At 42.0% G+C, this 121,896-nt stretch overlaps 1 long non-coding RNA gene across 1 annotated transcript; it reads right to left on the reverse strand.

Annotated features, from left to right (window-relative positions):
• Positions 1 to 20,977: 20,977 nt before the first annotated feature.
• On the reverse strand, positions 20,978 to 121,488 carry LOC139037378 (uncharacterized). Its single transcript, XR_011490152.1, has 7 exons — positions 121,091 to 121,488; positions 33,278 to 33,368; positions 28,881 to 28,953; positions 27,567 to 27,677; positions 25,170 to 25,270; positions 24,893 to 24,989; positions 20,978 to 22,659 (listed from the first exon to the last, which is right to left on the reverse strand). It is a non-coding gene; the product is annotated as an uncharacterized lncRNA (long non-coding RNA).
• Between the last annotated feature and the right edge of the window lie 408 nt (positions 121,489 to 121,896).

Below are 121,896 nucleotides of genomic sequence, written 5' to 3' on the forward strand. Positions count from 1 at the left end.
GGACAGCGTCAGGCTCCCACTGCAAAACAGGCTGCTGCCTTCTTTTCCTTCCAAGCCATAACGTAATGGGAACTGGAGGATTCTTAAAAGGAAAACGAACAGCAGAAAGGTTGATACCTTTGCTATTTCCAGCAGGCTGAACAGCCTACACAGAGAATCCTCAGGATGGGCAAACTCACAGAGCCAAAATGCAAAGTTTTTTACATCAACAGTGAAGTTTCCCTTATAATTAAAAGCAAATCTCATTATCTTGTAGCCAGGCCTTTATATTTCATCAAGAGGCGATTTGTTTTTTTTTTAAGTATTCTTTTCACATTTTACCTGAAAGGTAAATAGCTGGCTATTGTAATTCCCATCTTATTTCCAGCAAAATTAGAACACAGAGGAATAAAATAACTTCTGTCAGCCACACAATTAGTCAGGGGTACAATCTAAATTAGAACTCAATGCCTTTTCAGTTCTTCACTTTTATTTTGTCCATTGAGCCACAGAACAATAGCATCCAATAGCCTAGGCAACATGCACTGCCACACTGCAAATTCTACCATCTTATAAATCTTTCAGGAAATTCTTGAAATATCATAAACCATAAAGTCATATTTTGAGTAGTCTGTCACCAGATCTTCCTGGTCAAGATATTTTCTGAATTTCCTTGTGGGCTCTTTTTCATATTTTATAACCCCAAGTCATTATTTATTTTTTTGTACTTTGGGAAATAATCATTACTTTGTATTTGCACAAAACTAGAATTACAACGTATGCATACAATATGTATGCCTTTGGGATTGTGTACCTTTTGCTTCAGATGGGACCTGTCAAAAATCACCTCCTAACCCTGCCTCATTGACAAATAAATTTTATAGCTGTCTGAAGGTTTGAAGCAATACAGATTGTCTGAGCCAATAAGTTGATTTGGTGAAAGCAATGCTAATGAGTCTTTGATCCGTGCAGAGGCCAGTGAGCTCTAGCACAGCCTCAGCCTGCACCCCTCACCCTGCCAGCTGTCTTGCGAATGCCTGCCATTGGTCACAGGGGGGACCAGGCAAGCTGGGATGGGACGGAGCGGCGCAAATCCATCATCTTTCCAAACACATCACTCAAGTGCCGGTCCTCCATAAGACGAGCCAGCAGTGGTTTCTTTCTGCACAGAGCTGGGCACGTTGCGATACAGAAATGTTCTTTAACACTATTGGTGTTGTTTTTAAGGGAGTCTTTTCTGTGTGTGCTGAAAATAAATGCAGGCTGGTATTTAGCTGCATGACTTGGGTTTTTAACGGTATCGTGGATGGTGGTGTTGCGGGTAGGGAGAAGTACAGGCTGGGACTTAGAGACGGGCGGCCCTGGCGAGTGAGGTCGGGCACACCACGAAGGCAGTGTGAAGCAGCTGGGCTCCAGCGGGGAGGCCGAAACAACCTGTGGCAGCTGGACAAACGCATGGGGTCAGGCAGTGTTTGTGGATGCTGACATCGCCCGGAGCCTCCCTGGATGGCAGGAGACATCAAAGCCCATCACCCAGGAATAACACCCGGCCGCTTTTCTGGATGTAAACCCCTCCCAAGATGCTGACCCAGGAGAGACAGATCTTCTGTTAGCTCCAGGCCCTTAGAGATGGTGTCACATTCCTCCTGCGCAAGCTATTTCTGGAAGTAGGTTGGACGGTGGAGGAGAAAATAACTCACTGTACAGTTGTTTTGGGGAGGTAAAGTGAAAAGTAGTTTTCCTTTGCTATCCACTTTCTTTGTTGATGAAAATGCTTTGACCTTCAGCAAACTTGTACTAAGCACTTACAATACTCCAGGTATCAAGGACAAGGGTAATAACACAGATTCTCACTTGGGTTGAGCTATCATGGATCTCCATATGGGCTCCATATTATACCCTGTTTCTTCTTACTTTTAAGGTTTGGGTATATTTGATATGGTAGAATAGGCTTCCCAGGTGGCTCAGTGGTAAAGAATTTGTCTGCCAATGCAGGAGACACATGGTTCTATCCCTAGGTTGGGAAGATCCCCTGGAGAAGGAAATGGCAACCCACTCTAGTATTCTTGTTTGGGAAATCCCAGGGACAGAGGAGCCTGGTGGATTACAGTCCATGGTGTTGCAAAAGAGCCAGACTAAATGACAATAACATGAATATAGAAAAATGTAAGAAATTCTTTCATTAGCCAAAAGCTAGTTAGTGTAAAAGCTAGTTAAAAAAAAAAGAAAGACAAGAAAGAAAGACAAGAAAGCATAGCCTCTCAGATCTAGGAGTGAGGATCGCTATGCTTTTATATTGTTGATATTGAAATAGGTGGAAATGTCTAGAGAACACATCCTTCCCCGGTAAGAGAAGGAGGCTTGGTAAGCTGGCGGATATCACGCAAAGGTTTAAAAGAGCCATTTTGTACAAGAGAATGTTCCAGTTTTGGAACATTTATACAGAAAGTGCTTAAACCCAAGATGGGACAGTGTTGTTTCCAGCCCATTTCGTGTGAGCTCCAATGGCAGGCTCCCATTTGAAAGTGATCTGGGCTCCAAAAACTCATTTGGAAGTCTCTCATATGGAATTTGCAATGCTCTCCTTCATAAGAACATGCAGAATTTTCACCATGGCGAGGTTCCTATGTTGCTGTGTGCTAAGTCGCTCAGTAGAGTCTGATTCTTTGTGAACCGATGAACTGTAGCCAGCCAGGCTCCTCTGTCCTTGGGATTCTCCAGGCAAGAATACTGGAGTGGGTTGCCATGCCCGCCTCCAAGGGCTCTTCCTGACCCAGGGATCAAACCGGTTTCTCTTATGCCTCCTGCGTTGACAACCAGGTTCTTTACCACTAGTGCCACCTGGAAAGACTGCGAGGTTCCTAAGACCCTGGAAATGCTTTTTTTCTCAACAGTGGCCTCAAGACACACACCCCCACCCCATCCACCAGCATCTCTTGGGCAGCCTGGCCACTGCTCTCCCCAAGCTGTTCCGGCCACACCGGTGGCATGACTGCTCTTAGATCTTGCAGGAGCTCCTCTCTCCTCAGGATTTACACTGGTTCTTTCTGCCTGGAAAGTTGGCCACCATCTCTGTGTAGCTCCCACCCCTCTTCCTCAAGGGGGCCTTCCCGGACCACAGTCATCCCACCTGTCACATCCTGAGTCACCGTGGTCCGCTTCACTTTCCTTGAGTCCTTTCAGCTTCGTAAATAGGGCATAAGACACTTCTTCACCTTGTCTCTCCCACTGGAAGGTAGGCTGCCCTGGGCAAGGATTTTTGTCAGTTTTATTCACTCTACCTACAGAAGCGTCTGGCATGAAGCTGGTGCCCGATGACCGTTGGTTGAAAGCCTGTTATTATAATAAAGATGTTTACTTCTTTAAGAGTAGACCACCTCTACTTTGCAGAGGTGGACTCGGAGTATAGAAGTCAGCTGTGTGACTGTGAATGAGCAGCTCGCCCCAAGTCTGCTTTCTCGCCTGGGATGTTTGCTCCCTCAGCTCACCTCACAGCACCACTGGGATGAACAAACGAAGCACTGCTTGTGAAAGGATTTGATTTCTCTAAGTCACTTTTTTTTTTAATCTTTAAAATCAGACTGTCACATTAACTTTTCTTTAAGATGGTTTAGAGCTCTTCACATCAGTAACGATGGAGACAAAATCCTCTTTCATGTTGCTTAGTGCTTACTGGGATGACTTCTCCCACCTGACCTAGGTGAGAAAACAGACTTGGGGAGAGCTGTGAATAACACTCTGACCAAGTTTTCTCTGGGGGCGTCCTCCTTATGTTCCCTGGTATCCTGTATGGGCAGTGGGAACCACCTTGAGTATCTGCTCTGATGCTGAGGTCTACCTTCTCTCCCTGATGGAATGTAACTGAGGGACTCTCAGATCCTAACAGAGAAAGACGAAGGCATTCTCCCACCGACATCTACTGCAAAACACTTCCACAGGCAGAAGTGTGGCTATTTATAGTGGGGATGGATGGGGTTTCTCAGGTGGTACACTGGTAAAGAATCTGCCTGCAGTGCAGGAGACCTGGGTTTGATCCCTGGGTCGGGAAGATCTCCCGGAGAAGGAAATGGCAATCTACTCCAGTATTCTTGCCTGGAGAATTCCATGGACAGAGGAGCCTGGTGGGCTACAGTCCATAGGGTCACAAAGAGCCGGACACAACTGAGCACACACACATGCAGCCACACACATTCCCCAAGGACTGGGGAAGAGAATGCATTGGTGAGTGGCAGAGCCATCATCATTTTCTACCATAGTTTCTAAGCAATGTCATCCCCACAAGCCTGAACACAAATATCTGCCTTTGAATGCCACGACAGAAAAAGAAAGCTCCCCCACCCCCCGCCAGCCCCCGCTGCACCATTACCTGGAGTTCCCTTTAGATGCCGTCTAGTTTTGCTCTCTAACTTTTGGGTGTCTCTCTCTGATTTCAAAACTGTATCATAGCCTTAAGCATACACCAAAATGTAAATTTCTGAGATTTATTTTAAATTTCCTTTACGTATGTCAAGCAGACTTTTACTTTACAAATCCTGAAATCACCTTTGAAATTTTAGACAAGGGCAGATGTCACTAAATGTGACTGGCAAGTGTTCCACACGCCATTTGTTGCGTGTGGTCGTTGTTTTCCCTTTTGCTTCTTTTTTTCTTCCTTTAAGAAAAAAAATCACCATCAGACTGTAAACCCAATTAAAGCAAACTTTTCAAAGACTCTTTTTCCGTGGCTGAGCTATTCCAACCTCTTGACTTTTTCTGCAGCACAAGATAAGACTTTCTGATTAACTGGGGGTGGGATGTTTATTCAATCTGTTCATTTTATACATTATGGATACTGCTTTTTAATTTTTATGCCATGTCAGTGGCATATACTTTCTGAAATTAATAAATACAATACATACCATCAATGTGTGAAAGTAAAAAAAAAACATATTTCCATAGTTTGACATACAAAAATGTACTCACACACTTTTGAAATCTACTGTCAAATCATTTCACATCTGTACCTAAAGCAAACAGACATAATGCTAACAGCTTGTTAGAATTCAGAAATGCCACCCGCTAATCAGCCCACCTGTGGCATTCTCAGTCCATCTTGCAAGCTGCATAGCCTGCTGCCAAGAAGCTTGACAAGAAAATGTATATTAAATTATTGAATAAGATTGGAAATATTGTACAGTGTGGGATAAAGAGAATGCACAACGTGTGGCCAATGACATACTGTACCTTTTCATTCTAATGCCTGCCTGGAGGTGACCTAGCTTCATTCCCATTTGCCATAAATTAGAAGCTACTGCTAAATCTCTGGATGTAAAATCAGCAGCAAGGGTTTCATTGTTTCTATCGGGTTTTGTTGTGTGTGTAGTTGGCATTGGCTAAAACAAAAACCAAGGAAGCAAAGCAGAAAGCAAATTTAGAACCAAATTTGAAGGAAACAACCCCATTTTCACACAGTCCCATCCTGTGGTTACAGAGTAAAACAAAGGAAATTTTCTGACATTCCTGATACTCTTTAGAAACCATATTAGCAAGGATGTTAACCAAATCTACGCATTAAGTAGTATTTAAAATCCTAGGAAAATGATCTTTTGATCATTCTCAGCAAAAAGTCAAGTAAAATGCAAAAGTGAAATAAAGCTATTTAAGATCCTTGAGCAAAAAATGGGGCAGCAGATCATGGAACAAACCATGGGCTCTGCCCACGCCTGCAAGCTCGAGAAATTGGGGTAAGCGTGACATTATACACCACAATTACATTCTACTAATTATTAATTTCTATAGAACAGAAACTAACGTGCTCACAGAACTATCTTCTCCGGGGGTCTGCGAGGAAGAAATGTGATTTTAGCATCTGTTCTTTTAAGGCTATTTGCTCTGGGAAGGCAGTGTGTTTTGCCATAAATCTAGGTCATTAATTTGTATCTGTTCTTTGTTTATTTAAGAAACAGGACAAAAGGGCAGCTGCTGAAACATTTGGCTGTGCCGAGGGGTAGTGGGCTCAACATGCTGGAGTTCTGCACATGACCAGCTTGAGTTTGTATCCGCAGCTACAGGACAGGACTTTATGGAGACACTTTGCCAAGCCATGTGGTGTTCCGCTTCCCTTTGCATCAATACCCTTTTAATTACCTGATCCTGAGGGGGGAAAAGTTAGAGAAAAGTGTCAGTGCAAAAGCCTAGTAACCTGTGGAGAATCAGATTTAAAAAAAAAAACAAAACACCATGACACAATGCCTGGCAATTATTCTACAGCATATCAATGTAAATCCTGCAACTGGCCTGCATAAGTAACGCTGCGACCTATATAATTTGATATAATTTGGTATTTGTAAACTGAAGCACAGTAATATCCAGGAAATTGATTGTTAGCATCCTTGAATGCTCTGAAATTGGCCATTAAGTAGAGAATCATTTCAAAGGCATTATTGTTATTATGGAGCATTACAGAGGTTTTATTTATTATCATAAACCTGATGGACTCAGTAAATCAGGCGTATTTACAAAGGTCATTGGCTGCTTGTCGATACTGAATCCTAAGCGCTTCAGTTCAAATGAACCACAAAACGTAGAAGTGCTTTGAAGGGTGATCTAGCTGAAGCTATTCCAAACAACATGGAAGCATAGTTCTTTGGATTTGGGAATAATAATGATAACAACAATAACAATAATAATAAAATTGATGACTGTTAGAACTGCTTACAAGGTCATATTTGAAAAAACATGAGTTCTCTGCTCATGGCTACTTATTAGAAGTAAAGGAAAAAACTTAAATTCATCAAAAGTGAATTTTAAGACACAAAGAAAAAGTTTTGCTATAGAATAGTACGTTCTTTTGAATGAAATATAATGTCACCTTGGCATTTTTCTAGAAGCCCCTCACTGTGAGACGGTGTGACCACTGAATATATCTCAGGAGTTTGCTTGTTTCAACCTAGTGTCTGTTGAATGAGACAGAAATGACTTAGGTTCCAACGTGACACCTGTGATGGTGATGAGTTGGTCGAATGTATAGTGGAAATTTAATACTTGTCTGGATAGAAATTTAAATTTTTTTATCTTCTAAATGTATCTTCCTGTGAGTAGAAACAGTTTTGCTTTTTCAAAGTCTCTCTTTTGCGAAAGTCTTAACTGAGAATCCAGTGAGAACCAGGGAATGCTCTTTCAAAGCAAGATCATGCCCTTTCCTGGGTCACTCTGGAAACCTGAGGAATGTGGTAGGCACTTGTATCTGCCGAACTCTCCTGTCAGCTGCAGGCTGTTGTCCGAGAGGGGACCCTGACAATCTGCCTTTAGGGACAAGGATCTAAGACACTTAGGAAGGGACAAGACCTGTCTTTTATTTCATGTTACACTATCTATGCAGTCTTCATTAGGGTACCCTGGAGGCTTCGGCAGTCTCACTCTCCTAATAAATGTGAACTTGGTCCCAAGAACAAATATGCTCTTTCCCATCATGGCATTGTTTTGTGATCAGGTGATGCAGCGAGACTTAGCACGTGTCAAAGAGCATGATTCCTAGGATTAGCTGAAAAGACTCTTCTCTTAACATCAGTGTAAAAAAGAAAAACAAAATCAGTTAGATATTAGATCTGATAGATTTATTTTACTCAGTCTGCATTTAGGGAAGAAAACAAATGAAGGCTTCATCCTGAATATGCACATGCCAGCAACTTGGGTTCACACAGGTGCTACTGCCTTCAGTTCATTAACAAACCATTAACTTGTTAATAAACCAATATTTACTCAGTCCCTATTACAGGTTAAGAAATATCTCTAAAAAGACTTATCTGGAATTTTGGTGTACTATGTAGAATACCTAGACTTATTCTGCAAGCTTAGATAATTTAAAGCTGCATTTTTGATAAAATAAAGGAAACTGAATTGAGATAATTCTAAAACAAAGGGGGGAAATCCTCAAATTTTTTTTTTTCTTTTTAAGGAAACTGATCACCGGTTCACTGCTGAGCCAGGCACAAAACACTTTGCACTTGTCCCATCCGGCCATTATGTTTCAGCTCTATTCATCTCTTGATGTTTTTTCTTTTTGTTTGACCCCATTCAGACTCCTTTATTCTCCCACACTGTCCCCCACTCCCCAAGGGTTTAATGGATGAAAAATGCACACATGGAAAAATGCTGGATTCCCAACCCCCTAGGATAGTCCAAAGATATCTGTTTAGTTCTCTATTGGGCTCTCAGTGAATATAAAGAATAAATATTTTCTATCTGTTAGAGAGAATATTATATTTATATCAGTTAGAGGTGATCTGAGCTTCTCTTCTGCTACCCATAGCACTTCCATTCTCAAGTCTTGCTCACTTTTCAATTCTACTCCATCGTCCCTAGGCTGCTAAATTCCTCAACTTTTCTCTGTGTCTTTTTCTCCTGAACCCAATTCAGATGCTCTCCATCTGATCATCTTCCCCAGGGTGGTTGTGGCTTTTGGGATGCAGTCTAGGTGTTAAATGAATGATTATTCATTGTGATCTCCAAGCATGAACGCTCTCTTCTCCTTATAGAGGCTCCACTCCCTAGAGAACACTTTGGCAGCATTTTTCTCAAAGTGGAATTAAAAAAATGCATCACACTTATATAAAAAAAAAACCCACATGGCATCTCCCAGGAGGCTCTCAATGCAGGTTCCATTTCTGTCAAGAGAAGATGCATGTTGTAGTGGAAAAAGCGTTGAACTGGGATTCAAGAGATCCCCATACCTACAGTCCTGGCTCTGCTAATTACTAACTGTGGGATCTTGTATAAGTCATTTACCTCTCTGGAAGTCTTAGGTTCCAGTGTGGAACTAGAAGTTGGAACCAGGGAACAACCAAGGTCTTCCCAGCTCTGGTACTCCCTGCTTCTAGGAAATAGGATCCTGAGACATTAAAAGAAGACTTTCTCAAAATTAGGATTGGATACCTCTTGACTAGGTAACTCAAACTTCTCCCATTTTGAAGTTCTACTTTCTAATCAAAGTAACTTCACCCCCTTAGCTAAGGTTTCTCTAGGAAGAACATCTAATAGTTACTGAAAGTACAATTTATCCTCAGAAATGAACTTTTTTGAAAGCTTGAAACCAACATTCTTTCATTTTTTCAGGCAACAACTGTAGAGTAGATGCAAGAGATTTTTAAAAATGACCAACTTCATAATTTTGTCTAATTTGTTGTTGAATACTACAAAGTATAAGGCTTATTCTGAGAAATTGCTTTAAAAAAGAAAAGGTTTCTTTCTGATTTGAGAATTACAGCTAGGTCAACCCATAATTCTTTCTATCTACCTACTTATCCATATACACACAGATTATACCATTTTAAAAATGGTATAATTTTTAAAAAAGTTAGGAAACCTTCCTTTTCTCAACTGTGTCTATACAGATCTGAGCAGCGTCCATGATCCCTGTGTTGGGGACAGACTCCGTTACTACTCCCGAACTCAGATACTGCACATTAGAAGTATTGTGCTCTAGAGATATACAGCAAATTCCCATTGGCTGTCTATTTTACATATGGTAATGTAAGTTTCCATGTTAATCGTTCCGTACATCTTACTCTCTCCTCCCCTTTCCCCATGTCCATAAGTCTATTCTCTATGTATGTTTCTCCATTTTTGCCCTGTAAATAAATTCTTCAGTACCATTTTTCTAGATTCCATATATATGTGTTATAATATGGTATTTATCTTTCTCTTTCTGATTCACTTCACTCTGTATAGTAGGTTCTAGGTTCATCCACCTCATTAGAACTGACTCAAATGCATTCTTTTTTATGGCTGAGTAATATTCCATTGTGTATATACACTACACCTTCTTTATACATTCTCTTGTCGATGGACATCTAGGTTGCTCCCAAACTCAAACAGGGGCTCTGTATCAACCTAGAAGAGTGGGATGGGGAGGGAGATGGGAGAGAGTTTCAAAAGGGAGAGGATATATGTATACCTATGGCTGATTCATGTTGAGATTTGACAGAAAACAACAAAATTATGTAAAGCAATTATCCTTCAATAAAAAATAATTTTAAAAAAGTACTGTGCTCCAATTATATGAAGTAGTCTAAAACATCTTTTGAAAAGTATCATTTAGGACTTCCCTGGTGGTCCAGTGGTTGGGAGGCCCCCTGCCAGTGCAGGGGACACGGGTTCAGGACCTGGTCCAGAATGATTCCACATGACACAGGCAACTGAGTCTATAAGCTACAATTACTGAGCCCATGCGCCTCAACTGCTGAAGCCTGACACCCTTGAGCCTGTGCTCTGCAACAAGAGAAGCCACTGCGGTGAGAAGCCCATGCACCCCATTTAGAGAGTAGCTCTGGGGACTTGCTGCAACTAGAGAAAGCCCATGAGCAGCAATGAAGACCCAGCATAGCCAAATAAATAAATACTTTAAAAGCATCATCTGATAGTAAAAGCTTTGGAAAGTTCATTTAGTCCAGTGTTTTCCTTATCTCCACCTCCATACACATTAGTCCTCTCTGAGATGTGAGTATAAGCCAAGATTTCCCCAACCCAAAGGATGCCTGTAACCATGTTCCCAAGGCTCTCTCTTCTTCCATCCGTTGGTCAGTCCACATTTCTGGCTACCCTCCCTGGCTTCGATCTCTTGGTTGGGATGATTCCCTGGAGAAGGGAATGGCTACCCACTCCAGTATTCTTGCCTAGAGAATTCCATGGACAGAGGAGCCTGGTGGGCTATAGTCCATGGGGTTGCAAAGTGTTAGACATGACTAAGTGACTTTCACTTTTTTTTCCCCCCAAAATCAAGACTCAGCTCACAGTCAGGCTACTTGTAGCAATCAATCTCACCTTCTTCTTAGGCCCCATCTTGTTATAACCACACTCCCTGCCACATCAATCCCTTCTTCACGCTTCACATTTAACTACATCTTGGAAGTCTCTTTTCTTTCCCTTCTTTGCCACTTGATTTGGTCAGGGACTCTCTCTCATCTTACCTTCCCCTAGATTAGGTTAAAGACAATGTTAGCATCTGTCAGTAAATAAAATAAACATTTGCAAAGTGCTTGACTGGTCTCAAGAGCCCCGAAACTGCCTGTAAGTTAAGTTAAATTCAATATAGATGGACCATGTCTTAGATCTCTTAGATCATGTCTGCTCAAAACTTTCCATCGTACTAGGATACTGTTGGTGCTTATTTGCTATTATGATGTTATTATGGAGTAATTTAGAATCACTTGAAGTGAACCAATATTAAAACTCAAGCTGAATATCAAATGGGTCTTGAATTTACATGAGGAGGCTAACTTTCAGCCCATGATAATTTCTTACATTTGCAAAAACTCAACATCTAAATCTATACATTTGACAGCCAAGCATATTAATTATTGAAGTGATGTTAATGATCAGTCATTGAGTATTTATGTGTTCTAGACAATGTTCTAAGCATTTTCTGTGTGTTATCTCACTGAGTTTTCTCAACAAATTTCCATGGAAAGTGCTATTAGTCCCACCATAATAAGCAATTTGCCCAAGATCACACAGCTAATAAAATCACAGTCAGAATAGGGACTATGTCCTAACATCTAGAACAGTGCTTTCAATCATTATGTTAAACTTGAAAATGTGCAGTTTCAACTTCTTAAAGTGTTAACCATGGAATATAGACTTTGAAGCACAGCATGCATAATGGGAGCATTTGAGTGAGACTTTGAGGGGAGATCCCACTGCAGCCTCTTTGATCCTTGTCTTCCTGGCATGATAACCTCACACAGAGGATGGTAACATGTTATTCTTACATTGGAGGGAGAAAAATGAACACTTGCTGAAATACAAAGGATTCAGATTAGATGTGTAAAATATTTTCCCAGAGTAGAGCTGTGAAAAGTATGAATGTGTCTTTTTTAAAATTAATTTTTATTGCAGTATAGTTGCTTTATAAGGTTGTTAGTTTCTGCTGTATAGCAAATTGAATCAGATATACATATACATATAACACCTCTTTCTTGGATTTCCTTTCCATTTAGGTCACCACAGACCGTGGAGTAGAGTTTCCTGTGCTATACTCTAGGTTCTCATTAGTTATCTGTTTTATATATAGTAGTGTATATACATCAATCCTAATCTCCCAACTCATCCTACCCCCCCAACCCCCGCAACTCGGTGTCCATACATTTGTTCTCTGTGTCTGTGTCTCTATTTCTGCTTTGCAAATAGGTTCATCGGTATCATTTGTTAGATTCCACATATAAGTGATATTATACTGTATTTGTTTCTCTCTTTCTGGCTTACTTCACTCTGTATGATAGGCCCTAGGTTCATTCACATCTTTGCAAAATGGCACAATTTCGTTCCTTTTTATGGCTGAGTAATATTCCATTGTGTATATATACCCCATCTTCTTTATCCAGCCCTCTGTTAATGGACATTTAGATTGCTTCCATGTCCTGGCTGCTGTAAATAGTACTGCAATGAGCAGAGGGCAGGGGGTGCATGTACCTTTTTGAATTATGGTTTCCTCCAGTATATGCCCAGGAGTGGGATTGCTGGATCATACAGTAGTTCTATTTTTAGTGTTTTTAAGGAATCTCCATACTGATCTTTGAAGTGGCTGCATCAACATACATTCCCATCAACAGTGGAAGGGAATGTACACCCTCTCCAGCATTTATCCTTAGTAGATTTTTTTTTGATGATGGCCATTCTAACTGGTATGAGGTGATACCTCATCATAGTTTTGATTTGCATTTCTCTCCAAAATCACTGAGGACAGTGACTGCAGCCATGAAATTACTGAAAGATGCTTGCTCCTTGGAAGGAAAGCTATGACAAACCTAGACAGTGTTTTAAAAAACAAAGACATCACTAGGCCAACTAACATCCATATAGTAAAAGCTATGGTTTTTCCAGTAGTAATGTTTGGATATGAGAGTTGGACCATCAGGAAAGCTGAGCATCAAAGAATTGATGCTTTTGAACTGTGGTGTTGAAGAAGACTCTTTGAGAGTCCTTTGTACAACAAGGAGATCAAACCCGTCAATCCTAAAGGAAATCAACCCTGAATATTCATTGGAAAGACTGATGCTGAAGCTGAAGCTCCAATACTTTGCCACCTGATGGGAAGAGCCAACTCACTGGAAAAAATCCTGATACTAGGAAAAATTGAAGGCAGGAGCGGAAGGGGGCAACAGAGAATAAGATGATTACATATTAATATCACCACTGACTCAATGGACATGAAATTGAGCAAACTTTGGGAAGCAGTGGAGGACAGAGGAGGCTGGCATGCTGCAGTCTATGGGGGTCACAAAGAGTTGGATATGGCTTAGCAACTAAACAACAACAAACAACAACAATAATTAGTGATGGTGAGCATCTTTTCATGTGCCTCTTGTCCATCTGTATGACTCCTTTGGAGAAATGTCTATTTAGGTCTTTTGCCCATTTTTTGACTGGGTTGTTTGGTTTTTTGATGCTGAGTTGCAAAGGTTGTTTGTGTGTTTTGGAGATTAATCCTTTGTCATTTGCAAATATTTTCTCCCATTCTGAGGGCTGTCTTTTCATCTTGTTTATGGTTTCCTTTGCTGTGCAAAAGCTTTTAAGCTTATGTTTATTTATTAAAGCATTTGTTTATTTTTGTTTTTATTTTCATTACTTTAGGAGGTAGGTCAAAAAAGATCTTGCTGCATTTTATGTCAAAGAGTGTTACTGCTTTTGTTTTTCTCTAGGAGTTTTATAGTGTCTGGCCTCACAGTTCTTTAATGCATTTTGAGTTTATTCTTGTGTATGGTTTAAGGAGTGTTTTAATTTCATCCTTTTTCAGTTTTCTCAGAACAGCTTATTGAAAAACCTGTCTTTCTCTGTTGTATATTCTTGCCTCCTTTGTCATAGATTAGGTAACCATAAGTGCATGGGTTTATCTCTGGGCTTTCTATCATGTTCCATTGATCTATAATTTCTGTTTTTGTGCCAGCACCATGCTGTTTTGATTACCATGGCTTAATAGCATAGTCTGAAGTCAGGGAGGCTGATTGTTCCAGCTGTGTTCAGGAATATGTCTTAAAGGAAAGTGACAGAACCTACTTCACTGTAGGACAGACTTTCCTTTGAACAGAAGTAGAGACAATTCAAAGGCATGGTCCAACTTTCGTTTGCTTTAGGAATCTGAAATAATCACACAATTCTAAATAGACTCCTGACAACATTTTTTAGTAACAAGTGACTTGAGATCATGGGAACCAAACGTATACAGTCTTCATGATAGTCAAAATTGGATGAGATTCCGTCATTCTGAACCTTAAAATGACAGTTGAGTTGGGATATGAGTCGTTGCTGACTGTTAATAATAGCCAGGACATGGAAGCAACCTAGATGCCCATCAGCAGACGAATGGATGAGGAAGCTGTGGTACATATACACCATGGAATATTACTCAGCCGTTAAAAAGAATTCATTTGAATCAGTTCTAATGAGATGGATGAAACTGGAGCCCATTATACAGAGCAAAGTAAGCCAGAAAGATAAAGACCATTACAGTATACTAACACATATATATGGAATTTAGAAAGATGGTAACGATAACCCTATATGCAAAACAGAAAAAGAGACTCAGATGTATAGAACAGACTTGTGGACTCTGGGAGAAGGCGAGGGTGGGATGTTTCAAGAGAACAGCATCAAAACATGTATATTATCTAGGGTGAAACAGATCACCAGCCCAGGTTGGGTGCATGAGACAAGTGCTCGGGCCTGGTGCACTGGGAAGACCCAGAGGGATCGGGTGGAGAGGGAGGTGGGAGAGGGGGACCGGGATGGGGAATACATGTGAATCCATGGCTAATTCATTTCAATGTATGACAAAAACCACTGCAATGTTGTAAAGTAATTAGCCTCCAACTAATAAAAATAAATGGAAAAAAAATAAATTAAAAAATAAATAAAAAATAAATTAAAAAATTTTTTTAAGAATGTTCAACTGGGGAAGAAAAAAATAAAATCTAAATTCTCTAAAAAAAAAAAAATGAGTCATTGCTGAAGGAAGGGCATAAATTCAGTAAGAGGATTTTTTCCTGATTTAATATTTGTGAATTAAATACAGTTAGACCAGCCTTTTTCCTGTTCTTCAGCTGCAAGATTCAATCCTATAATGCCATTCAAAACAGAAAAATCCTTCCTTTTCATTGCTCCTATAAGGGAGGCAAATTTTTAAATCTTTGATTGGCCCTTAAATTTGTAGGTCACTTCTATTCTGAAAGTTTAAGAAATAAAATAATAGCTTTTTGAAACAATAAAGGCTGTAAGTTTTCCCTTCTTAAAGTAGTTGATCATTAATAAAGAAAAAATCTCTATGCATGTGATAGTTGAGCCAGGAATTTGAGATCTGCTCAATAAACATCTGTAGAAGCTCTGTTAGTCCGCCTGTATCAAGCGATCTACTATAACTTATAAGCTTCCTAGGTGTGGGTATTCTTGGAGACATGAGAGAACATGTCAGAGATAAATCAGTCTGTAGGAAGTAAGAATTTTAACAGAATTGTGAACTCTGATCCAAAGAACTGTTTCTTGGTGATATCTCAAGGCTCTGATGGCTTCCTCTTAATCAGATGTGTCATTATTTTTGACACTAACAAATATGGGAAAGCCTGGGGAAATTTAGTGGGCTGGAAATTGCCCGAGGACTAGGTCTAGCTTTTAAAACTAATTTACTGGAAAAGATAATCACTGTCTTTTTTCTTTCAATCCTGGAAAATATTATTTCCTTTGTGCCATTAAGTGTGCTAGTCTATTTTTTAAAGAAGTAACAAGCGTAACAATTTCCTAATGCCCAAACACACTTCAACACATTATTTTAAGAGAAATATACATGAGCTATGGATTTGAGCAAAATCCATATTTAATCCAGATTATGAATTCCATAGCGGTTTAAGAGTGTTTGTTTTCATTACTCAACCCTCCATTATGTCACTTGGACTCTCTTCAGAGGTTCTGATTTGCATGTACCTTTTCAACTATTTTCTTTATTGATTTAATCTTATAATTTGAGGTTTGTTCCTGATTATCCAGCTTTTTATACAGCAGTACAATTTTTTTTTTTTTTTGTCTGCTTAACACATCGCAGAGAACTGAGTGTCAGGTTTCTATCTCATATGTTCCATAATTCTGTGTTCTGGTGTGATGCCGGCATAACTGGTATAATTTGAGACAAATAGCGATCCTTCCAAGTTTCATAAAATAAATGCTTGTAATTTATAGGAATTAGAAATGCAAATATTGAATTGCTTTAGAATAGCACATGGTTACATTTTTTTTTTATTTCAAAGGCATAGAGAACTAGATACACTGACCTGCTCCCCGCTGCAAGCTACAGCTAGCATTCTAGATTGTTCACGAATAAGTAGAATGAGTCCTTTAGAAGGAGGATGGAGTAAAAGAAAACAACTGTCATCCTGTCACGTTGTCTATTTCTCATTTAGGAAGATGAGCATAGTGCTCACATGGCCGTGCATGCTTGTTCATATGTCCATTCAATACTGAAAAATACAGCAACATTTAGGTGGATGTAAGCATCATTCTGTCAGTTGTTGAAGTCTCCACTGTTATGCCAATTGTGTTTTCCCAAATGTCTTAAAAATCTGTTTAAATAAAAATGTCAAACACTCACATGATTTCTAAAGTTGTGGGGGCATTTGAGGTGATCTACATAGTCAAGGACAACGTCTTAATTATCTGTCTCCCACAATGCCTAGCACAGGGCTTTGCTCAATAATTACGTAAATAACAATGGAGTAATTGAATGGATCTAGTTCAACCAATATCCCAACACAGACGCTGCTGCTTTGCATCCCTGAATACCTCCCTCATCAACTTTCATCTATTGTTTTATACCTCTAAGTTTTCAAAAATTCCCGTGATGCTGAGCCAACGTTTGTCTGGCTATACTATCCACCCACCAATCCTGATCTGTACTTTGTGGGGAGCATTCTATTCCCTTTACTACAGGAAAACCTTTCTAATATTTTAAGGCAGTTATCACATCTTTCTGTAGACATTGCCAGAGTATTTCCCAGTTCCTTCTACTACTGCTTGTGAGGGAGGCAGTGTAACAAAGAGGCAATTGTCATGAATGCTCAGCAAACTTGCATTTGTGTCCCATGTTGGTTTGACATTTGGTGGGCCACTTAATCTCTCGGGCATTCATAGATTCATGTATAAAACACAAACTATATTAATTACAAATTAATATTTGTCAGGGCTTCCCAGATGGTGCTAGTGGTAAAGAACACACCTGCCAATGCAGGAGGCTTAAGAGATGTGGGTTGCAGATGCCCATCAGCAGACGAATGGATGAGGAAGCTGTGGTACATATACACCATGGAATATTACTCAGCCATTAAAAAGAATTCATTTGAATCAGTTCTAATGAGATGGATGAAACTGGAGCCCATTATACAGAGCGAAGTAAGCCAGAAAGATAAAGACCATTACAGTATACTAACACATATATATGGACTTTAGTAAGATGGTAACGATAACCCTATATGCAAAACAGAAAAAGAGACTCAGATGTATGGAACAGACTTGTGGACTCTGGGAGAAGGCGAGGGTGGGATGATTCAGGAGAACAGCATTGAAACATGTATATTATCTAGGGTGAAACAGATCACCAGCTCAGGTTGGGTTCATGAGACAAGTGCTCGGGCTTGGTGCACTGGGAAGACCCAGAGGGATCGGGTAGAGAGGGAGGTGGGAGGGGGGACTGGGATGGGGAATACATGTAAATCCATGGCTAATTCATATCAATGTATAACAAAAACTACTGTAATGATGTAAAGTAATTAGCCTCCAACTAATAAAAATTAAAAAAAAAAAAAAAGAGATGTGGGTTGCATCCCTGGGTCAGGGAGATCCCTGGAGGAGGGCATGGCAACCCACTCCGGTATTCATGCCTGGAGAATCCCATGGACAGAGGAGCCTGGAAGGCTATAGTCAGACACAACTGAAGTGACTTATGTTAAGTCACACACACATCCAGTATTTGTCAGCTGACCTCAAAGTATTGTTTTAGAGATCAAATCCTCTGAAAATTATAAGATGTAAGTATTATTACAATAAGATGTTGTTTCCAGTTACTCCACCAGTCTGGTATCCATTTTCTGGCTACACCTATTGTTTGTCACTGTGTTCCTTAAAATGTAGTGACAAAAATTAAATCCATTGTTCCCACATGACTGGCCTTGCAAAAATTACAACAGAAATTCAAGGAGGAGGAAGAAGTGAACTCACATTATTTATAACTTACCATGGGCCAAGTCCTCATTCTTGATTTATTTTAATCTTCATAATAACCCTTTCAGGTATATACTGTAGAGGTAAATAAATAAAATCTTAGGGGGAGGTGGGAGGGAGGTTTAAGAGGGAGGGAATATATACGTATACTTATGGCTGATTCACATTGTATGGCAGAACCAGCACACCATTGTAAAGTAATTATCCTTCAACTGAAAATAAATTTTAAAAAAAACTTAGAAATTTTCAGTAATTTGCTCAAGTCACCTACGTCAACTTGACTCATGGGTTTTGTATTCTGCCATGTTGCCTATAATTTCCGTTACTCCCATAATTGGGACAGTGCTACTGTGACTGGCACATTAGACATTAGCATTAGCTGAGGACATGTTCATCTGGCTGGAATGGGATGCTACCTTGTGTTAAGCTTGCAGTAGGCTCAGGGCCTCCAAAAGTGTGAAAGAAAGAAATTTCAGTTGTTTGGCACCTGCAAGTTGGTGACTGTAGCAGCCACAGGAAACTAATATACTCCCTTATGTTATTCTTATGTGTTCCTGAAACTCTTCTGTAATCTCCTTGGGTTATATGCTCCACCTTCCTTTTTTTCTATATACATACTATTCATGTTTAGATGCACCACTCTCTATGTGTTTACTTCTAACATCTGAACTTGCCAAACTGCTCTCCATGCTTCATGCTGGCTTCTTTAAATGCCATCATTTAGAGGTCAGAAGATATAAAACATTGTTTGGACATACATGTGATGATTTTCGAATGTCTTTCTTCTTGGCTTTTCAAAAGTGGATGAAACAAGAATGTTTACCATTTATTTTTAAAAATAGAACTTTTGTTTAGTAAATTAAGAATTTTGTGCTAGAAGCTCTATTGGTGCCAGTATACCCAATCAGCTAATACTACCTGGGGGGAGAGACCCCACTGGGAAGAGAAAGTGGTCACACAGACCATGGAGAACCCTCTCTGCAGTCAGCCCTGCCCTCCAACATCCTGAGGGAACTTGCCTAAATCTGCTGCCTCTTACACAGGACAGACAGCTTACCTAGTCTTAGTAACCCCATCAAAACTGTGTAGTTCAGTGGATCCCAATGTAGCAGAATTCTTGTAGAGAATTCTTGTTTACTTATATCTCTTTTCCTATTCATTTTTAGTCGAAATATGGTGGCACTGGTGGTAAAGAGCCATGCAAGAGATGCAAGAGAAGTGGGTTTGATCCCTGGATTGGGACGATGCCCTAAAGGAGGCCATGGCAATCCATTCCAGTGTTCTTGCCTGGAGAATCCCATGGACAGAGGAGCCTGGCAGGTTACAGTCCATAGGGTCACACAGAATTGGACATGACCAAGCGTATTCTTTTTTACTTGAAATATATATATATATATATTTATATATATACACATATTCGCTACTTCTCTAATGTCCAAAATAATCAAACCCTAGAGAAGTTACTGTGTTTTACAGGTGCCTGGAATAGCCTTATATATAATCTATGTGTTTGCTCTGCATGAAAATCTACATCAAAATTATTTAGAAAGGGAGAAATAATTCATTGCCATCAAATTCACTCCATTTTGCTTGTGTGCTGCTAAAGCTAGTGACCATATCCGGCTATGTGAGAGGTGATTTGGGAGGAGAGGAGAGGAAAGCAAGTGGAAAGGGAAGCGAGTGAGGAGGAGGTGGGCCAGAAAGAGAAGGAGGCCCAGAGAAGGGAAGCAGGTTTGACCTAGATTCCCAGCTGCCCATTCTTTGAATATCAGAACTCAATTAAATGCTGTTTGGGGGGAAGGGCGAAGCACAGAACTTTTAGAAGTATGACGTTAAAGAGCCCAAATATCTGATTTTTTTTCGTTTTCAAAGCAGTGTCACCCAAGGCCTGTCCAGCGTTGAAAGCCTCACTCTTGGATTCCCGGTCTTGTCTTCCAATGTGGTATGTCTTTTTCTTTAATGAGATGAAACTAATTATTCTGCCACATGCCTCAGAAATACTTAACCTTGTTATTTGATAGTGATGTGTTTTCCAGCTGAGGTGGGAGGAGCTGTTCTGACTCTTTTTCACCATAAAAGAGATGGACTGTTGGAATTGCAAGTGTCTGCGGCAGTTGGGAGAAGCAGTTTGGGAACTGACTAACCAGAGGGGTCCCTGAACAACCCAGGGGCCGCTTAGACTCGCCCTCAAGCAACCACACCACAAGAATGGTGCCAAGGCCCGTTTTGTTTTTCTATTTATGGAAAAGAATTCTTCCAGAATTCTTGATGAGATAAACCTAACCTATTCACAGATAACAGTGGAGAATGTGAGGATTTTTTTTGTTTTGGTTCTCTGATGTTCCCTGAAACCAACATTCCTATTATTGCATCTTGCTATCTTAGCTGGAGTTTCAATCACAGCCCAGCTCTTATATTCTGTGATGTTTATGGATCTTTATTAACCATCTACTGAATGAAGGGGAGGGTATTTAGTCCTGTGAAGAGCACAACATAGGAGCCTTGGCCCTAGAAGGATACCAAGTACCCCAAACCTGCAAATGACAAGTGCTTCTGCATGGCAACATATAACCACGGTACACTTGACGGCAGGCAAGTGTTCCATCAAGGGGACTCTCAGCATGGAAAGTCTTCGTCAGGTTTGCCCTGCCCGAGGACCAGCGTGAGGGACAAGGAAACCGCACTGCAGGGCTGGGACAAGGGCAAGGTGAGTGAGGAATCTGCCGCTGGTGCCAAATGTAAAGGAGTGCCAAAAACTTAGTAATCAAGATAAAGAATATTTTAATGCAATATTTAAAAAAATCACAATTGATATTAAAACTAAACTTGTGTAATACGCAATTAATACTGAACAAAAGACACAGGATCAATATTACTGATTTTTCCTTTTTCCTTGGATTCTGATTTGCCTCTTCACAGTGCTATCACTGAGCCTGTAAGTGAGGAAGGAGAGGAGGTGGGGGCAGCATTAGTCATAGGTGCAAAGGTTCTGAAAAAGTGCAAGCTGATCATTCAGTCCTGTCTGACTCTTTGCGACTCCATGGACTGTAGCCTACCAGGCTTCTCTGGCCATGGAATTCTCCAGGCAAGAGTACTAAAGTAGGTTGTCATTTCCTTCTCCTGGGGATCTTCCTGACCCAGGGATTAAACCTGGCCACCAGGAAAGCCCTGCAAAGGTTCTGAGGAAGGAGTAAAAAACTCACACTGTACTCTTAAGCAAATAAGTGTAACTGGGACAGAGGATCTAAACAAGGGGACAGTAAAAGATAAACAGTGAAAGGGGGAAAGATATATGGCAGTCATTGAGTGTGGGATGAAGAGGCACAGTGAGAAATGAGGCAAGATTTGTCGTGTAGATTATCAAAAATGGTGGGGAGTGGTCTATAAAAATAACTAGCAATAGATTACAGGTTGGATGGTAAAGGAAAGGGGTTGCCTTAGGGAAGGCAATTAGGATAGGTGTGGGGTAAATACAGGTGTCTGCTAAGGGATTGCTGTGGCAATGGAAAAGAAACATTTCCAAAAGACATTGTAGATAAAAAGAACTAGTAGACTCAATCATTTGGATGTGAGAAGAAACAAGGAGGAAAGACTAGCCATCTGCAAGGCTGCTGTGCGGATCTTTGTTGGAACTGCCCTTGAGGACATCTTTCGCGGCACCGGTGTGGAGGGCTGGGGGAGCCCTGAGGCACAAAGAGACAGTCTTGGGGGTCTTATGTTTATTGGGAGATTTGACCCCAGTCGAAACAAAGTGCTCCAAGGTAGGGGCTCAGAAATAATAACTGAAAGTCAAGAACTTGGTTTTCACACTGTGTTTCCTCAAAGTGGAAGTGCTGTTTGCATAACGCCTTTGTCCTGTGGACCTGTTCTGCATATACCAGAGAATCAGCATTCTTGCTCCTCTCCCCTCCCAACCTCCCTCTCATTAAAGGCCAGTAGCACTTCACTGGAAATAGGAAGGGGCCCTCAGTTCAGTTCAGTTCAGTCTCTCACTCATGTCCGACTCTGCGACCCCATGAATCGCAGCACGCCAGGCCTCCCTGTCCATCACCAACTCCCGGAGTTTACCCAAACTCATGTCCATCGAGTCGGATGATGCCATCCAGCCATCTCATCCTCTGCTGTCCCCTTCTCCTCCTGCCCCCAATCCCTCCCAGCATCAGGGTCTTTTCCAATGAGTCAACTCTTTGCATGAGGTGGCCAAAGTACTGGAGTTTCAGCTTTAGTATCAGTCCTTCCAATGAACACCCAGGACTGATCTACTTTAGGATGGACTGGTTGGATCTCCTTGCAGTCCAAGGGACTCTGAAGAGTCTTCTCCAACACCACAGTTCAAAAGCATCAGTTCTTCAGCGCTCAGCTTTCTTCACAGTCTTCACAGTCTTACATATATCCAAATTCTCCCCAGGATAGGGTTCCTGACCCTCAAACCCATTGAGAACCTCTCTGGAAAAGAAGAAGATCCAAATTCAGAGAAAGTGTTCTCCAAGAGATACCAAGAGATAATAGTGTGGCAGAAAGTCCAAAGGCAAAAAGGTTCCCAAAAGGAGGGTAATCAGTGGTGTTAAATGTAACAGAAAGACCAATGAAAATGGACACCTTGAAAAACAAAAGACAAACGGGGTGGTGATTCTCATAACACTGTTAGTTATTCCAAAATAGTTAGGTGTTGTCCTACATGGTAAGAAATTGGACAACTGCATTTTTTCAGGCATGGTGCAATTTTTATGCTTCATTGTTACAATCACCTTCATATAGTTAAACAATTTGAAAATCTAGCTCTGCTAAAAAATATACATATGTTTGTATATGTACATGTTAAATGGCCTGATTCATAGGAACAGTATGGTATTTATAATAAAAAATCTTATCTCATTGTTGTTATATATCCATTAATGCCATCTGGATAGCTATCTATAGGATGACAATATGCAAATATCAGGAAACTTTGCTAAAATTTTCCTTTTAGTTCTTTCTAAATGTAAAAAAAATTTTGTGAGTGTGTATGGAAACAAAATGTCAATACCACCATTTGAAAATGAGCTTTTCCAACTATAATGATAATTTTTGTAGTTAAATGCAGCCAAGAAGCTGATAATGGTCTCTTTCTAATCGATCATGCACCTTCAAAGATGCTTGAGCTCTTGACCTGCTTTTTTTGTATATAGACTTTATCCTTGAAGTTGCACAAAGGTTTTGTCTTGGTTTTATCTTTTGGAATATTCTCTCTTGGAAGTAAAATGGAGAAGGTCATTTTTACGTATTATTTTTCTTTCTCTTTACTCAACTCCTGCATTTGAATACTTTGTTTGGCATATGGTCTTTGGAATGATTATGGTTGTCCATTTCCACTGAGTTTTGTTGGTTATACTGAACACATCAGATAAAATTTTTGAATATCTCCTTAGTGTTCTATCAAGTCTTCTATAAATTGCTGGTTTAGGAGTACTGTGTTCATTCCTCCTTCAGTTCTAGCCACCTTGTTCGCCCAAGATTGGAAAAGGAACTAGGGAATAATATCTCTAAACATAAAATACTACTATTTTAAAGATTTTAAATTCCTTTTTCCAAATCTCATATTGTCAACAAAGATCTTTTTTTCTCCTCATAATGTTCACAATGATATGCCCTTTTATGAATGCCTTGAGACTATCACACAAAGCTAACGGTGAGGGAGCAGATGCCTCATTCAATTCCAAATAGAAGGAAATCTGTTGTCTCAAATAATCCCTAAATTCAGACACTTTCAGACAGCTATTATCAAGAGACCACATTCTAAGAGCAGATGTGTTATTAAGGCTGAGAAATGTTATGAGGACTTCGTGATCTGACAAATGATTTCAATCTAACCAACATTCCAACATTTCATCTTTTAATAAATTAGAGATTAAAATATCCATCTTGGGGAGACAAGTTGTATAAGGTAGTTGGGAACTGGAATTGTAACTGATAGTTCATTTCCATGCAAAACCTTCTTTAAATTATGCTTATAGATCCCTCTTTTATATAAAATCTGTTCATTTGACTAAAACAATTATGATGTATTTAAATCTCCATATTCAATCCTGTGGATCCTTCCCACAGCTATGAAACACAACTCCTGCCTTTCAGTGAGGTGGGAGAAACAAATACCTCCAGACTTCAGTTGTCCCACCTAAATGTGCTCAATCGTTCCTTTATGCCATTAACCTTACTGCTATGTGATTACTCTAGAGCCTTTTCAGTGAGGCAATTACTGGAAATTCAGCTGAGGGCTAATACTCTCATTTTCTTGTCTGCTACTACACCTCTTTTCTCTCCCTCTCTCTCTCTCTCTCTTAAAGTACAGTAGAGTTCTTATACTCCTTGGATAATAGACTCTTCTTTTTGCGTTCAAGTGAATGTTTATCAACCAGCCCTATTCAGAATCACAAAGTGTACTATCCATAACAAAATGTACATTCCTCAGCATTTGCAAACTGCTTTATATCCAGAGGTTGTACTTAGATCTCCCCAAAATACTGGTGGTGCTGTGAAATTTTTACATAATCCTATCATTGCCAAATATAATAAAACTTAGATCCAGGTGAGCATCCATCACTGTGAGTAACCTGAAGAGCAGCAAAGATGCCCAAATTCCCTTCGGCTGAGATGTCTCCAGCTGTATTCTGATTGAAATGTATGTTCTACCTGGACTTACCGAAAGTGGATAACGAAATGGTCTTGACTGGTTTTCTTTCATTATCTGGAATTGCTCTCCTGGCTCCACATCTGAAGATGCTTCTTCAATAGGAAATCTGGGAGCAGAAAGTAAATCATTTCCTAATATTGTCCTTTGGCAGGTAATAATTTTATCTCAGACCTTAAGGATCAGAATTTGTCAACCAAAAGATATTACATTGTAATTTTAAAATACATTAAGTTGTCAAAATTTTCAATATGGAAATGCCAGTACAACCAAAAGAATGGAAACTCACAGCTGGGCAGGTGGGCGACTCTTCTCTTTCTCAACAGTCTTGTAGCCTCATCTTGGTCTCCTGTAGGATTCCCTCCGCCAAAACACTTCTGATTTTTCTGCCTTTAACAAATTTAAGTTTTATGGTTGTCATTATCCAAAGCTTGTTTATTCATTCATTGCTTCAATGTTTATTTAGTTCTTACTATGTGAGACATAAAATAAACATGTTTGAAACGTCTTTGGGAAATAGACATTTAAAAAAACTTGCTACAGACCACAAAAATGATATAATTTTGAACTCGCAGTGAACTTTCTAAGAATACAGGTCTGTACAAGGAGCTGGATGAGAACAAACATGAGCGACAACTTTGCGATTTATCAGCTCTGTGTCTAAGCGCGTCCTGCCTCAGATTCCTAATCTCTCTAAAGTGGCAGTGACTAAGTAAGTACTGACTGTAAACAGGCATGTTCGGGGGCACTTTGGGGAATACAAAGATAAGTCAGACACAGATTCTGACCTTATTTAGCTTCCAGTAGTTATGAGAACAAACAGGCATGTAATTACAGGACAGAGAAGAGATGCTTGTGGTGAGAGAGGCGTAAGTCTACAGGCAAATTCAAGAAAACAAGTCACTGTTTGCATTTGGGGATATGGGGAGGGAAAGGTATTTGGTTTGGGTCTTAAGGAATGGGCAAAATTTGGATGTACAGAAATAGGTAGGATTTTACCCCAGGTAGAAGGAACATGAAGAGAAAACCCAGAGGTGGGATGAAGCCCAAGCATCAGGCTCAAGTTCAAAAAAAGTGCCTGGCTGTTTGCTTCCTTGCTTGTTTGTTTTTGGTGAAGAACTCTTCTGATTTTATTTCTAGGCTCAGGGGCATTTGTCCAAGAAAATATTGTAAAGGTGGCTTGGGGGAGGGGTGGGAAAACAATGGCATAGAGTCCTGGATCAGGTGTGGGGCGCAGGGCCAAGGGGAGGGACACGGGAGAGAAAGAAGGTGAGGCGGAGCCAAGAGCAAGTGTGCGCAGAGGTTCAGGCAGAGCTCGGGGGAGCGGGGAGGCCATACCTAATGGCATCTGTGTTCTCTGTGACAGGTTGGCATCTGTTGAGCCGAAGGAGCCAGGGGTGGAGGCTGAGAAGACTGATGAAGATTTAGAAGCTCTGATGAAATGGATGGGGAAGGGGCCAACTATGGTTATATAGAAGATTTGCTGAGCAGTCCTGAGGGCCCGACTGAAATTGGAACCACGCACCTTCAGTGGAACCAGACAGGATGTGTTTTCCTCTAAAAACCCGAGTATGGGAAGATCCAGGAAAAGGAAACATGAAAGATAGAAGGCACAAAAAGGAAACATGCTGAAGCCAGGTCACAGAGCGAGCAGAAGGATCAGGGATCAGTAGTGAAGCGCGGTAAGTAAAAAGATGAAGGCCAGTGTTGGTTTTGAGGGAGATCTTGGAGAACCTATTTTCTCTGATTAATAAGTAGGGAGCATTTTCAGCAAATTTTCTTTTTCTGAGGGTTAACTGTGTCAGGTCCCGTTAAAACTGACAAGTAAATTTTCAGGTATATTGAGAGCATTCAAAACTAATAGCAAGGAAGCATGCCAATGAGGCTCTGCGTTCCCTTACGTGAATTCATTCCTAACGTAGGCAATATATGGGAAACAATCTAACTCAAGGAAGGCAAGTAGACTTAAACCAATAGACCAGCTCCACCTGCTTGATGGTGGCTACGGTGGCTGCTTGGGGTGTTGTGTTAACAGTTCTGAGGATCAGTCTGCAACAGCATTGTGATCAATATAGAATGGCCCGTAAGGTCACAGAAAAGGAGAGTGGGGAATATGCACCGCAAACTTGCCATTCACACAGTGGATAGAATATAAACTTTTTTTTTATTTTCTCATGTATTGTTACATGAGAAAAAGCAGTATAAAACTGTGTTCAAGTCACTTAGTTTGTTATTATTAGTTAACCTAAAATGAAAGATAATATTTAAGTGTATCTAAATGCATTGCAAGTATTTTTATTTGCAAAGCCCTTTGAGCATAGGAGATGACACATAATTACAAATTATGATAAAATGAGAAATGTACTTTGTCAAATGTAGGTTTATCTTTTATCTGAACTACTTTACTAATAGGAGACGTGTTTGGTTTAAGTGAACTTTGTCCATGGATATACGATTCTAATATCTTTCCAATGCTGGAAACTTTAAAGACATTTGTACTTTAACAGGCTGACAAAAACAAGAGAAATGCAACGGTTGTTTTATTTGTTGAGGACAAGAAGAGAACTGTGCTCACAGTGACCTCTTTCAGGTTCTGCATGTGTGTCCTCATTTGGCTAACCCGCCAAGTTGGGGATCTGGAGGAATACTGAGGGAGGCAGTAATCTGCAGGAGGCAAAGAGCTCACCAGGCGAAGGCAGAGACCAGACCTAGTCTTGAGACTTCTAGTCCGTGGTCTTCCCATCACCAGCAAAGAAGCAGCGTGTTACCTTCTCTGCACATGGATAACATATCTGAGCTAAAAATAAATGTTAAAAACACTATCAATTTTGCACATCACGCGAGTTAGAAATCATGATCATTGCAATGCTGGAAATGTACATCTTAAATGGCTTCTACCTTTTTTACCAGCAGAAAGAGATATTTTCCAAATGCTTCTATCGAGGTTTGCTTTAGAAACCGATGAGAAAGGAAGGCAAAATTGTTCTAGTGGAGACTGTCAACCGAAAGTTACTGAACTTCCGAGTGTGTGAAGCAGAGCCGAGTGACCTTTGATAACACTCAACTCACCCTGCTTGGTTCCTTTTCTCTTGTGTTCTTAGAGCTTAAGTGTGGGTTATGTTGTTTTCTCATAACCTTTTTGGTTAAAGCTTGGTGCCAGTTCAGGAGAGCCAGGGCCACACTAGCCAGCTGAGCACTGCAGAGGTATTGATGAAGTAACAGACAAAAGTAGCAAGTGAAGCTGGTCTTCTGAAAATCCAAAGGCAATGCCAGCTTGCAATCCTGCAAAGGGGCTCCTGAGGTTCAAATAAAAATAGTTTTTCTAACTAAAAAACAAATCCAACATATTAAGTGTTTCATTGAAGGCCCCAATTATGTCTAGAGTTTTGCACTGAGTTTATTTTAAAATGTATCTGGAAAAGCTGGTGTCCAAATTTTCCCGTAGACTTACACATGATGAGAATCTGTCTCCTTATATTTAGCTGCAGGCCACCTAACAAGTTCTTAGGCGAAACACATTATTTTGCTGGTACAAGAAGAATAAATACTGTATTTGGAAAGTTCCAGTGTTCTTTAAAATGTTACTGTTTCCATAGCAATAACATAATGTACTAAAGAGTAGAATAGTGTTTCTTTAGAAACCACGTGTGTGATGCATATTTCCACGAAGGGTTTTGAAGCATCTCACCTGCTTGAGGTCCCAAAATGGAACAACAATGGTTAACGGAATCAATTGTCATCTTATGAAATGGAACTGGGGCAGTATTTTACTGCCTGGTTGTATGTCACCCTTCTGCTTTTGGTCATGTGTGCACATATGTAATTTCCTAGGCTCTGTGCTCTTAGATGGTGAGAATAGACTTATATTCATTCATCACACTGAGTCAACAAATATTTATGAAGCATCTAAATGCCATGTATATTTCTAGGCACTGAGAACTCAGTAATATTATGAAGCTTATATATATATATATTTAGACAAACCCTCAAAGCAGCTTACCTTGCAGTTTTTGTCTGGAAACAGAAGACTTCGTGGGGCAAAAGGAGAATTATCTAGGAATGGAGCTTACATTCTAATGGAGAAAACAAGGAAATTCTCTTTAAACAAAAAATGTCACATCATGTACAAATATGCATATGAAAGTGCTTCTTGATGATGTTAGTGATGTTTTAAATGCTTTGCAAGATCGCAACATCAAAGAATAGCATATTAATAAGGTAAGGAATAAGGGAAAAGGAGAGAGTGTGCTTAGTCACTCAGTCGTGTCTGACTCTTTGTGATCCTTTGGACTGTAGCCTGCCAGGCTCCTCTTTCCATGGGATTTCCAGGCAAGAATACTGGAGTGGCTTGCCATCTCCTCCTCCAGGCGATCTTCCCAGCCCACGGATTGAACCCACATCTTCTGTGTCTCCCATATTGCAGGCGAATTCTTTACCCCCTGAGCCATCAGGGAAGCCAACATCAAAGAATAATGTATTAGTAAGGTAAGGAATAAGAGGAGATAAGAGAAAAGGAGAGAGGGCTGGGAAGAACTGTAAGTGATACAGTGACTCCCAGGTTATTCTGCCAGGGAACAGACCTAGGATGAGCCACAACGTATTTAAGGTAGCACAGGTGTTTTAGGAGGTGCACAGTTAAGGTGTTACAAAGACATGTAAAAACTGGGGGGTGAGGGAATGCTCTTGGAGAAGATGCAGGGGGGAGGAGTGTTCCTTAGGATGTGACTGTGATCTTTAAACCTCACAGTAACTTGGAAAACTCTTTCTGAATATCTGCCTCCTCTTTATTCTGGCTTCAAGTCCAGTGCCTCTGCCTTCCCACAACCCTCCAAATTTGTCTCCTGTGCGGATTTTTGCCCTGATGAGCCCCGCTTTGCTCTTTACTCCTGGCTTCAACTCCCAAAGCTGGGAGAATGGACCAGTGGCAGGAATGTCACTGGTTAACTAATGGCCCTCTGGCATCTGGCAAGGAGGATGCGGGTCACAAATGTCTCCATGCTGGGTCATCACTATTCAGAGAGAGAACAGAAGAGGAGCAGGGTGTCCCCACGCCCTCCCCGAGGCCACACATCTTTGTCTCTTACACAAGGCTCTGCTTGTGCTTTCAGTAGCAAGACCTCGAAATAGTTAACATCTTAAGAAGCCCGTGTCTATCTGCCATGTGCACAGTCCTTTTGTGCCGCAGTCTTGCGGGTGCCCTGGTCAGAAGCAAGCAGCAACCTCTCGGCTCTCCCAGACTTTAAGGTTTGGCTAACTGTCTGCATTGCTCCACACAGCTCTTGGCTGCAGACACGTCTCAAGCCTCCATGGGAGGAGAAAGAGCTTCGTGGGCCAGATGCAGGGTCATGGAGTCAAAAAGGCTCCCAGGGTGGCCACCCTTTCTTCAGAATTAGACAAGTTGACCAGCTACCCCAGATCCCTTCTTAGACTCTGCTAATAAATCAGTAAGCAGCCAGGTCACAAAAAGAGTGCTGAAATGTAGGCACACATTTTCCAGTGAAGCATTTCAACGTTTTCCTTTTGCCCCCAGCAGGGTCAGAAGTCCCAAAGGAAGGTGGTGGGGGCAGAGGGGGAGAAGGAATCTAACTCTATCAAGAAAGAGAATTTTTGGTTGCCAACCACTCAGTTCTTTCAACCACTGTGATTCTACCCAGATGTTCATTCTTAAATGCAAAGGCATCATTTTCTTGCCAAGAGGTGGAATGATTGATCAAACCTTCTTTAAGTCATTTCATCTTATCCATTCCCATCTGAAAGAGCAGATATTGCATTAATATTAATATTCTTATTGTCTCCTTTGAGAGAAAAATGCCCCTGTAACCCCCCTCCCAATTACTGCCAGCACCATGGGGATATGAAGTTCGAGAAGGAAGCTACCAGTGCAGGGACTGCAGTTGTTTTATTAGCAACAGCTGGTGGCAGTCTCCTGCCCATTTTTTTTTAATGCTATGCTTGTCAGATCCAGCTTCTTGAGACTGGATGGCAAAGGGTAAAACAAGAACATGGCATAATTCAGCTTTACTTGCAGAAAAAGGGATTTATGCTAAAGAGGATGCGGGCAATATTCAGAAGCTGATTAAGAAACGTAACAAAAAAGTATCTGAACTCAATAATGTGGAGGTAAATTTTGAGCAATTAGACAACATACTGAGTAACTGAAACCACCTGCAGGATTTGAAAAAACGCTCTTTCCTTCTCATTTGTCCAAGGTCCTTTTATAGGAATAAAAATGTGGGCTGCATATGTCTTACATTTATCCTCGTTGTAACTTTATGTTTGTGATCAAGGGTGGAGTTTGCAACACCAAGGCTCCTTCTAACTGTGTTGGAAACAGTTGACCATCAAAAGGAAATCTGTCCATTTTCCCAGCAGAGAAATAAATCTTCCATTACTCGCTTTTGCCCTGATTTTTATCTGAGAAGCCCAAATGGACACTGTTTCATCTTATTTCATGTTTGGAATTCAAGGTAGCATTTTCAAGTATATTAAATTCACATCTGGAATGTATATTTAACAAAAACTTTGGCTGGTTAAACGTGTCCTTTGTAATGGTAGCTATTTCATTTTCATTTGTTTTTCCTAATCTGATCAAATCACATGAATTTCATATATATTTCAAATATAAAGTTATATATATATAAAATTTCATATGTTTATATGTATGTGTATGTGTGGCATGGTGATAAAGAATCCGCTGCTAATATGGGAGACACAAAAGAGAAGTGGGTTTGATCCCTGCATTAGGAAGATCACCCGGAATAGAAAATGGCAACCCACTCCAGTATTCTCGCCTGGAAAACTCTGGAAAATTCCATGAATGGGGAGCCTGGTGGGCTACAGTCCCTGTGGTTGCAAAGAGTCAGACACGACTGAGGGACTAAGCGCAGTACATCTATAATTAATGAACAAAGACCATACTGTCAGAGGTATGCAACCTCTCTAATTTTATAAAACACTAATTACATATCATGCAAATAAGAACACTTATGAATTCACATCTGAAAACACATTACAAGTATTTGTAGAAAAGGGGCATGGTTAAGAAATGCACTTCTTGGTCAAGTTCATAAATAATGACTTTGGGGGGGGAAATGGTTAACAGAAACCAGAATGTGGATCTATGATGTGCCTGCCTCTGGGGGAAAGAGACTAGAATAATGCCAAATGGAAAGAAATATTGGCCACCCTCCCAATTTCTTTCATGTGTAACAAATTTAAGGCATATATTTCTTCCCTACGGATCAAATATTCTTGAAAATAAAAATTTCTAAATGTAACAGTGAGCACTTATAGGACTAGTGCTTGATCCTGTGACGGGATCTTACAGACAGCCACACTAATAGTGCTAGAACATGCACGGACCCCTCCCGGTAGTGCTATTTCATGGGCTGTGCACTCCTTGCTCTTGTTTTTATGGTCAGAGCAGAGGAAAGTTCACTGCAAAGACAGCACTCCTGACATTGGAACCATGGTCTGTTTTAAGTATAGTTTACCTGTATATGATAGTTCAGTGGGTACAATCCTGGGGATTCATTTGCTTCTTAAAACTTATAAAACACTTTTTTTTTTTCAGGAGGAAGAAGACACTGCATGCTAAATGAATGTTGGAACATTATTTTTAGACACTCTAAAAATTGTTGTGGTAGGCAGAATTATGGTCCCCAAAGATGCCCACTTCCTAATGCCTAAAACTGTGACTATGTTTACCTTACATGGCAAAAAGAAATTTTGCAGATGTAAGTCAAGGGTTTTGAGATGGGGAGGTTATCCTGGATTGTTCAGGTGACCCAAAGTAATACCAAGAGTGCTTAAACATGGAACAGGGAGGCAGAGGAAGAGTCAGTGGGAGACGTGACCTGAGAAAAAGGTTCAGAGAGATTGTGATATGAGGATTTGACTGCTGTTACTGGCTTTGAAAATGGATAGAGGGCGTAATTAGTCCGGGAATGCAGCAACTGTCAGAAACTGAAAAATGCAAGGAAGTGGACTGTCCACTAAAGCACCCACAAAGCAATAAGAACACTGTGGGCACCACGATTTTACCACACTAAGACCTGGGTGAGCTTCCCTCGTGGCTCAATGGTGAAGAATATGCACGCAATGCAGGAGGTGCAGGTTTGATCCCTGGGTTGGGAAGATCCACTGGAGAAGAAAATGGCAACCCACTCCAGTATTCTTGCTTGGGAAATCCTATGGACAGAGGAGCTTGGCAAGTTATAGGCCATGGGATCAGTAAAGAGTTGGATACAACTCAGCAACTAAACAAGAAGAAGAAGACCTGGGTGAAACTTCAGTTCTCCAGAACAGTAAGGAGATAGTTGTTTTAAAGCCCCGAGTTTGCAGTAACTTATACCAGCAACAATAGGAAACTCTCAATAATATACTTGTGATACATACTTTTCTGTGTGTTTGTTTCTGAGGATTCTATTTGGAATTAACGACTGACTGGCTCCAGAATGTAGTACCGGAACAAGCCACCAAGACAAACCTAGAAAGAGAAGGAAATGGATGTGGAAGGATGAGATTGCCCCAAAAGAGAAAATGTCACGAACCTGTTTATCATTTCAATTATGTTTTCTGACAGCCCCTTAGAGGAAGCTGTGATTTTAGTTTCAAGAAATGATACACCTTGGGTTGGCATTACTGACATAGGGTTTTATTTAAAATTTAAAAAGAATGACAGCATGCTCTCATGTTAATGATTTAGCCAGTAGCAATACAAAATCTGAATGTTAATGTCTCTATTTTCTGTTAATATGTTTATCTCACAACAAACTAAAGTGACAACAGCAAAATCAATATCTTTGATGTTATTCAAGGGTTATCTTTTAAATCTGTGGGAGAAGTCTTGATCAAACAGTTCCTTTTCGTTTCATTCTCTTTCATCAAGGAAGTTAGAGGTAGAAAAGACTCACTAGATCATAAATTAATGAACCTGTGTTAATGCAGGTGTCCTTGCTAATTAATAAAGGAAAATAAAATGTGAAGCTTGAATATATCTAAATTCATTTTGGTCTGGGAAAAAGATTAAAAATTCTTTTCTTTAAACCTAGACAAAATTGGCTCATTTTGCACTAAAAGTAGATTTATAAAACCCTGACCCTAAAGCTAAACTCACTAGTTCTTTTTAAACAGATTTTCTCCTAAACAGAAGACCAAGCAGGATTGGGCAGTCAGGAAATTCCCACAATGCTGTGTCGATAGGTAGCATCCCCAAGCCGAGTCATGTGCTGAAGCTACCTTTTGTCTTTCCCCAGTCCCTTTACTGGTTACTGATTTCCTTCTAGTGGATTGCAGGTATCTAATACATTGGGAGCTATAGACCTCAGAAAAGATGTGCCTCCTAAATGGGTGTGTAATGTTATGAAATAGTATACCAAGCTTCCCTGGTAGTTCAATTGGTAAAGAATCCGCCTGCAATGCAGGAGACCCTGGTTTGATTCCAGGGTTGGGAAGATCTGCCGAAGAAGGGATAGGCTACCCACTCCAGTATTCTGGCCTGGAGAATTCCAAGGACTGTGTAGACTGTGGGGTCACAAAGAGTCAGACACAACTTAGTGCCTTTCACTTTCACTTTCACACTTAGACATGGAAGTGAGTAAGAATCAAAATCAATAAATGGAAACCGAATTTCTTTTATCACCTAGCCTCAGAAATTACAGACCAACATATCTGTAATGTTGTATTGATTTCACGGATCACCTTTTCTTATTGTAGGAGGTGGCTATATACAGGCATGAAAACTAGGAGGTGACCCTCAAGGAGAACCATGTTTTTAACTTTTCATTTTGTGTTGGTGTGTAACCGATTAACAAACAATGTTGTGATAGATTTAGGTGAACAGCAAAGGGACTCAGCCATGCATATACATGTACCCGTTCTCCCAGAAATTCCCCTCCCATCCAGGCTGCCACCATAACATTGAGCAGAGTTCTCTGTGCTATACAGTAGGTCCTTGGTGGTTATCTATTTTAAATTTATCAGCATGTACATGTCAATCCCAAACTCCCCACCTCTCCCTCCCCCACATCCTGCCCCTGCCCAGCAACCATAAGTTTGTTCAAGGAGGGCCGTTTTGGAGGCTAACCACCACACAACAGATTATCTTCCTTCAAAGACATTAGTTACTTTTGGCCCTTTTGACTTCAACCTACAGAAGCACATCCCCCAGAACTGGAAGTTTACCTAATTGTCTGCCTTTATTTCCTTCTTCCAGAGTAGTAACACCCGTATGATGACTACAGGGCTTTGACTCCAAAGACTGATACAGTTATTAAGAAAAAAAATTATCTGCCAAGTAAGTCAAGCCCATGAATAATCTCTCCTATCCTCTGAGAGAAAGCTTTTCTTTCTTCTCAGTGCAAACAAGCAAAACAACAAAAAATAGCTTCTGCCTGAGTATCAACCAAATACTTCAAAACTTGCCATTTGGGGAGTCACTGATTTCACATGGATGAAGAAAGAATGTCATATTTTTTTACTTCCATGGCAAAATATCTTGAATACTAAGTCTTCTCCATTATCCATAGTTAATGGAAAATTCAAGGCTCTGAATCTGATAGAACTGACAAATTACACACAGCAGTGGACGTCATTTCAAAAGTGTTGGCCAAGTCTTAGATGTGAGTACACACCAAGGTCAAATGCAATGAGACATGACGGTATGTTGTGCTTCTTTAGGTTGCTATAGCAAAGTACCATAGACTGTGTGGCTTGACCACAGAAATTTATCTCTCACACTTCTGAAGGCTGGAAGTCTTGAGATTAGAGCATCAATATGCTCAGGCATCAATATGGTCAGGTTTTGGGAAGAGGCTTAGCAAGTAGGTGGTGCTAGTGGTGAAGAACCTGCCTGCTAATACAGGAGACATAAGAAATGCAGGTTCAATCCCTGGGTCAGGAAGATCCCCTGGAGGAGGGCATGGCAACCTACTCCAGTATTCTTGCTTGGAGAATCCCATGGACAGAGGAGCCTCATAGGCCACTGTCCACAGGGTCGCAAAGAGTCAGACACAACTAACGCAACATAGCACACTTGCACACAATACAAAAATCTGAATTTTAATGCCTCCACTTTTTGGTTAATATGTTTATCTCACAATAAACGGAAAAATGCAAGGAAGTGGACTGTCCTCTTAATGCACCCAGAAAGCAGCAGAACCCTATGGACACCATGATTTTAGCCCCATCAGATCTGGGTGAGACTTAAGAATTTGTCTGAGAATTGGATCTAGTTTTTTATTCCGGTTACCATCTAGGTCACCACTTTGAGTGTGCATAGGCGTAACATTTTTCTAAGTCAATTCCTTACTGCCTAATTTAAGTAGCATTTCTGAAAATGTGCATAAGAATAACAAATAAGGTTGTTGTTTTTTTCATCCTAATAGTATTAATGGAGAGTTCTCCAGACTGGAGTGAACTTGCTGCTGACCTTTTGGGTTTATCTTAAAGACTGTTCTTAGCGTCACGGCTTCCTTCTTGTGACTTTATTGATTGACAAAAGAAGAGTGCCACAGGGTTCCATTAGTGGTGGTGGGCAGGTGATTTATCTTCCTCTCCAACCTAGGAAACACAAAGCTGCTATAGTGCAATTGAAAGATATTTATATTTATCAATGGCCTATTCTGATTTTCCTCTTTGTTTTCTCTTATTTATTTAACTCTTGCTAAAAGCCAAGCAGGTCCTTTGTCAAGAACCTACATGCAAATCTACTGAAAATATTTTTCTATATAACTTACTTTCATTTTCAGTCTGTTACTAGCCTTCTTAATGCCCAGGATTCTGATGGGCATTGACCTCTATTAGGCACTCAGCACAGTAGCAAATGTCTTGTTCTGAGAGAGAAGGAAAGAAGCCCCTCAAGTGTAGCTTCCTAATGGAGTCATTCTGGGAAACACTGGCCTAGCTAATGGCCCCAGTGTATTTCACTGTCAATGTCCATCTCTAAACAGCCACAAACAAATTCCATAAAGTCACAGAAGTGCAAGATGTTTAAAGGGCATCAAGGGAGTAGGAAGACAGTGGTTGAATATTCAAGAGAATCCAGCTGACAGAGCCTGCAGTTCAGGAAGCAAGCTCCAGGTGGTGGTGGGTGGAGCTCAGATCTGTTGAGCTTGAAAGTCACATCCAAGATTGTCTGCTCACTGCTTCCATTGTTAGTGTTATTTTTGCCAGCTCAGTGTTAGATGCAGCACCAAACTTGGAACTGACATTCCACATTCTCCATCATTGGACCATCTTTGGCTCTCCATCATAACATCGGCATCAATCCCTTTAGAACTTTACCTCTTAGAGGCAACACTTTGAGACAATTGCAAGGTCCACAGAGTTATTTCTTTTCAATTTTACTCATTTATTTGGCCATGTCATGGCATGTGGAATCTGACTTCCCCAACCAGGGATCAAACCTGCACCCTGAAGCCTGGAGCCTCAACCACTGGACCACCATGGAAGTCCCCACAGAGTTATTTCTGACTCTCTTCTCCCTTTTCCCCTCTTATTATTCATAAGGAGATGGCCCATACAAATGCTATCATGCAAGACTGCTAATAAATCAAGCTGCACTTCCAGAATATTAGTTCATATTTTGCTGCTTCCGTCTGGTTCCAGCTGGTTTTCCCATTTTGCCAACGAGGTGAATGGAGGGGGAGCAGATCATAGGGAGCTCAGGGGTGGATTCAGAAACACCTTGTCTTGTCACTTGCTTTTGTTGGGATGGTTACCGTCCCAACAAATGACCTGCCCATCTTCCTTAGTTGCCATGGCAACGACTAACAGGGTCTCCAGTTGGACACAAGGGCTTTCTCCAGTTCAAACAAAGCATTGGGAAAATATGTTTTCTTGACCCTTCACAGGAAATCCTGCCCAACACACACAAGAATGCACCATTTCCTGGACCATCAGTTGCTCAGGTCCAGCCATCAAGGGTAGGCTTGAGTAAACCTGGAAAAAGATGCTCACGTTCTCATTGAATGAGAAAACCCAAAGTCGACCCAAAGTTCTTACCCACGTTTGAACAAGCCAACATGCAGCAAAACCCCAGCATGAATTAGCTGGGCCTTTGGGATAAAAATTGGCATGTATGTTTCAAAATAGACTGAAAGAAGGGGAAAGATAGACATTTGACCCTGATATTGCCCATTTTCTCTGCTTAGTTTTTGACTTCTTACAAAGTTTCTACCCACTAAGAGGAACAGGGAAAGGTACTGGTCTGAAGGAAAAGAAAGGGGGCTTTGTCTCATGACGATAGAAGCAAACGATGGCTTAGTTTCTTCATTATAAAAACCATGGCCTCACGTGAAATAGATGACCAGCACAAGTTTGATACATGAAAACAGGGCGCTCAAAGCTCTGGGACAAGCCAGAGGGATGGGGGAGGGAGGGAGGGAGGTGGGAGGGAGGTTCAAGATGGGGGGACACATGTGCCCTCGTGCCTGATTCATGCCAATGTATGGCAAAAACCATCACAATATTGTAAACTAATTATCCTCCAATTAAAATAAATTTAATTAAAAAGCAAAAAACAAAAACCGTGGCCTCGAAATGAAGGGGCAAGCTACAGTTTCCTTCCCCGTGTCCTGGGGAAGTCACAAGAACAGTTAATGCACAGCTGTCTTGCTCTGCACTGGCCTTCTCAGTGGTGACATATCAGACCAGCAGTGGTGTCTGCAAATAAAATAATGAGAGAAACATCTGTCTTACTGTTCTTCTCTTATCCAGGCAAATGACATTTATGATTCTCATCTTGGACTTGCAAGTGCCCTCATCACCACCCCACCCCGTGAAAAGCTGCTTCTGTGTTAACCGTATCTCCTTTCTTTGCATCACTTTTTCCTTTAGTAGTATTTTAAGATAGTTTAAAAACAAAGAAGGCAACAGCAAAATGCATGTATATCACTGACACTATCAGCTTAAGAAGAAAGAGATGAAGAATCCAAAGAAGTGGTGTTATTGAGGTGCAGATAATTTTTTCTTCCTTCCTAAGAAATTAGCAGAGGTGGTACTTTGGAAAAGTTTGTACCTAAAATACTATAGAGGTTTGCAGGTTATAGTCAATCAGATGACAAATGACATGGTGTTGGGAGGGGTGCCCTCTTATGGTCAGGATAATAGTACAAATGTGACTCTCTCTCTTTCTGTCTCTCTCTCCCACACCTACACACTCTGACCCATCCACAACCAGACTCCCTGACACAAGGTGTGCAGACAATGTATCTCACAGTAAAGGATAGCGGCTTGTGAATTGGTGTCTAAGGAAGCAAGCTGGAAACACAGGCCTTGTGCTTTCCTGCTGGGTTATCTAGAACATATGCATAAGAAGACACCATTTTTCCTTTGTTTTGGCTTTTCACACTGAATCAAGATAATTTAGAGCTGGAAGGAATTTCAAAAACTAACCAATTCAGCACCTAAATGTTCCTCACGAAGGAACCAAGGCTCAGCACAATGCCCTGGTTTGGCAGAGGGGCAGCAGGACCCCGGGACCTCAGCCTCTCCTTCTAGACTCTCCTCTCCACCTCCTCGGCCATCTCAGATCCACCTTCTCCTCCAAGCAACGCACTGCCTCTTCCCAAAGTACTCTGCTGCTGTTATTTAGAAAGAAAAGAGCACAGAGGCAACATATTTCTGCTGCTATTTTGGTGAACAGACTCGCTGCCTAGGACTAACAAGAGGGCCACGCCTGGCCCATCAAGGGCAATGCCAGCTCCGTCCCATTTAGGCCAAGGGAGCCCCACCCCACCCTTTATTTATTTGTAAACTAAAACATTTCTGGAAAGGTTCATAACTTTTAAAAGTTAACTTAATTACATGGATTAGTTAATTAAAATAGATTTAATAATTATGAGGTAATGAATCACCATTTAATCAGATTAAAGCCTGCCTAAAAGGAAGGCAGGCTTCCCTGGCAGCTCAGTGGTAAAGAATCTGCCTGCCAATGCAGGAGATGTAGTTTTGATCCCTGGGTCAGGAGGATCCCCTGGAGTAGGAAAGGGCAACCCACTCCAGTATGCTTGCCTGGAAAATTCCATGGGCAGAGGAACTTGGTGGGCTACAGTCCATGGGGGTCTCAAAGAGTGGGACATGACTTAGCGACTGAATATTAGGAACGACAACAAAAAAGGAAGACAGAAAGAGTGTAAATTCAAATTTATTCTGGATTTGGTTAGTATCACAAGTTGATGTTCCATCCATCCATTCAACCAACATTTAATTCAGAATACTTTTTTGCACATGTTCTAGTGCTAGTTGAGTACACAAAGTCACATGAAACAGTCTAGTTAGGGAGAAAGAAAAGTGTAAGTCGTGATTACACTACGGAATAATAGGCATATAATGTACACATAGATTTAACATCATGTGCTGTTGACAAAGTATATGCAAGGCTGTTTTTAAAATATTTATTTATTTGGCTGCACTGAGTCTAGGCTGTAGCAAGTGGGATTTTTGTTGCATCACACAGGGTCTTTTGTTGTTCCTAGGCTTAGTTGCTCTGCAGCATGTGGGACCTTAGTTCCCTGATTAGGGATCAAACCAATGTCCTCTGCATTGGAAGGCAGATTTCTTAACCACTGTACCACTAGGGAGAGCTTTCCTAGTAGCTCAGACAGTAAAGCATCTGCCGGCAATGCAGGAGACCTGGGTTCAATCCCTAGGTTGGGAAGATCCCCTGGAGAAGGGGATGACAGCCCACTCAAGTATCCTTGCCTGAAAAATTCCAAGAACAGAGGAGCCTGGTAGGCTTACAATCCATGGGGTCACAAACAGTCAGACACAACTGACAGACTAACACACAGACGCTACAGGAAGGTCCCCTGTGCAAGGCTCTTGGTTGAAAGCTATAAAAGACACAATAATAATAGTTCCTGCCCGTTAAGAACTTTAATTAGATAGAAACCATAAGACATAAAAAATTCTAATGCAAAGTAGAATGTAGTATCATTTACTCTAATTACTCTGTAATTTACAGCATTTTAAAAATTAGGGACAGAAGCTCCCTACATAAATACAAAAAAAGATGTAGAGTGGCTATTATTATTTTGGAATAGAACAGAAAAAGAGCTTGAGGGTCAGAGTATCTCCTGGGTTAAAGATAATAGTCAGCAAAGAGCCCAGCAGTTTATACAAAGAGCTTGACTTTTGGATGCCCTAACAAAATGAGTTTAGCAAATATAAGTCATAAGGGAATCAGTGCTCTCTAAACTAGGATTGGTCTTCATGACTTAAGGAAAAATTGGAAGAAATAGTGACATTTCATTGCACAGATGAAAATAAAGAGAGGGTTTCTAATAAAGGCTAAAGTAACACACTACTTCACAGACTGAAGAAAAGACAGATGCAGTCTTTTTAAAATGTATCTATTTTTATTGGACTATAATTGCTTTACAATGTTGTATTAGTTTATGCTGTATAACAGTGTGAATCAGCTATATGTATACATATATCCCTTTGCTCTTGAGCCTTTGTCCTACCTGCCTTATCCCCCTCCTCTAAGTTGTCACAGCACTGAGCTGAGCTTCCTGGGTTTTACAAAAGCTTTACACTCCATTTTACGCATGGTAGTGTATATATGTAAATGCTACTCTCTTAATTTGTCCCATCCTCTGCTTTCCCCATGTCTACAAGTCTGTTCTCTACATCTGCATCTCTATTCCTGTCCTACAAATAGATTAATCAGTACCATTTTCCTAGATTCCATATATATGCCTTGATAGACTATATTTGATTTTCTCTTTCTGACTTACTTCACTGTACATGACAGACTCTAGGTCTATCCACATTACTACAAAAGACTCAATTTCTCTTCTTTTTATGGCCAAGTAATATTCCACAGGGCTTCCCAGGTGGCGCTAGTAGTAAAGAATCTGCCCACCAGTCCAGGAGATGCAACAGATGTAAATTCAATCCCTGGGTTGAGAAGACCCTCTGAAGTAGAAAATGGCAACTTTCTGCAATATTCTTGCCTGGAGAATTCCACAAACAGAAGAGCCTGGTGGGCTACAGTCCATGAGGCTGCAGGAAGTCGGACACAACTGAGTGAGTGAACACACAATATGCCATTGTATATATGTACTATATTTTCTTTATCCATTCATCAAGACAGATACATTCTTATTACCAAGTTATAGAGGAGACTTCAGTGAGGAACTTAACTGTCCCTTCCTGACACCAACTCTTCTTGTCCTTCTTGCAGGTTTTTAAAAGGAGGAAGGCATCATCAGCTGAGTGAGCTGAGTTTGGATGTGGTCCTTCCTGGTCATTAGGAGACTGACTTCTTAAGTGACTTTCTCCTTCCATTTTTATTTCAGTGTTATCAAATGCTCTACCTGATCCTTCTGTAATTGTTTTTTATTTCACCATGTGAAGAAGAGAAGAACCATTACCTCCAGGATTTCTCTTGTCCTTCTGTTGAAATCAGCCTTTCCAATGCCTACATTGTACTTCCTCGAAGGAGATTCTCTACTCTGGGCTTACTTACCAATGAAACCAAATCACTGGGTATCAGCCTTTCTCTCTCCCCATGTACTGTCTTAAAAAGAGTCATCAAGAATTCTGAATTTTCACCTGACCATCAGTTGAGAGACTGAATGCTCTCTCTACCAACTGCTTCAAATCCTTTCCCTTTTGAAATAAACTAATAAAAATAAAGGCAACAATAAAGTGGGAAACAAAAATTCTTCAAGTGGGAAACATAGTAACGGTATGGTTATAATCCTGCTTTCCATTTTCCACATTCCACAGAACCTAATTTTAATAATATCTTAATTGATTGATTTTGAAATGTTTGTTTATTTCTGTTCTTAATTTTGGCCCACAATCAGTTCTCTAAGGGAATAGTTTTCTCCAAATTGTGTTAAGAAACCGGCTTGACAGGAAGATGAAAATAAAATTTCAAATTTGAACTTAAAATAATTTTGAATTATTTTAAATAATTTAACACTACTTAAGGCATTAAAGATCACATAGGGAGTCATAAAAGTTTTTAAAATGCATAATTTTAAAAATATGTACATTGCCATGATGAAATAGTGAAAGCTGGATGATAGAAACAGCACTTAAAAAATGGGAACTGACTTCCACATGTGGAAGTATCTGAACTGAGCAAAACTGTCCTTCTCAAACTGTGCTCTTAGCACTTTTTTGTTTTCCTTGACTCATCCCCATAGCTTGTAGGATCTTTGTTCCTAGACCAGGGATTGAACCCAGGCCCTTGGCAGTGAAAGTAGGGAGTCTTAACCACTGGACCTCCACTGGGAATTCCCTGAGCTCATTAGTTATTTAAGGAGTCATGAATAGATCATGAAGAAAATACACTTGTGGTGGTTTTAAACCATGGTTGCAAATACCTTGGTACTCCTCCCACTGAGAGATGGAGCTTAATTCTCTTCCCTTTGGCTTGTCCTTACTGATTGGGGCTTCCCTTGTGGCTGGGTCAGTAAAGAATCTGCTTGCCGTGCAGGAGACCCAGGTTTGATCCCTGGGTCAGGAAGATCCCCTGGAAAAGGAAATGACTACCCACTTCAGTATTCTTGACTGGGAATTCCCACGGACAGAGGAGCCTGGAGGGCTACTGTCTGTGGGCTCGCTTACTGACTAGCTTCCAACAAAGAAAGTGTGACAAAAGGAATGCTGAGAGACTTCTGAGACTCAGTAAGAGGGGTGGTACTGCCGCCGCCATCTACCTCTCTCCTGGGAGATTCATCCTCACAATGGTACTGCCATAATGTAAGGAAACCCAAGCTACATGGAGATGCCCTGAGTAGCCAATCTGGCTAATGGCTAGGTTCTGCTTTAAAATACCCAGGATTTATTTTAAGCAGATATGGTAAGACTGGCAGACACAAAAACAAGTCACTTCGCGACTTCACAGCTCCCTGTAAACAGAAGACATAACATATCTCACAGGATAACATGGAAGTCCCAGGAGGCAGCAGGAGTGAAGAGATAATGTGGGCAACAGCCTTTATAGTGGCCTCCACAAGAAGGAGCAGATGAGATGGGGCAAACAGGCTTAGCATTGGCTAGTTTGAGGACTTTTGTGGGTTCTGAGATGTAGGACTTGTCTCTAGTTGTCCAATACTTGCTCCTGGGTGACTAGGGCAGGTAGCTAGGGGCCCAGGATGTGAGAACACATAAAGAAGGTGGTTGGCTTGCATACGAAAGTAATTTACTCTCTAGGAACCAGCTAACTCTGGGAGGGGCAGTCCCTCTAGGATCAGCAAGGCTCCGGATGTCAAAGCATCAGAATAAAGAGGTATGATTAACACATTAGATGACAGCCAACATCAACTACCAGACCTGTGAGTGAGGAAGACTTTGAGATGCTCTAGTCACTGTTGTCTGATCACAGTCACAGGAAAGACCTTGAGTGAACACTGTCTTCCTGAGCCTGGCCAAACCCATGAGTGACAGTCATCATCACCATCATCTAATACTTACGATAAAAATGATGATTGTTCTTGATGCTTCATGTCACTAACGGGTAGTTTGTTAGGTAGCAGTGGATAACCAGAATATCCTGTTTAAGAAATGGAAATTATGTGAAATAGATCTCCAGTCCAGATTTGATACATGAGACAGGGTGCTCAGGGCTAGTGCACTGGAATGACCCAGAGGGATGGGAGGGGGAAGGAGGTGGAATGGGGTTCAGGATGGGGAACACGTGTATACCCATGGCTGATTCATGTCAGTGTATGGCAAAACCCACTACAATATTGTAAAGTAATTAGCTTTCAATTAAAATAAATAAATAAATTTTTAAAAATTGATATTATTGCATAAGGGTTTCCCAGGTGGTGCTAGTGGTAAAGAATGCACCTGCCAATGCGGGAGACACAAGAGACATGGGTTTGATCCCTGGGTTGGGAAGATCCCCTGCAGAAGGGCTTGGCAACCCGCTCCAGTATTCTTGTCTGGAGACTCCCAGGGAGAGAGAAGCCTGGCAGGCTACAATCCATAGGGTCACACAGAGTCAGACATGACTGAAGTGACTTAGCACACATGCATGAATTATTGCATAAATCACTTTTAGATTCTATTATTTATACTTTAGACATTGGAAAGAAATGTATGTACATGACTAATGCTATATATTTGCATATATAAGACAATCTCCCATGTAAGACATTTTTAAAGCATAATTATGACACTTCTAGAATGATTCAAGCACATATATTGTCCTATCAATCAAAACTTCCATTTTGAAGCAAATTACTCTCATTGGTTACTACATACAAATAAAAACATTCCTTTCAGTGATGTTCATTTTAACTAAGGACCACTGAATATGAGAACCTGTCCACTTGAAAACACTAAAATTCTAGAGCGAAAGCTTTGTTTGGGCTCCTACTTTCAGGTATAGAATAAGTTATCGTAGTACCTTCGGGAGAGCAGTACAGATTGCAAGATTCTTACCTGGGCTTGCTGAGAGATAAGTGAAGCTAAAGTCTGTCTGTAATCAGATACTTCCTTATTCACTATTACAAAGAGCAGTCTCTGTGGCTTTGAGACCCATTCAGCAGCATTCCACTAGCAGCTCAGAGAGGCCTGATCCTGGAGACAAAACTCTTCAGCTCACCCTCAATAAGAAGGTGTGCTCTTTGAGCTGATGGTGGTGAAGTGTGCAACGGTTACAAAACAGCAGGTCTTCAGAGGGTCGGATCGCTAACAACCATCAAACATTTCACCAGAATCAAGACGGGTAGCCACTCTCTTTCAAAAAAGAAAAAGGAGAGGGAACTACCTACTTTCCTCCTGTCTTCCTCTCTAAACATCTCTGGATGACAGGATCTGAGACAAACCAGGTGTGGATGCTGCAAAGGACCTCGGTCCTCCTTCCAGCTCTTCAGTTTCCCCTCTTTCCAGGTTCCTTCCCCCAACCCCGTCGCTGGGCACCCCTCCCCCAGTCTTACTGTTTTACGGATATCTTTTTAAAGATTTATTTATTTGCTCATTTAATTTTGGTTGTGGTAGATCTTTGCTGCTGTGCAAGGCTTTTCTCTAACTGTGGCGAGCGGGGACTACTCTTTGTTGTGGTGTGTGGGATTCTCACTGCGGTGGCTTTTCTTTTTGCAGAACAGAGGCTCTAGGGCGCTTGGGCTTCAGTGGTTATCATGCACAGGCTTAGCTACCCAGTGGCATGAGGGATCCTCCCCAGCCAGGGATGGAACAGGTGTTTCTTGCATTGCAAGGCAGATTCTTAACCACTGGACCTCCAGGGAAGACCTAGATTTCTTATTTAAAAGGGAACTCATGGTATCTCAGGCTCTGACACCCAAACTTGTGATGCTCCAGTGATGAAAAGACAGATGAGAGTTGAGGGTTTAGAGACTAGAATCTCTTCGAATCAGACCAGACTGGCTCTCACCAGCCTTGTGCTCTATGAGGCTGGCCTGCTCTATGAGGGAATACCTCAAGAGAAATCCCAGTTCCATTTCTACTGTGTTAAAAGACTACCTGGGGAAATGTAACTCAAAGCATTTCAGGGAACATAATTTTAAATGCCACAAGCCAGAGGGTAAAACAAGGGTTTTTCAAATCCTATGACTCTGAAATTAACATTGTGATAAGTTGTTATGCATGTGTTTTCGAAATGAGATCTGGAATTATCAGTGAAGGCATAAAGGAAATCTCTTTGGAGGCAAAACGTGGAGATTTCCTTTGAGTCTGTCTACATGGCCTTGAATGGTCTGTCTTTTAAGTGTCTCTATCATCCTGTATCCCCAATTCCTAGCTACATTGTCAGTTTAGTCGCTAACTCATGTATGACCCCTTCGCCGTCCTATGCACTGTAGCTCTCCAGGCTCCTCTGTCCTGGGATTTCTCGGGCAAGGATACTTGAGTGGGTTGCCATGTCCTCCTCCAGGGGATCTTCCCGACCCAGGAATCAAACCCACATCTCCTATCTACACAGTGGGTTGAGTGAGTGAGTGAATGAATAGAAGGAAAAAGAAAAGCAGAGAAGTAACTTACGTACTTAACCAAACAGACCAAGAATGATTGATACTTCTTTTAACACCAAATACTGGAATGAAGAACTATTTGAGACAGGATCTATACCACTAATTAAATTGACAGCAGTAGCCAATTGCGCCTGAATCTGGCTGCTCTGTGATCAACAACTTCCACCCCCACCACACACACACACAACGTCCTGCCAAGTGAATAATCTTCTCATTAATTCAATTAAGCTGTTTGGAAATTGGTGTCTTGTTAGATGCAGGGTCTGATTCTCTAGAAAGCTTCATTACTCGGCTAGATATACTCTTTATTCCAATATAGGTTAGGATTTCTGTTGAAGGGAAGCCAAACATTTGGATGGCTACCTTGATTGCATCTTATCTGTAAATTTATGAATTAAGCATTTGCTACTTGTACGTAAATTTGGAAATTTTTCTTTGATGCCCTTACTGCTATTCTTTATGAGTCTATAACTTACCACAGACTGAAATATTATCCTTTGAACAATTTGCATCTATATTAAGTGAAAATACTAGGATATATAAATGTATTTATAAATAATTCACTCAAACAAAATAATTTATTCAGTTAGTAACACTACTGAAGAACCTGGACTATAAAAGCAGGAAAAAATTACTGCATGTGAATGTGTCCAGTCAGCTAAATAAATGCACAGTAAAGTGTGGGTACTGCATACATGTCCTAAAAACCAACACTTTTAAAAAAGGAAGAAAGGAAATAAGTAGAGAGGGCTGACCTATACAATGTTTTCTAGGCTCATCTGTATTAGGTTTTGAAAAGGCTACTTAATTACTTATATACCATGGGCATCATTAAAAAGGTAGTGGAGGATTTCAGCAATTTTTAATAAAAGCAGAGGTACAATAATACTTCAAACCATTAACAGAAGATCAAAGAAAAAAACAGCAATAGCCAAGAAGAGGGAGATTAGGTCAAGAAATCCTGTCAAGAAAAGCTATACCAACTAAGCACAGAGGTGAGTTCTGAGTTTCCTGGCAGTTTCCATGTATGCCTGTATGCATGGTCATTTAACAGTGGTGAGCGATTTCAGGTGACCGAAGGGAAGGAACAGGCTTCCCTGATGGCTCAGATGGTAAAGAGTCTGCTTGCCAATTCAGGAGACTTGGTTTCATCCCTAGGTCAGGAAGAACCCCTGGAGAAGAAAATGGCAACCCACTCCCGTATTCTTGCCTGGAAAATCCCATGGACAGAGGAGCCTGGTGGGCTACAGTCCTTGGGACTCAAAGTCCTTGGGGTCACAAAGAGTTGGACACAACTGAGTGACTAACACCCACACAAAGGAAAGGAAGAATGGTGCACTGATCTTTCACCATTTATTTACTGAACACCCACAACAGTGGAGAGCAACTCATTCAAAGTGTCCTTCGTCACAGTCATAGAATTATAAAATTTCCATGAGACATCGCAATCAAGTGTCACAAAACTTCTCTCCGAAGCACCTGAAGTACACAGATAACATGAGGAACTTCGTGGTTCCTCAGATGCTGAGAATTAGTTTCCCACTTTGAAGGGTAGAAAATCCTAAGATCTGTAGGAAAAAAATAGGATTACTGGGACAGAGGTCACAGATTGAATTTATAAAAGCTTTGTACATATGTTTATATCCTCTAAAATAGCACAACGAATGATAAGTATTATTGGTATTTTTCTTTGCTCAAACCAGTAATAATGAATACTATGAAATTAGTTTTTAGCTATAATGCTTTGTTTGCTAGGATTTCCTTCTCAAACATTTAGTCAGATGGCTATATTTTCCTATCTCCTTACAAATAATAATGATACTCATTCTATTCTTAATTCTCCATTCAAATACTCAAAATACTTTAAATTGTATCATTTTTATTCTCACATTCCAGATTTTGCAGTATTAGGATTTTTGAACTAGAAAAGGCATTATGCAAGTTGCAGTAACACATCTGGTTATAGGGTCATAACACTGACTATGAAAACCTCCCAACTTCATTGACACAGCTTGTTTCTCACCTCTCCCACAAAGAAGTCAAATTTTAAGAACCTGGTTTCCTTTCTCTTAGCTTATTTTATTTCCTGAAGTTTCGTTGCAAAATCTCTCCTCTTGTATCTTTGTTTTCAATTTCTAAACTTTCCTTGTTTTCCAATTATCCTCTGAACAAATGACTCATAATTTTAGCGTATTAGAATCAAACTCTTACAAATGTTGAAGAGACATTCAGAGAAAAAAAAGAAAAAGCCCCGTATGCTGGAATCGTTTAAGAGGAATTTGTTCTGAGCATGGTAGACTCTATTATTTGCCAATATTAAGAGCTCTGGAAGTTGGGGGGATGGAATAAACATGTATTAATTACCAACCATGAACCAGACACTGTTCTAAGCACTTATATATGTTATTCCCTATCATCGTTGCAAGTCTTTAATTTATTTGACATCCGCTATACAGAAGAATGCTCAAACTACCACACAATTGCACTCATCTCACACGCTAGCAAAGTAATTCTCAAAATTCTCCAAGCCAGGCTTCAGCAATATGTGAATCGTGAACTTCCAGATGTTCAAGCTGGTTTTAGAAAACGCAGAGGAACCAGAGATCAAATTGCCAACATCCACTGGATCATTGAAAAAGTGAGAGAGTTCCAGAAAAACATCTATTTCTGCTTTATTGATTATGCCAAAGCCTTTGACTGTGTGGATCACAATAAACTGTGGAAAATTCTGAAAGAGATGGGCGTATCAGACCACCTGACCTGCCTCTTGAGAAACCTATATGCAGGTCAGGAAGCAACAGTCAGAACTGGACATGGAACAGCAGACTGGTTCCAAATAGGAAAAGGATTGTGTCAAGGCTGTATATTGTCACCCTGCTTATTTAACTTATATGCAGAGTACATCAAGAGAAATGCTGGGCTGGAAGAAGCACAAGTTGGAATCCAGATTGCTGGGAGAAATATCAATAACCTCAGATATGCAGGTGACACCACCCTTATGGCAGAAAGTGAAGAGGAACTAAAAAGCCTCTTGATGAAAGTGAAAGAGGAGAGTGAAAAAGCTGGCTTAAAGCTCAACATTCAGAAAACTAAGATCATGGCATCTGGTCCCATCACTTCATGGGAAATAGATGGGGAAACAGTGGAAACAGAGTCAGACTTTATTTTGGGGGGCTCCAAAATCACTACAGATGGTGATTGCAGCCATGAAATTAAAAGACGCTTACTCCTTGGAAGGAAAGTTATGACCAACTTAGGTAGCATATTAAAAAGCAGAGACATTACTTTGCCAACAAAGGTCCGTGTGGTCAAGGCTATGGTTTTTCCAGTGGTCATGTATGGATGTGAGAGTTGCACTGTGAAGAAAGCTGAGCACTGTATAACTGATGCTTTTGAACTGTGGTGTTGGAGAAGACTCTAGAGAGTCCCTTGGACTGCAAGGAGATCCAACCAGTCCATCCTAAAGGAGATCAGTCCTGGGTGTTCATTGGAAGGACTGAGCTGAAGCTAAAACTCCAATACTTTGGCCACCTCATGCGAAGAGTTGACTCATTGGAAAAGACCCTGATGCTGGGAGGGATTGGGGGCAGGAGAAAAAGGGGACAACAGAGGATGAGATGGCTGGATGGCATCACCGACTCGATGGGCACGAGTCTGAGTAAACTCCGGGAGTTGGTGATGGACAGGGAGGCCTGGCGTCTGCGATTCATGGGGTTGCAAAGAGTCGGACACGACTAAGCGACTGAACTGAACTGAACTGAACTGATACAGAAGAAAGGGGCTTCCCAGCTTGCTCGGGTGTTAAAGAATCCACCTGCAATGCAGGAGACCCAGGTTTGATTCCTGCCGTTCCCTGGAGAAGGGAATGGCAACTCACTCCAGAATTCTTGCCTGGAGGATCCCACGGATAGAGGAACCTGGCGGGCTACAGTCTATGAGATCACAAGTAGTTGGACATGACTGAGCAATTAATACTTTCACACACTTTCATATACAGAAGAAAAACGAAGGTTCAAAAGTTCAAGAACATTTGTTACTGAGTCCAAGCTTGTACTGTTCACTGCACAACAGGGCGATAAATTGAGAGGTGAGTTGTTGGACAAAGTCAGCAGACCAAGAAGATGGTGGACTTGTGTCTCAAAGAAACATCTTGCCTGAGTTAGAATTCAGGCTTCTTTTATACTAGAAGAGGAGGGAAAGTCAAATATTTCCTGGTTCCAGTCAGCCTCTAGAGGGGATGCATTCATTTCTTCCTTGCTGCAGGCATTCACACAAAGTAGGCCTGGTCAGGATGTTTCCTGTGAGCCAAAAAAAGATAGTTCAGCTTAACGCTCATTACCTGGGAGGCAGAGTTCCCAGAGATGGGCCATTATGTATAATTTCAGCATGATAGGCAACATTCCTTTAGTGATTAACTTATATTAGAATACAAAGGTTCTTCCCTATTACACATGCTCCAAGTCTTGCTGCTGGTTAGTAGGAGAGCTGCAATTCAAAGTACTTTTCTCTGGTCCCAAGTTTGCTTAGATTTCTTTGGTATCTTTTTCTTTAATACACATTAAAGTTTGTCCTAAAGTATTTGCTGCATCAAAATGGGCACACATGCTAACAAAACCACTCTTAAATGCTTGAATTTTTTCTCAGCTATTTACTTTAATTAATTAAGCTATATAGACTCATCACCCAAATTTATGACGATTTAGAAAAGGTAAAAATATAGAATTGACAGTTTTTTCATAGACATGAAAAATTCAGTGCCATTCCACCTGAGTGTTTCATTAGTCACTATTTTAGTGCCCATCTTTGGCATGAAGGAACAGGACAGCATTGAGAAGTGTAGCTTGCCTGGATTATTTAATAGTTGGGTGACCTTGGCCAAGTTTCTTTAACCTCTTTTGCCTCAGTTCCTTTTCATAAAACATGGATAATAATATATGTATGCTACAGAAGTGTTAACAGAACAAATAATTTAATATATTCCAAATGCTTAGAAGAGTGCATGACACATAATAAGTTCTGTCTGGGTCTCTCCTAAATTAAAAAAACATTGTTCAATGATAATGTAAATTCCCACAGTAATCCTTAGAAAAAAATGAATCATAAAACTAGACTAAAATCTTTTCAAACGTGTATCCAGGTTGTTGTTAAGAAAGGGAAAACGGAGATCATTTTGGTCACAACAATGTAGGATGGTACTCTTACAAAGCTCTCTTTTGACAAAGCGTGTTGAAATCCATCTATATTAGGAGCCAAGTTCTTGTTTTATTTCAATGCAATAAATGTTTGTGAAAATCACCTTCATTGTTATGATGCCAATATCTGATCTACAAAAACTGGATGATTGAAATGGTTCAACAATATATTAGTGGATAAGAAAGAACAGTGCTCATTAGAAACTAAACAACTTTTCAACTTGCACTTTGCTCATAATGAAAGCATCTGGATGTTTTAGACACTGGATGACTTAGGGGAAGCTGTGAGAATTTTCCTCTGTGTCTTTCAATCTTGAATAATGGGAAACTACCCCCCACCCCACCCGGACTAGATTTAGCCACAGTGTTTCCTGGTGTTTCAGACAAAATAGAATTTTTTCCACTGGTCTTTACTTTGTAGGCTCAAGAATGTCAAACCAACTAGTCAGTCCAGGAATAGACTCCATAAATGATCACCACAGAATTTTAAGTAAGTTTGACAAGGGAGGTGGTGGAGGAATGGACTGGGCATTTGGGGTTAGCAAATAGATGCAAACTATTATATATAGCATGGATGAACAATAAGGTCCTACTGTGTAGCACAGGGAACTATATTCAATATATGGTAATAAACCATAATGGAAAAGAATATGAAAAACAATGTGTATATATATATGTATGTATAACTGGATCACTTTTCTGTGCAGTAGAAATTAGCATAACATTATAAATGCACTATACTTGAATAAAATAACTTTTTAGAAGACTTCAACAAACATTTATTGATTGCTTCCTATAAACCAAGGCCTAAGAAAGTAAACATCGAAGCCTTGCAAACATCAGCAGCATTTGACCAGGGACATTTCGTGAGAGCTACATGCCAATCACTGTGTTCAGTACTTTACATACATACTTCTTTCAAACCCTTGGGAAGTAGGAAGGAAGTTGGCAACCCAGAGAGGGAACCAGACAATCAACCATAAAGTCATGTGACAGGCTGTCTCCCTGTAAGATTCTTCCAGATCCTCCTTTCACAACCCATCTGAACCTAAGCCCAGCTGCTTCTAGAGGCTGCTCAGGCCACTCTGTGCGTCTTCTCCAGAGGAAATCAGCTCTCACAGAAGAGCAGGAGTTGGTGCTTTATGGTGAATGAGGCCTCACTGAAACCCTGAGAGGGTAGGTAAATTCCCAATGTGCATTAAGAATGTACAGTAAACCCAGGGACTTTCCTGACAGTCAGTGGGCTTCTGAGGTGGTGCTAGTGGTAAAGAACCCACCTGCCAATATAGGAAACTTAAGAGACACGGGTTCGATCCCCAGGTCAGGAAGATCCCCTAGAGGAGGCCATGGCAATCCACCCCAGTATCCTTGCCTGGAGAATTCCAGACAGAGGAGCTTGGCAGGCTACAAGTCCACAGGGTCACATGGAGTTGGACACAACTGAATGAGTTAGCAAGAATGCACGCACCAGTGTTTAAGATTCCTCACTCCCAATACAGAGGGTATGGGTTTGGTCCCTGTACTGGGAACTAAGATCCCATATGCCACATGGTGTGGTCAAAAAGGAAAAAAAAAGAATGTACAGTAAATTCAGATCTTCTTCTCCCAGCTATACCTTGATTCCCAGTTTACGCCACAAGATATATACAGACAAAGGCAGGACGACAAATAAGAAATTAAAAACCCTCTACATTTTAACTGCAGCATTAGGTGAGCACAGTCATAATCATAATTAGTTATCACTTATCAAATGGGCTTCCCTAGTGGTTCAGACAGTAAAGAGTCTGCCTGCAGTGTGGGAGACCCAGGTTCGGTCCCTGGGTTTGGAAGATCCCCTGGAGAAGGAAATGGTAACCCACTCCAGTACTCTTGCCTGGAAAATCCCATGGATGGAGGAGCCTGGCAGGCTACAGTCCATGGGGTCGCAAAGAGTCAGACATGACTGAGCAACTTCACTATCAAATGCCAACAGTGTACTAGGGCCTCTGCCTGTACGTAGGGGCTTCATCTAAATAACAATGCTCTGATATAGGCTCCATTGTCACTTTCACTCTATCAATAGAGAAAACGAGGGGCAGTGCAGTCAAGTCAGTGCTGCATGGGGATTTGAAACCAAGCCTGTCTCATCTTAAGGCCCATGGTGTCCCTAAGACATTGAGTCCCTCTAGCTTGGATACAGGGCTTCCCAGGTAGCTCAGTGGTAAAGAAAATGCCTGCCAGTGCAGGAGATGAGGGTTCTACCCCTGGGTGAGGAAGAGCCCCTAGAAAGCAAATGGCAACTCACTCCAGTATTCTTGCCTGGAAAATCCCATGGACAGAGGAGCCTGGCGAGCTACAACCCACTAGGTCGCAAAGGGTCAGACACGACTGAGCACACATGCCCACGGCTGGGTACAGTTATGTTTTCTGCCTCTCTTGGTCCAAAATCTTCCCATTTTCTCCACTGTTTCAGCCTCTCCCTTGCTGTCATTTCAGCCTGTCACTGGCTTCCAAAGGCAGTTGCAGCAAGGGTACTGTCTGGCCAGAGAGGCCCAAGAATGGAGCAGTCAGATGAGGTTTTATCCAGAAGTGGGATGAGGCATTTATGCGGAGGAACTGAGCGAACACAGGGAGGTTTCACATCCTGGACCCCTTCCACATCCTCTAAGGAGCAGGTGACAGAGCACCGAGACCTCCCATCCATCAGTTCAACAGCAACACGTTTCTAATATCTACCAGCTGGGCATCCCTTCCTCCCCTTTTACAGATGTGGACACCGAAGCAGAAGGAATGGCAAGAGGCTGACCTAGGGTCACAGGCAGCCCTGCAGGGATTAAAACCCGCAAACTTTGAATTTCTAGCCTATGACTTCGCCTGTCAATCTACCACACATGCTAACATGCACAGTCGGCTTCTATCTCGCTTGATGGAGTGTGACTGTGCTCAATATGCTCTGAATCACCCTTCAGAGAGGCAACAGTGGAGAGAGCTTGGGCTCTGCCTTTTCCTCCAGGGTGCCTGGGGAAAGCCTCGCAGGGGGCAGATGTAACCAAATGTAAATTCAGGAGTCACCCCGCCCTCAAGACCCAGCAGGCTGTGTGGGTTTTCTATGCTTCATTTCATTATCCAAGTATCTACGGACACGCTGATCTCCTCCGGAGAGTCAGAGACTCAGGTGGGGATTCTAGCTGAACACATTCAACTCAGAACCAGCTCTGCTTCTCCAAAGTCTGTGCTGCACAAATGGGAACCACGCCCGCTCCACCGAGGCCATGTTCTGACATTTCAAAACCCAACTCCTCTTCAGTATGACTAAAGAAAGATACATGCACGACAGTGACTCGAATGCCTTATCTTTGGAAAGCCCACATGTCTAAGGAAATGGCAAATAGGTCTCCCTTCTTAGGCTGTGAATGCCGTGAGTAGGGAACATCACGAATTCTGAGCTCCGTCTGCTTTCCACACGGCAAGTGGGGATGGCCACGAGTTTTCATTCGCATCTTGGCCTGAATTAATAATGACCTCTGTGTAGAGTACACAACTTTCACATTTGGAGGTGCTTTTCCCACTGGGCCCCTAGCCCAGCTGGAAAGGGAATAATGTACAACAAGCCCCAGACTAAAGGTGACACTTTCTGTCCCTGGCCCTTCTTGGTCACCATCTTACTTTCTGCCACTACAGCGAGGCTCTACAATATTGGGGACTCAGTATGTGATCTGTGGATGGCCACTGATTTCAGGTTTTAACACAAATACTGATTTCAGTATTTAACACAAATACTCAGTGTTTGTAATAATGTAGAAATACGATTTATGGAATTAGTCATTTGCTTATATCTACTTAATTAAAAGACACGGCCCCTCATTATTGTCTTATATGAAGTAACAGTACTGTATTAATAAATTCTGATGATATCTGTTGCTTTGAAAGACCAGGGATTATTGGTGAAGCAGATGGCCCATGGATTCTTTGCTCCTGGGTCATAAAATTTTCAGAAGCACAGAAATACTAAAGCACAATATTAATGTGATCATAAGTAAACATTCAAGATGATTATGATAAAAACCAGAATGCTGTATATAACTTCCAGTTACTATAAATCAGAGCACCATAAAAATCATAAATCTGGCAATAAACTTCAGAGGACATGTTCAGACTAAAGTTAAGAATTAGAAGTCCCTGGTGATATCAACCATGTTTATACAATTTTTATTTTTTTAAGTGGTACTAAAAACCAGAATATAATAACCTGGTAATAAATTTGAGAAGCTCCTTTTCATGTAAGGCTTGGAGTCAGAATTCCCCAGTGATGAAAAAAATTTTTTTCCTACAACTTGTGTTTTTTTAAAAGTAATACCCAAAGTAGTTATGCTGAATGTGACAAATGTTTACATGAACCATCGGGGTTAAATTACTCATAGGCCCTACATTATACTACCATTTAAAATATTTCCAACTTAGTATTACTTTTAATCATTTTGATAACGTAATTCACAAAGGAATTACTTTTCTTCTGATTGTTTTGAGAGCTGCACATTATGTTCTAGGAGTTGTCTAGGCTCTCAGGTCTAAAGGCTGCCCTCCCCAGTCTCCTTCATATTTATTTTAACTTTTAAACGGACACCTTTGCCTTTATTCAGGAGGTTCTATATACATTTTTATGTATAAGACAAAGTAAGATAAAGGAGAATACTGAACTGCTGATTTTGAGACATATGCTTAGCCTAAAATTATTTCATATACAATCCTCTACTCCTTGAGTTAAAACTGAATGCACACATACCATGCCGTAAGTATTCCCATTTTTACAAATGTGAAAGCTAAAGTGTAAGATTAAATGAGTTATTTGAGATCTCCCAGTTTATTTATGGTAAAATGTGGCTCAGTGCATGATCTGTCTGATGCTGAAGTCAAGGCTTTTAACCACTTCCACACCCTCCTTTTTTCAAGTTCTATACATGCTTGAGAAAACTCCAGAGCACCACTATAAGGAACACGCTGGATCATCTCCACCTTCAGAGACCTATGCTGCCTATTACTTTAACTTATTAATTCACTCAGTCATTCCTATAGTCTTGTATTCACTCATCTATTCAACAAATAGTTACTGAGCACATTTTCAAGACACTAGGTGCTGGGGAAAAGAAGACACACAGGCATAGCCTGGTTCTCATCGAGTGGGAGAGACATTTTCCAAGCAATCACATGAATGTGTACAAATACACATGCATCATATTTGTGATTCATATGATTCAAGGAAGACACAAAGAGAGTGTGAAAGTGTGTGAAAGGGACCCTCCCTGAGTGCGAAAAAAAAATAGGAAAGCCCTTGTTAAAGAAGTGGCCTTTAAGCTAAAGGAGATGACCTTCAGAAGGAGTGAGAGAGTACAACTCCGACTCTTGAATGTTTGTAACAAAATGACAGCTTCATCCTCCTACCCACCCCAATACAGCTGTCATTCAGAAATTTTTGTTCTCACTTCAAACAACAACATGGAACATCTACCTACAGATACTTGTTAAATTCAGCCCAAAGTCAAATGCTTTTGAAGCTTGCTTAAAAGATTGGCAATTGAATACCTTAGATTCCTCTTGTTTACCCTCCAATCCATCACCATCTTGTGAATTTTACTTCTCGAATCTATGTATTTACCTTCTTATTTGTGTATAACTTCTCATAGCCTGGTATCATCTCTCACCAGGAGTTTTGCAATCACCTCCCTGCCTTTATTTAGACTTGTCAAATAAATTGTCCCCACTGCTGCCAGAGTGTTCTCTCTAAAACTTGACTTTAACAAGGATATTTCCATTCTGACTGTGCTAGCTCCTGTTTATCAGACTGAGTTAGTAGACCTCAGCCATAGTTCTACCAGTGCCTTTGTTGTGTCACTTTGCTGCCATTAACATGGTTGTGGCTGCACTCACAGAGTCAAGCAGGCAAAGACTTAGAAGGTTCAAGATCCATTAAGATGATTTTCACATAGCTAAAAAGGGTCAAAGAAACACATACAATTGAGGTAGTGGAGGAAATCAGTTATATCTTGGTGGAAATTGCAGAGTTTCAAAAGTAGACAGAAAACTAAGTAGTGGTAGAATTTGAGTCTTGGGACATGGACAGGAGACCGCATCCTTAATCAAGTTTTGAGGTACCTTTCATAGTGACAACAAAGAGATCTCATTGTGTTGCATCATGACTGGAGCAAGAATCAAGCCCATGATATGACAAAGGGCATCTCTAGGTCTTTAAGATACCTGAATATATTTGCTTGGGTTGGGAATGATAAAGCTGTTACTTTAGTTAGTTGTTCTGCTTTGTTTTTTTAATCCTGAGAAGATATAGAATTAAATATTTAAATGTTGAAATAAATAAAATATAATAAGATTTTAGCTAAATTTGGAAATAATTATGTATATTTGCTGTATTGAATATTTGGAATGTTTAAGAGCAATAGGCACATTTTAATATATAACAGAATGCCATTCTAATTTCACACTTCATTTTAAAACATTAAATTTTGCTAATTAATTTGAATTATGATTTTTTAAGTTGAAAAGTATAAGAGAATATTACCAAGGTTCTAAACAATATGGTTAATAGTTTATAAGAACTTAAGATTTATCATGGGATTTATCATATGTATAAGCTTTCTTTTTACTAGATTTCAAAGAGCAATGTAAGTACTTGGGAAATTTTTGTTCATTAATCAGATAATTGAGCACTAATTGAATATATAATTTTAAAGTTTAGAATATTTAAGAGCATTCAGTTAAATAATAAACGGTTTCTTAAAAGTGGTTACAAAATATGGTTGATGTATAAAAAGATTTTAGCTGAGCCTAAAAGCTTAATATTAGGTTTTTGAATTTGTGAATTTTTAATTTTAACAAATCAAGTACTAATTGCCCCTACAAGGGCAGGAAAATTCAAATTGAGAATTGTAATTATCAATGATTTATCATATTTTTCTTTTTGCTGTGAATACCTTGAAGATAAGGGTCAAGAGTGACTAAAATGATAATTTTTTATTAATTTTTTTCATCAATTTTTTCACCTTTTTATAACTGGATAACCTTTTTAATATGCATGTATACAGTTTAGGATTGAATATTAAGTTAACATCAGTTTTCTTATTTTATTCAGGCAGGTTTTTACAACACAAGTGGTCTTGAATTTAGCTTATTTTAAAAACTCGTATCCAAAACTCTAGGAAAATATTTTAGTTTTCTTTTTTTCAGCTTTACTAAGATGCAATTTATATATGTGTAAGTTTAAGGTGTACAATGTGATAATTTGATATGCATATATATTATGAAATGATTACCACAATAGGTTAACTTTAATATTGTTACACTTTTTTAGTTGTGCTGAAGACTTTTAAGATCTACTCTCCTGAGAGAGCAACTTTCAAATATACGGTACAGTGTTGTTAACTATAGTCACCATTTTGTACATATGTACCTTATTCATCTTACAACTAAGATTTTCATCCCTGCCCTGATCTGCCCCTGGTAGCAACTACCAACCTTCTCTATGTTTCTATGAGTTTGGGTTTTTGTTTTGTTTTTAAGATTTCACATACAAGTGAGATAATACAATGTCTTTCACTGTCAAACTTCTTTCACTTAGCAAAATGCCCTCAAGATTCATCCATTTTTAATATTTTGAAGACTTCTTTTCCCCACAAAGTATTCTTGGCTCCCTTGTTAAATATTAGTTGAGCAGATACACATGGGTTTATTTCTGGTTGTTGATTCAATTTCCGTTTGTCTATATGTTTGTTTTTATGCTGAAATGATACTGTCTTGATTACTATAGCTTTGTAGTACTGTTTACAATAAGGAAATGTGTTGTCTCCAGCTTTGTTCTTCTTTCTCAGGATTGCCTTATCGATTTGGGGTCTTTTGGGGTTTCATACAAACTTAGTTTTTTTACATTTCTTTTTAAAAATGCTATTGGAATCATGGTAGGGGTTGCATTGATTCCATAAATAGCTTTGGGTAGTATGAATGTTTTTATAATATTAATTCTTCATTTATCTTCAAATTTTTTCATCAAACTCTTATAGTTTTCAGTGTACAGATCTTTAATCTTCTTTGAATTCATTCTTAAATATTTTCTTATTTTTGATGCTATTATGAATGAGATTCTTAAAAAATTTCTTTATCAAATGTTCCATTGTTAATGTATAGAAATACAACTGATTTCTAGATATTGATTTTGTATCCTGTAACTTTAATGAATTTGTTGATTATTTCTCACAGTATTTTTTTTTTTGGTGGAATCTTTAGAATCATCTGCAAAGTCAGTTTTACATCTTCCTTTCTGTTTTGGATCACTTTATTTTATTTTTTGGCTGATTGCTCTGGCTAGGATTTCCGGTACTATGTTGAATAGGAGTGGTAAGAGTAGGCACCTTTGTCTTGTTTTTGATCACAAAAATATTTTTTCGGTGTTTCACCACTGAATATTATGTTAGCTGTGTGCTTGCCATATATATATATGTCTTTTACAATTTTGAGTTATCTTTTGGTGCGGTTCATGGTGTCACAAAGAGTCGGACGTGACTGAGCGACTGAACTGAACTGATACCCAATTTGTTAAGAATTTTTATCATGAACCCATACTGAATTTTGTCAAATGCTTTTTTGCATCTATTGAGATGATCATGTGATTTTTACCTTTTTTTTTTTTTAGGTAACATATTAATTGGTTTGCATATGTTGAAACATTCTTATATCCAAGGGATGAATTCCACTTGATCATGGTGTATGATCCTTTTACTTTTTAATGTGCTACTGAATTTAGTTTGCCCTGGTGGGCAGGACCATGTCAAGGAGTGTGTCTAGAGGAGGTGGTGGGTTCAGGAAGGCCTTAGGCAGACTGTCTGCTGATGGACTATGTTCTTGCCCTGTTGGTTGTTTGGCCTGAGGTGTCTGAGTACTGAAGCCTACAGGCTGCTGGGTGGGGCTAGGGTATTGATGATCCAAGCAAGATGTCTGCCTCTTCAACAATCATGTAGCTGAACACTCCCCCATATCTTCACTACAGTGTCCATATCCCCACAGAGAGCCATAGCCACACCCTGCCTCCCCAGGAGTCCTTCCAAGACCAGCATGTAGGTCTGGCCTAGGCTTCTATGAAGATAGCACATTTGGCCTGAGTCCTGGTATGTGTGAGACCTTGTGTGTGTCCTGCAAGACTGGAGTCTCTACTTCCCCTAGTCCCAAAGGAGCTCCTGCAATGGAGACCTGCTGACCTTCAAAGCCAAATGCCTTGGGGGCTCTTCCCTGATGCCAGACCCCCAGCTGGGCAGTCTGACATAGGGCTCAGGACTCACTCCTGTGGGAGAATGCCTGTGATAGAACTAGTCTCCCATTTATGGATTGCCCACTCAGAGCGTGTGGGATTTGATTGTATTGTGAGTGTACCTCTCCTATCATCTTGTTGTGATTTCTTCTTTATATATCCTTGAATGTAGAATATTTTTTGTGTTAGGTTCCAGTCTTTTTACTGATGGCTGCTCAGTAGCTAGTTGTGTTTTTGGTGTGCTCATGAGAGGAGGTGAGTCTAAGGTCCTTCTACTCTGTTGTCTTGGGTTTTTGCCTCTTGGGGCTTCACAGTTGGATGGAACCTCAGGTTGTGTTCTGCATTTAATTGGGGTTTCAGACTCTATCTTGAAGTTGAGCAGAGCTGCAGGCTGGGCTCTGTGGTTGAGAGGGGCCTCCAGTTTTATCCCTCAATTGGGAGGGCTAGAGAACATGCTCCACAGTTGGGCAAGGTCACTGTCCAGGCTCCCTGCCTGGGCCAGGCCACAGGTTGTGTTCAGTAATTCAACATGGCCATCGGCTGTGCTCTATGGCTGGATGCTACCAAAGGCTGTGTTGCAAGGCTGCCTAGGGTCACTGTTCAGACTCCCTGGCTATGCAGGGCCAGACTGGAGATCATATTAACAGTTGGGCAGGGCTGCTGGCTTTGATTCCTGCCAAGGCACGGCTGTAGAATGGGCTACACAGTTCTCTGGATTCTTTGACAAGGATTCTTAGTCAAGCAGTGCTGGAAGCTACATTCAACAATTGAGTGGTGCTTCAAATTTGATTCCCTACCTGGGTGGAAACATAGAACAGGCTCCTTGGCCAGCACATCTCATTAGCTAGGGACCCAAATCAGGTAGAACTGACAACCAAGTTCTTTGGCTGTACGGAGCCACTGGTTGGGATCTTTGTTTAGGGGTCACTGCAAGCAGGAATGTGATCTGCCAAGATCTGAGTTCTGGTTTCTATAAGCTCTGCCTCCATCTCTATCTGATCCCTCGTAGTCAAGCTTTGCAGGTTTCTCTAGTAATCCCCATTAGGAAAGATCTAAGAGGGCTTCCTCGGAAGCATCCTGTAATGATCAGTTAGTTCAGTTCAGTTCAGTTGCTCAGTTGTATACAACTCTTTGCGACCCCATGAACTGCAGCACACCAGGCCTCCCTGTCTATCACCAACTCCTGGAGCTTGCTAAAACTCATGTCCATAGAGTCAGTGATGCCATCCAACCATCTCATCCTCTGTCATCCCCTTCTCCTCCTGCCTTCAATCTTTCCCAGCATCAGCGTCTTTTCCAATGAATCAGTTCTTCATATCAGGTGGCCAAAGGATTGGAGTTTCAGCTTCAGCATCAGTCCTTTCAATGAATATTCAGGACTGATTTCCCTTAGGATGGACTGCTTGGATCTCCTTGCAGTCCAAGGGACTCTCAAGAGTCTTCTCCAACACCATAGTTCAAAAGCATCAGTTCTTCGGCATTGAGCTTTCTTTATAGTCCAAAATACAGTCTCACATCCATACATGACTGGAAAAACCATAGCCTTGACTAGACAGACCTTTGTTGGCAAAGTAATGTCTTGGCTTTTTAATATGCTGTCTGGGTTGGTCATAACTTTTCTTCCAAGGAGTAACTGTCTTTTAATTTCATGGCTGCAATCACCATCTGCAGTGATTTTGGAGCCCCCAAAAAGAAAGTCTATCACTGTTTCCACTGTTTCCCCATCTATTTGCCATGAAGTGATGGGACCAGATGCCATGATCTTAGTTTTCTGAATGTTGAGTTTTAAGTCAGCTTTTTCACTCTCCTCTTTCACTTTCATCAAGAGGCTGTTTAGTTCTTCTTTACTTTCTGCCATAAGGATGGTGTCACCTGCATATCTGAGGTTATTGATATTTCTCCCAGAAATCTTGATTCCAACTTGTGCTTCTTCCAGCCCAGTGTATCTAATGATGTACTCTGCATATAAGTTAAATAAGCAGGATGACAATATATAGCCTTGACATACTCCTTTCCCAATTTGGAACCAGCCTGTTGTTCCATGTCCAGTTCTAACTGTTGCTTCCTGATCTGCATACAGATTTCTCTAGAAGCAGGTGAGGTGGTCTGGTATTCCCATCTCTTTAAGAATTTTCCACAGTATGTTGTGATCCACACAAAGGCTTTGGCATAGTCAACAAAGCAGAAACAGATGTTTTTCTGGAACTCTCTTGCTTTTTCTATGATCCAACGAATGTTGGCAATTTGATCTCTGGTTCCTATGCTTTTTCTAAATCCAGCTTGAACATCTGGAAGTTCACAGTTCATGTACTGTTGAAACCTGGCTTGGAGAATTTTGATCAGGGAGCTAGATGTCTACCCTAAGAGGCTCTGTTTTTCACATGGGAGAAACTGAGGCTCAGGCAACCCGTGTTGTTGCGGCACTGTGCTGCCCTGGGCCAGGGGCAATGCAGTCAGGGTGTAGTTGACCCTCTTACGCTTCTAGTGTGGTCCCGTCTCTGTGGTCCAGGAGAGATGCTTCTGCCTCACTTGTGAGTTCTGGGCTTTTCACAATGCTGCCTTGCCTAAGGATAGTGGATAAGTTGGTCTTTCTTCAAGGGGAACTGATGTCAGAATGACCTATGTTGTCATCCTGATAGTGTCACTCACTCTGAGGAAATATTTTTAATTAAATATAACATAAATGTACTCCTTAATCCTTGAGACAATCCTGTAGGAGCAGTATATATCCTGAAGCCCATAATAGATATAGAGTTCATGGAGATTATTTTTATCTAATTCATAACTTCAGCCCATTATTCTAAATCAGATAAAAATTGAGCACTACCAAAGATCAACAGGGACGTGGTAAGGCCAACATGCTCCCTAGTGGGGTTCCTACCAGCCATTGCTCACAGAGGGAAAATTTTGAGTTGTTTTTGCAGCAGGAGTGACATGCCTTCAACGACTTAACCGTATTCTCTTGACCAATCTCCTCTGCAATCAGGAACTTACAATCATGAGGTTCCTGGATAGTTGAACCTCATGGAGCTACAGCAAGTGTGGGCAGCTAGCCAGCTCACATAGACATCAGACTCATGGCCTGGGACTAGGCAATGCTAAACAACTGGCAGAAAGGTAGCTGCCAGTGCTGGACATCAGGCGTGGTCACAGTGGACAGCAGGGTGCGGCTTAGGCAGCCTCCCAGAACTGAAGGGTGCTCAGCCCACGCTGGGTTCTGTGGGCAGGATGTGTGCAGGGGCTCAGCAGCTGCTCTGTGCCAGCACAGGTGGAACAGCTGCAACGAATGGGCCAAAGAGCCACCTCAAAGGCACACTGTGCCCAACTTCAAACACATGGCCTTGCTCTGGACAGCTGAGAAACAGCAGCAGCAGTAGCAGCAGCAGTAGCAACAAACGGACCGCCTGACCCAGGCCTTGGTGGAGAGGGACAGAATGACTCCCTATTGTGCAGAGCAGGCCAGCAGACAGAGTCTCATAAAGCTCTGTCAATAGCAGCTGCAACCATGAGCCAAGAATTATCTTCATGTGAATAATTTGGACAGGGCTTCGGGTCACACAAGAGTTCTTTCTCAGCGCAGTCATAAAAAATTCATCTGCCAATGCAGGAGACACAGGTTCAATCCCTGGGTCAGGCAGATCCCCTGGAGGCGGGCATGGCAACCCACTCTAGTGTTCTTGCCTGGAGAATCCCCATGGACAGAGGAGCCTGGCAGGATATACCCCATGGGGTCACAAAAGAGTCGAACACGACTTAGCGATTAAACAACAACCACAAACTCTGTGCCCAAACCCAGGACCATTGCTCTCTGTATTTCTGGCTCTGGATGTATAGTAGAATCATATACTGACTAGAATTTTATAACTATTAATACAATAATTAACATTATTGAGCTATAATGTCCCAGGCACTATTTTATAGCACTTCACAGTAATTCCACTGGAAAGCTATATTATATGCATAGCCAGTTTTATTGATGAGGAAACCGAGGCTTGACAAGATTGAGATATTAGTGGTTACACAGCTCATGAAAGACAAAGGTAAAATCCAAGCCAGGCATGTCTCCCTCCAGAGCCTGCTCGCCCAGCCCATGAGCTTCGCTGTGGTGGGGAACCAACTCTGTGGTTTTGTCTAGTTTGAGGGCCATGGCTCCATGGGTGTCTCGAAAACCGCCTCTTCCCGATACCCTCTCTCCTGATGTTGAAGTCCCCCAACTCCTAGTGAAATGATGAACCTACTCACCAGAGAGTGTTCATTCTTGTTTTACACCAACACATTTCTGGCCTTGATTCTTGTCAGATGAATGCCAATCTTCCCAAGTTTTCTTGATCCTGAGGGCTTCCTCTCAGTCCGTTAGCTCTGAAAGAATTCCTACTATGCAGAGCAACCCTACTAGGTGCTATGAAGGGAACTCACTCTGTAACAGTCCTCACTCACTCTAGTGCCTGGCATGTAGCATTTCTTGAATGAACAAATCCCTCATTCTAGAAGTCACCTAAACAAACAAACAAACAAAAGAAAACAGTTGGATGTGCAGCTGAATGAAGCCCTTGGGTTGAGCCCATAGAAAGGACTTAAAAACTGCTAAAGTTTCACCACACTCTTCATGCATTGAATATTTTTAACTATGCAATAACTAAAAGACAGGCACAAAAACAGTTTCCCTGCACTCATAGAGCATAGGTTGTGGGAGCAGTTTCTGCCTTGTATACGCATGCCCATGTGACTAAAGCAGGGGCAGTGAAGTTATTACCTAGCATTTGCACTCCACACACACTTGCAGGTGAATTTTGTCTCCATCTGGAGTTGGAGGGAGAACCTCGTATCAGGGTTAAGGTAGTTGCTTTGACCTACAGCCCTGTGGGTGGCCTGAGTGGGGACCAAGACTCAAGTTTGGCCAGAAGACGGGAATATAAAGAGGTAGGTAGGAGCCTAGACTGAACTTAAGCTCAAGGCCCTCCAGAAAGAGACCCCTGAAGCGTATTTCTTCCTTGGGTAATTAAGCATGGACAAGGACTATGGGAAAATGTGTGGCAATTGAGCAGCCATTTTCCATTTTTTCTTACCTATGGCCGTGGCTCAAGAATGTGGTGGGAGTAGGGAGTCCATAAAGAGTCTGACTCTAGTTTAACAGGGAAGTTCCTTTCACCATCACAGCTTTAGCATGTGTTAGAAATGACAATGCCATCCAGTGTCAATAGTTCCAGAGAGACCCTTCACTCCTAGTTACAGCAATGAAATCGCTGGTGGGTGGTCCCACTATTGGCCGTCTTCATTACCATCTCATTGTGTGAGGCCCAGTGCACTTTGGAACCCTCAGGCATTTTAAAAGCCTTTCATGCATCGGAGTGGCTTGACATTCATATTTATAATATGTCACTTGCAGGGCAGCAGAATCCCCATTCTTGGGATCCTCATCCTTTGTGCATTCAAGGTCACACCCTATTTAAGTGGAAATTGTAATATACCCTGAGAATGTCAAGCCACCGTAACTCAACTCTGCCAGCCAGAGTCATCTTAGGTACTCAAAGCTCCCTGCCTCTTGATTAAAAGTCAAAGTGAAACCTAGAATACGTGTCCAATCAAAGTATTTGGGTTTACCTTAGAAACTTTATAATGTTTGGAAACTTTGTGAACTTTCAAAATTGACTGTCTCCTTTAAAAAAAAATCCCTCAATGGTATATTTCTATGCAAAGTGGGCTTCTCTAAATCAGAAACCTGGGCATCAAAGCCAATTCCTTTTCCCTCTTTCTACTGTCAGTAATCAGTTGCAGCACATCTAGTCATGAAGTATCTTCCAATCTCACATTTTCATCTTCATCCTAAATCACTAGTATTGTTTCTCTCTATTCTGTCCCTATACTCTACCAGGATAAATTTTCTAAAATATAAGCCCAATCATACCAGGTTCCCCACAGGTTTCAAATTTAACAACTTTCTTAGTATAGCTAAGGTGGTAAAGAATACACCTGCCAACGCAGGAGACGTGGGTTCCATCCCTGGGTTGGGATCCCTGGAAAAGGAAATGGCAACCCACTCCAGCATTCTTGCCTGGGAAATCCCTTGGACAGAGGAGTCTGGAGGACTGTAGTCTATGGGGTCACAAAAGATTCAGACACGACTTAGTGACTAAACAACAATAACCTCAGCTTCTCCAGGTGCTATGCCACCTTCCCTCCAGCCAGATCTCTGGAAGGGCTTTGCTCCCTCCCACTCCCAAACTCCAGCATTAGCTCCTCCTGGTCAGGGGGAAGTTTCTCCTCCTGTTGGCTGACTTCTATTTCTCGTTGAAACCTCAGCTTAAGCACCTTTACCTTTACCCTGACTTGTGCCCCCATGACATACTATGTGCATCTCATAGACAGTATAGCCCATGGAATTGTCATTGTTGGTTTGCTAGGCTGTGATAACCATGAGCTTCTTGAGAGCTGGAACTATATCTCTTCTTTCTCTGGATCCCAGGGATTCCACAAGGCTGGCCCATAGAGAGTGGGCAAGTGATTGTTGAATCAAATCAGTTTTGCTAAATCACATTGGAAATAATCTTTCAAGCTGACAGCTTATGTTGAGTCTGAACAAATAGCTTCTTAGCACCCCTTGGCATTAAATGAGGAACAACTGAAACTCTAAACTAGAGGCTGTGAGAGGTGGACATGGGAGGAACCTTGAAAGGCCAGATGAGGTGGGGCAGGAGGCACATGCTGCTTCTCCTCCACACACACCCCGCCGCCCCAGCCCTGGTGCTATTTGCCCGAGCTCATGGGAGCTGGTTTGCTTGCTTTCACGGTCAGTTTGCCATTTCCTCCTAAGGAGATAAGGGTGGCATTGGGAACCTTCTCTCCTCCAAGGCCACCAATGGTTCACATGAGAATTTCATACCAAATGGCAGAATGAGTCACCAGACCCCCATGGCCAGGAGGAAATGAGATATTCAGGATTTATTCATTAAATAGCACTCCCCAGTGTTCATGGAGGTATTTTAGTTGATAACTTTGTGGAATGAGAAGGGGTTCTTCCTCTGTTTCTGAGAGCCACTTGAGATGAGGTTGGAGCAGACATTCTGAGAACAGAGACTTGCGTAGAATTTGCTGAAAGCCGGATGGGCGATCTCACAGGCGAGTTCCCCACTCTGCTTGTGGCCTCCCAGGCACAAAGCTCACAGCCTTCAGGTTGCCCTCCCTCATCTCTCAGTGGCCTTTGTTTAAGCTTTAGGTGGATGTGTGCAAGGTCATTTAAATGATCTCCCACAATTTATTTCAAGCATTTACAGGAGGGTGGCTTCAGGAACTTTAAGTACACTGTAAACCACAGGTCACCTCCCTAGATGCACTGTGTCCAGCATTAGTTCTACATTTTAAAAGATGGGATAAGGCATAGTTCTTGAACCACTGCCAGTGCCCCAGAAAGGTCCTGGGTACACGGGAAATGCCTTCAAGGGCCCCTCCTAGGGCTGTCCAGAGGGGCTGTCACTCAGGGTGGCCCCCAACTTTCTCTTCCCTCCACAACCGGATTCTCCTTAAAACCCTTCCCAAGGCCTCTTTTCTAGAATTCAATGACAGAATCTGAAAACAATTTGAGAATTTCTTAAAGCCTAAGGATATAAACTAAGTCTCTTACAAAGTACGATTGTCCTCCTTCTCCAGCACTGTAAGCAAGCTGTGACTCACTTCCCCTCCTAGATAGGATTTCCTCCCGCATGTACTCCTGGTGCAAAGGGATTCTTTGAATGCCTTTGCCATTACCCCTGCTTCTACAGTTTGTTTCTAGCTCCAGCCACATGATAGCATCTCCAAAGTTTTTGGCAGTACCCATACTGGCCTTGCTTCTGGGTTAGTCCCTGGGGATTAGTCACCCAGCACCTTCCATAGGAATCACTGGGCATAGATTAAGTTGTCTCATGCCTACAGAACCTCCATCATTAGAACTCAGGCTCCCCCTAGTCTAGGCAGACAGGCCTGCAGCAACTCCCACTGTGTCTTTCAGGAAGTATCAATTACAATCGACCTTCCAAGTGCTTAATTGTTCAGTCATGTCCAACTCTTTGCAACCCCATGAACTATAGCCCACCAGGCTCCTCTGTCCATGGGATTCTCCAGGCAAGAATACTGGAGTGGGTAGCCATTCCCTTCTCCAAGTGTCTTCCCTACTCGGGGATTGGAACCAGGTCTCCTGCATTGCAGGTGGATTCTTTACCATCTGAGCCACCAGAGAAGCCCTTGTGGACATGAAGGGACATGAAGGGACAGCTGTGTATTTAGTGTCAGTTCAAACAAGAGCGACAGTTTAGAAAGTGAGCAAATCAGACTTATAGGAGTTCACAGGGCATACCCATCCTAATCATGTACTTGAGTGATTCTCACATGATTGAGGCTGAACTAAACTATGCTTAGGTGTTCAGTGGTGCCCTACTCTGTAGCCCCATGGACTGTAACCCTCCAGGCTCCTCTGACCCTGGAATTATCCCAATAAGAATACTGGAGTGAGTTGCCACTGCCCACTCCAGGGGATCTTCCGGACCCAGGGATTGAACCCAGGTCTCCTGCAGTGCCTGCACTGGCAGGTGGATTCTATACCACCAAGCCACCTGCGAAGCCCAAAGACCTGACTAAAGCCTCTCAGGAGGTGCCACTACTCAGAAACATCTGTTCTTGCCAATTAATCATCATGAAATACAAAAGATGTCAATTATACACGTAAAGGTATGTCCTTGATTTTTCATATTTCACCCTGAGCATTGTAGGGTAGTACATGGAATGTTTTTGATGCTTCCTTGACTGTAAGAACTGCTGATGAAAATGATCACATTTAAGAAGTGCATTCATTTTATTAAGCCTTACAACATTTTTTTCTGTGGTAGATGAAAAGAAACCATTTCAGTTTAGTTTGTCAGAAATCTTACATTCCAATTGGTGAACACAGGGAACAAACACACAAAAAAACAAACAAATGTGATCATTTCAGGTAGTTCTAAGTGCCCTGAGATAAAATAAGGCACAATAGGAGAAAGCACTGGGGATTGGAGTTAGAAGGCAGGGGACACTGCTTGAGCGAGAGCATGAAGATGTCTCCTCCAAGGGGCCGTTTAGGCTGAGGCCCAAATGATACAGGGCTTCCTCAGTGGCTCAGTGGTAAAGAATCCACCTGCCATGCAGGAGCCACAGGAGATGTGGGTTCAATCCTTGGTTTGGGAAGATTCCCCTGAAGGAGGGCATGGCAACCCACTTTAGTATTCCTGCCTGGAGAATCCCATAGACAGAGGAGCCTGGCAGGCTGCAGTCTATGGGGTCGCAAAGAGTTAGACATGACTGAAGCGACTTAGCACGCACACACACAGAATAAGACAGAGGTTGGTACACAAAGATCTGAGAGAAGAGTCCTCCAAACAATCAGGACAGCAGGAGAAATGGTCTCAAGACTGAGGGTGGTTGAAAGACCAGTGAGGCTGGAGGGCAGAAAGCAATAGAATGAGGGTTTCAGCGGAGATATGGGGGAAGGCAGGGTCCAGATAGTGGTGGCCTTTTTGAACTTCATTTTAAGCATAATTAAAAGACATAAGGTAGTTTAGTATGGAGGATGACATAAATCTGATTTATGCTTTAGAAAAACTGCTTCATCTGCTCTGTGCAAGATAGACAATAGGGTTCAGGGAAGCAATTCAGATGAGAGGAGATGGGACCTTGGACCATGATGGGAGATAAAGTTTAGAAGATGTACCACAGATTGGATGTACAGTTTGAGGGAAGGAGAAGAATCAATAATGACTCCAAGGTTTATAGTTCATGATGCCATATATGGAAAGGGGGAAAGTCTGGTCATGATGGAGAGGACATCATCTAAGGGAAGGGGAAAATCCAAGTTCAGTGTTGACATGACACTGCTGATTGTCAGGTGCCTGTTAGTCATCTGAGTGAGGATGTTGAGATGAGTATTTGAATCTGTAGCTCAAAACAGTGTTATAGCTGGATAAATAAGAGTAATGGTCAACAGCAAAAGGTAAATGTTAAATCTTTAAAACTGGATGAGGTCACCTTGGGAGAATGTAAATTAATTAGAAAGTCAAGAACAGAATCCTGGAGCACCCCAACAACAACTTGAGAGAAGTGGAGACAAGCAGCCATGAGAGGAGCTGAACACAAAGCTACGTGAGGAGGGGCACAGCCAAGCTAACGTGGCGTCCTGGAGGTTCAGAGAAGAGAGTGCTTCCTGGGGCAGGGGGCAGCCGCTCGCACCAAATGCTGCCGATTGCTCTCATGGGAGGAAGCAGAGGTTCCTGGCTTTGGCACTGGGAGTCTTGATCAAAGCCATTCCAGTGCAAAGGAGGGGACAACAGATATGATTGGACTGGCCTTAAGAGATACTGAGAGGTGAGGAAAGGGAAACAATGAGTCATCACAATCATTTCAAAGATTTCCCTCTGAAGCGAAGCCCAGAAATGAGGCTGGTATGGAATGGGAAGAGGTGTCGAGAGACTGTTTTTAACATGAATGCAATGGGCCTCCTAGTGGCTCAGATGGTAAAGAATCTGTCTGCAATGCAGGAGCCCTGAGTTCGATCCCTGGGTCGGGAAGATCCTCTGGAGGAGCAAATGGCTTCCCACTCTAGTATTCTTGCCTGGAGAATTCCATGGACAGAGACTACAGTCCATGGGGTCACAAAGAGTCAGACATGACTGAGTGACTGAGACACACAATGGATTCTTATTTGCTTGCTGATGTAAATGAATAAAAGACAGAGAGAAATTAAGGAAGAAAGACATAGAGGACATAACTGCAAGAGCAAAGTCCTTGAAACAAGTACAAGGGATGAAATTCAAATCATAAATGGAGGAGTTGGCCTTAGAGAGAAGCAGGTACACTTCCACTTAAAAGGAAGCAAAATGATTTCAGTTCAGTAACTTTCAGCTCTCGAGTCCCAGCAAAGAATAAGTGGATAGGTAGGTTGAGCATGCATTGGAATTTTAATAAGCATGCATGATCGAGGAAGACAGAGGCACAGTTGTTAAGGGCATTTGCGAAGGAGTGTTTATACTGCTCGGCTAGGAATCTCAGCTAAGAAAGGAAGTGAGAATATGTGTGTGTGGGAGGTGGTGGTGGTGGTGGTGATGAATAGTGAAAAAGTGGAGGTGGGCCAATAGGTTGTCCATCATGCTAGTGCCACAGTACTATCTGAGGGGGATAATAGAACATTAATAGGAAGAATAAGATGCCTAAACTTGAGATTTTGGAAGTTATGCAATTGCCATTAATGACAATGTCTAGCGTATGACCATGGGAGTGTGTAGCCAGCCTCTAGAGGACAAGATCTTTGAAGCAAAGGAGAGTTAAAGAAATAAGAGACCCAGATGTTAGCTGGATCATCAACACGAAGGTTGAAGTCACCATGAATGATGTTAGTGGGAGAGGAGGTCAGCAAGCAAGGTGCCTGAGCTGAATGACTGAGAGAAATTGGGAGGTCAGTAGGTTCCAGAAATGAGGAGGAGTAATTGAGTAATGAATGGGGGTTTCCAGGTGGCTCAGTGGCAAAGAATCTGCTTGCCAATTTAGAAGACGTGGGTTTGATCCCTGGGTCGGGAAGTTTCCCTGGAGAAGGAGATGGCAGCCCACTCCAGTATTCTTGCCTGGAGAATCCCATGGACAGAGGAGCCTGGCCGGCTACAGTCCTGTGGGGTCGCAAAAGAGGAGGGTGCGACTGAGCAGCTAGACAGCACAGCAGCGATGAGTAATGAAGTCCGATGACACTTATTTCAAAGAAGGGTTTTGAAGAAGAAAAGAGGAAGCAGCAAAGGGAGCAAGACACCCACTGTACCTCTAAAGCTTGTGATATGTAGGGTGTAGAATAAAAATAGCTTCTTCTTGTGAGAACTTCAAGGAAAGCAGGATCCTCAAAACAACACCAGATGTCAATGAAAGCAACAAGGTGATGGGAACTTTCAGATGCTGAAAGAGGAAAGGAAACTTCAACAAGTTACTTAATGTTTGTTAGTGTTCAGTGGGACAGCTAAGATACACTCCAACCTTTTGTTCCAGTCTCATCAGGGTTATTTACCGGGGAGCCACAAACCTTCACAGCATTTCACTCTATGGACTGCTGTGTTTGTGTTAAGTGGGTCCCAGGACTAAGGACCACACTATAGAGATGGTCTCTCCAGGAGAGTAAATGACTCTGAAATATTTATAATTGTATACAGTGCCACAAGGCTGCCTACAAAATGCTATAAAGTGGGACTCACATAACACACGGTGTAACCCAACCAGAGGCTGCCTGCAATGAAGGGAAGGGCCCTGTGAAATGCTGGGTGTCCTGACAGCTCTCTCTCTGGCCAGACTTCTCTCTTAGAACTGATCCTAGTCACCTGAACTCAAATATCATGTTTTCAAAGAACTCCATATGTAAAGGAAGAAACCCAGAAGCTATTAGATTTGAGACCAGGGAAGTTAAAAGTTCTAGGAAGGTTCTGAGCAATTTAGCAAAAGAACACTTCAGTCTTCAAGATCATCCCCCTTTTTGTTTTGTGGTGTTTATATTAGAGTAGGAATAGTCACTGCTCATGCCTAAATGAGGAATCTCAAGGACATTATGCCTGGACCCCAATATCTGTGATAATAAGGCTGTGAAACTAGCTATTAATATACTTCAGTAATAATGTAGGGAATATCTCATAATATTTTAAAGTGACATAACATTTTTAACTGACAGAATACAAGTAGCAGAATTTTAAAAACATATTTGTTCCTAGACAGAGCACACAAATTTTCAGTATAAAGGAAAATCTTTTGTCCAAAATCATTAGTTTAAAAATGAAATTCAGATGAAAGTGATTTCAATACTATGATTGAGCATACATACATAATTAGTTCTGTTTTATTGATTAAATTACATTCAGAGAAATGACCTGTGAATTCTGTCAAATACCTAATTTTTTTTAAATTCTGTTACTTCAAGTCGAAGGATTTAATGACTTGAGTCCAAATGAATGCATCATCTTGGTCGAGACATCTACTTGCTTCTTAGGGATAAAAAACGTAATTAGATTAGACTGATTTAGAGGAATTGGGGAAGGGTTGATGATGGTTTTTTTTTTTTTTTTAAGGAGAATACAAGGTTTATTGCTATGTTCAGTTGCTGAGTCGTGTCAGACTCCTTGCAACTCTATGGACTGCAGCATGCCTGCCTTCCCTCTCCTTTGCTATCTCCCAGAGTTTGCTCATACTCATGTCCATTGAGTCGGCGATGCCATCCAATCTTCTCATCCTCTGTCATCTTGCCCTCAATCTTTCCCAGCATCAGGGTCTTTTCCAATGAGTTGGTTCTTTGCATTAGGTGGCCAAAGTATTGGAGCTTCAGTTTTAGTGTCAGTCCTTCCAATGAATATTCAGTGTTGATTTCTTTTAGGACTGACTGGCTTGATCGCCTTGCTGGCCAAGGGACTCTCAAGAGTCTTTTCCAGCACCACAATTCAAAAGCATCAATTCTTTGGCACTTAGCCTTTTTTCTGGTCCAACTCTCACATCTGTACATGACTACTGGAAAAACCACAGCTTTGAAGTTTTATTAGTTGTCCCCATTTTCAAGAGGGAAATTGAGGCACAAAGAGGACAGGTAACTTGTCCAAGGTGACACAGTTAGGGAGTGGTGTGTCAGGATTTCAACCTAAGCTAGTCTGGACCTCAACCACCAAGCCAGACTGCCTCCATTGCTCTCAGCAAAACCTTCATAGGAATCTACTCGAGGCTGAGGATGCAGAGCTGAGACAGTAAGTTACTCTAACTTACATTTGTACTCCAGTTCTGCTTATGTAAGTACAGGCAAACTACTCCTCTTTTGCACTTCAGTTTCCTCATCTGTGAAATGGGCTTGGTATAGTCTTCACTTTCAAGGCCTTCAAGATTAACCTTGATGACAATTAACCAAAGCAGTGCCCACCATCAGTGCTCCGTAAATGGTGGAGGCAATGGTGGCATGCTTAGAAGATCAGGGGAATGCTTAGAAGATTTAGAGGAATTGGGGAAGGGTTGATGATGTTTAATATAAGTGTTTAAGAACAAACTTCTGCTGTTATAGGAAGTGATAAGAAACCAGAATTGGGAACCAATGTAAAAGTAACAACAACTGACATTTGTAATGATTTTAAAAAGAGAAAAAAAGAATTGGCGAAGGTAACTAAGTAGTGATGATCTGAGAACAATGTTCTTTGGTCCAAGGTTAGCACAGGTATGAAAGTTTGGTGGCAAGGACATACAAACACTGCATTGCAGATTCCCCCGTTCGTTAGTCACGTCCCTGTGGTAATGAAATTCTTATTGTTCTTTTGTTTTTTGTTACATGTGCGACCATCGACTGCAGTCAATGCCCATATTTGCTGACAGAGCCCTTTTCTACTTCTTGGTGTTTAGAACTTAACTTTTCTCAAATCTCCAGAAACTTTCAACTTAAATAAATAGATAACTTTGGTGACTAAAAGAGATGTGAAATATACCACCTGATAATTCAGGGAAAGAAATTCTCCTTTTCCATGCCCCATGGAAATACTGAGAGGCATTCAAAGAGCCACTGGAACTTAGGAATGAAGGAAAAAACTGTGTGAGGTCTTCCAGAACACCCAGCTTTCTGTAATAGAAGCAGAATCTCCTTCACCATTCTTACAATTGCACAAAAAGCTACCCTAAGTCTTGATTAACTGCTTGCTGTCTAAATTCTTTCTGCTTTCTGAGAGCAATCTGTCACAATTTTTTTAAATCCCAATTAGAGTTTGTGAAAGAAACATTTATTTTATTGGTAAGGCTTTGATATCTAAACATATTCTTTTTACTGGCATGTCTTTCTCATTTGAAGGCATAGCACAAAAAGTAAAATAATGGTTTTCTACTTGGGTTTGATTTCATAGCAAGAGGAGGCAGCATGCCTACCTGAATTAGACATTTGTAAGTTGAAATCCTTTGTTTTTAAAAACCTATTATATAGAGAAGGTAATTCATAAGTCAGAGGCTTTTTTTTGAGGATCATCTAATATAAAGGAGGACCAGTCCCGAAAACACAGTAAGCTCTCAGTAAATGTAGGTATTACTAGCACTATTATTTGAAACCATCTGTCACACTATTGCAACAACATTCCAACTGGTTCAGTTTCCACCCTTCCTCCTCTTTACAGTAACCAGAGTAACATTTTAATTGGGGTGCACCTCACAGCATTCAGGATCTTGGTTCCCCTGACCAGGGATGGAACCCCCACCCTCTGCAGCAGTGGATTCACAGAGTCTTAACCACTGGACCACGAGGGGAATCCCGAGAGTAACTTTTAAACATATAAATAAGATCCTGCCATTTCTCTCCGTAAAGCTTCCAGTGGCTGCCCATTGCTCTTAGAAAAAAACGCAAGCGTTGTGCTGCCACCCTCAGTGGGGCAGCGCTTTCTCCGTCATCCAGCTCCTGCTTCCCTCTCTCACAGGCTCGCTTGCCACTCATTCTTCTCCTCACTCTTTGCTCCAATATCTAACATCTTTCTGTTCCTCAGATGTGCCACGGTCATTCCCACCCTGGTGACTTTTCCCTTGTGTGTCCTCTTCCGGGTCACTGTTCTCCCAGATTCGCTGGCTCCTTCTCCTTGTCATTTAGGTCTTAGATCTGATGTTGTTTCCTTGAATGATCCTTCCAATCAATCTTAAATAGCTCTCCTCTTACTCCACAAAATCTCTTCATCCAGTGACTCTTATTTTCCTCATAGCACTCTCACTATCTAAAATTATCTTGGTAACTGATTTAATTATTGCTTTATTTCCCAGCTTCCTCCATAGAATATAAACTCCATGAGAAATATTTTCTGTTTAGCAAATAATAAATGTTCAATAAATAGCTGCTAACAAAGGGATCACTGTGGGAGTGAATGCACTCATGAAATTCTTATCATCCTTAAAACAAAAATAACATATTTTAATTAAGCTATGGGTGTGTTTGCATGTGCAGGACATAAAGATTTTTAGCAGATTGTCATGGTTAAAAAAATCACCAGTGACAGGGTTTCATGGTGCTAAGAAAATTCAATAGTCTTTCCCTAGAGGCTACAGTCTCAGGGAACACTGATGGAAGTGATCTGGCTTTGATTTGGGTGCTTAATTCAGACTTAAGACTTACTATTCATCCTTTCTAGTCATGGTAGAATCCCATACTCATATGGGCAACAATATGGAACACAAAGAAAGATGAGAGGACTTCCATCATGTGTGTTTATTTCCTAGGAGTTTGATTCATTGAAAAGACAAGAGAAATGGGAGGTTTCATTTCACTGAGGAAGTCTGAGCTCTCCCATGTTTCTGTCTTTCCAGGTAACCACACAGTCTCACCCTGGGGAACGGAGAGATGATAACACATAATTGGCTTCTCTCCAAGCACCTTAGAATAGAAGTTCATAGAAAGACACACGGACACGTGTAGACCCAACTTGAGCATTCCATGTCTCTTGTCCAGATACACATTGACCTCTGCCTTTTCAAAGGCAAAATTTGATCCATTAATGTTCTCCAGTGTTGGTTTCATAAAGCATTTGGATGGGCCCTTCTTCACAAATGAATAAAAATGAGTAAAGTCCTCAGAATCAAAGGAAAGCCAGGACTGGCTTCCAGAAGCACGAGGCAACCCAGAGAGTCCATCTGCAGCCAAACCATGCAACAGACCCAGACACAGCTTAGAGGCTGGCAACAAGTCTGCCTGCAGGATCTGCCAAGGAGCCAGATGCTGTTGCTTCCAAACCTTGGCATCAGGGCCCCTGATTGCCATCCAACAAAGAGGAAAAATAGGAATGATATAATGTGGTGGGATAAAACACATCCCACCTCAACCTTTTTTATTACTCACTGGAAAAAAATATGGAAGATATTTATGGGAAAGTACCAATGTTTTTGGAAATATTGTACATACATTAGCTACAACACTATTTTTGCCAAATGGGAAATATATTTAAAATATGCAGTCTGCGTCTGTCTAAAAATAAATTGTCATCTTTTCTGATCAATGTATATGTCCAGGATATGGAAATGACTCTGCTAATTGAGGAGGCTGTCAACTAGTGCACTTGTAAGTTACCAAGAAGTAAAGTTGTGAAGAAGTCTGTCTGTGTTATGTGCACAAAATAGCAATTAATGTTGTTGTCATATGAAGGGAGTTTAAGAAAGATTGGGCTTTGAAAAAGAAGAACTATCCAATGAAGGTGGAGTGTTGAATTTCATGGTTATATAAAGTATTAGGAGTTATGTTAGGTTGGATGAGATAAGATGTTTATGAAAAAGTAGAATGTGGTGAAGAATTGTGTTTGCCAAGGCTCCAGGGTGGTATTAATAACCCACTATATATGACAAAGTACTGTGCAAAGTACTGGTACACAGTGAAAATTCATTGTCATTCCTCTTCATCTGCTTAAATTAGCAGATTAATATCATTTTTGATAATCCTTGTGAAATTTCTATTGTCTGGAGAATGACTCAGAATTCTGCATCTGAAAATTAAAAACACCAGACAGAAAAGGGATTGTACCTTCTTTGCCAGGTGAGACTGAGGTTCCACTTTTCCCTGGATTCTCGTTCACCTGAAATTCTGCCCTCGAAGTCACTGCAGGCTTGAGCAGCACAAGTGGAGTTCATTCCAGGAGGCTTCAGTTAAAATGAATATTGCCTCAGCACATTATCACAGGCAAATTTGTCATCTTAGCTTGTTGACAGGCATTTGAAAACAAGGGACAATCTGTGGGTGAGCAAGGACGCGATGAGGGCATCAGGTAAGGCAAGCCTGGCACCCAGTGCTGACTGAGGGTTATAGGGGCCAGTGCTCTAAACAGGTGCAACCCTGGGGAAAATTCACCCTCATCACTGCTTGGCCAGGTTGGAGCATTGTTTCATGTTCTGTCGCAAAACTGAGAATCTAGGAAAAAGACCTAAAGAAACAAGTTTTTGGTGTAAATTGCAGCTGTTTTCTTTCTAGGGGGCTTCCCTGGTAGCTCAGCTTGTAAAGAATCCACCTGCGATGCAGCAGACACCGGTTCGATCCCTAGGTGGGGAAGATCCCCTGGAGAAGGGAAGGGCAACCCACTCCAGTATTCTTAGCTGGAAAAGTCCATGGACAGAGCAGCCTGGCAGGCTCCACAGAGTGGTCCATAGAGTGGCAAAGAGTCGGACACAACCGAGCGTTTCACTTTTCTAGAATTTCTAAGTCCTCCATTTAAATGTAATCATTGCAACTGAAATATTATTCCTTAATAATATTTAATTTCCAGTGGTCCATAGGTCCATAGAGTGGCAAAGATTCGGACACGACCGAGCGTTTCACTTTTCTAGAATTTGTAAGTCCTGCATTTAAATGTAATAATTGCAACTTAAATATTATTCCGTAACCCAAGATCCTTGGGTTTCTCAAATGAATGAAAAAAGGCAATCAACTAGAATATGAAAGCTCATTCCAGATAGGGAAGACTTTATTTTTTGGTATTTCACACTGTTCTCACACTTTACAGGAAGAAAAATGACCCCAAAGGAATATAGCATTTTTGTGTAGAACCCTCGAAAAGACCTTCTCAAGCCTCCAGACCATGTTTCAGAGAAGATCATTGCTTTAAAGGGAAGCCTGAAAAGGCCTGGATTCAAATTCCTACTCCATTCTTGGAACAAGTGTACACACACAGACAAAATGACTCGTCCACTACAGCCCACACATGTTTGTGCGTGTGTGCTCAGTCATGTCTGAATCTTTGCAACCCGGTGGACTCTAGCCAGCCAGGCTCCTCTGTCCATGGAATTTTCCAGGCAAGAATACTGGAGTGGTTTGCCATTTCCTTCTCCAGGAGATCTTCCTGACCCAGAGACTTAACCTGCATCTGTTGCATCTCCTGCATTAGCAGGCAGGTTCTTTACCAGCTGAACTACTGGAGAAACCCACTAAAACCCACACACCCTTTTTCAGATTTTGAAAGATCAAGCTATCAAAGCTCTCTTCCACTTTACAAAGATGTTGATTGCTGGAACAAGGCAAGTCTGCATTGATCTTTTATTCAGTATGGTATTCATGCAAAAGGGATAAGAAGTCAAGAAAAACTGAGAAAATATTTTTAACCTCAGATTTGACCTTCTCACTATTTACTGATTCTCATTAGTCCCCCCAAAAGGTAGAAAAGAGGATAAGACTATCATATCAGTAAAATCAAAGGGATTTTCAAAAATTCAAGTTTGATACATTTCCAAACTGGAACAGGAGGTCAGGTTTAGCTCAGGTTAAAACTGTTAGGATATAAGCACAAATTCATCACCGTTACAGTCGGCAGAGCGTACGTACATTCCAGAGTGTCAGGCAGAGGCCCGTGATTTGTGTCACTGCAGAGAATGATAAATCACTGTTGAAGACATAACAACCAGAATCACTGCCACCATGTAATAGATCATGATGCACCCCAATCTCTTCCAAACGTTATTTACAGTTATCAGGGGCTGAAGATGGCAAAGCGCAAATGGATATTAATCTTTACACTCCCAGGCCTTTGCCGGCTCAGGGTTGCTGCCTCTTAGCGTCTGCCCATGATTTCCAGCAATGTGATAAGCTCTAGTTATGTGCAGTCTGTCCAAAAGGGATCAAATATAAATATTTCCAAAAAGAAAGAGTGTTTCAAATCCCATCAATCAAAGCCTTTGAGAACTCTGTCACTGTAGCATGCTGGAAGAGATTGCTATGTGAGAATTTGTTCCAGAATGCAGTGACTGAAGCAATGAATGAGGCCATGTTATAGAAAGGAAAGTGGGATGGAGGTAAGGTGGGAGCTGGGCAGAGTCAGCACACAGGAAACAACAGGAGAGAGGCTCTCCTATCAAGAACCCTGGCACTTAAACTGGAGCCCTTTTCTCTAAAGCCCGTGATGTAACTGCTATTTTATCTTTATATACCTTGGCTTCCTAACTGCAGATTAAATGGGTGTTTGTCCCTGTGACATCCAACATATGGCCTCAGGTTAGGGCTACATTCACATCTTGTTAATTCCTAGATTTATTTCTGAAGATTCCAAACCCCACTCTATACCACCCATATTAAAATGTACCCACACCCCACATCAGAAAGCACTTTTATGCTATAAAAATAAATTTTCAAATTATAATTTTGCTTTTGAAATTATATGGCTATGAGCAATTTAAATCATTAAATTACTTCAGTGATGGTTTCCGGGCAGTTCTTGAGTCTACATAGGAATTCCTGTAAAGAGAAAAATCTATGCATTGTTTTCCAGTGCAGTGTGATTTTTATTAATACTAAGTTTGGCGATTGAAGAGGTGGTGGTGATCATATCATGTTCTGCAAATTAAGGACTTATTAATTTCAGTTTTATAGTTTTCCTTTGAGATAATGCATTTTTCAGTTCTCAAATATTTGCTTGGTCCCTAAATACCTATTTGAGTGGTTAATGACTGGAATGAGCTGTCCCAAGTCCTGAAGAGTAAAACCATCGCATGAGGGGATTCCATCTGCTAAACTCTGCAGCCCAGTGTCCTGAGTTCCCCCAGAGCTCTGGTTTCTCAGCAGGTCTCCGATACAGCGCACACAAAACCCACTTAGGTGCCCAAAGAAACTGCCCTGTGGGGGAAAGAATACCATGGCAGGAGGCAGACCGGTGTAGCGGTCTATCACAAGGATGGCTCCAGAGACTCCAAGGACATGATGGTCCCTTTCATGATCCTGATTTTTTAATATCCTTTTCAATAGACTTACAGGTCACTCAGGACTAAAGAATCCACCTGCAACGCGGGAGACTCGGGTTCGATCCCTGGGTCAGGAAGATCCCCTGCAGAAGGAAATGGCAACCCACTCCAATATTCTTGCCGGGAGAATTTCATGCAGAGAGGAGCCTGGTGGGCTACAGTCCATGAGGTTGCAAAGAGTTGGACACAACTGAGCGACTAAACCACAAACCTTGAGATGACGGCTTCTGGCAGAGGCTTCATCCTTTGTCTTTCTAGGCCCAGGGCAGGCTTTTGAATTTACATTCTGTCTATTGGTTCTTCAGTGAGTTTCCTTAGGCTCAAGGCTCTAGGCACAACATTTCCAACATTTCTAACCTTGGTAAAAACTCAGAGAATGTGCCAGCAACTCCTTCTCAGCTCAATTCGGGGGAGTATCTCTCTGATTTGTCTGCCTAATTTATTCTGCTTTTAGAACAGTGCAGAGAGATACCGCCTGAGATGTATATTTTAACTACTCCCTCAGATAAAATAGGCAGAACTGGGAGTTCTTCCTTCTGCCTCTTTCTTTTCTCTGGTCACACTGGTGGGCTCCATGCTCCTCTTCTATACTGTGGAGGCCCCATCTTGGATCAGGCCCATCCTTCTTGCCTTAAGGGCTGTTCACTTGGGTGTGACTCTCATCACGCAGATTTACCTCTCAAGTCTTCCAGCGTTACACAGCAACTCTTTCTGACTTTGAATCAATCCACCTCCTGAGTTATCGCCACACTATGCCCAGTAGCTAGCTCACATCTTCCCTCTCAGCACACAGACTCACACTCACAAATCTAGTTCCCAATGATCAAATCACGTTAAACATCTTAAGGGCAACCTCCAGTGATTTCTGGGCTTCCCAGGTGGCGCTAGTGGTAAAGAACCTGCCTGTCAAGGCAGGAGACATAGGAGAATTGGATTCAATCCCATGGAGACAGGAGCCTGGAGGGCTGCAGTCCATAGGATGGTGAGGAGTCGGACACCACTGAAATGACTAGGCATGCACGTGCAGTGATTTCTACTTGGACTTTTTAAACACTCAAGACAACATTTTTATATTTCACTTTCTCTTGGTTTTCTCCTTACTTCTCTGGTCATTCCTAATAGGTCTCTTGTCAAGCTGGAGCTGTCACATTCTTAGGAGGCCCACCCCGACACCCTACATACAACTGCAACCCTCACCCCTACCCTCCTAGTATTTCTGCCCCAACCTGGTTCTGTTTTGTATTCTTTAAAGCACCTACCACATTTTAACCGACGATATGATTTACTAATTTATTTTGATGTTTTTTTGCACGAGTGAAAAAACCTCCTCACCAGAATGTAAGCCTCGTGAGGGAAAGGATTTTTGTCTGTTTGTTCTCTGATTTAACACAATATCTAATAACATCACATGGCACATAAGAGATAGTCAACAAATATTTGTTGAACAAATAAATAACAAATAATACTTCTTCCGTCCCCTAAGGTGGGGGATTTGATAAAAATTCTCCCAACACATGCTAAAATCTCTTGATTAACTTTTTTTTTGTTTGTTTGGCTGCACTGGGTCTTCGTTTCCGCGCATAGGCTTTCTCTAATGGTGGTGAGCAGGGGCTGCCCTCTAGTCGCGGTGTGTGGGCCTTTCCCTGCAGTGGTTTCTCTTGTTGGGGAGCTATGGCTCTAGGTGTGCAGGCTTCAGTAGCTGTGATGCACAGGCTAAGTTGGCCTGAGGCACATGGGATCTTCCCAGGTCAAGGATCAAACAAACCCATGTCCCCTGCACACACAGGTGGATTCTGAACCACTGGCCCACCAAGGAAGTCCCTCTTGATTAACATTGATAAACATACCCAAGGTATCTCATCTGAAAGCCTTTTGGGACTCCCAGGTCTTTGACTTCCTAGTCAGACTGAAAATGCAGCCACCTCATTAGCTGTGTAAACACAGCCGATGGGACAGAACCATCATCCAGGCAGGATTTGGGGATGTGCGCTGCAGACCTTGTGTTACCTGTGTCTTGGATAGCTATGAATATATTGAACATCCACACCCAATAGGCTTCTGACTTCGTTGGAACATGTTTTGTTTGTGTAATTGGGACTTCACTAATAGCACTCCAGTATTCTTGCCTGGAAAATCCCATGAACGGAATAAGCTGGTAGGCTACAGTCCATGGAGTCACAAAGAGTTGGACACGACTGAGTGACTTCACTTTCTTTCACTTTCCACTAATAGCAGGATTGGCCACAACAAATGTAATAACACATTTATTTTTTCCAGAGTACTCTTCAACATGTGCCTCAAAAAACTTACAGAAATGGCTGTAAAAGAGAAGTCAAACTAAAGAGTAGAAATCCCATCTATTTGGCTTTGCTTCAAAAGACAGGTGGTACTAATGGCAAAGAACCCACCTGCCAAATGCAGGAAACATAAGAGACATGAGTTTGATCCCTGGGTTGGGAAGATCCCCTGGAGAAGGGCATGGCAACCCACTCCAGTGTTGTTGCCTGGAGAATCCCACGGACAGAGGTCCCTGGTGGGCTACAGTCCATAGGGTCGCAAAGAGTAGGACATGACGGAAACGACTTAGAACACAGAACAAGACCAATCAATAGGCAGATATCACAGAAAGGTGTATGAATATAAGGGAAAAGATTCTAATGATTAGACCTATTAAGATACAAAATAGTTGCCTTGAACATGGAGGGCTCCAGTTACTGGAAGAGATTACATAGGGACTGCACACCGCATGTCATGGACCCTGTAAGAGTATTCCTCTAATGAGTGAAGGGTCAGACAGAGTGATCTTGGAGGTCCCTCCTGGGCTGAGAGTCTGAGACCATGGGTTATAATGGTCAGTTCCATCATTCACTCATTTTAGAGGACAAGGAATGAAACATTGCCTTAGTAGGTCACCCGAGTAAACTGAGGCACACACACAAAATGAACAGATGACCCACATTTTCAGAGTGAAAATTCATGAAAAGAACACCCATATTTCTGAATCCCATTTTCCCTTCACATCAGATATAATTAGCTTTCAAAGTGAAAAGTATCAATCAAATGTGAAGGGCAAGGCAGATATGTTTCCATATTCTTTCCACTTGGATAAAGAGGAAACAGCTCCTAGCAATCAAAATTCACTTCACAGAACTTAAAAGTAAGTTGAGATCACCTGTGGGGGATAATAAACAATTTTTAGTTGCCTTTCTGAGAAGTCAAGAGTTCTGATAGAGAATAGGGAACCAATAAAGTGAGCGACTCAGTGGGAAAGAATCCACCTGCCAATGAGGAAGATGCAGGTTTTATCCCTGGGTCAGAAAGATCCCCTGGAGAAGGAAATGGCAACCCACTTTAGTATTCTTGCCTGGGAAATCCCATGGAGAGAAGAGCCTGGCAGTCCATGAGGTCACAAAAGAGTGGGACACAACTTAGCAATGAAACAATTCAAAAGTGAGTATCAGAGGTGCTCACATGAGCAGTATAGATTCAAACAAGCTTAAAACCTAAGAGATTGCTGTCTCTGGGAATGAAAAGAGTTGATTTGAAAGCTTAGAGTTATATCCAATACGATCAGCATTATGCCTCTCAGTTAGGTGTTTATAATAGTAGGAATCAGTTCCATTCAGTTCAGTTCAATTCAGTCGCTCAGTTGTCTCCGACTCTTTGTGACCCCGTGAATCGCACGCCAGGCCTCCCTGTCCATCACCAACTCCTGGAGTCTGCTCAAACCCATGTCCATCGAGTCAGTGATGCCGTCCAACCATCTCACCCTCTGTTGCCCCCTTCTCCTCCTGCCCCCAATCCCTCCCAGCACCAGGGTTTTTTCTAATGAGTCAACTCTTCACATGAGGTGGCCAAAGTACTGGAGTTTCAACTTCAGCATCAGTCCTTCCAATAAACACCCAGGACTGATCTCCTTTACAATGGACTGGTTGGATCTCCTTGCAGTCCAAGGGACTCTCAAGAGTCTTCTTCAACACCATAGCTCAAAAGCATCAGTTATACAGTGCTCAGATTTCTTCACAGTCCGACTCTCACATCCATACATGACCACTGGAAAAACCATTGCCTTGACCAGACGGACCTTTGTTGGAATCAGCAGTCCCTTATTCTATAAATTCTTTAAAGAGTCATGAAAACTCATTTGTTTTGAACCTATATACAAATTATACTTGTGTCCTATGAAGTGGTACATCTAGGGAACCTTAAAATCAGTTCCAAAATACCCAATACTACAGATGCTGCCTCCACTCGCCCTGCTGCTCTTAGATGTGGTGACCAGGGTTGGAAGATTAAAGGAGGGTTGAGTGTCTTCCAGACTCCAGAAACTCTTACTGATCTCCAAGATAGGAAAATAAGAAGTTGGGAGAGACTGGAATTATATAGACTTTAACTTTCAGAATTGGAAAGAGCCAATATGATTTCTTTCTACTACTTTTCACATTCTGGACATTTTCAAGTGAATCAAACACCATAAGACTATGAATCTTTTCTCTGAAAAATCCCAAGTCTTAAAATTTTGAAGGGCATTCTTCTTATGAAGTAGAGGGATTATGATCTACGAGAAAGATGTAAATTCTAAAGACAAAAAGATGCCATTAAAGAAACTCACTGCCTTGGAGATTCATCCCACAAAAGACCCTAAGATTCCAAATTGAATACTCATATAAACCCATCACTTCAAAGTCTTGAGGAAAGGAGTTTTTCTCCTTCTATGAAATACACAACTATAGTCAAAGGACTTCCTGGGTTCACACTGCTTCTTCTTTCATCTCTGCTTCCTGACTGCCCTTCTTCCCTACGTGGACTGAGGTTTAACTTGACCAGACACCCTCAAGCCTTGAGTGAAATATTTTAAATATATTTTAGTTTTATACAATTTTTAAAGGTTGCTTTCCATTTGAGGTTTACAAAGAATGAGCTCTGTTTCCTGTGCCGTACCGTAGATCCTTGAACCTATATTGCACCCCAAAGTTTGCCCCTCTCACTTCCTCCTCCTTACAGTGTCCCTGCCTCCCCACTGGTAGCCACTACCTTGTTCTCTGTATCTGTGAGTCTGCTTCCTTTTTGTTATATTCATTAGTTTGTTGTATTTTTAGATTCTACATATAAATAATAGTGCACAGTATTTGTCTTTCTCTTTCTGACTTATTTCACTTAGCATAAGTCCTTCTAAGTCCATCCATGTTGCTACAAGTGGCAAATTGTGTTCTCTTTTTCTGACTGAGTAGTATTGCATATGTATATGTATATTGCATATATATATAAATATTACTTATTTATCACATCCTCTCTATCCATCCAACTGTGGATGGGTGCTTAGGTTATTTCCATGTCTTGGCAGTTATAAATAATGCTAGTATGAACACACTGGGGTGCATGTATCTCTTCAAATTAGCATTTTTGTGTTTTCATATATATCAGTTTGGCCAAAAAATTGGTTTGACATCTTACGAAAAAACCCAAATGAACTTTTTGGCCTATCTAGTATATCCAGGAATGGAATCGCTGGGCCATATATTTGTTCTGCGTTTAGTTTTTTTGAGAAACCTCTATACTACTCTCCACAATGTCTGCACCGATTTACATTTCCGCCAACAGTACACAAATCTTCACTTTTCTCTATATCCTTGAGTGAGTTTTTTTTTTTAAACCCACTTGCCCTCGAGATGGTAAGGGAGATGATCCTGGGGAACAATTATCTACCTGTTTTAACTCTTCAATCAACTATAATCTGAACCTCTTCTAAAATTAAGAGGCTTACTAGAGGTAAATTAGAAAATTGACATGCATTTCCCTATAATTGGACATCACCCTCATTAATGATTCTCTCTGAGCTGGAAAGTACTAATTGTCAGGACTGTCTCTCCTCACTCTTTCTCTCCTCAGATGATCTTTCTGTTCAAGCGCACGGAGCTGGCACCCTGCTTCTTCCTCTTTGATGAATGCAGCCCAGGGGCTTGGCTGCTCCCAGTGCCCTGAATTTTGGAAGACAGAGTTCTGTCCTGCAAACTCTCAATCACTGGCACTAAACTGTGATGATTTCCCTACCACGGACGGTATGTTTGAAAAGAGAACTATCTAGAGCAGGGGTCAGCAAACTGTGTCTCCTGGACCAAATCCAACCTGCCACTTGGTTTTTAAAAATGAAGTTTTGGTGGACATTTGCCCACGGAGTGCAAGTGGCTGCTTCAGAGCAACAACAGCAGAGTTAAGTAGTGGCCATAGAGTCTGTGTGTGTGTGTGCGTGTGTGTGTGTGTGTGTGTGTGTGTGCGTGGGTGTGTGCCTGCTAAGTTGTATCTGACTCTTTGGGACCCCATGGGCTATAGCCTGCCGGACTCTTCTGTCCATGGAATTTTCCAGGCAAAAATACTGGAGTGGGTTACCATTTCCCTACTCCAGGGGATCTTCCCAACCCTGGGATTGAACTCAAGTCTCCTGCATTGCAGGTGGATTCTTTACCACTGCTCCATCTGGGAAGTCAAAGTCTTTACAGAGGTAATCAATTAAAATGAAGTTATTAGGATGCTCTATGACAGATTAAGTAAATCTAATACAGTAATTCCAGCTATTGCCACTCAGACAGCTTCAAGTTATTTTCTGCATCCAGGAACGTAGGTCAGAGCTCTGATTCTCCACACCCTCTCCTTAAATAAATGAACAGAAACCAGAAGCCAACAAAACTGAACTCAAAATTATCCTTTCATCAAGAATCTCAGTTTTGCTGGCTGACCCCTCCATGAAAATTCTCTAGTTGAACTGTTTTGCCCAAGTCTGCATGGGCCAGTTATATGATCATCAGTGGAACAGCTGACCAAACTCTCTTGTCTATCTTTGAGGAACCTCTGTTCCATAAGTTCAAATACTCACTGGATCCTGAACTAGCTGTGAGACCTAGCATGAGTTAGTTAACCACTCTGGGTTTCAAGTTGCTCCAAGTGCAAGATGGAGATAACATCCTCCCTTGAAGCTGTGTTCAAAGACTGCTAACAATAGATATAAGATGCCCAAGATGGAGTAGGTACTCACAAAAGTATTCTTTATAATGAGATTTCCTTTTTAAAAAATACTTCCTCCAGCTAGCTGTTATCACTCACTCCCCACATTTCCTCCCTGCTGGTGAAAGGCCTGGTGTGCGGACTTCCACATCCTCCTCCTCTCTGCGGTCCTCAGGAACTAGGAGAACTGGGAAAGCCCAGGCACAAGTCACCAGGGGAACCAGGGAGCTGGATTCCCATCCACTCCGATTGCAACTCCTTTCGCCTTTCTGAAGTCACAGAGAAGTATAAGGACAGTCACTTCATGGGGCAGCAACCACGGACAATTTCCTTAATTACTCTATTGGTTTAATTGACTTATAAAGTAACTAGAATCAGCCCTCTCTTCTGACTCTAATAGTGGTCCACAGATTTTTGCTTAGTTATTTTCTTGCCGAGACTGATTTTTTGCTTTTGCCGCCAAGATGAAACAGTCTATAAAGTCCTGGAGGGAGATACTGTGTCTTATTCATATTTGTGCTGCATATATGGTGCCTGGCACAGGGCCTGACCTGCAGTTGGGGGCTAGTAAATGATGTCTGATTAATGGATGAATTAATAAAAATGAATCAGTTAATACGACTGGATATTAGGGTGAAGGATCCTTGAATATTTAGCCTCATCCTTTGTGTAAGACGAGGATGAAAACAGAAGGAAAGATAAGGGGACCCAAAGGGAAACGATTCCGAAAAGCAAAAATGGCATCCAGCAAAAGCCAGAACGAGCAGCATCCCAAAGTGGCCCAACTGTGAACAGTCCAATTGTCCAACTCTGGGGCTCTCGGCGCCAAACCCCAATCTCTGCACCGCCAGGCCTCCCCGGGCTCGGTGTCAGAAGGCATGCTGCTGCCGGGAGCAGTCATGCGTGTTCCCTCGGCAGGCCGGGCCTCGCGGAGACGTGCCAACCTACCTTCCACGACCAGGGCCAAGTCGCTTCATCCAGCAACTCTCCAGACCCCTGTCCCTCTCTGACATTCGGGGGATGGCAGCTCCCAGCCCACAGTGAGCAGTTTCAAGGAAAAATGCAAAAACCATTTCTTTTCTTTTGGCTCAGGGAGTCCCCAACTGTGTCAGGGCTACTAGCTGACGATTGATGCCTCGGAGTTATTAACAGTTTCTGCCTGTGCTTCTGTGTCTTGCAGGGCTATCTCTTCTCTCTTAGGGACACCACGCAGGCCCACGGGCCTCTATACCTATCTCGTGGCACTAACACTTACATCTCCATGTTGTTATAAGAATCCAATGAGTACTGCAGATATAAATGCTCTGGGAACAGCACAAAGCTACACAATGCTATGTGGTGTTTGGTGATTGGGTGATGTAGTCTGTGTGGGTGATTGGGTGATTGGGCCACTGCAGGACCTGCCCAAGAGCCTGGGCACACCCTGTAATGCTGAACCATGGCACCCATCTCTGGGGTGCTTCCCATGCTACTGTTGCCTTTTGAGAAGCCCAAAACCCTGTCATCTGGGGCTAGGCAGGGACCACACTTCCCTTGTTCATTCTCACTTATTCTGTTTCAGCTTGAACTGTTCTGCTCCTTTCTGTTCTGGGGGTGTTCAGGCTGAAGGTCACAAACCCCTCCTGGATGTGGGGCCAGTTCCTGTATCAGCCTGTCCCACCTCTGTGGGGAGGTGTTGCCCTGATTTGGGGGAGGGGGGCAACTCTGACATCATCTTCAAAGAAGCAAGTAGACCCCTTGGAAGCCATGTGATAACCAAGATCATGTGTGTCTTCTCCTCTCCTTGGAGATGTGTGCAATTAGTGGTTAAGGTCTAACATCAGACCATCTGGGTTGAAATCTTGCCTCTGCAGCTTACCAGTGTTGTTATCTTGATCTCGCAACTGTTTTCTCTGTACCTCAGTTTTCTCACCTGAAAAATGAAGATGAGGATCGTGCCCACTTCATAGGGTTGCGGTTGGAATCAGATGACTTAATATCTGGCACATTAATGCTTAAGCAAGGTTAGCTGTTACAATGATCCCAGGCCACTGTGGTGTCATAGACCTGGTCCTGATCCTTGCTGTTGGCTTCTTACAGGAAATACTAAATGTCCTAATCTTGGCTTTGCTTCTGTGTGATCAAGGAGAGAGCATGTCTGCTATGCTTCCCTGATGGTTCAGACAGTAAAGAGTCTGCCTTCAATGCAGGAGACTTAGGTTTGATCCCCGGGTCGGAAATATCCCCTGGAGAAGGAAATGGCAACCCACTCCAGTATTCTTGCCTGGGAAATCCCATGGACAGAAGAGCCTGGTGGGCCACATACAGTCCCTGGAGTCATAGAGAGTTGGACACAACTGAGTGACTAACACTTTCACTTTTTCACTTCACTTTTTCTGATTAGTAAATGCACTAATACCTTCATCTACACGTTGTTATAAGAATCCAATGAGTACTGCAAATATAAATTCTCTGGGAACAGCACAAAGCTACACAATGTTATGTGGTATTTGGTGATTGGCTGATATAGTCTAGACAAGGTGATTGGTCTGTTCTTTCTTTAAAAGTCTCGTGGGAGAGATATTCCAACGCTTTCTCCTGGTGTGGTCTGATGCTACACTACCCTGATAGTGGGTAAGTCCTTTTCTAAAACATGGAGTTGTAATTGACATATGACATTATTTTAGTTTCAGATGTATGATATAATGATCAATATTTTATATATTGTGAAATATATCTATGAAATGATCACCACATAGGTCTAGTTAACATCCACCACCATGCATAGTCACAAAATACAAGGTCTTCTTTATGTTGCTTTAATGTCTCAAAAATGTCCCTATTAAGCATGGGCAAGAATTAGTCATCACTGCTTTAAAAGACAGGCTAAGAGGGAAAAGCCCAGCCAGGAGGCAGAAGGCCTGACTCTGGTCCAGGTGTCTGGTGAAGTACTCTTGTCCCTGGTACCAGCTGTTGAACTTTCCCTTACCGAAGTCTCATCTCTAAAGCGAGGACAATAAGCACATCTTTGCTTACTCACTTGTTCAACACTGTTTATTGAACCTGCTTCCACTGTCTGCGCTGCACAGGGTATGTAGTGTGGTGGGCAGATCTGATGAGGTGATTACAGAGGAACGAAACCATGGAGCACTGCTCTAGCTCCAATTCTGCAGGTCCAACATCAACCACTTGGTCTCCTTTGGAAAGCTACTACTTTGGAAATCTTTCCTAAAGCTCCCACAAATTCAATTGCTCAGACTCACATTTATGGACATTATCAAAAGCCCACAGTTGTAGACAAAAACCTGGTACTGACAGCTACCAAGGATCCTGGCTATGCCATGTCTAAGGTATTTGTTTTTCTTTATCAGTGCCTGCTCCTTGGTTGAATCCGAAAGTGTTGAACTCTATGAGTGAGGGACTGTGTGATGTTCTCAGTGGATCTAGAATCCTAGGAAGGCACCACATTGCACGATATCTCTGATTTGAGTGCTCTCTCCATAGTCCTCCTCCATGTGAAATAAAACACCGTGCTTACATTTTCAGTCCTGCAGAACGTATGGGGAACTGCCTGTCCCCATTTGTCTCAGTGGGAGCTGTGTGCCTGCTTCTGCCTGGCACTGGGGTCTTTTCTGAGCAGTGAACCACGGGGCAGCCAGACCCCTCTGGAAATCATGTCACTCCTGCCCCTTGTCTTCCCACATCCAAAAAGCTCAGCCAGGTGACCCGAGCCATGGTCAGTGCCTCACCTCCTACCTCATCAACTCACCAACTACACCCTGAAGGTGAATTTAGGAAAGTGTCCAGCGCTGAGCAGAAGTAAGGAGGCCTTCTTGCCTGACAATTCTGCATCTGGAGGTCTTGCTTTGGGTGTGGTTGTTGAACTGGCAGTCACTTTGTTCAGGCCAGTCTTCTGGGCAGCTGGTGTTATACCAGCCATTTGCCAAATACACAGGGTGCTAAATGACAAGTTGTGAGGACAGGAAACAGGATATACATGAGGGGGGTTGGAAAATATGACTGTCTGGGAGAAAAGGCAACTGGAGCAAAAAACAGATATGGAAGACGGCAGCCTTCCCAAAAGTAAATGAAAAATGATAAAAACCTGCACTGATACTTCATTTACACACTGTTAGCCACACTATAATGCTGAACACCGAATAATTGATCTTTTTAAACTGTGGTGTTGGAGAAGATTCTTGAGAGTCCCTTGGACTGCAAGGAGATCAAACCAGTCAATCCAGAAGGAAATCAGTCCTAAATATTCATTGGAAGGACTGATGCTGAAGCTGAAGCTCCAATATTTTGGCTACCTGTGTCGCAAAGAAAAAACCGTGAGGCTGGAAAAGATTGAAGGCAGGAGGAGAAGGGGACGACAGAGGACGACATGGTTGGATGGCATCACTGACTCAATGGACATGAGTTTGAACAAGCTCCAGGAGATGGTGAAGGACAGGAAAGCCTGGCGAGCTGCAATCCATGGGGTTGCAAAGAGTCAGATACAACTGAACGACTAAACAACAACAAATACTATGTATCAGGATTTGACTTCTGTTTCTTGGAGAACTGAGTGATAGCAGGTAATATGGGTTGTGAAAGCTCTATATTTTTGACCTGGTAACCCAGAGGAGTGATGTAAAAGGAAAAGACTATCTTTTCTTTAAAAAACAAAAAGAAGAAATTTTTAAAAGATACATATGTTAATAAATAAATGTATATGTGTGTGTGTGAATATATATACATGCACATATATGTGTGTTCAGGCTCTCAGTCATGTCTGACTCTTTGCGGCTCCCTGGACTGTAGCCTGCCGGGCTTCTCTGTCCATGGAATTTTCCAGGCAAGAATACTGAAGTGGGTTGCCATTTCCTTCTCCATGGGGTCTTCCTGACCCAGAGATCAAACCCCCGTCTCCTGCGTTGGCAGATGAGTTCTTTACAACTGAGCTGAGAAAGAACTCTATATTGGGGGCTCCAGAGTTTCCAAGAGATTGCACCCTGCATTTCACTGCTCCATCTCTTTCAGTGCAAGTTTGTGAAGGAAAGGAAGGCATAGTCCACAGCCCCAGAGCCCAAATTTGCCACTGGCAGCAGGTCTCAGAACCCCAGGTCCAACAATGGACTCCCCTGGTCCAGCCGCAAAACATTTATAACCTCTCCAAGCAGTCCTCTGGCAGAGAAAAGCAAACTGTGAGCTCAGGAAGCTAATGACCTCGAAACTATCCATTTATCTTGGCCTTTCCCCTCTGTGTGAGATGCCACAAAAAGTGCCAGTCTCTCTCTTTCTCTCTGAAGAAGAATGGATGTAGCCAGAAAACCACGCATGTTTCACCTTGGCTGTTCCTCCTGGGCCAAGCCCAGGGCTGGGCTACCAATGAGAACCAGAGGGGTAAAGGGAATCATTCTTGATCATCCAAACCGGCTTCCCGAATCCTCCACCTAGGGGAGAGAGCTCACCTGAGTTCTGCTTCGCAGCCTAATGTTCATCAGCTTCTCCATAAATCTTCATAAAGAGACAATGCTGATTCCTAACAAACCTCCCGTTTGAAGCCAGAAGCTGGTGATGATTCTCCCAACTTGAGCTGCGCTGGCAGCCAGTGGTGGGCAACACAGCTCCCAGCTACCTCCGCCCTCCCACCAGAGGGAGGGGGTGGGCGGCCGCCCTGAGGAATCTGAGCGGCTGAAATCAATAGTTCTCCGTTGCCCAGCGTCTGCTTCAGTGGCTGCCCTCACCCTGGCACAAGGACTCCAGCTCCCCGCTGGGCCCAGCCCAAGCCAAGAGTTGGCACAGCAAAGCTCCCCTTTGTTTATGGTGTGGGCCACTTGGGTGTGAGATGTTTCCTCTTCTCTTTCCTGCAACTCTCAATTGGATTTGGGTTAAACAACAAATTCAGGGACTGTGGCTGGGTTGAGAAGGCAACTTGTCTCAAGCTGAAACACAAGCAAACAAACCAACAAGACAAAAATCCACAAGGAAAAAATATAATCACTGCATTTGGAAAAGGCAAAGCTGGCCTGATGATCATTCCCCCCATGACCCATTCCCCCAATATCCATATCTTTCATTTTGTGAAATCTCCATTTTCTCGACAACTTAACTTTTCTTTTTCTCCCGCCGAAGTTATATTTCTCTTCTTTACTTGGATCACACCAGGGTCACGAATGTTCTTTCGGATCAAAACTTGCCAAGTCTTCTTTGCACTTTGTTTCCTTCCAGAGGGCAAAGTGAAGGAAGGACATTTGGGGAAAACATCTTGAGGAGGGAGGAGGAGAACTGATGTAATCTTCCAGTCAAATTGCTAATTTGAGCTCTTTCTCTTTAGATTGTATTTCCCATCCCCCCCCCACCCCACCCCCCCAACAAGTTTGGCTTCAAGGATGAAACTATATTACTTTCAGGTAAATCCACAGTTGCATTTAAAATTCCCAGGCTGCCTCTGATACATGAAAAGGTAGTTTAGTTTGTTTGCTGCTATATTAATGTGTGAAGTAGCTAAATTAGTCCTTCCGTATGATGTCTGAATAGGTTATTATAAGGTGCTTAGAGATTTGGCAGGCTGAGCTCCATCTTTCTTTCAAGATGTTAAGAAAATAGATGTAAATGCAGGAAACACTGCATGTGGGGATCTGCTGTCCAACTTTACGGTTTGAATGTCAGTGTAGTATTTAGGAAAAGTTAACCACGGTAACAAGGGCACAAGATTCCCACTAGGGTTGATCCTTCCTCTGAACCTTTGTTTAGTTATGTTCAATCCTGAGAGACTCAAGATTGGGTTGCTTTCCAGTTTCCCAGCCCTGGTGTCTTAGTTAAGACTCTTCTGTCTTCTGCCTTACAAAACCCATTTGGACCTAGTTTGAACCAAGAGGGGAATTTTATTAAGAAGCTCCTGGGATATCTCACAGAAGCCAAAGGCAGTGGGACTCCTCAAGGAGCATGAAATAGGAACTGGGAAAGAAACTGGAAATATAGCTGTGTTCTTGTTCTTTTTCTGTGTCTGCAGTTTACTTTCCCACTCTTCTCTAAAGGTTGACTTTCTTTCATGCTGCTTTCCCAGGGGGGAGATAGTAAACCCAGATCCTGAGTTTTAAGATGTTTCTTAATTCCATGCCACACAGAGGAAAGGGCCAGCTCCTAACTAGAATTTTACTTTGCAGTCATACAGTTAGCATACCAGCGCTTTCTTGTCTCCCTTGCACTGCTTCTCCATTTGCTTTATTCCTTTTTCAAAGCATTCTGTTCTTGTTATGTGAATTTCACACTTTATATCTCACTTAGGACTTTCTATTGTGTTTTATTTGCTTTTCAATTTTCTTTTGTTGTTGTTGTTGTTCAGTTGCTGTTGTGTCTGACTCTTTGCAACCTCATGGACTGCAATAAGCCAGGCTTCCCTGTCCTTTACCATCTCCCAGAGCTTGCTCAAACTCATGTCCATCGAGTTGGTTATGCCATCCAGCCACCTCATCTTATGTCACCCCCTTCTTCTCCTGCCCTCAATCTTTCCCAGCATCAGGGTGTTTTCCAAAAAGCTGGTGCTTCATATCAGGTGGCCAAAGTATTGGAGCTTCTGCTTCAGCATCAGTCCTTCTAATGAATATTCAGGATTGGTTTACTTTAGGAATGATTGGTTTGATGTCCTTGCTGTCCAAGGGACTTTCAAGACTCTTCTCCAGCACCACAGTTTGAACGCATCAATTCTTTGGCACTCAGTCTTCTTTATGGTCCAACTCTCACATCCATACATGACTACTGGAAAAACCATAGCTTTGACTATACAGACCTTTGTCAGCAAAGTGATGTCTCTGATTATTAATACACTGTCTAGGTTTATCATAGCTTTTCTTTCTAGAAGCAAGGATTTTTTAATTTCATGGTTGCAGTCACTGCAGCGATTTGGAGCCCAAGAAAAGTATTTTTGCCTGGAGAATTCCATAGACAAAAGAGTCTGGTGGACTACAGTCAATGGGGTAGCAGGATTGTACCCCATGATTCAGTCCCCAGAGACAGGACTGAAGGACTAACACTTTAACTTTTCAGCACATCATCAACTAGTTGGAAGCTATTGTGCAGTCTTAGCCAACAAAGTTGGTTAAATCCATTAAGATTCTTTGGTTACAAGGAACAGAACCGAACCACAGCTAGATGAAGCAAAAAGAGAAATTTACTGGGAAGAGCCTTACATAGATCATGGAATCCAAGGAAGAATTGAATGTCCAGGACTTGGGAAGAACCAGTATTGCTCTGGTGACTTCGGAAACAGCATTTTCTGGACCCTCTCTCCAGACTTCTCTCATTTTTGTGACTTGACTCATTCCCAGTTTCTGACTCTGGTAGAAATTCCTGAGAGAGAATCTGATTGCCCTCATTCAGGTGTCCTCACCTGGTGAAATACAGCTCTAATTTGAGTTGAGTGATGTTTAGCAAAAACATTCCTTCTTGGAATACAGGACTTGCTACATAATTTGTAGGGTTCAGTGCAACATGAAAATGTAAGGATCCTTGTTCAAGAATTATCAAGCATCTCAAGATGGTATATCAGAGCACTAAGCCAAGTGTAGGATACTTCTAAGCCCAGGGCCCTGTGAGACTTCATAGGTCACATGCCCATGAAGCTGGTTCTGCCTGGGAGCTCAGCCCCGTGGTCAAATTGTGGCTGCTAATCTTGGGTTTTCTCTTGAATTGCTCACCTGCAGGATGTTGTAAGGCAATTCCATGGAGAGCCCAGCTGGCAAGCATGGAGGCTTGCCAATCACCGTATTAGTGAGCTTGGAAGTAAATAACTTGTCTTTCCTGTCCCCATCCCAGCAAGCCTTCAGATGACACTGTAGCCCAGGATGATATTTCAACCTTATGAGAGACTGTGGAGCAAAGTCACCTTATGAATTCAAGTCTGGAATTCTGATACACAGAAACTGCAGGACAATAAATCTTTTAAGACTCCAAGGCTTTTTTTTTTAAGATTTTTTTATGTGGATCTTTTTTTTTTAATCTTTATTGAATTTGTTACAATATTGTTCCTGTTTTATGTTTTGGTTTTTTGGCCACCAGACCTATGGGATCTTAGCTCCCAGACCAGGAATTGAACCCACACCCCTTACATGGGAAGGCGAAATCTTAACCACTGGACCACCAGTGAAGTCTTTGAGGGCACTTGCAAAAGATAGCTAATATAGTGTTACTCATTATGCTGATCTATTGACGTGTATTGTGATTTACACATGCGCAATTGAGTAAGGTTATGGATTATATGATCCAGTTTTATATAAATTCATTCTCATAAAAAAATGAACAAATACTTTTAAAAAATTCCTGCAAAGAAACTAGAGACTGATGTTAATGCTGATAACACAGACAAACTGATCCCGAGAAAATGGCTCTTCATTTAAAGGAAAAAAAGTAATGATAACTAATCAGATCTGTCAAGATGGTGACCACAAAGTCAATATTTTTTAAATATGGGTTTACGTCCACTTGAAATGTTAGTTTAAAATGTATAAAAATTATAAATAAGTAAACAGTCACACATTCATGCAAGCCCAAAAATACCTCTCTGATAAGTTGCAAGATCAAAAAGACTGGTGACTGCTGTGCAGAGAGCACCTGGTCCCCTGTGTTGAAGCCACTTGGTTACAGCATCATCATTGCAAGGATGAGCAGTGGTCAGGTAGCAGGTACAGCCCTGGGCAGCATTTTGGAATTGAGACAACACTTACAATGACCAGCAGACTAAAAGCATTTCATGAACCCTGGCCCTAACTCTAACCCCGTAGTCACACATGATGCAGACATTCTTATTTGATTATTCAAGGAAAGAGTAATTCCACAAGACAGAAAATCCTTGGAAACACACAAATTATACATACAATTTTTAAAAATTTGTCTTGATATTCATTCAGGAAAAAAAAAAAACTTTAACATAGGTACAATTCAACACAAAATAATAAAGTGAACCCAATGTATCTGCCACCTGGGTCAAGAATCTGAATGTTGCCAGATGTCTGAAAACTCTCCAGACACCTTCACCAATATCACTCTTCTCTACCCTAGAAAGAGCTGCTTTTGTGACTTTTGTAATAACCCTTTTCTGGCTTTATTTGATAGTTTTACCACTTTGATATGTCTCCATTAACAATATGGTTTGGTTTTACCTGTATTTAAATTTTATGAATAGAAACCAGCTTGCATGTTTTCTTTCATTTTATGTCTTTGGGTCAACACTATTTGAGAGCCGTTTATTGCAAACAGTTGCATCTGTTTTTACTGATACCTGATCTTCTTTTGTATTAACATTCCAATTTTTCTATCCATTCTTTGCACAAGGTTATTTGGCTTATTTCCAATTTTGAGTAATTGCAAGCAATTCTACCTTAAATATTCTGGCATACATCATCCTGGTGTACACCTACATGAGTTTCTCTAGGACACATGTAGTGGTAGAAATACTGAATTATAATCTGTGTACATCTTCAACTGTAGTGAATAATGCCACAATGTCTTCTGAAGCAACTATATCAATTTATACTCCACCCTCCTTCCCCAAGGTGTTTGAGACTTCTCATTATTACACTGTTGTTGTTCAGGCACTAAGTCATGTCCGACTCTTTGTGACCCCATGGACTGCAGCATGCCAGGCTCCTCTGTCCTCCACTGTCTCCTAGAGTTAGGTCAAATTCATATCATTGAACCAGTGATGCTATCTAACCATCTCATCCTCTCATTTGTTATTACACATCTTTGCCAATACTTGGTATTATCAAACTTTTAAATTCTTGCCAATATGGTAGATATGTAGTGTTATCTCTTTCTGCTTTTAATTTGCATTTCTCTCATTACTACTAAAATGTTTTACATATGTTTATTGTCCATTTGGATTTATTCTCTTGTAATTTGTGGACTTTGCCCATTTTTGTGGGGGGTTGAGTTTTTCTTATTGATATGGTGCAGTCTTTTATACATACTGTCAATTTATTGCCAGCTATGTTTTACAAATATCTTAACATTTATATCTTCCCACTCTAAAATTTGACCTTTCATTATTTTTAGGGTATCCTTTGATCAACACAAGTGTTTTATTTTAATGTAGCTGACTCTTTGCTACCCCGTGGACTATAATTCACCAGATTCTTCTGTCCACGCAATTCTCCAGGCAAGCCATTCTTTTCTCCAGGGGATCTTCCCAACCCAGGGCTTGAACCTGGGTCTCCTGCATTGCAGCAGGTTCTTTATTCTCTGAGCTACCAGGGAAGCCCTTAATGTAGCCAAGGTAATAAATCTTTCATTTTAAAATCTTATTTAAGGAGATAGAGCTTATATTTCTTGTATTAAAATATTCTATTTGTTGTTGTTTAGTCACTAAGTCTCGTCTGACTCTTTGAGACCCCACAGAGCCAGGCTCCTCTATCCATAGAATTTTCCCGGCAAGAATACTGGAGTGGGTTGCCATTTCCTTCCCTAGAAGATCTGCTCAACCCAGGGATTGGAGCCACGGCTCCTGTTACATCTCCTGCAGTGCAGGCAAAGTCTTTACTGCTGAGCCACCAGGGAAGCCCAATATTATGATCTAAAGTGTAGTTTTACCTTCACATTTAGACTTTTAATCCACTTGGAATTCATCATTGAATAGGCATTCCTTCCCTCACTGAGCTGTCATGTACCTCTATCAGATATCAAGTGCCCACACATATGCATATTCTTTGCTTCTTCTCTCTATTCAGCTCCATTGGTCTGTTTGTCTCTCTCTGTGCTAATACCACATTGCTTCTACTATTGTTGTTGTTCAGTCACTAAGTTGTGTCCAATTCTTTGAGACCCCATGGACTGCAGCATGTCAGGCTTCCCTTTCCTTCACTATCTCCTGGAGTTTGCTCAAACTCATGTCCATTGAGTCAGTGATACCATCCTACCATCTCATCCTCCATCACTCCCTTCTCCTGCCTTCAATCTTTCCCAGCATCAGGGTCTTTTCCAGTGAGTTGGCTCTTCACATCAGGTGCCCAAAGTATTGGAGCTTCAGTTTCAGCATCAGTCCCTATTCAGGGTTGATTTCCTTTAGAATTGACCGGTTCGATCTCCATACAGTCCAAGTGACTTTCGAGAGTCTTCTCCAGCACCACAATTCGAAAGCATCAATTCTTCAGAACCTGGCCTTTTTTAATGGTCCGACTCTCACATCCATATACGACTATTGGAAAAACCATAGCTTTGATTTTACGGACTTTTGTCGGCAAAGTGATGTGTCTGTTTTTTAATATGCTGTCTAATTTGTCATAGCTTTTCTTCCTAGGAGCAAGTGTATTTTAATTTCAGAGCTGCAGCCACCATCCGCAGTGATTTTGGAGCCCAAGACTATAACTTAGATCTAGTGTCTTGCAAGACCTCTCACTTCATTCTTTTTCTTCTAGAGGGTGAGGTATTTTTTTAGAATTTAAGTTGTAGAATCAGCTTGTCAAATTCTAAAAAAAAAAAGGTCTTGCTTAGATTTTGACTAGGGTTAAGATTACGTGGTGGTGGTGGTTTAGTTGCTATGTCGTGTCCAACTCTTGTGACCCTTGGACTGTAGTCTGCCTGGCTCCTCTGTTCATGGGATTCTCCAGGCAAGAATACTGGAGTGGGTTGCCATTTCCTTCTCCAGGAATCTGCCTAACCCAGGAATCGAAACTGGGTCTCCTGCATTGCAGGCAGATTCTTTACCAACTGAGCTATGAGGGAAGCCCAAGATTACATAGAATCCATAAATCAATTTGGGAAAATTAGTATCTTTTCAATATTGGGTATTCCCATCCATGACATGGTATATTTCTCAATTTTTTAAGATTTTGTTTAATATCTCTCAACACAGTTTCATAATTTTGTTCATAGGGTCCTTGCATTTTAAAGTATTTACATTAATTGCTTCATTTTTCTATATTTTTTGCTGATTTATACAAATACAACTGAATTTTGTGTATTGCTATTGTATCCAACTATTGGTAAAGCTCTTTATTAGTTCTAATAATTTATCTGTAGGTTTTGATTTCCTGTGAACATACACTTACCTCCCACTCCTTTTTTCTTGCCTCTGTGCACAGTCTAGATCCTCCAGGAAAATGTTCCACTTTATAACTTACACGCATGTCTTATACCTTTGTGATTCTGTAAGCTCTGTGAGGAGTAGATCATTGCACAAAGGGGATGTTGAATAATTATTCATTTGTTGAATGAATAATTGAATGAACTAGCTATTCTATCATCCAAGTGGCTAACCAACCATAGCATAAATCATGGGTTGTCACAGAGGCTGGGGACAAATTGAAACTAGATTAGGAATCAAAATCAGAACCGACCGGACACAATACACTCCCTGAGCCTGAGACAAGGTGCAGAGTACATAGATTATTAGCCTAGTAAAACAGTCTAAGCTTAGAATAGGAAGAAAGTGACTGATTTTTTTTAAACCCCAGGCACAGTGCTAGACATTTTTAAATTCATAATTCCCCTCCCCAAATTCCTTTTTATATCTTTATTTTTTGAATATGTTATTATGCTTCTATTGCTCTTATCTTAAAGTCCAAATCTTATATGATCTCGTTCCTGCCTGCTCCTCCAGCCCTGGTCTTAAGACAGTAACCCTTCTGGTTATGTTTTAATCTCTCTGGCTGCTTTTCAGTTCCTAGAAAACATAAAGCTTCCTCACCTAGTAATGCCTTGCATATCTTTTCCTTCTGCCTGGAATGTGCTTTCTGCCATGTCTCCTGGCTGGCCTCAGAACACATCTGTCAGATCTCTGCCCCAGTGTCACCTTCTCGGGGAAACCTGTCCTTACTTTCAACAAATAGCTCCCTCCACAAAGTATATTCTTAAAGCACCTGTACTTTTCCTTAAAGGCTCTTACCAAAATAGCAAGTTAATCCCTGTGTTATTTGATTACCATCTCCCACTTGATTGTAAACTCCAAAAAGGTGATGAACGTCTAGCTCATTCATTTCTGGATTCCTAAACACCTGGCCAGCATCTGGCACACACACGGCAGGTGATAGCTGCTCCCTGAACTGAGAACTGTAGATCTTCACTGTTGACTTTCCTTCACGCTGCCAACTCTGAGTTTTTCCCGTTGCTCCCAGGTGCTCGCGGATGCTCCCTTCTTGTTCCCAACACCTTATGTCCTTAAATCTATTAAGCCACTTAACCAGGTTTAACCCAGTTTACCTCCACTTTATTCTCTCAGCACCAGCACAGGTGCCAGGCCCATAGTAGGTGCTAACATACATTAGCTTGAGGAAATCAATGAACACAAATGAATAATACATAATGAATAAGTTGTATATGTGTATACAACAAGTATTTCAGCCTTTCTTACCATGGGGCAATCTCTTAGATGAAGCTAACTATTTGCAAGTTCTTTATGATAATTCAAGCAATTAGCCTCCCTGTGAGAGGCTCTAAGATAGAAACACTTTATACTGAATTACATTCAGCAGTGAATACTGTTACAGAGAGGGTCTGGTGTACCGTATCTATATATGTGGATGTAATATAATATATAAATATATATATTTCTTTCTAAAAAAATCTTACAAAAATAAAGAAAATGTCAAAGCCTTTTAAAGGGCGTGATCACGCTGAGTAATACAACCCTTCCTTCATTTTTACATTATTTCGGTATGAGATGTTTTTATGGCTCTTGCTAAAAATAAAAGACATTTCAGACTTTCTCAGTAAATGAAGCACTGCAGACTTTTCAGTTTTGTTGTTTCCCCTAAAATTAATATAATTAATTAAAATCCAATGTTAGTCTGATTTACAATCTGTGAGTCAATGAGTCACAGACTCTTATGCTAATAGGGCAGTTGAGTTTTCTGAGCTTTTCACACACACACACACACACAAAAACTGTGTCCCGGCACAGGGCCAAGAAGAACAGGCATGACAGAGACCCAGCAAGAAGGACCTTCCTAACCTGACCATAGTATTTTTATACTGTGTTTGGAGTAGAAGAGTCTAAGAATAATTTGGAAAGACAACTGCTTTTATCAAGTGTAAGAAATTAGTTTAACTGAATTTAAATGTAATTACAGGAGCAGCTGGTGAAGGCTAATTTCTGTTCACAGTCTGCTTTCTCAGGAACTGCACCCCCATTCTGTTCCCTAGGAAAGGATCAAGTTTCAAGCTGTATATCCCTGATACCAACTCTTACAGGCTCGTCTTGAACTGGGGTCAATGCCAGGAGCCACAGAGGAGATCACCCCTCTCCCCGCGTTTACGGTCACGTGCTCCTCCCCCACCTTTGAAAAGACTCTGCCAGGTGTAAGTTTCAGGTTGACTCACTCTGAAAGGCTTGAGCAACTCTCAGGTCCATTCTGATGGGACCTCTGTCTACAGCGCACCTGATCCAGCAGCCAGGGTGCTTAGCAGCTTCTCCAGGTTCAGAATGACAGGTCCCATCTGAGGGGAAAAACTGTTGACTTCAAGAGCTGCAGAGTTCTTAGACGTCATCTGCCTGGACCAGCTCGCTCACCTGACAGATCAGGAATGGAGACCCTGCGAGGGAGGCAGTCTGACTGCCAGTCCAGTCCACCACACCACACGACATAACGACACCCCCAAAATGCTGTGCCCACTCCTTTCACATAAGATTAAATGTCTGCCCCCCACCCCCCAGTCCAGGTCAATGCACAAACCTGTGTATCTTCTCAAATGCTCTAAACTGAACACACAGGCGTTCAGGTCTTTTTATTTGACCCCTCAATATTTCCTTTCATTGGATCAAGGTTTTGCTCATCTTAAACTATCAGCCCTTCTGGAATATGTAAGATTTCTCCATCATTTACACTCAGAATAAAGGAAGTTACAAAATTATTTATAGGAGATAAGACTTCCATAGACAGTTTTCCAAGGAAACTGGAAAACGGAGGCAGTCTGAGGAAGCCAAGCAGAGGAAGCAAGGCGGGGGGCTCCAGGTAAGTGCTCAGCCCACCCCTCTGCTGAGCGACTCGTGAGCTCGCCTTGAAGCGCCAGCGGTGCCCGAGAAGTCATAGCTTCCCAGGGGTCACCCGGCTCCAGCTCCGGACCAGTGCATCCAGCTGGGCCTAGGGTTTCCTTCCTCACGGGCCACTGTTCTGGAGCCTCCACACGACAGAAATGCTGGCACGAGGTTTCTGATTTCTCCCTCAGAGAATCCCCAGACGAGGGCATCCAGCCCATGAGGCTGTTGAGTTTCCGTTGGCTCAAAGCTTTGTTCTCCAACCACAGCACACACCCCAAGGCTCCTGGTACTTGTCAGGCTGCCAGACACCTTCCTCAGGCGGAAGGCAACATGACGAGGGGCGGGGCTCTGTGCTCTCACAGAACCTGCCCAGCAGAGAGCGTTCTCCAAGGCCTTGACCTGGCTGGCCTCTTCTTCACCCTCACTCACCCGTCTGTGTGCTTCTCCTTCCTGGGTTGGGAAGCAGGGCAGCTCTGCCCATCCTCTCCTGCCTGCTGGGCACCTCCCTGGGGTCAGAACCTGGCCACTTCCCAGCAGCACCCGGACACACGTGAGTAGCAGAGGCCTGGCACCCACGGCCCGTGTCCTGCTAGAGCTGCAAGGACACCCCCCACCCCATACATCTCTCCCCTCCTTAGGAGACTCCTCAAGCTCTTGCCACTCTCCTGTCTGCAGGACCCTATTGCCCGCCCCTGCTGGTACAGCTCTCCTTAGCCCCAACAGGACAATCCCCACGGGTCCTCCGACTGTCCCTTTATCTTTAGTCTTATTCCTGGATTGGCAAAGCCTCCTAAGGGCCCTTCACTTTAGGCCAAATGTATTCTCAACACACCTAAATATGTATTTGTGAAGACCAGAGGACTGGTGTCACAGGACTAATAATACTCAACCAAAGTTCCCAGTCTTGTTCTTGAAAGTTTGTTGCCCACAACTTGGAGTTCAGGTCAATGAAGCTCACCATTCCCTTTATGGGACTTGACTATCCTTTTCCTCTACCATGATTTGCATATCACAGGGCCTTTCTCAATTATTGGCAGGGATGGGAGGGAAAGGGAGGGCCTGAAAACATATTGCAAACATTGATAAATTTTAATAAAATCTGTCAGTTCCCTGGTGGCTCAGTGGTAAAGAATCCACCTGCAATGCAGGAGACCCAAGAGATGCAAGTTCAGTCCCTGGGTCAAGAAGATCCCCTGGAGGAGGGCATGCCAACCCACTCCAGTATTCTTGCTTGGAGAATCCCATGGACAGAAGAATCTGATGGGCTACAGATCATAGTGTCACAAAGAGTCATACATGACTGAAGTGACTTAGAACACACAATAAAATTTGTGGGGTAATTCCGTGATACACACCAAACACTCACCCATGCCTGAGCTTGCTAAAGGGAGAGGGTTGGCTGAGTAATGGTAAGATCCTGATTCAGTTCTCCAATTCTGATGTTATTTATAGCACCTGCCAGTCACTGAAAAGTTACTAATCTGTTGGGGCATTTTAGGTTAAAAAAAAAAAAAAAAGTAGCTGTGGTCTTTAATCTTAGAGGACTGCATGCGTGCATGCTCAGTTGCATTGACGCTACAACTATATGGGCTGTAGCCCACCAGGCTCCTCTTTCCATGGGATTCTCCAAGCAAGAAAACCAGAGTGGGTTGCCATTTCCTTCTCTAGAAGATCTTCCTGGCCCAGGGATCGAACCCAGGTCTCCCATGTTGTAGGCAGATTCTTTACTATCTGAGCCACCAGGAAAGCCCAGACAGAAGATATGCTAAGTCGCTTCAGTCATGTCTGACTCTTTGTGACCCCAAGGACTGTCACCTGCCAGCCTCCTCTGTCCATGGGATTCTCCAGGTAAGAATACTGGAGTGGGTTGCCATGTCCTCCTCCAGGGGATCTTCCCCACCTAGGGATCTGGGCTACTTGGCTATCGAGCAAATCTTACTGAAATCCTTCCCTTCCTGGTTCAAGTCATGGAGCCTGAGTCCTCGGCTAGAAGAGTTTATGGCCTCCATCAGAGAGCACTCTTACCCTTGACCTTCTCTTTTCTAAACTATTTTTCCTTATATGAAATTGTCTTTCTTTGTAAAGTCATTTGGTTCAACCCCTGCTAAATCTATTGTGACTCACATTCCTTCAGGAAGTGCACACAAGAAAACAGATGGTGAGTGGGGGAGCGAGGTGGGTGTGGGGTGGGGATGGAGCACAACTGTGAGACACCTCAGGGTCTGCTGGAAGGGTCAGCTGGCTGAGGAACTTAAAGTTCAACGCTCAGAGGCCTGCAGGCGGCTGAGCTCCTGCACAGGACTGGACAGGAGGAGCCCTTGAGGACCAGACAGGAGAGAGGGCTGTTCTCCGAGATTCGGCTTGCAACTCAGCCCATGTGAGGGCTGTTCACCGAGGTGTCTCGGCCAGGTGGCAGATTTCTCCTGTTGTCCTGTAACTTGGCTTGAAGCGGAAGATGACCCATGTCACCTGGCGCCCTGATAACGGAGAGCAAATTCCAGCAAAAAGTGCCCATGCCTATGCTGGCCATCTCATGCCCAGCAGGCAGCTCCCTGCCATCTGGCCACCTTAGAGCGCTCACAGCCGCTCTGCTCCTCGCCCACCTGGCTTCAGCTGCTCCAACCCCAGTGACAGGGACAGCGTGGCCAACACTGGGCACAAACCAGGCTCTGATTTACCTGCTCTCCTGCTCCGGGGACCAGGTCCCCTGATGCTGCTGTGCCCTAGTTTTCCACAGAATTGATGCCCCATCCCTTGGGGTAAGAAAGCTTTCAACCTTATTCGCAAATATTGAAAAATTCAAAGCTCAAATACATTTGTGGCATTCACTGTTGTCAGAGGATGTTAGCAGAGATTTCCTAAGGCACTAAGTGAAGAAAAAAAAGTACCAGGTAGATGGGAATTCCAAGGGAAATCATAACCCCCATGAAATGTAACCCCCATAACGTTACAAACAGGAGATCCAACAAATGACCTGTCATACTATTGTCATGTTTCTTTTAAAAAGTTTTTCTAAATTTACTTTTAATTGGAGGATAATTGCTTTACAATGGTGTGTGGTTTCTGCTGCACAACAACTTGAATCAGCTATAAGTAGACAAATGTCCCCTCCATCTTGAACCTCCCTCCCTCCCACCCCCTCCCACCCCCCAGGATGTCACAGAGCACCAGGCTGAGCTCCCTGTGATATACAGCAGCTTCCCATGAGCTACCCATTTGCACATGGTAGTGTACATGTTTCAATGTCCCTGTCTTCATTTGCCCCACCCTCTCCTTCCCCATAGTGTTCCCAAAACTGTTCTCCACATCTGAGTCTCTATTCCTGTCCTGTAAATAGGTTCATCAGTACCATTTTTCTACATAAAAAGTTTGTTAAAGGGCCAGGTAATAGCTTGTGATAATCCAACAAATCCAAACACTTGATTGCTTTATTTACACACTGACTTATTTTATGAGTGGATTGCAAGAATTTATGTAATGAAATTTAAAAATATCTAGAGACACACGAAAACTCAGAGCCCAAATGCTTAGGGGTAGGAGGAAAAATCTGGCATGCAGATGTACAGATGACCAGGTTATCCCGAAAACAGAGCTGAGCCACTAGCTAAGGGTGGATAATTTCTGAACTCTTCTCGCCACGGGTGTTGATGGCATCAGCATCGACACCTGTGTGAGCAAGGCGCTGACTCTACACGGGCTAAGACATGCTCCTGCCTACAAGAAGCTTGGGGGTTTGTGGCAAACAACAGGGATTCCTCCTCTGAATACTTCTCCAAATGGGGTTGTAGCACAAATTTTTGAAGAAAAGAAGGCTGGGGTCAGCAACATGTCTTGAGCACCTGTGGGAATCATGCTAGAGACAGACTCTCTACCTGCTGATGTGTTGGGTGCTCCCCCCGCCACACACACAGTCCTGTCCTGCCACCAGCCCCAGTTCTCCCTAGCTCAGAGCCTCCCCAGGAATCTATCCAGACTGCACAGAGCAGCACCCCAAAACTGCCCCCTACCAGCTCTCCCTCATCCATAAAAGGCTCAGCATTAGTAGTTCATCTAAGGATGGAAGCAATTCCTGTTTTAACACTTAATAGCGACTTGCTAAGGATCTGCGTGGATTTGTTTATCTGGCAAAATCTGTCCCCAAAGAAAGGTTCAGAGTCTGGTGATGGGGGTAGAAGCCTGAAGCAAGGGCAATGTTTTCCATCAGTGAGGCTTTGGGATCTCCAGCAGCAACCTCAGCATTTGAACCTCAGTGAAGGGAAGACTGAAAACTGAAATAGGAAGAATAAAAAGGAAGTTTCCCCCATCTAGTGATTTTGCTAATGCTCCGGTGCTGAGGGCAATGATGGTCTGTCGAGGACAGGTTCTGTCTTCACTTTAAGTTACTACTGCCTCATTTTCCTTCCCTGGTGGCTCAATAGTAAAGAATCTGTCTATCAAAAGAGGACACATGGATTTGATCCCTGGGTCAGGAAGAATCCCCGGAGGAGGAAATGGCAACCCACACAAAAATTCTCGCCCGGGAAATCCTTCATGGACAGAGGAGCTGGGTGGGCTACAGTTGGTGGTGTCCCAAAGAGTCAGACATGATTTACTGACTAAACAACAACCATAACATCTCATTTTGTACTCATGCATTGATTTGCTTTTCTCAAGTAAAATAGTCTGGATTTGGTTCTGTCCCCTCCCCTAAACTATATTTCGGCACTCCAGCCTCAGTCTGGATTTTTCTTGGTGGCTCCTCACCCCTCAACTCCCAAAGGTCTCATCTGTCCACTGGATAGTCAATCTCTTCCTAAAACAGACCAGAAAAGTGTTCAGTTATCTTTTTTCCCCATCTCAAGAGTCATCAATTAAATTAGCTTAACATGATTCCCAATCTTTATTTACAAAAATGATACAGAGAATAAAATTTAAGAAAATACATATTCTTAGATCCAATTCTATACTTTTATGTTATATTTAATTAATTTAGGCACTTAATTTAATGTTAGACTTTTTTTTTAAGTATTGTATTATGCAGAATTTTTATTTTTGAGTCAAAATCCTGATGGAGAACAGCAAGGTCTATCTCCAACTTTGTTCCCAGGGTTTGTCACTTCAAGGTGTCTTGGCATCAGGCTCTAGTTTGGAGCTTTTGCCTGTCCTTGGGTCTCACTGCAGCAGACCAAAGGTCAGTGAGGGAAGGGGCCAGAAACACGGAAAGGCTGAGTTCTTTGGTCATCAGAAAGCACTGAGCTCAAATTTTGGCACAACAATTCAGCCACTGTCTTGATGTTCTCATTTGCAAAAATTAGATTCATAACACTTACCACACAGGCATTTTATAAAGATTAAATAAAATAATAAATGTGAAAAGCTTAGCAGGGTGCCTGGCACATAGTATTTAAACTAGTCATCACCATCACCCACTTCACATTCTCCTCTTTATCATCACTTTCTCAATCATCACCAGTTCTTGTAACTCTTTGAAGAACAAGTCATACTTTTTCTTTAAATTTCTCATCACTAGTGACCCTGTGAGGGAATTTGTGTCTATCCTGGCTGTCAGTCTTGGTTCTGCTATCTTAGACAATTTGCTTGGTCCCTCCAAGTCCCACCACTTCACATGTAAGTGTATAATGTGGGGAAGCCAGCTTTTCCTCATGGGGTTGCTGGGAGGGTTAATGCGATGTGTAGACAGCATGTCTACATGTCTGACTTACTCAGAATAGGTTCCCCCTCCTTTCGTTATTTCTTCTTTCCCTGTGATGAGATAGTAGAAGAAATCACATCCAAATGAGATGCCACACATCTACCTAAAAACCTTATAATGGCACAGGCAAAATATTTAGTCTCATTTCATCAGACTCAATTCTCTTCAGTCTCTGTTAGTTCACAATAGGTATTAATCACTTAATCATACAAGCTAATTTATACTCAGCTGTTAATCAGTTAATGGCTCTTCCATAAGGATTTACATAATGCCTTTATCCAGAAAAAAAGCACAGCCTCCTAAAAGCTCCAAGAAGGGCCTCCGTGATGACAGGGACCACCTTGAGATGGACCTTCTTCCATAACCCCCAGCAGCAGCCTCCCTGCCTGGGCATGGACCCGGGTCTGCCTGCCTTGATGAGATCCCCATAGGTTTGCACACATCTGCTGAATCGCCTGCCCTTTGTTGGCTGGGTTTCTTCCCATGCCTGGACGCACAGGGCAATATACACTCCCTAGCTACAGCTGTCCTTTTCGTGGACTGGGACTGGATGAAGAGATAGCCAGGAACAGGGAGACTTACATCTTCCAAACCTGGACACTTCTATTTGTGATAAATGCAAGCCTGGACAGGGCAACACTGGGACAACCGGCGTAAACCAGGATAAATGGTCACTTTAGCAAGAAGTCTATGTTCTTTGTAAAACAGCTTTGAGAAGAAAAGCTCAATGACTTATTCCATTACATATTATGGTCAAAACGCTGGTGTGCAAGCCTCTTCAGGACATGGGGTGCCGTTGTTGCCCTGTTGCGATTGAATAGATGTCACTATCTGCACCTGGCTGGCAGCTCAGCTCTGGTCAGCCCCCAGGGAAGGGATGTTACTCCTTTCAATGATGGAGACTTGCTCGGTTCTCTCTAATCACGTTTCCAGACAACCGTTCTGGCAGCAAGCCACGTCATGTTCTGAAGGAGGAGAGGTGGATGGAATCTAAAAGAAGGTAGGTCAAAGACTGACACAGTCACCAGGGAATGATTGACAGAAAATGCGGGGAACCCCTGATAGGTCAAATGATTTTGCTTTTATTAAGTCGTAAACTTCAGATCAGTGTTGGGGCTTGGATGTCTGGCTGCAGTATATGTCGGGAGAAGCATCAGTCAGAGCAGCCACTGCCCTTCTATTGTCTGTGCTGAATAATGTTGACATGAGGTGACTCAGCAATTGCCATAAAGTAAGTTTGGATTGGGGAGGCTGAGGACCTCTCCGCCAGGTCAAATCCTGAAGGGTTAATTCAGTTTTACAGTCTTCAGATTTGGTGCTGCTGCTGCTGTCGGGGCCACAGAAAAGGTAGCCAAGGGCCTGTATGGTCTCCGATCATTTCCAGCCACTGGTTTCGGAAGTGGGCTTTGGGTTCCGAGGACGCCTCCATGGCTGGCCATCTGGTTAGTGCTCATCTCTCATGTGGGATGCAGACAGGGAACATACTTCAAGGCAGAAGCAATAATCTGACAGAGGAGGAAGTTCACAGCTTCTCAAATGAGCTCCTTAGCATTAATTAATTTATTCATTAATTCAACAATAATTTATTAAGGGCATATTATATGATGAACAATGTGGGAGGCTTGGTTGGAAGATGGGAGAGAGAGAAGATACTGTTATAAAAGACATGTAAAAATATACCCCCTTCTTTTTTATAGAACCCATACCTGGAGAGCAAGATAGCCACTGCTGTTGTTTAGTTGCTCAGTTATGTCCTACTCTTTGCGACCCCATGGACTGTAGCCCGCCAGGCTCCTCTCCGCACCCTCCACCCCCCATGGAATTTTCCAGGCAAAGAACAGTAGAGTGGATGGCCATTTCTTTCTCCAGGGGATTTTCCCAATCCAAGAATCGAACACGCGTCTCCTGCATTGGAAGGTTGATTCTTTACCATTGAGTCACCAGGGAAGCCCCCATGTAGACATATTATTAAAACACAATTTTAGTAAAAAATGTTTTTGTAGGTATTTTGTAGATATACTGAGTAGTTGCCATGTACAGAGCATTACAAGTGCTTCCCAAGTGGCACAGTGGTAAAGAATCTGCCTGCCAATGCAGGTGACGCAGGAGATGCGCATTCAATCCCTGGATGGAGAAGATCCCCTGGGGTAGGAAATGGCAACCCACTCCAGTGTTCTTTGTCTGGAAAACTCCATGGACAGAGGAGCCTGGCGGGCTACAGTCCTTGCGGTCACGAAGAGATGGACAGACTGAGCAACTGAACACACATGCACAGAGTATTACAAGACTATCAGGAAATACAGTTATCTTAGGAAATCTACAAAGGCTTCACAGAGGAAATGAGATTAGGGCTGCATCTAGAAGAGTAACTGGAAATTTCTAAAGGAAGGAAACGGGAGAAAGTGACAGACTTTAAAATCAGAACACATTCTAGCCCTAGATCTAATTGTGTAGACTTGGGTTCATTATGCAAACTTGGTGGACCTCTGCTTCTCCATCTGCAAAGTGAAAATAATAATACCCACCTTGTAGAATTATTATAAGAATTAGAGATAATCTATGTTAAGTGTTTGGCAAGAGAATGGGTAGAAAGTAAGTAGTGGCTTTATTAAAGGAAACAGCTGTGAAGAGGGGGGTTTTGGATAGAAAGTATACTGTATGTAAAAGCAGGTATGTGAAAACAAACAGTATTTTCTGGCATACTACTAGTTTACATATTAGTTGGCATATTAGTAGTTACTGCTTTTGGGAAGTAGGTCTTGAGAGGAGAGAATAATAGATAAGGCTGGACAGGTTGTCTGGGTCCATTTATACTGGGCTAGTGTTGTTTCAGTGAAGAGAAGGCCAGCATCCTTCAGGCTTACTTGTAGTTGCTCTGCCGGGGCACTCTCTGTGTTGACTTTCACAGGGAAATCCACCTTAGTCTGCCTCCTTCTTTCTCCTTATCACCCCTTCTCTGCCCATCATACTCAGAGTCCCGTACCATTTCCATGGTTCCTATCCTCAGCTTAGCCATATGCCATCCCTCCTGATGCTTTAGCAGTCATGTCTATTTAAAGATCCATTGAAAGTCATTTCTATCATTTCTCCTGCAGGTGCATTCTGTTCTAAGAATACCCAACAACAAAAACCAAAACATGCAAACAAAGAAATGACAGAGAGATATTGACAGTACCAATGAGTCATTGCTCTATGGACTTCAGTGTCTTCAAGAGTTAACTGGAGATAACAATGGCACCAACTTCACAAGATTAAATGAGATAATCCTGTGATGCACATAGTACCTGCTTGAACATGTTAGGTGTTATTATTATCAGCTTTACAAAATGATTTACCATTCAATACATGCATGTTCAGTTGCACCCGACTCTTTGCGACCCCATGGACTACAGCCTGCCAGGCTCCTCCATCCATGGGATTCTCCAGGCAAGAATACTGGAGTGGGTTGTCAAGCCCTTCTCCAGGGGAACTTCCCGACCCAGGGACTAAACCTGCATCTCTTAATGTCTGCCTGCATTGGCAGGCAGGTTCTTTACCACTAGCGCCACCTGGGAAGTCCCTACAGTTCAATACATTTGAGTTATTATTATGTGCAAAGTATCAAAGAATTCCTTAACAAGCACGTAATTCACCTACAACTTTTCAGGCAGATATATTCTGCATAGAAGAAAGCATAAACATATGGGAGAAGTGTAATTTAATCATCACCTAATTAGCCAAACTATTTAAAATAGGGCTCACAATGAGGATGAAAACATTCTCACTTCTAAATGCCGGAAGCTGTGTCTTCCCGTAATTCTCTCCCTTGGAAAACTGTGAGCGGAGTGACTCTTGGCTCAGTGCTGAAGCTTCCTCTCAGTTACATTTAGACCTCCCTGATTCTAGTCATTTCCTTTCTTTGTCATTAGATGAAACAAGGACTGCTTCTGTCATCTTTCTTCATTCTCTTGATGTTTCCCCAGGAGTGATTGTTCTTTGCATGGATGGGTGTACCTGAGAAAGTAATAATACAAGCTAATATTTATTAAGACAAACTTCCCAATGGCCCTATGAGATTGATACCATCACTGTCTCGATTCACTGGAAGTAGTCTAAGCTCTGAGTGGTTAGGTTAACCTGCTCAATACCTCTCAGCTAGTAGGAAGAGCAGCTAGGAACCACACCCAGGCAGTCTGCTTCCTGCTTGCCTAAGAAAATCCAAGAATAGTAGAAGCCTTGGAGATAAGATGAGGCAGTTGCTAAGAGCTAACCCAGCTCTTACCTTTTGTCTCCTAATCAATCCAAAGCTTCTGTTAATGAGAACCGTGTTTTCAGATTGTCCAGCAGTAAAATTATGAATACCCAGGCCAGGTAAATAAATGTTCAATAAAATATTTCTCTAAACAGATGACTTATAAAAATGTGCTATGATTTTTTAAAGGCTAAAGAAACTTAATACTGGCATTGAGAAAGGCCACAGTCTTTAAAGATGAATCAAAAAAAAAAAAACCTGTAAATACTGAGAAAACTCACCAATGGAAACTAAAGTGTAGGAAGATCAGCAGGTAAGTTTTATAGAGGATTAAAGCATTCAACAGAGAATTGAGCTAGATGATTTTTAAGGAGCTTTCTAAACCCAGTGCTGCATTCAATATGTCAGCAAATTTGGAGAACTCAGCAGTGGCCATAAGACTGGAAAAGGTCAGTTTTCATTCCAATCCCAAAGAAAGGCAATGCCACAGAGTGCTCAAACTATCGCACAATTGCTCTCATCCAACACACTAGTGAAATAATGCTCAAAATTCTCCAAGCCAGGCTTCAGCAATATGTGAACCACGAACTTCCAGATGTTCAAGCTGGTTTTAGAAAAGGCAGAGGAACCAGAGATCAAATTGCCAACATCTGCTGGATCATCGAAAAAGCAAGAGAGTTCCAGAAAAACATCTATTTCTGCTTTATTGACTATGCCAAAGCCTTTGACTGTGTGGATCACAATAAACTGTGGAAAATTTTGAAAGAGATGGGCATACCAGACCACCCGACCTGCCTCTTGAGAAATCTGTATGCAGGTAAGGAAGCAACAGTTAGAACTGGACATGGAACAACAGACTGGTTCCAAATAGGAAAAGGAGTACATCAAGGCTATATATTGTCACCCTGCTTATTTAACTTCTACGCATAGTACATCATGAGAAACGCTGGGCTGGGAGAAGCACAATCTGGAATCAAGATTGCCAGGAGAAATAGCAATAACCTCAGATATGCAGATGATACCACCCTTATGGCAGAAAGTGAAGAGGAACTAAAGAGCCTCTTGATGAAAGGGAAAGAGGAGAGTGAAAAAGTTGGCTTAAAGCTCCACATTCAGAAAACTAAGATCATGGCATCTGGTCCTGTCACTTCATGGCAAATAGATGGGGAAACAGTGGCTGACTTTATTTTGGGGGGCTCCAAAATCACTGCAGATGGTGATTGCAGCCATAAAATTAAAAGACACTTACTCCTTGGAAGGAAAGTTATGACCAACCTAGACAGCATATTAAAAAGCAGAGACATCACTTTGTCAACAAAGGTCCATCTAGTCAAGGCTATGGTTTTTCCAATAGTTATGTATGGATGTGAGAGTTGGACTATAAAGAATGCTGAGCACCGAAGAATTGATGCTTTTGAACTGTGGTGTTGGAGAAGACTCTTGAGAGTCCCTTGGACTGCAAGGAGATCCAACCAGTCCATCCTAAAGGAGATCAGTCCTGGGTGTTCATTGGAAGGACTGATGCTGAAGCTGAAACTCCAATACTTTGGTCACCTGATGTGAAGAGCTGACTCATTTGAAAAGACCCTGATGCTGGGAAAGATTGAGGGCAGGAGGAGAAGGGGACGACAGAGGATGAGATGGTTAGATGGCATCACCGACTCAATGGACATGAGTTTGGGTGGGCTCCAGGAGTTGGTGAGGGACAGGGAGGCCTGGCGTGCTGCCGTTCATTGGGTCGCAAAGAGTCAGACACAACTGAGCAACTGAACTGAACTAAACCAAGAGATGCCCTCATTCAATCATTAACAGAATTGTTAAATTCCCAGTTTTAATATCTTTAGTTTCATGTAATAACTCACAGTAGACCAGTAGTTTTGTGCTTCTATCTGCCTCCCAAATACTTCACATCCAGATTTTGCTGTGCCTCAATCTCTAAGCAACCCAAACCCAACATGTTGACTTGGTTAGTGCCTCCTTTCTGTGTGCCAGATCTCAGTTTAATGGCCTCACCATTGCCAGTTGCCTTGATCTGATGTTCAGAGTCCTCTTAACTGTTCCCACCTCATCAAGGTTCCACATCCAACTGGTCAATAAGTACTAGTATTAGTCGCTCAGTCATGTTGGACCCTTTTCAACCACATGGACTTTATCCCACCAGGCTCCTCTGTCCATGGGATTTCCCAAGCAAGAATACTGGAGTGGGTAGCCGCTTCCTCCTCCAGGGGATCTTCCCGACCCAGGGATTGAACCTGTGTCTCCCGTATTGCAGGCATTCTGCCACCTGAGTCACTAGGGAAGCCTCCAATAAATACTATCAATATCTAAAATGTCTTCCTTATCCCTTCTTTCCAATCCCACTGCTGCCCTATCAGCACAAGTAAATCATACTACCACATTTATCATGGACCAAAAGATACACAGTTGAAAGTCATAGCCCTTCCCCTCAAAGAACCCTCCTTTGAGGCAAGCACATGAACAGACAACTCAAGAAATTGTGGCAAGAAGCATAAAGGAGGTAAAGTAAATGATAAAATAGGTTGATGTGTATAAAGTAATACACTGTAACAAGTTTCCTAGCCCACAGGCCATCTCTATCATACCCTCATCCAGTCCATTATGCACACTGCTGCCCTAACAATCTTCCTCTTTTTGTGTTACTTAGTGCCCTGAAGTTTGGGTGGCTTCCTCTTGTCTATGGAGAGGTCAACATTAAGGGGAGATTGCTGACTTGTGGTTGAAGTGACAGGAAGCTTATGAGCTTGTTCAGAGAAAGTATCTAGAGTAAGAAGAGAAACATGACAATAGAAAGCTGAGCAAACTGGCATTAAAAGATCAGCAGAACATCTATTAAGAGACTCAAAAGGGGTACTTACAGAGGTGGGATGGACCAGAAAGGAGAAAACAGACAGGGATGATAGTGTAACGAGAAGTTGAAAACAGTCAATAGTAGTGAATGCTTCTAAAATTTTAAGCAAGAAAAGGACTGAAGGTAGCCTATTCATTGCCTGTTGGTTCATCAAAGTCTACTGTCAGTTGATTGATGGGATTAGAAATTGGGCTCCACTGATTTAGATTTGAATCTGAAGTGCAGGAGATATGAAAAGAAACACAGCAGTCCCTTTTTAAAAGGTTGGGAGTTGAAAGTGCTGTATTTAAAGCATTCAGTATTGTATTCAATTTATTTGGGCCCAAGGCATTGGTTGGACTTCCCAGGTGGCTCAGTGATATAGAACCCACCTGCCAATGCAGGAGACATAAGATACGTGGCTTCGGTCTCTGGGTTGGGATGATGCCCTGGAGGAGGGCATGGCAATCCACTCCAGTATTCTCGCCTAGAGAATCCCATGGACAGAGGAGCCTGGAGGCTACAGTCCACAGGGTCACAAAGAGTCAGACAGGACTGAAGCAACTTACCACACACACAAGGCGCTGGTTATTTAAACGCGGAAAGCAGAAACTGACTTGTTCATCTTTAAATGCCTCTCATAGAACCAACAAAGTGTTCAATGCATGTTTGTTTATTTAGGACAATGGTAATTTTTCTGTAATTAGTTCTTCTAAAAATATTTGTAGTTGCTTGGAAATAGTTTCTTTCATCAAGGATTTCAGACATTGTTCATTGGGGGGGTTTTGGGTGTTGTTCTATTAGTTTATATTCTCTGTGAAGAAGAGCTAGCTAAGCAGACAAAGAAACTTTCACAAATCACGTTTGAGTTATCAAAACTTATAACAGGCCAAATTAAGATTTATTTTTCTAATTTTGGCAGCCTATGAATTTGAAATGTAAATCAACAAGAAAATGAGATTTACCTTGCTCAGTTCAGGTCAGTTCAGTCACTCATTCGTGTCTAACTCTTTGCGACCCCATGAAAACCGCAGCACGCCAGGCCTCCCTGTCCATCACCAACTCCCAGAATTTACCCAAACTCATGTCCATTGAGTCAGTGATGCCATCCAACCATCTCATCTTCTGCCATCCCCTTCTCTTCCTGCCCTCAATCTTTCCCAGCATCAGGGTCTTTTCAAATGAGTCAGCTCTTCGCATCAGGTGGCCAAAGTATTGGAGTTTGAGCTTCAACATCAGTCCTTTCAATGAACACCCAGGACCCATCTCCTTTAGGATGGACTGTGGATCTTCTTGCAGTCCAAGGGACTCTCAAGAGTTTTCTCCAACACCGCAGTTCAAAATCATCAATTCTTTGGCGCTCAGCTCACCACCCAAAAAATCTTTGATGGAAACTCCTATTATGTGAAGCAAAGTGCCACCAGTATGCCATATCTGGTCAGTTCTTGGAACTAACTTTCCATTTGACCCTATTTCCTCGATGAACAGTGCCTGATGCTAAATGTCCTTTTTAAAACTGCCTTAGCATACAGATACCAGGGTTATGATTCTCCTGAAAGCACTAGATCTCAAGCCTGCCCATTGGTTCTGCACACAAAACCATTTATAATATGTAGCAGTAACATGATTACATATGTGTTTTTCACACAGAGGAAATAAATTACTCTTTCCTATGAAAACATCAAAAGCTCCCTTCCTCGCCATTCTGAGAGCAATTCTCCCGCAGTTATCCCCTAGGCTAGACCCAGGATATTCTGAAAGGCTACTTGTAATTCTGGTGCCAGCCTCCTATGTCTATGAAGTTCACCAAATCCTCATGGCAGAGAAGCACGGATTCTCAGAAGCTGACTTGAACCTTGCCGATTTCTTCCAACACCTCCTAAGCTTTTCCAAAATGGAGGGCTCTCCTGTCCTGCCCAGAGCCCAGGTCGATCAAGCCTTATCTGCTCTGCTGAGAGTTGGCATCCAAGGCTCAGATGCTGTCACTCCAGGTCCAGCCAGCAGTGCCAGGCACTCAGCGCCCGGGGCCTATATGCACAGGCCCCTGCCTTTAGTGCATCTGCATCTCTGGGGCCAAGGGAAGGCAGACAGAAAACACTCAAGGAAACACCAGGTCAGCAAGTCCTATTATTCATGGACAGAGAGAAAGCAGTGGAGCTGAAAGAGTGGACCCGGTCCTGATGGAGGGTGGAGGGAGTGTGGAACAAGTGGGGCACAAGGTCAGGCACCCCCTGACCTTCTCCAGGTCTCAGTGCAGGTCACAAAGCAGCACCACTGTGCCGCCATAAGGCAATATGCAATCTGAGCATCTAAGCACAGACCTTTCAGCCTCCGCAGAAGAAAGTCATCTTAACATGTCTCTTTTATGTCACAAATACTGCCTCGATGTTCTGAAAGGTGGGTTAGCCCTTCAGGAGGAATACCTCTGTGCACACACTTGCAAACAGTAAGGGTGCTAATCAAGCCAAACTCCTTTGGTAACCAAATACTCCCGTAAAAAGAAGTGTTAAGAGAGGTATGCTTAGCGTCTTAAGGGGGTGTCAGACTTTTTAACTGACATATAAAACAAGTAATTGCTTGGATCCATTGTAAACTTGAAGAGATTCAATCCTGCTTCCTTTCAACCAAAGAGGCACTTAGTCATTTCTCCTCTTTGTCTATCAAAACAGACACTGCATCCAAGACATGGCCCAACTCAAATCCTGTAATTCCCTCTAAGTCCATCACAACCTTCCAAAATAAGCTTGTTAGTTTAAAATAGCCTTGTAAATAGCACTCACCAACTCACACAGAGCAAATAATGATTTATACCTGAAAAAGGGAAAAACTGTTCATCAGGATTTAGTTCATCCGGAGGAAAGAATGATGTATGTGCAGGCTACTGTTTTAGTCATATTTACTTTAAAACATAAAACTTTATGTCTTTTTATTACAAGAATGAAACATGTCCAGTAGGGAAGGTTTAAAAAATACAGCTAAGCAAAAATAAATAAGGAAATTGATTAATGAAATGAACCATAATTCCACAATGAAGAGGTAACTTCTAACATTTTTATTTGCATTCTTGCAAATAGCTCTCTCTTTCTTTCTCAAGTCTGCCCTCCAAATGGGATCGTAACCCTTATATGTGAGGTGATTTTAGAGGGTGAAATCTGTGTCAAGAAATAACTATGAGCACACTGGACAGTTTTAGCTGCTGAAACCCAACAAGCCTGGTGGAGCGTTGGGTGCTGCCCACTAGTTTTAAACCATAATAGCTTCATTGGGTTCCCAGCCTCACACTAATTCCGCGCCACAGCTCTCAGCACCGGGCAGGATCGGGGAAGAGGGTAGCCAAGAACTTACTGGAAGTCAACATGTTTGTTCATCCTGGACCAGTAGCTCAGCCCGGGGACAGGAGCGCCTTGCGAGGGGGACGATGGATGAAGAGCGAGGAGATGGAGCCGGAATGCAGCGCAGCAGCACAGTGCTTGCCCTCTTCTCAGGGGAGAAACCCCGGGCTCCTTTCCATCCGCAGAGGGCACAGTGGTCAGCGCCCCTTACGCCCTTCAGGGCCGGGGGTGTGTGAGAAGGGGGTCTTCTCCCAGCGGGAGAGTTGTTTATTTGGCTTGTAACTAAAGGCAGTAGGGCTGCTTTCAGAAACATTTAATCAGAGCCCAGAATTTTAGCATGCGCTGTGGAGAAAGGAGGTCACTTTAAAGAAAGTTTTGATAAAACAACAGCAACAGCCACAAACCAGCCCCTGTAAGGGGCAAAGACGTGGGTGCAGTGTTTCTAGGGAAAGGACACTGACCCCATTTCCATTCTAGGGAAGGGACATTGACCCGATTGAATACGGACAAAAAAACTCATCAAAGGAGCTCACCAAACCCAGCCATTCACAAGCATGAAAGAGGGCCTCATGCCTCTGCATTCTGGCCACGAACCAAAGGCTCCATCAGCTTCAACACAATTAGTCCTATTAATATGGAGAGGCCTTAGAACTGCAGCAAATTCTGCTGGGCAGCCAACTTGCCTTAAATTATCTACCAAGGCCAATCCAAGAGATGTTTGCCCTAGAGTTGGAAAATATCAATATTTGGTGGGGGGATGGGGAATGGAACATTTCCTGAACTCTTGCTAACTACAGAATATTCTGTATTTCCCCATGC

This window comes from Odocoileus virginianus, chromosome 11 (genome assembly GCF_023699985.2).
Source record: "Odocoileus virginianus isolate 20LAN1187 ecotype Illinois chromosome 11, Ovbor_1.2, whole genome shotgun sequence".
Classification (NCBI taxonomy): domain Eukaryota; kingdom Metazoa; phylum Chordata; class Mammalia; order Artiodactyla; family Cervidae; genus Odocoileus; species Odocoileus virginianus.